Source organism: Bombina bombina, chromosome 2 (genome assembly GCF_027579735.1).
Source record: "Bombina bombina isolate aBomBom1 chromosome 2, aBomBom1.pri, whole genome shotgun sequence".
In the NCBI taxonomy this organism is placed as follows: Eukaryota; Metazoa; Chordata; class Amphibia; order Anura; family Bombinatoridae; genus Bombina; species Bombina bombina.
Window position 1 is genome coordinate 536,732,435 of NC_069500.1, and position 144,179 is coordinate 536,876,613.

The following is a 144,179-nucleotide window of genomic DNA, read 5'->3' on the forward strand; positions in this document are numbered from 1 at the left end:
GAAAACGTTTGACCTCTGTCACTGCCAACAAAGGATATATAACAAAGTATTGAGATGAACTTTTGATATTGACCAAATACTTATTTTCCACCATAATTTGCAAATAAATTCTGTCCATATCAGACAATGTGATTGTCTGGATTTGTTTCCACATTTTGTCTCTCATAGTTGAGGTATACCTATGATGAAAATTACAGGCCTCTCTCATCTTCTTAAGTGGGAGAACTTGCACAATTGGTGGCTGACTAAATACTTTTTTGGCCGACTATATATATATATATATATATATATATATATATATATATTGTGATTAAAGAAAGAGTCACCAGCGCTAAATCTTAGATCTAGTAATAATTTCTTATTATAACCATGAAATAGATCCTATTTTTATATCAAAAAATGTACTAAGAAGTATCAGTAATTGTGTAAGTTTATGACTACGGTCTGTTGACCGAAACCGGTCAAACTTTGTTTCACTTTGTTTTTACCCTTGGTGTCTAGCTGTATACCTATGGACTATTCTAATAAAGATTATTTCTTTTAATCAACCTGAGTGTCAGCCTCACAAAGATTTTGCTAAGGGATTTGGAACATTCTCCTCTTTTTACTATTTACGTTGTGGATTTCTGGGACTCCACTCTTTTGCACAAGGGTTCCTTTACTCTCTGCAGGTAACTGACAAGGGAGCTGCTGAAACCGGATGCTGGAAGGAGGGGCTTAGGGGCCGAACTGTGTGTGTGTGCAGTAAGGAGGATCTTGAAGATGCTGGGATTGCAAGCTGCAGCAGCCACAAGGAACTAAGGCTGTATGAACACGCTGAACTGAGACAGAAAGTTTATCCATCCGAGGGCACAGAGGGGATACTATATTCCTACATTGAAAGGAAATATACAGAGACGTATTACAGTCTACAGTCTTCTTCATCAAAGAGAGTCCAGAATCTCCTTATTTCACCGAAAAGAGTCCAGGATCTCAATTTGAACAAGTTTTACAGTTCCAGAGAGAAGACCCTATTTCAACTCATCTTCTTCCGGATCAACATCAGGCAAGTGACATACAGTGTTCTATCTTTAAACCTGGCCTACATCTTACCTCATAAGATTGAGGTAACAGCTGGTAAGCAGTAAACACTTACTTGACTGAACTTTTGTGAAGATTACCATCCAGATACAGCTTTCAACCTCTTATTCTTTTATATGTATTTTTATATGTACATTTACACAAGACACAGGAATTTATAATATTTTTCCTATAGTTGAGTGCCTCCATCTAATATTGAATTCATCTTTATATTTTTATATATATATATATATATATATATATATATATATATGAGTGATAAGATTAGTATTAAGGCGCACAGCTCAAAAAAGATTGACCAATGTTATGTCAATTTTAATGTCAGAGGAAGATATTGTATAAATCAAGGTCCAGTGTATGTTATTTGAATCACCACTATATTTAACATATAGTTCCTGGTTTTATACTGTCAGTGTAGATGTATTACAATATCTTATAGCCTTACTACAGAGTTAGGTGAGTAGGGGTATAGGTATGAGTGTTAGTTTTTTGTTTCCTCTGTAGTATACAAAGGTAAATATTTATATAATTTGTTCACATATAGTAGATGCAAAAAAAAAAAAACCCCACACAGAGTGAATTTAAACACAGTACATCATTACATCAGTCCCAGATGTATCATAAACTTGTGACATCCAATTATTAGAAGTAAGTGCCCACTTACTAGATTCAACCTCAATCCTATGAGGTAAGTAAATGCGTCCCTTTAAGATAAAGTTGTCTCTCAGCAATCCTGTACAACCGCTTCTTTTGCCTCCTTAATGTGGTAGAAAGTTTTTATTTCCCTTTCCTCCTTGTTTAGCTGAATCTTTCTGTCTTCTCCCAATATTGCGTGATATCGTACACTAGGCTAGCTACTACTAGATGTCTGGATCAGATGTATATCTTTTCTTCTGTCTTCTCCTCACGGTCTAGACCTGGGTAGTAAATCTCTTAGAATAGACAGACACACACAGAATCCTTGCTGGCTTTTTTGCTGGTATTTGTAGAGTGCCAGCAGGTTCCACAGCGCTATGAACATAGGTGATATATAAAAAACAATTACAGGGATCAAATGGGTAGAGGGTCCTGCCAGGAGTTGCACTGTTGTAGTCAGCTCCTATGAAGGTGGACTATAAACAGCTGGGCTCATAGGCTTACTTGCTATGGGGTTTAAGGGGATAGCAGTGGAGATAGGAAGGTTAGTTTGTTTGTATGCGTCCCTGAATAGTAGAGTCTTCAGGGAGCACTTGAAGCTTTTAAAACTAGGGGAGAGTCTTGTGGAGCGAGGCAGATAGTCCCATAAGATGGGAGCCAGTCTGGAGAAATCTTGTAAACGGGAATGTGAGGAGGTAACAAGAGAGAAGGAGAGTAGAGATCATGAGCGGAGCAAAGGGGATGGGAGGGAGAGTATCTGGAGACAAGGTCTGAGATGTAGGGGGGAGCAATGCAATTGAGGGCTTTGTGTGTCAGAGTGAGAATTTTGTGTTTAATCCTGGAGGCAAGAGGAAGCCAGTGAAGGGATTGACAGAGAGGTGCGGCAGATGAAGAACGACATGTAAGGAAGATGAGCCTGGCAGAGGCATTCATTATGGATTATAAAGTAGCTAGGCCGCAGCTAGGGAGACCAGAGAGGAGGGAGTTGCAGTAGTCAAGGGGGGAATGGATGAGAGAGTGGATTATAATCTTAATTGTGTCTTGTGTAAGGTAAAGTCTAATTTTAGCAAAGTTTTTAATGTGGAAGCGACATGCTTTAGCCAAGGACTGAATGTGAGGAGTGAAAGAAAGATCGGGCATGTAAGGTTGGGGTAATGATATCAACAGTTATAGAGACATGGGGGTTGAGATTTTGGAAGAAGGGTGGAAAATAAGGATCTCAGTTTTGGAGAGATTTAGCTTGAGGTAGTGAGAGGACATCCAAGATGAGATATGAGAGAGACAGTCAGTGACACGGGTTAGCAAGGAAGGAGATAGTTCTGGTGCAGAGAGGTAGATTTGGGTATCATCGGCATACAAATAATGAAACCCATGGGACTTAAGGAACCTAATCAGGACGTGTAGATTGAGAAGAGAAGGGGACTGAGGACAGAGTCTTGCGGTACCCCAACAGAAAGAGGTAACGGGGCAGAGGTTGCCCCAGAGAAGGCTACACTAAAGGTACATTTAGACAGATAAGAAGAGAACCAAGAGAGAGCAGTGTCGCTGATGCCAAAGGATTAGAGGGTATGGAGCAAAAGAGGGTGATCAACAGTATCAAAGGCTGCAGACAGATCAAGGAAGATAAGTAGAGAGAAGTGGCCTTTGGATTTTGCTGTAAGTAGGTCATTGGTAACCTTAACAATTGCTGTCTCTGTTGGGTAAAGGGGGCGAAATCCAGATTGCAGTTGATCAAGGAGGGAGTTTAATGTATGGAAATGGGATAGATGTGCATATACTAGCTTTACAAGAAGCTTTGAGGCAAGAGGGATTACGGAAATAGGGCTGTAGTTGGATCGAGAGAAGGTTTTTTTGAGGATAGTTGTGACTAATGCATGTTTAAGAGATGTGGGAACTATACCAGTGCTGAGGGAGAGGTTGAAGATGTGTGTGAGTATAGTGGTAAGGGTAGAAGAGAGGAAGGGGAGTAGTTGTGAGGGGATAGGGTCGAGGGGACAGGTAGTGAGGTGAGAGGATAGTACAAGGGCAGAAACGTCTTCCTCTGTAACAGGGGCAAAAGACCTAAATTTATGGCTACTTGGGTTTTGGATGATTGTGAGCTTTTGAGGGGGTGGGAGACCGGTAATATGTTGAGGGCTTATTTCATTTCTGATGGAGTCGAATTTGTTGTTGAAGTAGCTGGCAAAATCTTGAGCTGAGAGAAAAGTTGTGGTGAGAGGTGGGGGTGGGCGGAGAAGAGTATTGAATGTGAAGAACAGACGTTTTGGGTTTGAAGAAAGAGTAGTGATAAGAGTAGAGAAGTAATATCGCTTATAAAGATTAAGGGCAGAATAGTAAGAGTTCAAGATGAACTTATAGTGAAGAAAGTCAGCAGAACTCAGAGATTTCCTTCAGTGTCGCTCAGCAGTACGGGAACATCTACGTAGGTACTGTGTCAGAGGAGTATGCCAGGGCTGAGGATGAGTGTATGTTTTCCGAGCTATGGTAGGTGGGGCCAGATTATCAAGGACCGATGTAAGGATGGAGTTATAGTGGCAGATAGATTCATCAGGACAGGAAAAGGAGGGGGTGGAAGAGAGAAGAGGTTTGAGAGAGCTAGTGAGCTGTTGCTGATCTAATGAATGACTTGATACTTCTGTGAAGTTTAGTGTGAGTGGTAGAAGGAGGGAGAGTTGTAGGGAGGGAGGTGATGTTACAAGTAAGGAGGTGGTAGTCAGAAAGTGTAAAAGTTGAGTTTGTGAAGTTTGAGATAGTGCATCGGTAGCTGAAAATCAGATCAAGGGAGTGACCATCTTTGTGAGTGGGAGAGTCAGTCCATTGTGACAGGCCGAAAGTGAGTTGCTGAAGTTGTTTTGCAAAGGAGGCAGTGGGATTATCAACAGGGAGGTTGAAGTCACCAGGAATGAGGGCAGGGGTATCTCAGGAAAGGAAGTAAGGTAGCCAGAGAGCAAAGTGATCTAGAGAATACGCGAATCATGTATGTTTCGAATGAAGAAAATGTGAGAGAAGAGAAGGGCTGTTTTTATTGAAAGGTGCAATGAGAGGAAAGTAAAATATCAGCACCACCTCCTTATCTATTGTCAGACCTAGAAGTGTGGCTGAAGTGGAGACCCCCATGTGACAGTGCAGCAGAGGAAGCAGTGTCTGAAGGAGAGAACCAGGTATTTGTGAGAGCCAGAAGATTGAGAGAGTAGGAGATAAAGAGGTCATGGATAGAAGTGAGCTTGTTGCAAACAGATCAATAGTTCCAAAGTGCGCAAGTTAAGGGGGTGGTGGCTTTAGCTGCAAGAGGAATGACATAAGGGTTACCAGAGTTTTGTTTTTGAAGTCTATTGAAGGGCACACATGTGTGTGCAGGGCAAGGAAGTTGTGGGGGACCAGGATTAGGGGAGATGTTGCCAGCAGTTACTATGAGCAAGAGGGAGAGTGACATGAGATGAGATGCAGATTTGCAGTAGTGAGATGTGATGAGTTGCAAGGTGGAGAGAAAGTCCTTAGGGATGTGTGAAGTTCATGAATGCAAAAGTAAGGTGAGGTTAAGAGAGTTGGGATAAGGAGTAATTGACTAATGTAGTTTGTTAAACAGAAAAAGGTGGCAAAAAGGGATAATAAGATATTGTGCATTTTTTTACAAAATAGTTAGACAGTGTATAAAACTCAATATTAAAACTGAACTTGCCTTATCCCTTGTCCAATCCTTGTTCAATTCTTGTATAATTCGTTGTGCCTCACTTATAAATGTTCACTTAAGAGATGTGAACAGATGATCTTACAATACTGTTACCTAAGCCTGTATTGCTACCCCTGCAATATATATACTAGTGCAGTTTTGGCTTTTGCATTCGCGATATCCATTGAAACTAGAAGTTGCGCTAGAGGCATCTTGGCCACCCGAAACATTTTCTGGTGAACATGCTTTACCGTGGACCTGTAATATCAAGTTAAGTGCTAATGTTAGCACTGTCCATGGATGTCGCATATCGCGACTCGTGCTATCATCATTAGTTTGCCACTTGTAATCTGGCCTATATGTGAATTTTATAACAATACCTTAAATAATATTATTTATTTACATTTAAACAATCTGTGGTTACAGCATACGTGATTTAACGTCAGTATATTTAGATCTCATATGATACCTGATCTATAGAACATTCCATATTAAAAATATTTCGATTTTGAAATGACCCAACTTATACTGAAGCTTCAGCAGGCTTGTGTTTTTCTGACCATACATAAAGCATTTGCACAATTTCAAATAATTTACACCAGACTTTTGTTTAAAGCTAATTGTCTATAACAACCTAGCACAACACATCAGTAAAGCATATAGAACAACGCTAAATGTTTCATTTAATATCATTATGTTTTCAGGTTTTAAATTTAAAATCATGATTGATTTTAAAGGGAAATGAAACCCATTTTTTTTCTCTTGTGATTCCAATAGAACAATGTTAAACAACTTTCCAGTTTACTTTATTATCAAAATTGCTTCATTCTCTTGATATGCTTTGTTAAAGGACTGCTGGGACCTATCTGAACACATCTGGTGAGCCAATGACAAGAGGCATATATGTGCAGCCCCCATTTACAGGCTAGCTCCCAATATTGTGTAGCATTTCCAGAACCTTCTTAGATATGCTTTTCAACACCAGAATCATGAAAGTTTAATTTTGACTTTACTATCCCTTTAAGTACAATATTACTATATTTTCATTCAATACCAGTATTTGATTATTAAAGTGGCAAAAAGGTCAAAACTGACATGTGCATGAGTGCCTTTCAGTTTTAAATGGAAATATTTACTTCAATTAGCAAAAATGATTTTAGTAAAAGTTGTTACTGTTTCAGCGGCATATGCACGTATGGTACGTGTTGCTAGAGCGCCAGAATTTAAACACTATTTCTGCTTAGAGAACTGGCGGGGGGGAGAGGGGTGTATTGCATCAGTGAAGACATCATTTGAATCATACAATCCACTGCTGACTCTCTGAAAAGGTGTGGTGCTTGAATGCAAGTGCACTCACAGCATATGTGTGTATGCCACTGAAAACAGTAATAGCTTTTACCAGAAGCATTTAATCTAATAGAAGTATTTTGTAAAAAATGTTTCTATCCAAAATTGACACTGATGGATATTTCAATTTTGATCTTTCTATCCCTTTAAAATGTGTTTTTGTCTGTCCCTATATAATTTAACTTAATAACAAATGATAACTATTTGTTAACTATGATCACACCCAATGCTTGATTTAGTTGAAAAATACTAAATATATCAGTTCAGTAGATAAAGATCATTCCAATAAAAGGTGCAGACTTTAGCCATAGTGCCTGGATCTGACAGGTCTGTGCTTGTGGGCGACCAGCGTACTATGGTTACATTAACAAGTCATCTGATTTTTGGACAATACCAATATTACTTTAGGTAATAGCTAAAAAGGCAGCTATTTCACCTGACTTTGTAAAACCAAGTAAGGGTGATACATTTTATAGTATGGAACTACTACTGATCTTACTACTAGCTGTACTTTATCTATTAAAATTCTTCTTGTCCCCTTCCCCCTAGAATGATAGAGATCTAGGGGTAGATTTACCAATGTCTGTCCGACATGATACGCTGTAGTGTATCATGTTCGACAGACATCGCTGAATGCCGATAGCATACGCTGTCGACATTTATAATTACACAAGCAGTTCATTAGAACTGCTTGTGCAATGCTGCCCCCTGCAGATTTACAGCCAATCGGCCGCTAGCAGGGGGTGTCAATCAGCCTGATCGTATAGGATTGGTCGGATTGAAGACCGCAGCCTTAGAAGCAGTGGATAAGTTATGGAGCAGCGGTCTTTAGGCCTCTGCTTCATAACTGCTGTTTCCAGCGAGCATGAAGGCTTGCAAAGAAACAAGAGAAACAAGGGCCATTCTGCCCTTGTTAAATCTACCCCCTAGAGTGTATATTACAGTTATTCTAAGGCTGTCTGTATATAGGCCAATGTTACAATGAGATGCAAATGTTTAGTGCATCAACTGAAATGCCAAAATAAAAGTGACCAGGGACACAAATTTAAAGAGACAGTAAACACCTTGAATTTTTTGCAAATAAAATGTTTAGTTATGTATAATATAACAACTTTGCTATTTACTTTTACCCCCCCCCTTTTCATGTAATGTATCTTTGAATATTGTGGATTTTCTATTTCTCAGAATCGGAGATGCACCCTGCTGATGTATAACCATGCTATATATCTGTCCCTAATTGACTTTCACTTGAGGCAGGTGATGGTGGAGTTTGGTTATTGGAAAACAATTACAGCAAACAAGATGTTATTTTGTTTTAAAAATATTTAGACTTGGGTGATATGTTATTCTATAGCAACCCAACAGCAAGGTTGTCAGGGTATGGCTGCGTGGCATTGGATATCACATAATGTAATATCTCATTCAAAGAGAGAAAAAGAGGCGCCTCATGGGACAGTATTGTACCAACCAGAAATGTCACACAAAGAGACGACACGTAATGTGATATACTCACAAGGATAGCGGCATATGAGGATGCCTAGTAGAGCGGGACGGGACTTTAGGTCGCCCGACAGACAAAACACTACAGTGCGTGGAGACGTCAGGTCACGGGGTCCATTCACCCAATCAGCGGCCACAGAAAGTCGGCATCAGACGTCAAAGCTGTTCCGGGAGTAGCCAATGTCAGGCTTCACAGCTGTTCCGGGAGTAGCCAATGTCAGGCTTCACATATAGACAGGCAGGTCAGCGGACCAATCAGGATAATGAAGAGCAAGAAGTGGTAAAGATAAAAACTCGTATTTATTGAGTTATTTTAAAAACAAATGGCATACAGCAACGCGTTTCTCGACCTATGGGTCGTTTCATCAGGCTGATAATGCCTACCTCACAACTTGCTCTACTTATAGTATCTGAAAACCGGAAGCTGACCTCACTCACACACCCCTATAGGAGGCCAATCAGAGAACCGAACAGGGGTTGGTTCATGGCCGTTCACATTCGTCCAATAAATAAGGTGTGTGTGTGACGTGGGCCAAATCAATATTTAAGTATATTTAAAATAGAAAATTAATAACAATTCATCTTAAAAGTTGTATATAACTAAAACATATACATATGACAACTCGAATAGAAGTTATAAAATTTATACACATTTGATCACGATATTAGACAATTTCATTGGTCCTGGAAGCAACAACTTGGGATAAATATATCCCCCTAAATGTTTATAAAAAAGCGTCAGTGCAACAAGGAGCAAAGGAATTGCATGAGATCATAACACATGCAAACGGACATTCCTATATGATAAATGTCCTTTCTAACATGACATATGTCATAGTCTCACATATATAACAGGCCATTCTATACATCCTAGCATACATGCATACATATTATAAAAAAATGTCAGAGGGTCTCGAACGTGACAAAGGTCACCACCATAAACAAAATGAATTATAAAGATAAAATAACAATATGGTACATTATAAAATATATATAGTTAGCAGGGACGTATATCCTATATAACACAGTCCTAAGATCAAGGCTCATATATATAAAAGGAGACTTATAAGAGCCATTCCTAACGTACATACATACTACATGCAGATGTAGAACCACACCAGAGGGACTTATGAAATTCAACCAATATTTATGATAGCATACTAATACAAAAGACCTGTCAATTACAATCCTAAAGATCAAGACTCACTGTTGGAGAGGGGGACCTAAAGGAGCCAGTCACTGGAAGGCGGCCAAATCGATACATAGATTCAGGCCGTCAGGGTGCATACTCTTCAGTAAATGAATCCAATAGGTCTCCCTCTGCCTCAGTCTAAAAAAACGATTATATAAATGAGACTTGGGTATATGTTCGATGGGATTGATAGAAAAACATTTGAGGTCGCCATTATGAACATTATTACATTGTCTGGAGACACTGTGAGGTCTATAGTTGTTTTTCATATTCCGTTGGTGTTCAGCCCACCTAGTGCTAAGACGCCTACAGGTACTGCATTCCACAGATGCATGTCAACAAATAAACAACATAATTAGATGCACAGGACACATGCCCGGTTATAGTGTATGCTTTTTTAGTGATGCTAGATTTAAAAGTTTTTTGTTTATTGTCCACAAATGTTCACATCTTGCATCTATTTGACCTACATTTAAAGGAACCTGATGGTAATTGGCGTGCTGATAAATGGTTGCGTGTAGGTGGTATCTTATGTTTTACCACTTTACTAGGAGCCAGCAGTGTTTTTAGGGTGGGAGCCCTTCTGTAAACTACTCTGGGTTTATTACCTAATTGTTTTCCTAAAATAGGGTCTTTCATCAGGATCTCCCAATGTTTGTAATGATCTGTTTTATTAGATGATGGTTAGAATTGTACTGGGTTATGAATAGGGGACATTGATTGAAACCCTCATCCCTCTCTGCTTGGGTGGTAGAAGTAGAGAAATATTTCTCTCTATCATCAAGTTTGGCCCTACTGTACCCATTATTAATGATGTGTGTTGGATAATTTATCTCAATGAAACGTTCTCGTAAAATGAGACTCTGAGACTCATAGTCAGATATAGAGCTGCAGTTGTGGAGGACTCTTTTAAATTGCCCATACGGCACATTTTGTTTCCATGGATGATAATGGCAACTCTTAAAGTCCAAAAAGCTGTTGCAGTCAACCGTTTTAAAAAAGGTGGTACTAGTTACACTCCCATCAGTGAAACAAAGATTTAGATCTAAGTACACAATAGATTTATCATTGATGGCACTCGTGAATCATATGCCTCTATTGTTAGAGTTAAGATGGTCTATGAATAGATTAGCGGAGGATTGATCCCCCCTCCAAATGAAAATGAGGTCATCAATAAATCTGCCATAGAATACCAGGTTCGCCCCAAAGCCCGATTCAAATATGAAATGCTGTTCGAAGTAACCCATAAATAAGTTAGCGTAGCTCGGGGCGAACCTGGTACCCATGGCAGTACCTCTTGTTTGTAGAAAAAACTCATCCTGGAATACAAAATAATTGTGCTCCAGGATGAAAGTAATCAGGTCCAATATGAAAACTCTTTGGTTCTCAGGAAGGTACATGTCATGTTCTAGGTAGTAGGATACTGCTGCCAGCCCCAATTCATGGGGAATGTTGGAATAGAGTGCTTGGACATCGCACATTATCCATATCATATCTGGAGTGATTTGTATTTCATTCAGCTAATATCTACTATGAATTGATTTGGCTGCACTGTGAATGACACTAGAGTGGGTGGTATTGACCCCCTTTGTTCTGAAACACAGATTTCAAGAACAAAGAAATGGACATTTTGAAAACTCAGTATGTCACTTTACAGAGGATCTTTCTTCTAGGAAATAAAATTACCAGGTAACAAACCCCTGGGGGGATGGAGCCCAAAAGTCTAAAAACTGACCTTTGAAGCTCAGGAAGATAGTAATTAACACTTACTTGTCAATCAAAGGTTAGATCACAAAGCCTCTTGGAGATTCTTAATACACATCCTGGTCTGGGAGGAACATATGCCAAAATTCACTTACAGGCATGTGAAAACAGTTTGAGATTTTAAATAGCCTATATTAAAAATTCTCAAAATATTTAATTCATATCTCCTTATGGTTTAAATATAAATAGATAAGGGTCTGAGAGATTAACTGTTTGTATAATATTAAATATGAAGTGAATTGAATAATAACTGCATTGTGTTAAAAAAATCTCAGAATAATAACACTGTTTCTTTTATTTCCAGACATCTAAGGAAAAGATTGGGCTCCATATGGGGCTAATACATGCCGTTACATGAGTGCCTACCCTGAGTCCTATCATATAATTATACACTAAATATTTATAATAACTGGACAAGAGGACAATTGTAAAATATTAATTAGATCCATGCTGAAAGTATGAATATCCTTTTTAAGTGCCATAATGAAGTGGAATATACTCATGTTTAGTATGAAAATACTCAGGTTAAATAGTATTATATGGTCCAACACATATTGGACATATAATTCATTAATACTAGAAACTATCAATCTATTGAATGAACACTTTAAGTTAGATATTAAACTGTTAGCAGTATTGATGATGAGACTGCATTTCTGGTTGTCTGCTGCCCTCTGGTGGTTTATGCGGGAATTAACGCCAAATGGGTTAACAGTTAAAACCCATACATTCCCAGTAAGCCAATGAAATGTTCAGTTTCAAGGGCCAATGGAGAGACAAGCTTCCGTTTAGGACGTATCTGAATATTCACCAATGATTACAAAATAGATGCAGGCTTATCACTTGATAAAAGCTCATGCAAGAGGAAAGAAAAGGGTCTTTGCTGGAATTTTGACTGACTCACAACTGTTGCCTTGGGAACACAGTCTCTATAAAGCAAAAACTGGGCCTAACTTCCTTTTTCCATAATTGCAAATACCTTTCTTATTTATGAGGTGAACGGATTTATCTGAAAAAGCTGAAAATTCCCATACTGGCTTATGTTGTAATGTATATGATGATAATTTCAAATTTTAAAGCAAATAAATTAATTTTTGCTACAGTTTAATTTAAGCTAGTGATTTGAAGAAGTACTTTGCACTTTAAATCTATGTTCCACAGATGGGTGTAGTTTAAAAATAATCATATTGACGCTAAGTAATTTTTTTTGCTAGAAAGGATTTTACATCCCATATTTATAAGTCAGTTTTACTATTGTGAAATGCTATATAAATTGGATATTGTAGTTTAATCTCTCTGGTGTTTATTAAGTATTTGTAGCTATTGTAATATATTTTAAAATGTGTTTTATTGTGTCTATATAGGAGGTTATTTCAGATCAGATTAATTGGCAATAAATGGGCTGTTTCATTAACAATACACAATTTCTGGTGGTTTAATTGGAATTATATAGAACCATTTGCGGTATTGTAACAGAATAAGCGTGTGTAATTGATTCATAATCTAGTTTCTGCATAAATATAATTCAAGCTGTCTATTAAGCCAACTAATCAAGAACTAAGGAATAAATATTGATTTTAATAAATATAATGTTACGTATATATATATATATATATATATATATATATATATATATATATACATTTTATTGGTTGGCAACTGCTAAAACAAGTTCTCCAACTTGCTTTTTACTGATATTACTGATATTATAAATGATATTGTAAACCTAGCATATACTAACATATAATCTGGAGTCACGGCTGTAAGATTATTATCTTTATTACATTGATATAATATATCTGTAGTAAAAAAAATATTTTCTAGAAATAAATGAATTGAATTTTTTTTTTTTAATATTTAAAAATTATTTTATTTTTTTCGTTGGCCAAAATTGTATTAGCGTTTTAATTTAACCAAATACCTAAGCCAAAATAATAATATCTGTTACTAGAAATGAATCAATTGAATCTGTACCCCTCACTAAGGGCAACGTCCTTAAAATGGACGTTATAGGCCACATTAAAAATAGGTGTAACATTACGGGTGATTTAAATGATTATATTGATATGCTTGCAACTAAGGCCAAAAATATTGCTATTGATAATGGAAGATGGAATAAAATCAGGCAATAGGATTAAGCTGGCATTCTATTGGCTGATTGGATCAGCCAATAGAATGCAAGCTCAATCCTATTGGCTGAATGCATCAGCCAATAGGATTTTTTCTACCTTAATTCCGATTGGTATATAGAATTCTATCAGCCAATCGGAATTCAAGGGACGCCATCTTGGATGACGTCATTTAAAAGAACCTTCAATCTTCATTTGGACGTCGATGGAAGAGGATGCTCCGCATCGGATGTCTTGAAGATGGAGCCGCTCCGCGCCGGATGGATGAAGATAGAAGATGCCACCTGGATGAAAATTTCTGCCCGTCTGGAGGACCTCTTCTGGCTGGCTTGGATGAAGACTTCTGCCCATCTGGAGGACCACTTCGCCCAGCTTCGTTGAGGACTTCGGCCCGGCTGGGTGAAGACATCTCAAGGTAGGGTGATCTTTAAGGGGTTAGTGTTAGTTTTTTATTAAGGGGGTATTGGGTGGGTTTTAGAGTAGGGTTGGGTGTGTAGGTGGTTTTAATGTTGGGGGGTATTGTACTTTTTTTCAGGTAAAAGAGCTGATTACTTTGGGGCAATGCCCCGCAAAAGGCCCTTTTAAGGGCTATTTGTAATTTAGTATAGGGTAGAGCTTTTTATTTTTTGGGGGGGCTTTTTTATTTTATTAGTGGGATTAGATTAGGTGTAATTAGTTTAAAAAACTTGTAATTATTTTATTATTTTCTGTAATTTAGTGGGGTTTTTTCATACTTTAGATAATTGTATTTAATTGTAGTTAGTTTAGGGAATTTATTTAATTATAGTGTAGTGTTAGGTGTAATTGTAACATAGGTTAGGTTTTATTTTACAGGTAAATTTGTCTTTATTTTAACTAGGTAGCTATTAAATAGTTAATAACTATTTAATAACTATTGTACCTAGTTAAAATAAATACAAACTTTCCTGTAAAATAAAAATAAATCCTAAGCTAGCTACAATGTAACTATGAGTTATATTTTAGCTAGCTTAGGGTTTATTTTATAGGTAAGTATTTAGTTTTAAATAGGAATAATTTATTCAATTGTAGTTTTTTATTTTGATTTATTTACATTTTATTTAAGTTAGGGGGTGTTAGGGTTAGACTTAGATTTAGGGGTTAATAGCTTTAATATAGTGGCGGCGATGTTGTGGGTGGCAGATTAGGGGTTAATAAATGTAGGTAGGTGTCGGAGATGTTAGGGCAGGCAGATTAGGGGTTAATAATATTTAACTTGTCTTTGCGATGCGGGAGTGCGGCAGTTTAGGGGTTAATATATCTATTATAGTGGCGGTGATGTCCGGTTCAGCAGATTAGGGGTTAAAATTTTGTATTTAGTGTTTGTGATTTGGGGGGCTTCAGTTTAGGGGTTAATAGGTAGTTTATGGTTGTTAGTGTACTTTTTAGCACTTTAGTTAAGAGTTGTATACTACGGCGTTAGCCCATAAAACTCTTAACTACTGACTTTTAAATGTGGTATCAGTCTTGACAGGAGAGGCTGTACCGCTCACTTTTTTGAAGACTCGTAATACTGGCGTTAGGCAAATCCCATTGAAAAAAGAGAATACGCAATTGACATAAGTGGATTTGTGGTATTACCGAGTCTGGCCAAAAAAGTGAGCGGTACACCTGTACCTGCAAGACTCGTAATACCAGCGTTAGGAAAAAAGCAGCGTTGGGACCTCTCAATCTGCTTTTTAAGGCTAACGCAATATTCGTAATCTCGACGTAAGTATGCTAAATTAAACTTAAAACAGGAAGCTAGCTATATAAGTGAAGGCTTATTGGTGCAGATAGCTGAACCTAATAGGATTAAATATCTTTCTCCCCAAGATCTCTGGGTCTATGACCGGGATGACAAATCTGAAAGCTATAATGTCCCAGCTAAATGTTTATTATCTATCTCTATAGGTAATAAATCAGTGAAGCACCTGTTTTTAATCCCCATAATCAAATATACATTGGCAATGATTTCTTACATAGATATGCCATACAAATAGATTTGATTAACCTTTGCCTCTGGAGCAGGTTAAAGGGGAAACCCTGACATTTTTCTGGATGAAAATACAGCCCTGAAATTAAAACAGAAAATGCCATATGCTGTGAATATGCAGGTGTCTAACGATGTTGTAATCCCTGCTGGGGCTGATAAATTCATTTTATCCTTACAGGTAAAAGGAGGTCAGAAATTAAAAACTTCTGAAACGTTAATATGCTTCTCTTATCAAATGTAAAATCTAGGTATAACAATGACCCATGCTCCCATGGTAAATATTGGAAATATTCCAATACATGTTATTGTGCATAACATGACCCCACAGGATATCATCTTATCCAAGGGAGCTACCATAGGATATGCACTGGAATTGAGTTATTACACATTTGAATTCCAGAATAATGTAATTGGGCTAATACCTGAAGGATACTTAACTGAAGAACAGTTAATAGAACAATCATTTGCATCTATGCCAGAGGGGTTATTTACAATTCAGTCTACTGTATGTATCCCTTCAGCTCAGAGGAAGGCATTTGTAAAATTGAAGAAGCCTCCCTAGTATTTGATTAGCCAATCAAAGAGCAAGAATTCCCCAATACCCAGAATCATGGGGGCAATGTAAATTATAATCAAGGGAATCTCACCTCTAGGTTTAAGAAGCCTATGAGATAGGACAGTCTGAAATATATCCAGGATTTTATCAAATAGTCAAAGAGCAAATCTCCTTAGCTAATGGCTGCTGCAGTGATGATAAACGCGGACAGCTATGAGAACTCCTGATGGAGTACAAGGATATTTTTGCTAGGGATTCTTATGACTGTGGGACTACAGACTTGCACATAGCAAGAATCAAAACAGATCCAAATGCACCACCTGTCTTTGTTAAACAGTACAGACTTCCTTTAGCCTTCATATGATTCTCTTGCAGAAATCATAAGGAACCTGGAAGAAAGGGGTATCATCAGACAGGTGCATAGCTCTTATAACAATCCTATTCTAGATGTTTTAAAGCCAAATAGACAATGGCATCTGTGTGCTGACTTAAAACAGCTAAACAAATGAGTGTACATGTCTTACTGGCCTGTGCCATATATTGACTAGTGCCTAGCACAGATGCAGGAATCCAAAATATTCACTGCCATTGATTGTGCACAGGGATATTGGACCATAAAGGTACACAAGGAAGACCAGTATAAGCTTGCATTCTTGTTCCAAAAGGTCCAGTATGCATTTCAAAGGCTCTCATTTGGATACATAAATTCAGGACATGAATTTTCTGTATTCATGCATAAGGCTATGCCTGATGCACTGGAAAGGGGGATGTTATCCTATGTTAATGATGTTTTGATCAAAAGCACAGACTTTGAAAAACACATCACAGAACTTAAACACGTCCTCAGCCAACTTAAAAGGGCAGGTGTCAAATTATCCCTACAAAAAGCTGAATGGTGTCGCACTCGTGTAAACTTCTTGGGACATGAAGTTACTTATGAAGGATTAAATCCTCAGAAGAAAAAGGTGGAAGCTATAATAAATTCTAAGAACCCAACTAAAAAAGGAATTAAGATCATTTCTGGGTATGACAAATTTATTGATAATTATGAATTAGCTAAACCACTGCTACTTCTTCTAAAGAAGGATGTGAAATGTCACTGGAGTGAGGCTCAAAAGACAGACATCAGAGAGCTGAAGAGAAAACTCACTCAAGCACCTTGCTTAGCATACCCTGAAGGGGATAAAGCTTTCTACATAGAGACAGGTTACACAGATATAAGCATGAGTGCTGTTTTATACCAAAAGCATGATAATTTAAGCAAAGTCATTGCTTATGCGAGCAAAACTTTATTCCCAGTAGAAATAAAATGTACTGATTGCGAAAAAACCCTCTTATCGGGGGGGCAGAGCTAGCCTGTAAAGAGAGCAGACGTCCATTATCTTAGCTCCAGCTAATATTCTGCAAAAACCTGCTTAAATATAGCAATCTGCTGAATAAAAATTGACTTCTCTGTTAGGGGTGACTCTGAAAACAAGGAGAACTAGCAAAAAGAAGTCTCAAGGGGCAGAAAGTGAGTTGAAGAGGAAAATACCAGCCACGCCGTTACTCCTGAGCTGTGACCTGCGGCCTGCTCAAGTTACTGGAATGGAATTAAGCCCCCCGTAGCATGCAGCAATTTATTGGCAAGCAATCTTGATTGTGAGATCAGCAGCAGTCTCCCGCGGGTAAGCGGATCAATAGGAGCCCCATCGCACCTGAACAGCTTACCGGAGCTAACAGGAGAAATTGGACGAGACGCCAGCAGATCTGGGTAGACAGCCGTTAGGAGAGTTGCGCGGCTAGAGCCGTCGCTTCCAGTGCCAAGCCTCAGATGCGGAGCTAGGAGAGAGTTTGCTGGTTGTATGATTGTGTGAGAGGTTAGCTGCGCCGCATGGCTCACAAGATGGTGTCGGTGCACCAACTTTACACACTCCTGCGATGCAAATCCTGACACCCAGGTCGTGGCTGAAAAAATTGTGCTCATGGACACCGCTAATACAGAGGGGATACATTTACATAAGCAGTATCAGCTGCCCAAATAGAAGGGTCACCCTTGGCCCACACAGCTATACACCCTCCCGGTTTATTTAGTGAAACAGGCTGCTCATGTGAAGGGTGAAGATGTGGCAGTTGTCGGAGTGATTCCCAGCCCAATCTGACCACCTGCTGTAAGGTGTGAGAGACAACATAACAGACACAACTTCTTTTAAAACACCGGTATTAAGATGGCGGCGACGTACAGAATAAGTATCACTGACCGGAAAGAAAGTTCTATGACCCATAAACGGCTTACTTTCATCTTGAGAGCTCTAACTTTTCTGTTATCCCTCTTGTTCTTGATACTCGCAGAAAAGGAATTAACTAGCTGTTCTTCATACAGCGGATCTTGCTTTTACAATCCGTTGGATATGCCATGTACAAACTGAACCACTGATAACGTTTCCCTACTTCCTTTGAATAAATATGGAGATGACTTTCCCAGTTCGCTAACCATTGCTATGATACCCTCTCCACCATATTGTTCAGACTTGTTGAAACATTTTTAGTAACTATTTGTGTGGCATATATAGTTGTATACAGCTGCTATTTTTTCTAATGGGGTCTAAGGTACATGCCAGGACAAATGGTCGTCTCTTATTAATATGTTTCAAACCGGTATGCATAGACCTGGTATACACATATCCTTTATTTATGTATCACTTTTTACAGGGTGCTCTAGGAAATCTTGAATTAGCATTGCTTGGAGGTATTTTGGGACGCAGCCCACCCAATAACTTATATATATTGCGTTGATATCATCCCATTAGCCATTGCTAGCATATTTTAGATACTTGATGTTATTAATCTTAGATGTAAATTTCAGCTACTCATATGGATCAAAGATTAGTCCATATTTTAGATAGCAATGCCTATGGGTGGTAGTGTGGGAGGTCTACTAGTTTGATTTTCTCATAATGTCTGTTTACACTGCATTTGATTTTTATCGTTAGATCACTTATACCTGATTGATATTAGCGTTAAAGCAAAGTAAGGTATTTAGCTACACTCAGCTGCAGTTCTAGGTATGGTGTATGCTTGGTACTGAATGAGAGGTACTGTCTGTGTTAGGTATGAACCAGGTACTGCATGTGTTAGGTAATGTATGTGCTAGGTACTGTGTGTGCTAGGTACTGTGTGTGCTAGGTACTACGTGTGCTAGGTTCTGCGTGTGCTAGGTACTGCGTGTGCTAGGTACTGCGTGTGCTAGGTACTGCGTGTGCTAGGTACTGTGTGCTAGGTACTGCGTGTGCTAGGTACTGCGTGTGCTCGGTACTGTGTGCTAGGTATTGTGTGTGCTAGGTACTACGTGTGCTAGGTACTGCATGTGCTAGGTACTGTGTGCTAGGTATTGTGTGTGCTAGGTACTATGTGCGCTAGGTATTACATGTACTAGGTACTGCGTGTGCTAGGTACTACGTGTGCTAAGTACTGTGTGTGCTAGGTACTACATGAGCTAGGTACTGTGTGCTAGGTACTGCGTGTGCTAGGTACTGCGTGTGCTAGGTACTGCGTGTGCTAGGTACTGTGTGCTAGGTATTGTGTGTGCTAGGTACTGCGTGTGCTAGGTACTGTGTGCTAGGTATTGTGTGTGCTAGGTACTATGTGTGCTAGGTACTACATGTGCTAGGTACTGCGTGTGCTAGGTACTACGTGTGCTAAGTACTGTGTGTGCTAGGTACTACATAAGCTAGGTACTGTGTGGGCTAGGTACTGTGTGGGCTAGGTACTGCATGGGCTAGGTACTGTATGGACTAGGTACTGTGTGTGCCAGGTACTATATTTGCTAGGTGCTGTGTGGGCTAGTTGCTGTGTGTGCTAGATAATGTATGTGCTAGGTACTGTGTGTTCTATGTATGTGCTTGGTACTGTATGTGCTAGGTACTGTGTGTGCTAGGTACTGTGTGTGCTAGGTACTGTATGTGATAGGCACTGTATGTAATAGGTACTGTGTGTGCTAGGTACTATATGTGTTAGGTACTGTATGTGCTAGGTGCTGTAAGTGATAGGCACTGTGTGTGCTAGGTACTGTGTGTGCTTGGTTCTGTATGTGCTAGGTACTGTGTGTGCTAGGTACTGCGTGTGCTAGGTACTGCATGTACTAAATACTATATGTGCTAGGTACTGTATGTGATAGGCACTGTATGTGCTAGGTACTGTGTGTACTAGGTACTGTATGTGTTAGGTGCTGTATGTGATAGGCACTGTGTGTGCTAGGTACTGTGTGTTCTAGGTTATGTATGTGCTAGGTACTGCGTGTGCTAGGTACTGCATGTGCTAGGTACTGTGTGTGCTAGGCACTGTATGTGCTAGGCACTGTATGTGCTAGGTACTGTATGTGTTATGTGCTGTATGTGATAGGCACTGTGTGTGCTAGGTACTGTATGTGCTAGGTTATGTATGTGCTAGGTACTGTATGTGCTAGGTACTACGTGTGCTAGGTACTGCGTGTGCTAGGTACTGCGTGTGCTAGGTACTGCGTGTGCTAGGTGAGCTCGGAGTACTATGTGTGCTAGGTACTGTATGTGCTACGTACAATGGGTGCTAGGTACAATGTGTGCTAGGTACAGCGTGTACTGGATATAGCGTGCGTTAGGTACAATGTGTGCTAGGTTCAATGTGTGCTAGGTACTGCGTGTGCTAGGCAAGGGGGGTGCCGGATACGTACGGCGTGTGCTAGGTACAAAGTGAGCTAGGTACAATGTGTGCTAGGTACAGTGTGTGCTAGGTACTATGTGTGCTAGGTACAATGTGTGCTAGGTACTATGTGTGCTAGGTACCATGTGTGCTAGGTACTATGTGTGCTAGGTACAACGTGGGCTAGGTACAACGTGGGCTAGGTACAACGTGGGCTAGGTACAGCGTGGGCTAGGTACAGCGTGGGCTAGGTACAGCGTGTGCTAGGTACAACGTGTGCTAGGTACAGCGTGTACTGGATACAGTGTGCGTTAGGTACAATGTGTGCTAGGTTCAATGTGTGCTAGGTACTGCGTGTGCTAGGCAAGGGGGGCGCCGGATACGGCGTGTGCTAGGTACTATGTGGGCTAGGTACTCTGTGTGCTAGGTACTCTGTGTGCTAGGTACTCTGTGTGCTAGGTACTCTGTGTGCTAGATACAATGTGTCCTAGATACAATGTGTGCTAGGTACAATGTGTTCTAGGTACAATGTGTGCTAGGTACAGTGTGTGCTAGGTACAGTGTGTGCTAGGTACAACGTGTACTGGATACAGCGTGCGTTAGGTATAATGTGTGCTAGGTTCAATGTGTGCTAGGTACTGCGTGTGCTAGGCAAGGTGGGTGCCGGGTACGGCGTGTGCTAGGTACAATGTGAGCTAAGTACTATGTGAGCTAGGTACTATGTGTGCTAGGTACTATGTGTGCTAGGTACTATGTGTGCTAGGTACTACGTGGGCTAGGCGCAATGTGGGCTAGGCGCAATGTGGGCTAGGCGCAATGTGGGCTAGGCACAATGTGGGCTAGGCGCAATGTGTGCTAGGTGCAATGTGTGCTAGGTGCAATGTGTGCTAGGTACAGAGTGTGCTAGGTACAGCGTGTACTGGATACAGCGTGTGTAAGGTTCAATGTGTGCTAGGTTCAATGTGTGCTAGGTACTGCATGTGCCAGGCAAGGGGGGGTGCCAGGTACGGCATGTGCTAGGTACTGTGTGTGCTAGGTACTGTATGTGATAGGCACTGTATGTAATAGGTACTGTGTGTGCTAGGTACTATATGTGTTAGGTACTGTATGTGCTAGGTGCTGTAAGTGATAGGCACTGTGTGTGCTAGGTACTGTGTGTGCTTGGTTCTGTATGTGCTAGGTACTGTGTGTGCTAGGTACTGCGTGTGCTAGGTACTGCATGTACTAAATACTATATGTGCTAGGTACTGTATGTGATAGGCACTGTATGTGCTAGGTACTGTGTGTACTAGGTACTGTATGTGTTAGGTGCTGTATGTGATAGGCACTGTGTGTGCTAGGTACTGTGTGTTCTAGGTTATGTATGTGCTAGGTACTGCGTGTGCTAGGTACTGCATGTGCTAGGTACTGTGTGTGCTAGGCACTGTATGTGCTAGGCACTGTATGTGCTAGGTACTGTATGTGTTATGTGCTGTATGTGATAGGCACTGTGTGTGCTAGGTACTGTATGTGCTAGGTTATGTATGTGCTAGGTACTGTATGTGCTAGGTACTACGTGTGCTAGGTACTGCGTGTGCTAGGTACTGCGTGTGCTAGGTACTGCGTGTGCTAGGTGAGCTCGGAGTACTATGTGTGCTAGGTACTGTATGTGCTACGTACAATGGGTGCTAGGTACAATGTGTGCTAGGTACAGCGTGTACTGGATATAGCGTGCGTTAGGTACAATGTGTGCTAGGTTCAATGTGTGCTAGGTACTGCGTGTGCTAGGCAAGGGGGGTGCCGGATACGTACGGCGTGTGCTAGGTACAAAGTGAGCTAGGTACAATGTGTGCTAGGTACAGTGTGTGCTAGGTACTATGTGTGCTAGGTACAATGTGTGCTAGGTACTATGTGTGCTAGGTACCATGTGTGCTAGGTACTATGTGTGCTAGGTACAACGTGGGCTAGGTACAACGTGGGCTAGGTACAACGTGGGCTAGGTACAGCGTGGGCTAGGTACAGCGTGGGCTAGGTACAGCGTGTGCTAGGTACAACGTGTGCTAGGTACAGCGTGTACTGGATACAGTGTGCGTTAGGTACAATGTGTGCTAGGTTCAATGTGTGCTAGGTACTGCGTGTGCTAGGCAAGGGGGGCGCCGGATACGGCGTGTGCTAGGTACTATGTGGGCTAGGTACTCTGTGTGCTAGGTACTCTGTGTGCTAGGTACTCTGTGTGCTAGGTACTCTGTGTGCTAGATACAATGTGTCCTAGATACAATGTGTGCTAGGTACAATGTGTTCTAGGTACAATGTGTGCTAGGTACAGTGTGTGCTAGGTACAGTGTGTGCTAGGTACAACGTGTACTGGATACAGCGTGCGTTAGGTATAATGTGTGCTAGGTTCAATGTGTGCTAGGTACTGCGTGTGCTAGGCAAGGTGGGTGCCGGGTACGGCGTGTGCTAGGTACAATGTGAGCTAAGTACTATGTGAGCTAGGTACTATGTGTGCTAGGTACTATGTGTGCTAGGTACTATGTGTGCTAGGTACTACGTGGGCTAGGCGCAATGTGGGCTAGGCGCAATGTGGGCTAGGCGCAATGTGGGCTAGGCACAATGTGGGCTAGGCGCAATGTGTGCTAGGTGCAATGTGTGCTAGGTGCAATGTGTGCTAGGTACAGAGTGTGCTAGGTACAGCGTGTACTGGATACAGCGTGTGTAAGGTTCAATGTGTGCTAGGTTCAATGTGTGCTAGGTACTGCATGTGCCAGGCAAGGGGGGGTGCCAGGTACGGCATGTGCTAGGTACTGTGTGAGCTAGGTACAGCGGGTGCTAGGTATCATGTGTGCTAGGTACAATGTGCGCTAGGTATAATATGTGCTGGGTACAGCGTATGCTAGGCACAGTGTGTTCTAGGTACAACGAGTGCTAGATGCAGTGTGCGTTAGATACAATGAGAGCTGGGTACAATGTGTGCTAGGTTCACTGTGTGCTAGGTACTGCGTGTGCTAAGCAAGGTGGATGCTGGGTACGGCGTGTGCTAGGTACGGTGTGAGCTAGGTATAGTGGGTTCTAGGTACCATGGGTTCTAGGTACCATGTGTGCTAGGTATCATGTGTGCTAGGTACAACGTGTGCTAGGTGCAACGTGTGCTAGGTGCAACGTGTGCTAGGTGCAACGTGTGCAAGGTGTGCAAGGTGCAATGTGTGCTAGGTGCAATGTGTGCTAGGTACAACGTGTGCTAAGCATAGCGTGTGCTGGATACAGCATGTGTTAGTTACATTGAGTGCTAGGTGCAATGAGTGCTAGGTACGGTGCGTGATGGGTACAATGAGTGCCGGGTTCAGTGTGTGCTGGGTACAGTGTGAGTTAGGTACAATATGTGTTAAGTACAGTGTGTGCTAGGTATATTGTGTGCTGGGAATTGTGTGTGCTGGGTATGGTTTGTGCTAAGTACAGCGTGTGCTGGGTGCAATGCGTGTTGGATATGGCGTGTGCTAGGTGTAATTGGGACTAGGTGCAGTGGGTGCTAGGCACAATGAGGGCTAGGTACAGTGTGTACTAGATACAATGGACATCTTACTTGTCCCTGGACTTTTTTTGTTACCTACATTTCAAGACGTTGGCAGACCCCCCTTATTTCTAGAGCCCACACTAGGGTTCCACCTTGGTGAATTATTTTCACCACATATCCCTGCAGTTTACTTATGATATATCAATGTCTGAACAGCTATTGCAATCGGACCTGCGTGTCCGATCCTCTTGTTTGTGTATGTTTGAACAGGGGTCCTGTGCGTCCCCAAATGTTACCTTTCCCTGCAATTTAGCTACGATATATCAATGTTTGAACAGCTATTGCAACCGGACCTGCGTGTCCGATCCTTTTGTTTGTGTATGTTAGATCAGGGGTCCTGCGTGTCCCCAAATGTTACCTCTTATTCTAAAACCGAATAAAAATTAATTAAAAAAAAAACAAAAACCCTCTTATCTACTGTATGGGCTCTACAAAATTCCGACAGCTATATACACTGCGAGAAAATTATTGTAGAAATGGCCCACCAGACTTTGCTATATCTGCAAAGTGAGAGAATAAGTAATGACAACTTGTCCAATAGCCGCATAACAGCTTGGACTCTTTCCTTTCAAGGCTGGCCTTTAGAAATTTGCTACAAGCAGAATAAAAAGAATCCAGTCACACAGGGGCTTGCGGAGCTCCATGACTGTACTGCTAAAGATCATGGGGAAAAGTTATTAGAAGATGATTTCCTGGAGGAACAATTGCTTTCCACATATAAAATATACAATGAGGACCATTTTCAAACCTTTCCTTGGGTATATGTTGATGGTTGTTTTTACCATGCTTCTATTGATAATGAGCGCAGATTAGTTGCCGGCATTGGTATAACTTGGGCAAATGGAATCCCAAATATTTCTGTACATTTCAAAATTGGACCAATAAAATTAATTTGTAGAATGAGTCTATCTATGATTGGCTGAGAATATTTAATTGTCATTGTTGTTCCTGAGCTGTGGGTTTCCCATGTGTTCCAGGCTTGACTACTCCGCTAGCCCTAGACTCGAGCCATCTTGATTGTGCGGTACACAGATAAGGTTGCTTGATGGTCCCGGCCTGACGTAAAGAGAGAGCTCTCACAGTAAGTAAAGAGCGCGGCTGTATTTATTATTAAAGAGCGCGACTGATTTTTAAAGCTGTATTTGTGGCAAAAATAAAATTTTCAGCCAGCAGGGCCTATTTGTGGCAAAAATGCAATTTTCAGCCAGCGACTGGTGTTTTTTTTTTTTTTAAATTACAGGTAGCCCTTGCCTTACAAAAGTCTGCCCACCCCTGTTCTACATGGTTACACTATGAGGCGCCCCTTGTCTTCTTCTTGTTTCCGATAGATGAACCTTCACACTGATGGTTTCAAGCGGAGCTGCCCTAGAGACATATGAACTTTGTTTTGCCTTGTTTTAGGCTTTATATATTGGGGATATTTCACAATTTTTTTTCAATTTTTGGTATATTTATTATTTATCTATATCTCATACTATAATTACTTTTCATACTACGCAATACACATTTTTCCTAAAAAAAATTCAATTTATATGTTTTATCCCTTTGATCATATATTTAATAATATTATACACATTTTTTGTCATTTATTTAAGCACAGCTTGTGATACCCTTTCATGATATATTTTATTAATATTTTTGGGATATATGCCAAGTTTGTTTGTAACACTCCTTTGTCATTGCTTTTTTGTGTGGAAATATTTGTCCATTGAATTTTTTTTTATTTTTTTTTGTTAATCTGTGTTTCTTCATCAGAAATCATTTAACAGTGTACATACAATGCCTTCCACTAATATTGGCACCCTTAGAGAATATGAGCAAGGAAAGCCGTGAAAACTTGTCTTTATTGTTTAACATTATGATCTTTTGTTCAAAAAAATACAACAAACACAACACAGGTTTATAAAAAAATAAAAATAAATCTTTGTTAAATATATGTGTGGCACAATTATTGGCACCCCTATGAATTCATATGAGAAAAATATATTTGAAATATATTCCCATTGATAATTTACATTTTCTAGTACACCTGGGTGACTAGGAAAAGGAAATTGTTCAACCATGACTTCTTGTTTCACATGTGGTATAAATATGCCAAAGACCAAATTCCCTTAGTCATTCATCACAATGGGTAACACCAAGGAATATAGCGGTGATGTGCGGCAAAAGGTTATTGAGCTTCACAAAATGGGAAGAGGCTATAATAAAATAGCAAAAGCTACTGGAGCAGATCAACAGCCAGTACATAATATTGATAAGATTGTAATCGACCCTTAACCCTTTAAGTGCTAATGACGGCTCTGAGCCGTCACAGAGTTTACCACTCTGGTGTTAATGACCGCTCAGAGCTATCACTAGCACTCTCCCACCCGCTCCTACCCCAGCGATCGTGCTTGTAGAGTGACAGGCATCGACGGGGCATCACGTTTTGCATGGCGACATCACGCTCAATGACGTGATGACATCACTACACAACTTTATTTATACTTAACAATTTTAAGTATAGTAGCAGGGGGCATGCTGCTTAGATGCTTGTATCTCAGGCATCTAAGCAGCTACAGACCCCCAAGACCGACTGTTGGAAAGGTAATTGCCTAACTTTTCTAACAGTGTAAGTATTGGGGATCTGAAAAAAAAAAGTTAAAAACATTTTTGCAAAAAACAAACAAAAAAAACCCCTTAAAAAAGCTTAGCACCCAGGTGGGAAAGTGCTTAGCACTCAAAGGGTTAAAGGGACAGTATACTATAAAATAGTTTTTACCTTAATGTTTTTCCAATTACTTTTTTTACCAGCTGCAGTGTATAAAATGTATGAGATTTGTTTTTTAAGGCTTATTTGTGTATATGAATTAGCTGATTTTGTGTTTTGAAGCCATAACCTAATAAAATGGGTTGAGCTTGTAGGTATAATCATATCTCATTACTTTATCACATTGTGTACATATACCTGCTTCTTCATCTTATATCTGTCCGTCAACCAATCACCAATACTTGAAGAGAACAATGGAAAATTAACATTTTATTACCTTATCTCTTCTATAACCCACTGGGAGTGTAATTTCTTCTACTGGCTGTGTTAACACAGCTTGGCCTCGAGGCAAAAAACTTTTAGAATAGGTGGGGATACCACAGGCTAAATAAACTTATTCAAATGCCAATATAAGGTTAATGGAAATACTTGTAAACAATTTAATACACTCCAGCAGGTAAAGTGGATCATAGGGAACAAATTAAAGGGGAGAATTTTTTGAGTAATCTGTCCCTTTAAATGTTCTACCAGTATTGTTTATTAAATAACTTTTAAGACATATACCCCTAGATTACGAGTTTTGCGTTAGAGGCTATGCGGTGCGAATGAGCAGTTTTGTCTCACCACTCACTTACATGCAGCGCTGGTATTACGGGTTTTTACAAACCCATCGTTAAAAGGCAAGAAGTGAGCGTTGAGCAAAATTGTGCTCATTACCGCACGCCAATACCAGCGCTGCTTAAGTCAGCGGTGAGCTGGTGCAACATGCTCGTGCACGATTTCCCCATAGGAATCAACGGGGAGAGCCGGCTGAGAAACAGTCTAACACCTGCAAAAAAGCAGCGTAAAACTCAGTAATGCAGCCCCATTGATTCCTATGGGGAAATAAAAGTTATGTTTACAACTAACACCCTAACATGAACCCCGAGTCTAAACACCCCTAATGTTACACTTATTAACCCCTAATCTGCCGCCCCTGACATCACCGACACCTACATTATACTATTAACCCCTAATCTGCCGCTCTGGACACCGCCGACACCTACATTATAGTTATGAACCCCTAATCTGCAGCCCCCAACATCGCCGACACCTGCATTATTTTTATTAACCCCTAATCTGCCGCCCCCAATGTCGCAGCAACCTACCTACACTTTTTAACCCCTAATCTGCTGCCCCCAACGTCGCCGCTACTATAATAAACATATTAACCCATAAACCGCCGCACTCCCGCCTCACAAACATTAGTTAAATATTATTAACCCCTAATCTGCCAGCCCTAACATCACCGCCACCTACCTACATTTATTAATCCCTAATCTGCCGCCCCAATGTCGCCGCCACTATATTAAAGTTATTAACCCCTAAACCTACATCTAACTCTAAACCTAACACCCCCTAACTTAAATATAATTTAAATAAATCTAATTAAATATTCCTATCATTAACTAAATTATTCCTATTTAAAACTAAATACTTACCTATAAAATAAACCCTCAAATAGCTACAATATAACTAATAGTTACATTGTATCTAGCTTACGGTTTATTTTTATTTTACTGGCAAGTTTGTATTTATTTTAACTAAGTAGAATAGTTATTAAATAGCTATTAACTATTTAATAACTACCTAGCTAAAATAAATACAAAAGTACCTGTAAAATAAAACCTAACCTAAGTTACAATAACACCTAACACTACACTATAATTAAATAAATTAACTAAATTAAATACAATTAAATAAATTACATACAATTTGCTAAATTAAATTAGCTAAAGTACAAAAAACAGCCCCCCAACAGTAAAACCTGATTGGAACAGCCAATAGAATGCAAGCTCAATCCTATTGGCTGATGGACCAGCTCTGTGCCGGATTTATGAAGATAGAAGATGCCGTCTGGATGAAGACTTCTGCCCGTCTGGAGGACCACTTCCCCTGGCTTGGATGAAGACTTCTCCCGGCTTCGTTGAGGACTTCGGTCCAGCTTGTATGAAGACTTCTCCCTGTAAGTCGATCTTCAGGGTTAGTGTTAGGTTTTTTTAAGGGTGTATTGGGTGGGTTTTATTTTTAAGTTAGGGACTTTGGGCTTCAAAAGAGCTAACTGCCCTTTTAAGGGCAATGCCCATCCAAATGCCCTTTTTAGTGCAATGGGGAGCTTAGGTTTTTTTAGATAGTATTTTATTTGGGGGGTTGGTTGTGTGGGTGGTGGGTTTTACTGTTGGGGGGGTTGTTTGTATTTTTTTTACAGGTAAAAGAGCTGATTACTTTGGGGCAATGCCCCGCAAAAGGCACTTTTAAGATTAGGGGTTAATAATATAATGTAGGTGTCGGCGACATTGGGAAATGCAGATTAGGGGTTAATAGATATAACGTAAGTGTTGGCGATGTTGGGGGCAGCAGATTAGGGGTTCATAAATATAATGTAGGTGGTGGCGGTGTCCGGAGCAGCAGATTAGGGGTTAAAATATTTAGTATAGTGTTTGCGATGCGGGAGGGCCTCGGTTTAGGGGTTAATAGGTAGTTTATGGCTGTTAGTGTACTTTTTAGCACTTTAGTTATGAGTTTTATGTTACGGCCTTGTACCATAAAACTCTTAACTACTTACTTTTAAATGCGTTAGGACTCTTGACGGGGTAGGGTGTACCGCTCACTTTTTGGCCTCCCAGGACAGACTCGTAATACCAGCGCTATGTAATTCCCATAGAAAATAGACTTTACGAAGTTTACGTAAGTCGTTTTGCGGTAAGGCCAAAGAAGTGTGCGGTACATCTAAACCTGCAAGACTCGTAATACTAGCGGGCGTAAAAAAGCAGCGTTAGGACCTCTTAACACTGCTTTTTTACCCTAACGCACAACTTGTAATCTAGCTGATAGATTGTCTTTATGAAGACTCTTATGGGTGATGCTAATTTGTGACTTAAGTGTCATTGAGGGGTCTATCATAAAGCAACAGTAGGATATCATGTAAACAAAGTAGACATACACTATAGATCCATTTAGGGATATATAGTCTTATCCTGTTGAAAGGTTATTAAAGTACTAATCTACAAAATTTCTCATAGATTTTAATGGTGACTATTGTAGAAACAGTCTTGATAATCTTTTCAACAGAATTATAATATACCCTTGGTCAGTGGCCTGTTTTTATTTCTGTGTTTCCATTGTGTCTGCATAAAGATGTAAAAAATCTTTGCACTAAAGCCCTATGGCAGATTTCCACTTCATTTATAAAAAGCAGCTGCTCTGGGCTGACCTAATTTTAACTGCTTATCAATTCTGTGCTATTTGTTAGCTGATGTAATGTTGATTCTCTGATGTGCTATAGCCTTTTGCATTAAATATGGCTATAATTTATTTTGACTTGTCTGGAAGCTTTCCCAGCAAGAAAATCTAAACAGAAGTACAAATATAGGAATTAATGCAGTCCGCTGCACATTGGTGATTATATATTTGCCATAAATTCTATGAAGTCTCTGTTTTATGTTCCCTGTTTGACATTTACAGGCCAAGGATTATGCAACATTCTGTAGTTTTTATTGTTCTCATAGTTATGTTACCATGTCTAAGTCAAAAGAATGGAATCTTTATTTACGAAAGTATATGCTTGTTTGCTTAAATTGGAAATTAGCCCAACACATTATAGAAAGACCAATGATTCCCGTATGCTTGATAAAACATACTTGTTTCTGCATGTTTTGTTTTTTTTTTTATTTGCATTCATTGAATTTACATGTAGATGTTAACATTATTAAATACACATTTTTAGAACATTACCTTCTCATATGGGGCCTGATGATCCAAAAATCGCTAGTATAAAGAGAAATCCCCCCAAATCTTTGCAGGCTTTTAAAAATTATTATTATTGCTAATAAATTGCAATGTTTCTCTACTATCTCTCCTTCACACCATGAACTTCCGCATAGCTAGATAAACAGCTCCAAATAAAAAATTTGCCTTTTTAAATTTCTTTGCAGGACTTTACAGTACTGATGAGACTTATTAAATAATCTTGCAAGAGAGGAGAGCTTTAGATCCGTTCAAAACTGTAAATAATGAAGAGGTGAAAAAAAAACTATATTTACATGCAAAAAAATAAATAAATACCGCTGCTCTATAACTTGTCTGCCTGTTCTTAGACTGCGGACATCAATCCGCCCGATCCTATACGATCAGGCTGATGGGCACCCCCTGCTAGTGGCCGATTGGCAGCGAATCTGCAGGGGGTGGCATTGCACAAGCAGTTCTGGTGAACTGCTTGTGCAATGATAAATGCAGATAGCGTATGCTGTCGGCATTCATAGATGTCTGTCTGACTTGATCCACTGAGCGGATCATGTCGGACAGACCGATGATAAATCGGACCCATAGCATTTGATCAAAACAAGAATAGGTGGAGTTTTATTTCCAAAACGTAGTTATGATACATTTACCCCATTCCAAAAAAGGGATGGATTACAAGTGGAGCGCTAAATTATTATGCAATAATTAACAATCCATTACAAGTGTGCAGTAGCAATTAGCGCTCTGAAAATTAAGCAGAGATTAGATCTCTGGTTCATTTTCTAAAAGTGCCACAAATGCCCTCATAATAGAGGGCATTGTAGTTTTTTATTTAAAAAAATGTAGCATTTTTTTTTTTACTAAAAAAAAAAACTGCACTTAGGCAGTTTTTTGCCTTTAAAGTTGGTGGGAGTGCCTTTACATTGCGGTCTATGGGAACTGTTTCTTCCCATAGACCGCAATGTAAATATATATGTAAATGCTTATATATATATGTTGATACGTCTCAGGAGTGTCCTCCAGTAATGTTGGTGTATTTATCAGCAGCAGTTGCCACCAACGTGTTATTTATTGTAATTATGAATATTAATAATTATTAGCAGTATAAAATTATTGTCAGCGATATCTACAATTAATATAGCAGAATTTTGTTAATACACTCCAGTAAGATGTTAAATCTCTGTAGTGTACCCCAAAATATCACTATCGAGATATCTATAAATTTGACAACAATATTATTATTAAAAATGAATATTTAATCTCAATATAAAATATTCTCAAATTCTGATCAGTTAATCTTTATATACACATTGATTATATTTATGTAGTAGCTGAATATCACCTATGACCAGTTATATCTATCAATTTATCAATACAATATTAAAATATAAAGCAGGCTAAAGAGATATTTAGATATTTAGATTAATTACTATTCAATATCCCATGTATCCCATGTATGGACACAATATTTCTATAAATTAACCTTAACACAAAATGAATCACTTAACAAATATCCAACATGAAATTTACAAGAACAATTTGTATTTAACAAGCAACACTTAGTCCAATGCCAACATATGGACTACTAACTTAACAATGCTTAGTTAACAATATAACCAAATATTTCTACACAAATCATACCAAATATCAATAAATTTAATAGAACTTCCAGAAACATATAATTAAATTATTTGGCCCAAAATAGTCTTATAATACTTCAAATAATCAACCAGAGATTTAACCACAATAATAAATGCAATTTTTTTTTTAAATATATCACAGTAACTCAATCGGATTTATAAATGTTAATGCCTGACCCTTTTCTCAATAATAATTGACTTAGCGCTAGTATATTTAATATATGAAATACAATGGTCTATTTAATACTAGTGTTGCAACTAAGTACCTCTTTAAATACCAGCTTCAATTAAATTATAGCAATAAAGAATATTTTAGCTTCAAAACATTAAAAATATAATAACATCAAACTGCTTAATACATTACCAATAAACCAATTTCAGAGTTTAATATTCCAGATATTTCTTATGGTCATACATGAAAGTATCACTATTTTTGCAAGGGTACAGGTCACAAAGTATCTCTCTTGCCCAAAGCCAGGATTCAGAGAAAATAGTCCCCAAACGGTGTGTATCTCTATTTTACCAAAGTGAGTCTGTCTCCTCTTACATTGTGTAAAAGCCTAAATCAGCGATAGACCACTCCTTCATTCTCTAATCCGGAGCTCACCTCTCATAGGTTACTTGGAAATGTAGATCTCCTAACAGCCAAACCTTTTGGCTGTAGTACTGGTGTCGTAATGGTTGGGGACAACAACAGGAATGGGAATGAGACATTTACATTTTTCAAATATTCTGTTTCTCAATTACAGGGATTTATATATTTTTATAAAATATCTATTTAATACACTTATAATTTCCTAGCCTTAATAAACTATTTGGTCATATGATGTGGGCTATCTAATTTAATTGAGCATGTAATTTTAAGACTAAGCATGAGTATATTGATTTATTATGTATTCCTATACATTTAAATATTAGACCTGTACATAATATTAAATCTATATAATATAAATATACATAAATATATATATATATATATATATATATATGCTTCCTACTATAATATTAAATCTATATAATATAAATATATATATATATATATATATATATATATGCTTCCTACTGATAATGTCTTAAGAGATGTGTTTAAGAGTCATGTTTCCATATTCATACGTACCTGCACTTAGAATTCTGATGGAACCAATATCATTTATATTATTTTATTTGATAGGAAAATATTGTATATCTGTGGATATCACTTTAATATTGAGTGCATAAAACTATACAATACAATTCAAAGCATTAACTACACAGGCATTGTCCATTTCAGAATATAGAACCTTTTATACATCCTAAATATAATTTGTCAATCAGATGTCTGAAAAACAAAGACAAACATTGTTGAGCATATATTTTAAATAGAGCAATACAGCTGTTCATTTAATATCAATATATTGCACATCTGTGGATATCACTTCATGTTTAATATATTATATAAACCTTAGACACATCTCCCACATGCCTTAAATATACATTTATACAATACTGAGGTACAAATGAAACAACTGAACAATTTATTTAAATCTTGAGTTTTCATTTGCATTTTTAACTTCTCCTTCTGATATTAAAATTTAAACTGCCATCCAGTCTGGGAATCTGTGTATTGAGAAGGCTCAAGGAATAATTAACACTTCACTATAAATGTTTACCTTTCCTGGAAGCTTGTGCTTCAAAGAAGTGATCACTGCAGACTTCTAGGCTGCGGTCCACAGGGGACATCTCTAGGTAACATGTTTATCTTGTCAATTTAAATTAGATTTTAACCTGATATAAGCTCTTTTAAAGTTTATACCTACTAGTTGGGGAACAAATGTTCTCTTTGTAGATTTAGGATGTGTATTTAGTCACCTCAGGCATCCTGAAATGTATGCTAATAGGTTTGCGTCAATTTCTGACATCAGAACTGTAGGTACATGTGTCACTCAGCAATACCCTTACACACACACACACACACACATATATATATATATATATATATATATATATATATGTTAATATGTGTATATACACATATTAACACACAAGTATATATGTATATATACATATACATATAAGTGAAAAAAGAGAGAACAAATCGTATATACTTCTACGCAACTTGAGTGTGCTGTTTAAAAAACAAAAAAAATGCTAAAATAAAGTCTTTAGATGATCTGTTACAAACAATTAATTAAAGTTCTTGGTTAGGAAGAATAAAGCACATCCAAACTAGAAAAGAGTATAGGTGTCCTCTTACCAGAGAATACCTCAATCATATGAGGTAATGTATGGTCACGTAGGTATTGTTGCAGGTAAGCAGTCTGTGGTCTGGTTCACGTCACATCTGAGGCTAATTTCTTCAATGCAGCCTTGAGTATGGTATTCCCCGCTGAGAAACTTCCAGGATCTTGTGCTGAAGTCTTGGTGTCTCTTGTTAGTATGGTATTTTAATCAGGAGTTCCTTCCCAGCATTCTCAGTAGGAGATATTGGAAGAACGAGAGAAACACATAGCGTAATATTGTTTAAAACATATGTTTATTTACACTGTGAAAGATAGAAATTGCACTCACATGTGATACCCTCAATCAAGTATGAGGTAAGTATTGGCACATCAAAGTATGTAGATATATAGGCAAAGTGTGCTTCAGTTCACTTTCGTAAGAGGAAAACCTCACTCTTTTAGGGAAATTACAGTCAATTAGTTCAACAGTGTCCCTGTATCAGTGTTTGTTCAAAAATGATAGAATAGAAACAAAGTTGTCTGATGTGGCATTAAGCCTGGAGTATAACACCGAATGTGTGATCTTGCTAGGTGTATAAATAAGACAAGTGTGTCTCAGGTTTAAAAAGATATAAAATATTGCAGGATAGGCAAACGAACTGATTATCGTTTTTGTAGATCACAATAAAAAGGCTAACATTATATAACTACTAAAAGTTTAATTAATCAACTGAGTCCCAGTTGTAAAATAAATGTGCTGAAAGGACACCGACCTTCTGCAGCAGGTTGGATTGGTGGATACAGCACTGCTAAAAAGTGTCTAGCCTACTATAAAAAGAAATAGACTATTAGTTATAGTGTGCTAGTGTAGTAAGCTATCTTATCTGGATATGAGAGTGTGACAGAAAATGAGGATAAAGCTTCTTCACTTTATTTTATCCTCAATGTTAATGATGTTATGGGGTAAGAGGTAATTTTTTTTCAGAGAAACGCCACTAGGTCTATATCTTCGTTTAGACCCATCGGTGCCATTGTACCCATGTAGTGGATCCAATATGACTCTCTCTGTCTAAGTCTGCGGAATCTGTCCCCTCCTCTTGGAGATACTACTACATGTTCTAAAATGGTGCCTTTTGAGAGACTTGGATCCTGCTGATGGGTTAGTCTGAAATGTCTGGAGAGGCTGTGATCTTTGTATCCCTCCTCTATATTCTTCAAATGTTCTAGCAGTCAAGCTTTATAGGTCCTCTTGGTACGCCCTATGTATTGGAGTCCACATGGACATTCCAAAAGGTAGACCACAAATGTGGTTTTGCAGTTGGTTAGTCTATTGATGGTACACTTTTTTTCGGGAAAAGTTATTGATTTTATTATTTTGGTAGGTTTTTTTGGGGTATAAGCATGTTCGCACCCTTTGCAGTTGAGTCTGTTGCATTTAAAAAAACCTTTGCTTTTGTCAGTAAGCCAATTGTCTCTTGTACTTTGTTTAATCTGGCTTGGTGCCAACATTTGTTTAAAGTTTTGATTTTTCCTGAAGATTATTTTAGGAGTGGCCCCTATTGTGTTTTTCAGAAGTGTGTCCTTCTGTAGGATAGGCCAGTATTTTTTCAGTATTTTTTTGATCTCTGGTGCTGCTTCATTGTAGGTGGTAATCATAGTAATGTTTTGGGTACCCTGTGTCTTTTTTCCATTTGTACTTTTAAGAAGTGTATCTCTATTTAGATTTCTTACTTTTTTCTTGCAGTTTTAAACTAGATGTTTGGGATATTTCTTTTGAATGAATTTTGGTTTTAAGTTCTCTGCTTCTTTATTGTAGTCACTGATTTTTGAGCAGTTCCTCCTGACCCGTTGGAACTGGCCATATGGGATGTTATTGATCCATGGTCGATGATGGCTGCTATCTGCTCTCAGATATCCATTACAATCAGTTTCTTTGGTATAGAGTTTTGTTAGAATGGTTTCATTTTCTTGGAAGAGTATTAGATCCAAGAACTCAATACACACAGGAGACACTTTTGAGGTGAATTGGAGGTTTAGTGTGTTGTTGTTAATTACTTTGATAAACTCCTGGCATGTCTCTTCGTCTCCATTCCATATGACTATGATATCATCTATGTACCGTCCCCACCAGATGATATTGTTACTGAAGGGATTGTTGGTATAGATGTACATGCTCTCCCATTCCCCCATATAAAGATTGGCATAGCTGGGGGCCATGATGGTCCCCATGGCTGTCCCGCTAATTTGGAGAAAGAATTTTCCATCAAAGATAAAGTAGTTCTTTTCCAGCACAAATCTGATGCTATCAAGGATGAATGATTGATGAATTTCAGAAAGCATGGTTCTTTTCAAAACTTGGGACAGAGTCTGTATTCCTAGATCATGTGGAATACATGTATATAAGGAAGACACATCTAGTGTCATCTATTTATATGTGTTTTTCCATTGGACCTTGCTCACTTTGGTTATAAGGTCAGTAGAATCCCTGATATATGATGGTAATTGCGGTACCAGAGGTTTCAGAAAGAAGTCAACGTATTCGGACAATCTTGCTGTGAGTGAATCGATTCCGGATACAATCGGGCGCCCCGGGGGATTTTGTTGGTCCTTATGTATTTTGGGAAGGTGGTAAAAGATAGCTTTTCTCGGGTAAGGATGGGTTAAATATTCTAATTCTTTTTTGTTGAGTATTTTGTTGAAGTTTGCTGTATCAATTAGTGAATCATATGCCTTTTGGAAAGTTGTGGTAGGGTCACCTCTTAGTTTTACTTAAGTTAGAGGGTCATTTAGAAGCCCGTATGCTTCTGCAATGTAATCCACTTTATTTTGGATAACCAGGCCTCCTCCCTTATCCGCTTCCCTTAAGATTATATTATCCATGTCCATTATTAGTTTTAGTGCTTCTTTTTCTCTTCTGCACAAGTTATCCTGTTTGATTTTGAAATTTGCGCAAAGGTTTTCCAGCTCTTTCGAGACTAGATCCTTAAAAGTGGGAATAAAGTTTCCTTTTGACTGTGTCAGATAAAAAATGGAAGGCGGTTTTAAATTGGAATTGTTTCTACTTTCCAAATAGACATCCCCCAATGGATAATCACTTTCTATATTCAATTCCTCCAAGATGTTCAATGTTTCAAGATCAAGTCCTGATAGGTTTTCTACAGGTTGTATCATGTCTTTTTGTTTTTGTTTGATTTTTTTGTAGTGCCTGCAGAGAGTTAGGCCTAGATTTGGAGTTCGGCGGTAAAAGGGCTGCTAACGCTCCGCGGGCTTTTTTCTGGCCGCACCATAAATTTAACTCTGGTATCGAGAGTTTAATCAAATGCTGCGTTAGGCTCCAAAAAAGGAGCGTAGAGCATTTTTACCGCAAATGCAACTCTCGATACCAGAGTTGCTTACGGACGCGGCCGGCCTCAAAAACGTGCTCGTGCATGATTCCCCCATAGGAAACAATGGGGCTGTTTGAGCTGAAAAAAAACCTAACACCTGCAAAAAAGCAGCGTTCAGCTCCTAACGCAGCCCCATTGTTTCCTATGGGGAAACACTTCCTACGTCTGCACCTAACACTCTAACATGTACCCCGAGTCTAAACACCCCTAACCTTACACTTATTAACCCCTATTCTGCCGCCCCCGCTATCGCTGACCCCTGCATATTTTTTTAAACCCCTAATCTGCCGCTCCGTAAACCGCCGCCACCTACGTTATCCCTATGTACCCCTAATCTGCTACCCCTAACACCGCCGACCCCTATATTATATTTATTAACCCCTAACCTGCCCCCCACAACGTCGCCGACACCTGCCTACACTTATTAACCCCTTATCTGCCGAGCGGACCTGAGCGCTACTATAATAAATGTATTAACCCCTAATCCGCCTCACTAACCCTATCATAAATAGTATTAACCCCTAATCTGCCCTCCCTAACATCGCCGACACCTAACTTCAATTATTAACCCCTAATCTGCCGACCGGAGCTCACCGCTATTCTAATAAATGTATTAACCCCTAAAGCTAAGTCTAACCCTAACACTAACACCCCCCTAAGTTAAATATAATTTAAATCTAACGAAATAAATTAACTCTTATTAAATAAATTATTCCTATTTAAAGCTAAATACTTACCTGTAAAATAAATCCTTATATAGCTACAATATAAATTATAATTATATTATAGCTATTTTAGGATTAATATTTATTTTACAGGCAACTTTGTAATTATTTTAACCAGGTACAATAGCTATTAAATAGTTAAGAACTATTTAATAGTTACCTAGTTAAAATAATAACAAATTTACCTGTAAAATAAATCCTAACCTAAGATATAATTAAACCTAACACTACCCTATCAATAAATTAATTAAATAAACTACCTACAATTACCTACAATTAACCTAACACTACACTATCAATAAATTAATTAAACACAATTCCTACAAATAAATACAATTAAATAAACTATCTAAAGTACAAAAAATAAAAAAGAACTAAGTTACAGAAAATAAAAAAATATTTACAAACATAAGAAAAATATTACAACAATTTTAAACTAATTACACCTACTCTAAGCCCCCTAATAAAATAACAAAGCCCCCCAAAATAAAAAATTCCCTACCCTATTCTAAATTAAAAAAGTTACAAGCTCTTTTACCTTACCAGCCCTGAACAGGGCCCTTTGCGGGGCATGCCCCAAGAATTTCAGCTCTTTTGCCTGTAAAAAAAAACATACAATACCCCCCCCCCCCACATTACAACCCACCACCCACATACCCCTAATCTAACCCAAACCCCCTTAAAGAAACCTAACACTAAGCCCCTGAAGATCTTCCTACCTTGTCTTCACCATACCAGGTTCACCGATCCGTCCTGGCTCCAACATCTTCATCCAACCCAAGCGGGGGTTGGCGATCCATAATCCGGTCCAGAAGAGGCTCCAAAGTCTTCCTCCTATCCGGCAAGAAGAGGACATCCGGACCGGCAAACATCTTCTCCAAGCGGCATCTTCGATCTTCTTCCATCCGGAGCGAAGCGGCAGGATCCTGAAGACATCCAGCGCGGAACATCCATCCGGACCGACGACTGAACGACGAATGACTGTTCCTTTAAGGGACGTCATCCAAGATGGCGTCCCTCGAATTCCGATTGGCTGATAGGATTCTATCAGCCAATCGGAATTAAGGTAGGAATTTTCTGATTGGCTGATGGAATCAGCCAATCAGAATCTAGTTCAATCCGATTGGCCGATCCAATCAGCCAATCAGATTGAGCTCGCATTCTATTGGCTGATCGGAACAGCCAAGAGAATGCGAGCTCAATCTGATTGGCTGATTGGATCAGCCAATCGGATTGAACTTGATTCTGATTGGCTGATTCCATCAGCCAATCAGAAAATTCCTACCTTAATTCCGATTGGCTGATAGAATCCTATCAGCCAATCGGAATTCGAGGGACGCCATCTTGGATGACGTCCCTTAAAGGAACAGTCATTCGTCGTTCAGTCGTCGGTCCGGATGGATGTTCCGCGCTGGATGTCTTCAGGATCCTGCCGCTTCGCTCCGGATGGAAGAAGATCGAAGATGCCGCTTGGAGAAGATGTTTGCCGGTCCGGATGTCCTCTTCTTGCCGGATAGGAGGAAGACTTTGGAGCCTCTTCTGGACCGGATTATGGATCGCCAACCCCCGCTTGGGTTGGATGAAGATGTTGGAGCCAGGACGGATCGGTGAACCTGGTATGGTGAAGACAAGGTAGGAAGATCTTCAGGGGCTTAGTGTTAGGTTTATTTAAGGGGGGTTTGGGTTAGATTAGGGGTATGTGGGTGGTGGGTTGTAATGTTGGGGGGGGGGTATTGTATGTTTTTTTTTACAGGCAAAAGAGCTGAAATTCTTGGGGCATGCCCCGCAAAGGGCCCTGTTCAGGGCTGGTAAGGTAAAAGAGCTTGTAACTTTTTTAATTTAGAATAGGGTAGGGAATTTTTTATTTTGGGGGGCTTTGTTATTTTATTAGGGGGCTTAGAGTAGGTGTAATTAGTTTAAAATTGTTGTAATATTTTTCTTATGTTTGTAAATATTTTTTTATTTTCTGTAACTTAGTTCTTTTTTATTTTTTGTACTTTAGATAGTTTATTTAATTGTATTTATTTGTAGGAATTGTGTTTAATTAATTTATTGATAGTGTAGTGTTAGGTTAATTGTAGGTAATTGTAGGTATTTTATTTAATTATTTTATTGATAGGGTAGTGTTAGGTTTAATTATAACTTAGGTTAGGATTTATTTTACAGGTAAATTTGTTATTATTTTAACTAGGTAACTATTAAATAGTTCTTAACTATTTAATAGCTATTGTACCTGGTTAAAATAATTACAAAGTTGCCTGTAAAATAAATATTAATCCTAAAATAGCTATAATATAATTATAATTTATATTGTAGCTATAATAGGATTTATTTTACAGGTAAGTATTTAGCTTTAAATAGGAATAATTTATTTAATAAGAGTTAATTTATTTCGTTAGATTTAAATTATATTTAACTTAGGGGGGTGTTAGTGTTAGGGTTAGACTTAGCTTTAGGGGTTAATCCATTTATTAGAATAGCGGTGAGCTCCGGTCGGCAGATTAGGGGTTAATAATTGAAGTTAGGTGTCGGCGATGTTAGGGAGGGCAGATTAGGGGTTAATACTATTTATGATAGGGTTAGTGAGGCGGGTTAGGGGTTAATAACTTTATTATAGTAGCGCTCAGGTCCGCTCGGCAGATTAGGGGTTAATAAGTGTAGGCAGGTGTCGGCGACGTTGAGGGGGGCAGATTAGGGGTTAATAAATATAATATAGGGGTCGGCGATGTTAGGGGTAGCAGATTAGGGGTACATAGGGATAACGTAGGTTGCGGCGATTTGCGGTCGGAAGATTAGGGGTTAATTATTTTAAGTAGCTTGCGGCGACGTTGTGGGGGGCAAGTTAGGGGTTAAGAAATATAATATAGGGGTCGGCGGGGTTAGGGGCAGCAGATTAGGGGTACATAAGTATAACGTAGGTGGCGGTCGGCAGATTAGGGGTTAAAAATTTTAATCGAGTGGCGGCGATGTGGGGGGAGCTCGGTTTAGGGGTACATAGGTAGTTTATGGGTGTTAGTGTACTTTAGGGTACAGTAGTTAAGAGCTTTATAAACCGGCGTTAGCCAGAAAGCTCTTAACTCCTGCTATTTTCAGGCGGCTGGAATCTTGTCGTTAGAGCTCTAACGCTCACTTCAGAAACGACTCTAAATACCAGCGTTAGAAAGATCCCATTGAAAAGATAGGCTACGCAAATGGCGTAGGGGGATCTGCGGTATGGAAAAGTCGCGGCTGAAAAGTGAGCGTTAGACCCTTTAATCACTGACTCCAAATACCAGCGGGCGGCCAAAACCAGCGTTAGGAGCCTCTAACGCTGGTTTTGACGGCTACCGCCGAACTCCAAATCTAGGCCTTAGTTTGCGAATAAATTTGTTTAGGTCAATGAATAAATTGAAGGGGTTTGGTCCTCGAGTAGGAGCAAAACATAATCCTTTGGAAAGTACTTCCATTTGTGTATCAGAAAAGGAAACTGAGGAGAGATTAAAGATTTTTAATAGTTTGTCTCCTGCTTCCCCCTTTTTTGGGGTTCTTGCTGTTTCGTTTTCGTTTTCTGGTTCCCATCAACCCTCTTCCTCTTCTTCCTCTACGGGTCCTTTTCTCTTTCTGTTTTGATCCCTTGACCACTCCGGTCTTAGGTTTATTTCATGATTTGTAGGCTCCGCTGGAATTGAGTATTGTATCTCTGTAATACTTGGAAAACTTTGGGGGTAATGGTTTCCTCTCCATTCCCTCTCTAAAAATTCTGTTTTGGATTAATGTATTGTGGTGGTAGATATGTATTTTCTTTTTGTGCATAAGGTACATAGTGGCTTGGACCTTGATTGGATTTTCTCCAATCTGATTTATTTTTGTTCTGAGAATGTTGTTGGGGATAGTGATGTTGTTGCTGTGGTGATACATATTTTGTGATCTTGAGTCACGTATGTGTGTATTGTGGAAATTGTCCCTATTCTCCACAGTTTTATTCCAGGAAACTTGTTTTTGGCTCTGCCGATCTTTCCTATCGTATTTCCATTGTGGGTTATGATTATAGTTCCCTGATCTGTTGGTGTGTATTTTTTGCATGTAATCTGAGTTTGTACTGTTTGTACGTGTTTGCTGATTCGAATTTCTCCTCCTATGGGAATCGTTAGAGCTATATTGAACTTGGTTTTTTTTAGGGATCTGCCCTCAGTCTGGGAATTATTGTGTTTACCACTTTAAAGTTTGTCTGTAGCATTATGTAATGTATTGTTATGTGTTTTGGGTGTTTCTCCTACTTTTGGGGGCTCTTCCCATATTTCTTCTTCTCCTTCTGGCATTTGGGACTCTTCTCCCTCTTGCATATCTAGGTAGTCTCTCAATATTTTTTTCCTTTTTTTTGCTTCTAAAACACTTTCGAATCTAGAGATTTTTTTCTTTGTTTTTCTCGTCTAGTTCTTTGAACACTGGATCTCCCTTGTGTTTTTCTAGGTTGTTTTTCAACTCTTTAATTTCAGAGGATATTTTTTCTACCTTAAAATTCCTATATCTAGAGGCTATTTTCATTAGAATGATTGAGCATTCTTCTAAGGCTGTATCCCACTCCGTAAGATATTATACATCCTCGGAATCAAATATGGATGATTTATATAGTTTAAGGCCTCTAGGGATGATTTTATATTTAAGGTACCTCTCGAGATTCAGGTTGTCATACCAATGTGTTAATTGTTTTTTGCTTAATTTTTCCATATTTGCAAAAAATTCTTTTGGGTCTATATTCTGCTCAATTACTAATGGGCTTTCTTCCTCCAAATTAATAGATATTTTTTTGATTTTAGTGAATGGATCAAAGTAATTACCAAATTCAAAGGTATGAGAATCCATATCTTGATTGTTATTTAATTCCAACGTGCAGGTGATTAGGGTGGGTCACTCAGAAAGTGCCGGTTAGTAAAAATGTAAATAAAGGAAAAGTACCAGCGCTCTAGTTGGATCACAATATTGGGATGAACTAATGTAAATATCAAGTATAGAACTGTGATGTGTATGTCACTATGTACACTCACAAAAGGATTTGTGTGTTCCCTTCTATACAAGTCGTGTTTGGTTAGTCAGAGTTCATCTGATAAACTATTGTTGGTAGTAGTGCAGCAAGAAGTTTAAGATTTACCCCTGACATTGTAAAGATAAGTGAAAAAAGAGAGAACAAATCATATATACTTCTCCGCAACTTGAGTGTGCTGTTTAAAAAACAAAAAAAAAATACTAAAATAAAGTCTTTAGATGATCTGTTACAAACAATTAATTAAACTTCTTGGTTAGGAAGAATAAAGCACATCCAAACTAGAAAAGAGTATAGGTGTCCTCTTACCAGAGAATACCTCAATCATATGAGGTAATGTATGGTCACGTAGGTATTGTTGCAGGTAAGCAGTCTGTGGTATGGTTCAAGTCACATCTGAGGCTAATTTCTTCAATGCAGCCTTGAGTATGGTATTCCCCGCTGAGAAACTTCCAGGATCTTGTGCTGAAGTCTTGGTGTCTCTTATTAGTATGGTATTTTCATCAGGAGTTCCTTCCTAGCATTCTCAGTAGGAGATATTGTAAGAAAGAGAGAAACACATAGCGTAATATTGTTTAAAACATATGTTTATTTACAATGTGAAAGATAGGAATTGCACTCACATGTGATACCCTCAATCAAGTATGAGGTAAGTATTGGCACATCAAAGTATGTAGATATATAGGCAAAGTGTGCTTCAGTTCACTTTCGTAAGAGGAAAACCTCACTCTTTTAGGGAAAGTACAGTCAATTAGTTCAACAGTGTCCCTGTATCAGTGTTTGTTCAAAAATGATAGAATAGAAACAAAGTTGTCTGATGTGGCATTAAGCCTGGAGTATAACACTGAATGTGTGATCTTGCTAGGTGTATAAATAAGACAAGTGTGTCTCAGGCTTAAATAGATATAAAATATTGCAGGATAGGCAAACAAACTGATTATCGTTTTGTAGATCACAATAAAAAGGCTAACATTATATAACTACTAAAAGTTTCATGAATCAACTGAGTCCCAGTTGTAAAATAAATTTGCTGAAAGGACACCGACCTTCTGCAGCAGGTCGGATTGGTGGATACAGCACTGCTAAACAACTGTTTGTAGAGCGAGTCAGACTCTGCTGACCTAATGTATGTAGGAGCGGTAAAAACAAAAGGTGGCCGGTTTACAACGTAAGCGAGAAGAAACTGTACTGCCACACCAGGAAAGCCTTACACGTTTCGAAGTCTCATGTACTTCTTCGTCAGAGGCGATGTGCAGTACAGTGAAACCAGCAAACTTTTAAACGAGCTGGGTGGGCGTGTTTCTTCTTACGGGTGACGTCATACGTTACGTGTCCTGATGAGCCAATGGTGGAAACTGTGTCCCGGTCTCTATTGGCAACGGATGTTTATACTTTTTGGTAAGGCGATTGCCTTGATTCCGTAAATGAACTAGTTTGTATCTGCCTCTGAGCACATTATACACATATATATTTAAAAATTGCTGCCCATCGCTGCGCTACATACTTTCTTTGCTGCTCAAGGTTCTGATGCCGTCACAGATGGCATCAGAATGAGGATCCCATAGGAGCCTATGGAAGCACGCTCTCGATTAACTTGTAATACAAGCGCACATTAGTATTTTGTTATGACTCTCTATGGGCTTGATTTATAGACACATATGAGATTGGCATTGTAAAGGCCCCATTGTAAAGGTGAGATTATGTCTGAGTGTTACTTCACCTTTATATACCACAGTTTCAATAGTGGGTGTTCCTGCCATTAACATCTGTAGCTGTGTGAGGTGCCCCATACATGACATCTTACACATCAAATGTGAACCACAAGCAATACAGTTAAACAATAATTAGCCCAAAAAATACAAAGGCAAGCCAAAAAGAAGAATGCACTCACCATTTCACGGTGAACTAGATAAGGATAGTCCAAACATACAGGTCCTTTCAGTTGAAGGATGACGCTGCAAACGCCAACTTTTCCATTAGTTCAGAGGTGTCACAATCTGGCGAGTAAGCCAGAGAATAAAATAAAAAAAACTTTATTGTTTTCATATTAAAATCATATAGATAGATTCTGTATCCATACATTCTAAACAGTACAGTACATGTATTGTTGATTTATATATGTGGTGCCACTCATATATATTAAACCAAAAATTAATTGGTAAATTAAAGTTCATATAAGGATATGTATACTCTTCCTGGCACTCTTCCTGGCACTCTTCAATCTTCTGTGTGGTCTCTCTTGATCAAGAGAGACCACACAGAAGATTGAAGAGTGCCAGGAAGAGTATACATATCCTTATATGAACTTTAATTTACCAATTAATTTTTGGTTTAATATATATGAGTGGCACCACATATATAAATCAACACTTTTTGGGCTTATTTTATCTTATCTTATCACATTTATTTCATTTATTCTCTTTTTGTGATATTTTGGTATTTGTTATCACAGTACATGTATTAGCAAAAATGCTTCTATTAAAAACTGAAATACATCCATGTGGATTCCAATTTTGGCTACAATGTCCCTTTAACTGTTATTAAAATACCCTTCTGTTAATTTCACGTCAGTTTGATTATATCAGATGTTATTTCACTTCTGAAATATACTGTTCCTAATCTCTCCCAAAGGTTTTTCAATGGTAAATCTGCCTGGGGTGAGTGTGTCATAGCTAGTGATGCTCCGTGTGAATAATGTTGGGGGAAATGCAACGATAACCAGTATTTATATCTATAATTTGCTTATTTGTTAAACAAATAGAATAAACACACGTCTATATTTCTGAGAGCGAGACAAAGGCGGGGGATCGCTGGTCTGACTTTCAAGAAGAAAAGATAAGTATTTTAACAAAACCGCTGAAATGTAAACTTTGATGAATAAAAGTGCCCCTGTTTTTAATAGGATTTTTAAAAACCGGGCACACATTCGTCAAAGTTTACATTCACTTTAATTAGTAGAGCCTGAAAGATTTTATTTATGTTTTCTTTGTCAAGAAATATATTATCTATTCTCTCTGTAGGTAAAATTCAAAGTTTGCCAACTGTTGTACCCTCCTGTACGATATATCATGATCTTCTCATGCATATGGAAAACTCACCTATTTGCAGTTACACTTTACTGACTTACAACAGCTTGGTCAATATATTCCTGTGCTCACAGAAGAATTTATATAGAAATGAAGATATGGTGCTGTCATCCTTTTTTTTTAAATACACATTAGGCTGCAAAACACAAAAAAAGGAGTTAGTAAATTTGAATGTGTCAGGCCACATCACGTCTAGCAATGCGGGAGCTGACAGTACTGAAATATGTGCATATATTGAAAGATGTTGCTAAACCATATAACATCACAAGGGCATCTGAAATATAACTCACAATAAATAAAGAACAGTACAGTAAATATTAAAATATTACTATCAGTTAGATTACGAGTTTTGAGCGCTATAGAGAAATTAACGAACGCAACAAAAGTTACGTTATTTAATTTTTTATAGCGCTGCCATTACAAGTTTTCAAACATACGCACTTTTCGTGCGATATGGTTGCATTGAGCTCCATACCGCACACAATCAGAGTGCTGCTGAGGCATGCTCGTGCACGATTTCCCCATAGACATCAATGGGGAGAGCCGGCAAAAAAAACCCCTAACACCTGTGATCGCTGAAACAAAAGTTCCATAACGCAGCCCCATTGATGTCTATGGGGACATAAAAATACTGTTTAAACCTAACACCCTAACATAAACACTACGTCTAAACATCCCTAATCTGCTGCCCCCAACATCGCTGACACCTGCCTACAGTTTTTAACCCCTAATCTGCTGCTCCCGATATAGCCGCCACCTAAATAAAATTATTAACCCCTAATCTGCTGCTCCTGATATCGACGCCACTATACTACATTTATTAACCCCTAAACCATCAGCCCCCCACATCGCAACCCTAACGTACCCCTAACACCCCCTAACTTTAACATAATAAAAATATAGCTAAATTAAATTTACAATTAGTTACTAAATAAACCTATTAACCCCTAAACTGCCAGCCCCCACAAAGCAACCATCTAAATTAAACTATATTAACCCCTAAACCTAACCCTAAACCTAACCCGCCCTAACTTTAATATAATTAAATTCGATCTAAATTAAATTTACAATTATTAACTAAATAATTCATATTTAAAACTAAATACATACTTACCTGTGAAATAAAACCTAATATAGCTACAGTACAACTAATAGTTATATTGTAGCTAGCTTAGGTTTTAATTTTATTTCACAGGTAAGTTTGTATTTATTTTAACTAGGTAGACTAATTAGTCAATAGTTATTAACTATTTACTAACTACCTAGTTAAAATAAATACAAACTTACCTGTGAAATACAACCTAACCTGCCTTACATTAAAACCTAACATTACAAAAAATAAAAAAACCTACCATTACAAAAAAATAAAAAAAACTATTATTACAAAAAAAAAGCAAACAAAATTATCCAAAATAATTAAAGGGACACTGAACCCCAATTTTTTTCTTTCACGATACAGATAGAGCATGCAATTTTAAGCAACTTTCTAATTTACTTCTATTATCAATTTTAATTCATTCTCTTGCTATCTTTATTTGAAAAAGAAGGTATCTCAGCTAAGGAGCCAGCAAATGTTTGCTTCAGGACCATGGACAGCACTTGTTTATTGGTGCTGTCCAATCAGCAAGGACAACCCAGGTTGTTCACCAAAAGTGGGCCGGCATCTAAACTTACATTCTTGCTTTTCAAATAAACATACCAAGAGAATGAAGAAAATTTGATAATAGGAGTAAATTAGAAAGTTGCTTAAAAATGCATGCTCTATGTGAATCACAAAAGAAAATTTTTGAGTTCAGTGTCCCTTTAACTACCAAGGACCCTTAAAAGGGCCTTTTGTAGGGCATTGCCCTGAGATAAACAGCTCTTTTACTCCAAAAAGAATACAAACACCCCCTAACACTATTCCGCACTCCCCAAACTAACAGGGACCCTTAAAAGGGCCTTTTGGGGGGCCCTTAAAAAGTAAATTTATGCTTACCTGATAAATTGATTTCTTCTATGATACGACGAGGCCACGGATTCATCCTTTACTTGTGGGATATTATCCTCCTGATAACAGGAAGTGGCAAAGAGCACCACAGCAGAGCTGTCTATATAGCTCCTCCCTTGACTCCAACACCCAGTCATTCGACCAAAGGTATAGGAAGAAAAAGGAGAAACTAAAAGGTGCAGAGGTGACTGAAGTTTTAAATCAAACAATATAATCTGTCTTAAATTGACAGGGCGGGCCGTGGACTCGTCGTATCATAGAAGAAATCAATTTATCAGGTAAGCATAAATTTACTTTTCTTCTATAAGATACGACGAGTCCACAGATTCATCCTTTACTTGTGGGAAACAATACCAAAGCTACAGGACACGGATGAACGGGAGGGACAAGACAGATGAATAAACAGAAGGCACCACTGCTTGAAGAACTTTTCTCCCAAAAATAGCCTCCGAAGAAGCAAAAGTATCAAATTTGGAAAATTTGGAAAAGGTATGAAGTGAAGACCAAGTCTCAGACTTACAAATCTGTTCAACAGAAGCATCATTTTTAAAAGCCCATGTGGAAGCCACCGCTCTACTGTAGTAGAGTGAGCTGTAATCCTTTCAGGAGGCTGCTGTCCAGCAGTCTCGTATGCCAAACGGATGATGCTTTTCAGCCAAAAAGAAAGAGAGGTAACCATAGCTTTTAGGCCTCTACGTCTTCCAGAATAGACAACAAACAGAGAAGATGTTTGACGGAAATCTTTGGTCGCTTGCAAGTAAAACTTCAAAGCACGAACCACGTCCAAGTTCTTAGAGGAAGGATTACGACACAGAGAAGGAACAGCAATTTCCTGATTAATATTCTTATTAGTAACAACCTTAGGAAGGAATCCAGGTTTGGTACGCAAAACGACCTTATCAGAATGGAAAACAAGATAAGGCGAGTCGCATTGCAATGCAGATAGTTCAGATACTCTTCGAGCCGTAGAGATAGCAACTAAAAACAGAACTTTCCAAGATAAAAGCTTAATATCTATGGAATGCATAGGTTCAAACGGAACCCCTTAAAGAACTTTAAGAACTAAATTCAAACTCCATGGCGGAGCAATAGGTTTAAACACAGGCTTAATTCTAACGAAAGCCTGACAAAACGACTGAACGTCTGGAACATCTGCCAGGCGCTTGTGCAGTAAAATTGATAAAGCAGATATCTGTCCCTTTAAGGAACTAGCTGATAACCCCTTCTCCAATCCCTCTTGGAGAAAGGACAAAATCCTAGGAATCCTGATCTTACTCCATGAGTAGCCTTTGGATTCACACCAATAAAGATATTTACGCCATATCTTATGGTAAATTTTCCTAGTAACAGGCTTTTGAGCCTGAATCAAGGTATCCATGACCGACTCAGAGAATCCCCGCTTGGATAAAATCAAGCATTCAATCTCCAGGCAGTCAGCCGCAGAGAAACTAGATTTGGATGCTGGAACTGACCTTGAATGAGAAGGTCCTGTCTCAGTGGCAGTGTCCATGGTGGCAGAGATGACATTTCCACCAGGTCTGCATACCAAGTCCTGCGTGGCCACGCAGGTGCTATCAAAATCACTGAAGCCCTCTCCTGTTTGATTCTGGCAATCAGATGAGGAAGGAGAGGAAAGGGTGGAAACACATAAGCCAGGTTGAATGACCAAGGTACTGCTAGAGCATCTATCAGTACTGCTTGGGGATCCCTTGATCTGGATCCGTAACAAGGAAGTTTGGCATTCTGACGAGATGCCATCAGAACCACTTCTGGTGTGCCCCATTGATGAATCAAGTGTGCAAACACCTCCGGATGGAGCTCCCACTTCCCCAGATGAAAAGTCTGACAACTTAGAAAATACGCTTCCCAGTTCTCCACTCCTGGGATATAGATTGCTGATAGATGGCAAGAGTGAGTCTCTGCCCATCAAATTATTTTGGAAACCTCTATCATCGCTAGAGAACTCTTTGTTCCCCAGATGATTGATATATGCTACAGTCGTGATATTGTCTGACTGGAATCTTATGAATCTGGCCGAAGCCAGCTGAGGCCATGCCTGAAGCGCGTTGAATATCGCTCTCAGTTCTAGAATATTTATTGGAAGGAGAGGCTCCTCCTGAGTCCACACACCCTGTGCTTTCAGGGAATTCCAGACTGCACCCCAGCCCAATAGGCTGCCGTCCGTCGTCACTATGACTCAAGCTGGCCTGCGGAAACACATTCCCTGGGACAGATGATCCTGTGACAACCACCAAAGAAGAGAGTCTCTGGTCTCTTGATCCAGATTTATCTGAGGAGTTAAATTTGCATAATCCCCATTCCACTGTTTGAGCACGCATAGTTGCAGTGGTCTGAGATGCCAGCGAGCAAATGGAACTATGTCCATTGCCGCTACCATTAGTCCAATTACCTCCATTCACTGAGCCACTGACGGCCGAGGAATGGAATGAAGTGCTCGGCAGGTATTTAAAATCTTTGATTTTCTGACCTCCGTCAGAAAAATTTTCATGTTTGCCGAATCTATCAGAGTTCCCAGGAATGGAACTCTTGTGAGAGGGATAAGTGAACTCTTTTGTACGTTCACCTTCCACCCGTGAGATCTTAGAAAAACCAACACGATGTCTGTGTGAGATTGTGCTAGTTGGTAAGTTGACGCCTGAATTAAGATATCATCCAGATAAGGCTCCACTGCTATGCCCCGCGGCCTTAGAACCGCCAGAAGGGACCCTAGCACTTTTGTGAAAATTCTGGGAGCTGTGGCCAACCCGAAGGGAAGAGCCACAAACTGGTAATGTTTGTCCAGGAAGGCAAACCTGAGGAACTGGTGATGATCTTTGTGGATAGGAATGTGAAGATACACATCCTTCAAATCCACGGTGGTCACCCTCCTGGATTATTGGTAAAATAGTCCGAATGGTCTCCATCTTGAAGGATGGGACTCTGAGAAATTTGTTTAGGTTCTTGAGATCTAAAATCGGTCTGAAGGTTCCCTCTTTTTTGGGAACCACGAACAGATTGGAGTAAAACCCCTGCCCCTGTTCTGCTTTTGGAACTGGGTGGGCTACACCCATAGTCTATAGGTCTTCTTCACAGCGTAAGAACGCCTCTCTTTTTGTCTGGTTTACAGACAATCGTGAAAGATGAAATCTCCCCCTTGGAGGAGAATCTTTGAATTCTAGAAGATACCCCTGGGTCACAATTTCTATTGCCCAGGAATCTTGAATGTCTCTTGCCTAAGCCTGAGCGAAGAGCGAAAGTCTGCCCCCTACTAGATCCGGTCCCGGATCGGGGGCTGCTCCTTCATGCTGTCTTGGTAACAGCAGCAGGCTTCTTGGCCTGTTTACTTTTATTCCAGGTCTGGTTAGGTCTCCAGACAGACTTGGATTGAGCAAAATTCCTCTCCTGCTTTGTGGCAGGGGAGGAGGTAGGAGGACCACCTTTGAAGTTTCGAAAGGAACGAAAATTATTTTGTTTGGTCCTCATCTTATTTGTCTTATCCTGAGGAAGGGCATGGCCTTTTCCTCCAGTGATGTCGGAAATGATCTCTTTCAGTTCAGGCCCGAATAGGGTCTTACCCTTGAAAGGAATAGCTAAAAGCTTAGACTTTGATAACACATCAGCAGATCAGGACTTAAGCCATAACGCTCTACGCGCTAAAATGGCAAAACCTGCATTTTTTGCAGCTAATTTAGCCAGTTGAAAAGTGGCATCTGTAATAAAAGAATTAGCTAGCTTGAGAGCCCTAATTCTATCCAAAATATCCTCTAATAGGGCCTCAACCTTAAGAGCCTCCTCTAGAGCCTCGAATCAAAAAGCAGCTGCAGTAGTTACAGGAACAATGCACGCTATAGGTTGCAGAAGAAAACCCTGATGAATAAATATTTTCTTTAGAAGACCCTCTAATTTTTTATCTATAGGATCTTTGAAAGCACAACTGTCCTCAAAAGGTATAGTTGTACACTTAGCCAGGGTAGAAATAGCTCCCTCCACCTTAGGGACCGTCTGCCACGAATCCCGAATGGTGTCAGATATGGGAAACATTTTCTTAAAAGTAGGAGGAGGGGAGAACGGAATACCTGGTCTATCCCACTCCTTAGTAACAATGTTCGATATCCTCTTAGGGACCGGAAAAACATTAGTGTAAGAAGGAACCTCTAGAAGGAACCTCTAGATATCTATCCATTTTACACAATTTCTCTGGAGGAATCTCAATAGGGTCACAGTCATCCAGAATCGCTAAAACCTCCCTGAGCAACAAGCGGAGGTGTTCAAGCTTAAACTTAAAAGCCGTCATATCTGAGTCTGTTTGAGGGAACATCTTTCCTGAATCGGAAAGCTCTCCCTCAGACAGCAATTCCCTTACCCACAATTCAGAACATTGTGAGGGTACATCGGAGATGGCTAATAAAGCGTCAGAGGGCTCAGCATTTACTCTCATACCAGACCTACTGCGCTTCCCCTGCAAACCAGGCAGTTTAGATAATACCTCTGTGAGGGTAGTAGACATAACTGCGGCCATATCTTGCAGGGTGAAAGAATTAGACGCACTAGAGGTACTTGGCGTCGCTTGTGCGGGCATTAAAGGTTGTGACACTTGGGGAGAAGTAGATGGCAAAACCTGATTCTCTTCTGACTGAGAATCATCCTGCGACATACTTTTATCAGCTAAAATATGCTCTTTGCAATGTAAGGCCCTTTCAGTACATGAGGGACACATTTTAAGTGGGGGTTCCACAATGGCTTCTAAACATATGGAACATTGGCTTTCCTCAATGTCAGACAGGCTAGTAATGACCACAAACAGGCTTGAAAACACTTTATTTAGTGAAAAAATAACAATCTTAAAAAACGGTACTGCGCCTTTAAGAGAAAAAAAAGCATACACTTTTTCCAAAACTGCTTAAAAACAATAAAATTGTCTTAATTTTATGGTAAAAGCATCCCAATACTGCAGCTAAGTTTGCCCCACAAGGAAAGGAATACATATCCCTTACAGGAAAAACGGAAAATTACAAACACGTTTATTTCAACGTTTATTGCTGTGGCGCCTATCTGCCCTCAGGGGTCTGTAAAACCGTGATAAACCTTCGTTTTGGCCCAATACAGCTCACAAAGGCCCACCGGATCAGGAGCTTGCTACTTGCTTGATAAAAACAACTGCGCAACTGAGGCGCAAAAATAGGCCCCGCCCATCTCACTCGATGTCTTACAGCCCAAATTGACCACACCAGAGCGGTCTAAAACCTAGCCATGTGGGTTCAGAAACCCAGAAATGAAGCCATGTGTACCCTCTTAATAAAGCATAAAAACGTCTCTTTTAAAAACGTTAACTGCACTCCCAACATATAAACGTTTGCCCACAAACATTCAAACATCAGTGTCAACCATTTTTACATAGCCAGTAATACCCCTCTTTATATACTTTAGGATTACTGCTTACCCTCTCCCTCATGGGGATACTGGCAGCCAATTCTGAAATAACACAGTCTCTCCAGAAAAAAATGACTGAACGTACCTCACTGCTTATAGCATGAAAAACGTTCCTCACACTGCATGACAGGGGTGGGGGACAGTACAAAAAAATAGAAGCTTTCCCTTGGTATAAAACATTGTTTGCTCCATCAGCACAAAACCTATTTGAATATATGTTGCGAAAATGGAATAAAATTGTAGCTAAACATCAGTGAGAACTAGGACAAGACAACATTGTCCTAAGACTTAAGAGTCCGATACTCCTTACAATTCTCCTACATAACACCAGCATTAGGAAACACGTTTAGGAAAATGAACAAGAGGATTGTAATAAATGTAAGGTAATATAAGCATATATTTAATTAATTAATTAATTAATTGATTGATTAATTAATTAAATATATTAAAAACAACTAAAAAATATGTTAAGTTGGGAATGAAAGAGGTAATTGTTTAAGTAAAGGGGGAGAACATATGGAAAATGCACATTATTTTTGAATCTTGTCATTTTAGTGGTAAGGAGCTGAATCTTAAAAAAAAAAGAAATATATGGGGGGGGGCATGTCCAACCAATGACCAAGATGGCTGCTTTTTAGCCCAGACTGAATAATAATGCCGATAAATCTGTTGTTTATCTACTTCAAGACCTGCAAATTCCACTCTTTTCAAGAGAAGTGGGACATATAGAAGGTACGCAACAGAGGCCTATAATGGCCTCTACCTTTCCCTACCCCCATTATCCTGATAAGTCAGCCCATCCAGCCGGTTGTGCAGAAGATCGTCCACATTCTAAAACACTCATACCAGTACTCATGGATGAAAATTATTGCAGTGCCATTAAGGAGCTTTTATGTCTATATCTATCCCGCTTTGAGGAGGAGATGACAGAAACTATTTGTTATACATGTGAGAAGCCTACTGAGGGTGAAACAGACTTACAGCTCATTCACCATCCAAGCTCTGAACAGGACCTTCTATACCGGAGATCTACTGCACCGTAGGAAATCAGCTTAGAGGAATCCGCAAAAAAACTACATGACTCAGAGTTCCTCAACATTGCCCTAACTATACCAGGAATGCGGCAGAGTATAATGGAGCTCAGGGTAATGAGTAAATGCTGCAAGCAAAAGGAGAATGAGTCCCACGTTGTTCAGCATGCGATGGACGACTCGGAACCAATCAGCTGTAGAAAGCGTCCAATAGGGAATATCCTAAAAAATTATTTGTTAACGTATAAACAATGTATTAAGTTTTATTTTAAATGGAAATGAGCAAGGTGTGATAGACAAACTTTTCCACTTAAAGACTAGTCATCTTTAAAATAGTTAATGTCACACTCCTTGTTCATGCCATTAGGTTGACGAGAATGAAGTTTCAGGATTCAAAACAACTCTTTCTCATCCAATATTTTTTGTCTATTGCCACCTCTAGGCGGAGTAGTGGCTATGTCTATAATTGGCAAAGACATATCTGCAATATGTAAAAGTGGTAAGAATTGAAATGGTGCGCCACAGCAGAATCCTTACAGTAGTATGTCTCTGACATGCTCACCAAACCTAGTCCTAACTTCACGTGAGGCTTTACCCACGTATTGGCAATTACAAATATTGCAAGTCAAAAGATAAACAGCAAATTTAGTTTTACAATTTGCATAAAATTTTATATTATGTTGAACATTATCAAAGCTTGAGAAAAAAAGAGTCTCCTATAATTAAATTGGAGCAAGTGGTGCAATCTCTACTCCCACATTTATAGTTTCCTTTTCTAGATAACCAATCACGGGTACCCAAACTTTCATTATTCTTTACTAAACTTGGGGCAAGTACTCTAGTCAAAGTTTGTTTTTATATTTCTAATGTTGTTTTAATTGCTCTATTTAGTTCAATGAGGAAGGGGATAATGATTTGCCCTATCAATGGGTGTCCCTCCCTTTTTACTGCAGCCTATGATTAAGCGCCACTAGAGGGTGTGAAAAGCATCAGGCCGTCTCCTGTATCCTCCCTTGTACTGTGTCATGCCTGTATGAAGTGTTTTTTAAACTTTTTCATTAAAGTATATATTTTTTATCTTACTATCGTGAAAAGTAATGCCTGCATTTTTTCTTGTAATGCAGCAAATGATTTGGAGTAAAGCACTCATTACCAACAACCCGTACCTGCATATATCTGGAGAAACCGAGATTTATTCAGCTCCCATACCACTTGCCAAGCCGATGTTCACTTTGGTATAGAGAGGCCTCTGGTCATATCCCTCTCATCTGATGGAGTGGTGCCGGAACCCACCGTTAAGTGGCCGATCATAGGGGAGAAGGTATCTCACGCAGCAGCCTGTGGATTAGATGCGAAAGCCGATCTCAATGAGACACACTCTACACTGAACCGGAGTGCTCAGTGTCTTGGGAAATCAGGCATAACAGTGGAGTTGCAAATAGTCATACTCCGACAAAAAACTGTCAATTAGAGACTACCTCCCAAGGGTTAGATCATCGCACATCTCCCTCCAGATATATTATTGGGAACAGTCTTGCAGTTAGCCGATGAGACATTATTACCAGACCGGTGTAGGCTGAAGCTCCTGTAGAGTCGTTACACACCACTTGGCAGAGAAATACAAGACTTTTCTTATTTAGTTTTCTACATGATTTTCAACATGTTTTAAATTTCTATCGGCTAGATTTAGAGTTTTATCGGTAAGGACCCGCGTAGCTAACGCTGGCTTTTTTCTGGCCGCACCATAAAAAATAACTCTGGTATTGAGAGTCCACAGAATGGCTGCGTTAGGCTCCAAAAAAGGAGCGTAGAGCATATTTAACACAGCTTCAACTCTCGATACCAGAGTTGCTTACGGACGCGGCCAGCCTCAAAAACGTGCTTGTGCACGATTCCCCCATAGGAAACAATGGGGCTGTTTGAGCTGAAAAAAAACCTAACACCTGCAAAAAAGCCGCGTTCAGCTCCTAACGCAGTCCCATTGTTTGCTATGGGGAAACACTTCCTACATCTGCACCTAACACCCTAACATGTACCCCGAGTCTAAACACCCCTAACCTTACACTTATTAACCCCTAATCTGCCGCCCCCCGTTGTCGCTGACCCCTGCATATTATTTTTAACCCCTAATCTGCCGCTCCGTAAACCGCCGCTATTTACATTACCCTTATGTACCCCTAATCTGCTGCCCCTAACACCGCCGACCCCTATATTATATTTATTAACCCCTAATCTGCCCCCCACAACGTCGCCTCCACCTGCCTACACTTATTAACCCCTAATCTGCCGAGCGGACCGAACCGCTATCATAATAAAGTTATTAACCCCTAATCCGCCTCACTAACCCTATAATAAATAGTATTAACCCCTAATCTGCCCTCCCTAACATCGCCAACACCTAACTTCAATTATTAACCCCTAATCTGCCGACCGGAGCTCACCGCTATTCTAATAAATGTATTAACCCCTAAAGCTAAGTCTAACCCTAACACTAACACCCCCTAACTTAAATATAATTTAAATCTAACGAAATTAATTAACTCTTATTAAATAAATTATTCCTATTTAAAGCTAAATACGTACCTGTAAAATAAATCCTAATATAGCTACAATATAAATTATAATTATATTATAGCTATTTTAGGATTAATATTTATTTTACAGGTAACTTTGTATTTATTTTAACCAGGTACAATAGCTATTAAATAGTTAAGAACTACTTAATAGCTAAAATAGTTAAAATAATTACAAAATTATCTGTAAAATAAATCCTAACCTGTTACAATTAAACCTAACACTATACTATCATTAAATTAATTAAATAAAATACCTACAATTACCTACAATTAAACCTAACACTACACTATCAATACATTAATTAAATACAATACCTACAAATAACTACAATGAAATAAACTAACTAAAGTACAAAAAATAAAAAAGAACTAAGTTACAAAAAATAAAAAAATATTTACAAACATAAGAAAAATATTACAACAATTTTAAACTAATTACACCTACTCTAAGCCCCCTAATAAAATAACAAAGACCCCCAAAATAAAAAATGCCCTACCCTATTCTAAATTACTAAAGTTCAAAGCTCTTTTACCTTACCAGCCCTGAACAGGGCCCTTTGCGGGGCATGCCCCAAGAAGTTCAGCTCTTTTGCCTGTAAAAAAAACCATACAATACCCCCCCCAACATTACAACCCACCACCTACATACCCCTAATCTAACCCAAACCCCCCTTAAATAAACCTAACACTAAGCCCCTGAAGATCATCCTACCTTGTCTTCACCTCACCGGGTATCACCGATCGGTCCTGGCTCCAAAATCTTCATCCAACCCAAGCGGGGGGCTGGCGATCCCATCATCCGGTGGCTGAAGAGGTCCAGAAGAGGCTCCAAAGTCTTCATCCTATCCGGGAAGAAGAGTAGATCCGGACCGGCAACCATCGTCTTCCAAGCGGCATCTTCTATCTTCATCTGATGAGGACCGGCTCCATCCTGAAGACCTCCACCGCGGACCCATCTTCATCCGGCGACGTCCAACTGAAGAATGACGGTTCCTTTAAGGGACGTCATCCAAGATGGCGTCCCTCGAATTCCGATTGGCTGATAGGATTCTATCAGCCAATCGGAATTAAGGTAGGAATATTCTGATTGGCTGATGGAATCAGCCAATCAGAATCAAGATCAATCCGATTGGCTGATCCAATCAGCCAATCAGATTGAGCTCGCATTCTATTGGCTGATCAAAACAGCCAATAGAATGCGAGCTCAATCTGATTGGTAAGTATTTAGCTTTAAATAGGAATAATTTATTTAATAAGAGTTAATTAATTTCGTTAGATTTAAATTATATTTAAGTTAGGGGGGTGTTAGTGTTAGGGTTAGACTTAGCTTTAGGGGTTAATACATTTATTAGAATAGCGGTGAGCTCCGGTCGGCAGATTAGGGGTTAATAATTGAAGTTAGGTGTCGGCGATGTTAGGGAGGGCAGATTAGGGGTTAATACTATTTATTATAGGGTTAGTGAGGCGGATTAGGGGTTAATAACTTTATTATAGTAGCGGTGCGGTCCGCTCGGCAGATTAGGGGTTAATAAGTGTAGGCAGGTGGAGGCGACGTTGAGGGGGGCAGATTAGGGGTTAATAAATATAATATAGGGGTCGGCGGTGTTAGGGGCAGCAGATTAGGGGTACATAAGGATAATTTAAGTAGCGGCGCTTTGCGGTCGGCAGATTAGGGGTTAATTATTGTAGGTAGCTGGCTGCGACGTTGTGGGGGGCAGGTTAGGGGTTAATAAATATAATATAGGGGTCGGCGGTGTTAGAGGCAGCAGATTAGGGGTACATAAGGATAACGTAGGTGGCGGTCGGCAGATTAGGGGTTAAAAAAATGTAATCGAGTGGCGGCGATGTGGGGGGGCCTCGGTTTAGGGGTACATAGGTAGTTTATGGGTGTTAGTGTACTTTATAGCACAGTTGTTAAGAGCTTTATGAACCGGCGTTAGCCCAGAAAGCTCTTAACTGCTGACTTTTTTCTGCGGCTGGAGTTTTGTCGTTAGAATTCTAACGCTCACTTCAGACACGACTCTAAATACCGGAATTAGAAAAATCCCATTGAAAAGATAGGATACGCAATTGACGTAAGGGGATCTGCGGTATGGAAAAGTCGCGGCTGAAAAGTGAGCGTTAGACCCTTTTTTGAGTGACTCCAAATACCGGAGGTAGCCTAAAACCAGCGTTAGGAGCCTCTAACGCTGGTTTTCACGGCTACCGCCAAACTCCAAATCTAGGCCTTAGCAGCTTGTTTTTCATACCCTAATTTACCTCTGTTTTGATCATACATAATGTCTACTAATTATGACCCTACTCGGAAATTCACTTGCAAAATGTACACTTATACATCTTCAAATAAGGATCAGACCTCATAGCTGGCTCCCACATTATGTTTCTTTTTATCTACTGTGAAGAGACACCATACTTGACCCTCCTTTTGCTTTACTTATATTACCTCAGTGGAGATATGATAGAAGGTTTAAGATTACAATTGAATAAATGGTGCCTCAGTATTTAGGATCATGTAATAGTCTTTTCTGCATATAGTTTGCTGTTCTTACTAGTCACAAACCAATTAGAAGTAGTTGTTCGCACTAATCTATTACCTTATACCAATTTAAAGAATATGAGAGGCTTTTATTATTACCCAATAACCTTAGTTCCTTACCATTTAGCTCACAATCTTAGCGTTGTCTTCATCACTAGAGATGTAACTACAGCCTTCTTATTCAGATCATTAGATTTTCAATGAGGATACAATCTGATATCTAACTGCCTTCACCCTCCTTTGCGTTTAATAAGCAAATCCATATAACTTGTATGTTAAATATATCTTTGTTCCTGGTACAATCCTTATTAGACTCTTATAGCTTTGAGATCCATGTATATCTACTAAGGGTCAAAGAGTGACCCTATAAGTTTGACACTTGCTACATACCCCATACAGCTCCACATATTAGTGCTTTATAATACTTGAGGTCCAAAAGAGACCATTTTATCTCAAGGGAGGAGATACATTTATAAGTCCATACGCCTGAAAATTGGGGTAAATCACAAATCACCCAAATAATCAGAAAAAGTAAGGTTTATTGTACAGTCTATTACTTGGATTTTAATGTATACAATTCACTATAACTTGATGTATGATAATATATACCTGAATATGATTAATTCTGTTGATTTTGTGTATAAAATTAGAATGTGTATCTTAAATATATCGGGATTGTAACATATTAATCCACTTTTTGGAAAAGAGTCTTTGTACTGCTATATTTTTGTTACTTGTATTCTTTGCATAAAACTGAATAAAAAAAAGTAAATTTATAATTACCTGATAAATTAATTTCTTTTACGATATGATGAGTCCACGGATTTCATCCTTACTCGAAGAACTAAATTCAAACTCCAGGGAGGAGTAATGGGTCTAAATACAAGCTTAATTCTAGATAGAGCCTGACAAAAAGACTGAACATCTGGCACATTTGCCAAACGTTTGTGAAACAGAATTGACAAAGCTGAAATTTGTCCCTTTAAGGAACTCGATGATAACCTTTTATCTTATCCTTTTTGGAGAAAAGACAGAATCCTGGGAATCCTTACTTTACTCCATGAGTAACCCTTGGATTCACACCAATAAAGATATTTACGCCATATCTTATGATAGATTTTTCTAGTGACAGGCTTTCTAGCCTGTATCAAAGTATTGATAACCGAATCAGAGAATCCTCACTTTGATAAAATCAAGCGTTCAATCTCCACGCAGTCCGCTGCAGAGAAATTGGATTTGGATGTTGGAAAGGACCCTGAATGAGAAGGTCCTGTCTCAATGGAAATTTCCACGGTGGCAGAGAGGACATGTCCACTAGATCCACATACCAAGTCCTGCGTGGCCACGCAGGCGCTATCAGGATCACTGATGCTCTCTCCTGTTTGATTCGAGCAATCACGCGTGGAAGGAGAGGAAACGGCGGAAACACATAAGCTAGGCTGAACAACCAAGGCACTGCCAAGGCATCTATCAGTTCATCTTGAGGATCCCTTGAACGGGATCCGTATCTTGGAAGCTTGGCATTCTGTCGAGATGCCATCAAATCAAATTCCGGTCCACCCCATCTGAGAATCAATGAGGCAAATACCTCCGGGTGAAGTTCCCACTCCCCCGGATGAAAAATCTGTCGACTTAGAAAATCTGCTTCCCAGTTCTCTACTCCTGGGATGTAGATTGCTGACAGATGACAAGAGTGGGCTTCTGCCCAACTGATTATCTTGGATACCTCTATCATCGCTAAGGAACTCTTTTTTCCCCCCTGATGATTGATATATGCCACAGTCGTGATGTTGTCCGACTGGAATCTGAAGAATTTGTCCGAAGCCAACTGAGGCCATGCCTGAAGCACATTGAATATTGCTCTCAGTTCCAGAATATTGATTGGAAGTAGAGACTCCACTTGAGTCCAAACACCCTGAGCCTTCAGGGAGTTCCAAACTGCACCCCAGCACAGAAGGCTGGCATCTGTTGTCACTATCACCCACGAGGGTCTGCGGAAACAAGTCCCTTGGGAAAGATGATCAGGCAACAACCACCAAAGAAGAGAGTTTCTGGTCTCTTGATCCAGATTTTTCTGAGGAGATAAATCCGCATAATCCCCATTCCACTGTCCGAGCATGCACATTTGCAGTGGTCTGAGATGAAAGCGAGCAAATGGAACGATGTCCATTGCCGCTACCATTAATCCAATTACTTCCATACACTGAGCCACTGATGGCCGAAGAATGGACTGAAGTGCTCGGCAAGTATTTAGAATCTTTGATTTTCTGACCTCTGTCAGAAATATTTTCATGGCTACCGAGTCTATCAGAGTTCCCAAGAAAGGAACCCTTGTCTGTGGGACAAGTGAACTCTTCTCTATGTTCACCTTCCAGCCGTGAGTTCTCAGAAAAGACAACACTGTGTCCGTGTGAGATTTTTTCAGATGATATGTTGACGCTTGAATCAGAATATCATCCAGATAAAGCACCACCGCTATTTCTCGCAGTCTGAGAACTGCCAAAAGAGACCCTAGAACCTTTGTGAAGATTCTGGGTGCTGTGGCCAACCCGAATAGAAGAGCCATGAACTGATAATGTTTGTCCAAGAAGACAAACCTTAGAAACCGATGATGATCCCTGTGGAGGTAAGCATCCTTCAAATCCACGGTAGTCATATATTGACCCTTCTGGAGCATTGGTAAAATTGTTCGTATTGTCTCCATCTTAAATGATGGAACTCTTAGAAATTTGTTTAGACACTTGAGGTCTAAGATGGATCTGAAAGTTCCCTCTTTTTTGGGAACCACAAATAGGTTTGAGTAAAACCCCTGTCCCTGTTCCAATTTTGGAACTGGATAAATTTCTCCCATAGTAGAAAGGTCTTTTACACAGCGTAAGAACGCCTCTCTTTTTATCTGGTTTGCAGATAACTTTGAAAGATGAAATCTCCCTCTTGGGAGAAAATCCTTGAATTCCAATTGATAACCGTGGGTCACTATTTCTAGTGCCCAGGGATCCTGAACATCTCTTGCCCAAGCCTGAGCAAAGAAAGAGGAGTCTGCCCCCTACTAGATCCAATCCCGGATCGGGGACCGCCCCTTCATGCTGTTTTAGGAGCAGCAGTGGGCTTTTTGGATTGTTTACCCTTATTCCAGTTCTGATTAGGTCTCCAGACTGACTTACGGCTAGATTTAGAGTTTTGTCGGTAATGACCCGCGTAGCTAACGCCGGCTTTTTTCTGGCCGCACCATAAAAATAACTCTGGTATTGAGAGTCCACATAAAGGCTGCGTTAGGCTCCAAAAAAGGAGCGTAGAGCATATTTAACGCAGCTTCAACTCTCGATACCAGATTTGCTTACGCAAGCGGCCAGCCTCAAAAATGTGCTTGTGCACGATTCCACCATAGAAAACAATGGGGCAGTTTGAGCTGAAAAAAAACCTAACACCTGCAAAAAATCCGCGTTCAGCTCCTAACGCAGCCCCATTGTTTGCTATGGGGAAACACTTCCTACGTCTGCATTTAACACCCTAACATGTACCCCGAGTCTAAACACCCCTAGCCTTACACTTATTAACCCCTAATCTGCCGCCCCCGCTATCGCTGACCCCTGCATATTATTTTTAACCCCATAACCTGCCGCTCTGTAAACCGCCGCTACTTACATTATCCTTTTGTACCCCTAATCTGCTGCCCCTAACACCGCCGACCCCTATATTATATTTATTAACCCCTAATCTGCCCCCCACAACGTCGCCTCCACCTGCCTACACTTATTAACTGAAAAGGGGAGTAGGGTAAGTGCGCTAAAAAAGCTAAAGGTATCAAAACAAAGTTTAATTTTTCTTAATGATCATTAGTATTACATTAATATTAGAAGAATTGTTTATGTTTAGCTATGTTAGACAGTGGTGAAAAAAAATTATAAGATGTGATCTTCGAAATATATGCTAAAATTGTAAAATAAAAATAGTTAATAAAACAAATGTTGAGAGAAAGTGTTGTTCTTTAGATTTTATGTGCTAAAATTAGGAGTGGATTTAAACTTCTCTAAGTGATATCAAAAAAAGTAACTAAAAATGTTGCTAAAAAAGGGTTATATGAAAAAATGTATCGTTAACAGTGTTTAAAATGTATTATGTGTGAAAACTCCTTATATAGGGTAATACGGTACTTAGAGACTGAGTAGTAAAAAATGGAATATCAATAGCAATATTTGAGATTATATATTTATGGGTCCAGAACTGAAAAATAACAGGTTCCAAGGGACCTATCAGATAGCCCTTATATAGTAAATGCACACAGATGTAAAGAATCTTACATATTTATTATCGATTAAAAGTTTTACAATATAACAATTAGAAAGGGGACGTCTCCCCAATTGCGCAGCCTAAAGATTCTTTAAAACCATAAAAATCTAAAAACATAAATAAAACGATCTCTGTAATTGTCAGCAAATAGTCAAAAACTATATATCATATAAGCACGGTTGAATTTTATGTTGTGAACTCTCGTTATGACTACTATTATGATAGATTCGTTATCCGGAGTGAGTTTTTATATCACCTTAAAATTATATGTGGATAGTACAGAGTCTCTTTTTCTGAATCCTGGAGGAGCTTCTGGAGCCTGTGTCCGCCGGCTATCTCTCAGCCGAGTCAGCACGCCGCATGGATCTTGGCGTCTGACGTCACCGGTAAGTCCGCCGGTTGTCAAAAAAATGGAAGAAATTCTCAGCTGGAGTGTATGTTATATCCAGGTATGATTTGGGAGATAAGTTCTTTGTGAGCCAGTTGAAATTACACCCTGCACCTAGTGCCAATGCACGCAGGGATAAGTTAGACTCAGATATTGATGATTCAAAACGTAGCAGAATAACCCGGGTTACCTCAGATATTGATTAAAGTTGATTTGGGATTCAGATGTCATCATCTGTAGTAGGCACAGTCACTTAGATCGACGCGTTTCACTCACCAGGGAGCTTTATCTAGCCTTACACTTATTAACCCCTAATCTGCTGCCCCCGCTATCGCTAACCCCTGCATATTATTTTTAACCCCATAACCTGCCGCTTTGTAAACCCGCCGCTACTTACATTATCCTTATGTACACCTAATCTGCTGCCCCTAACACCGCCCGACCCCTATATTATATTTATTAACCCCCTAATCTGCCCCCCACAATGTCGCCTCCACCTGCCTACACTTATTAACCCCTAATCTGCCGACCGGACCGCACCGCTATCAGCCAATCGGAATTCGAGGGACGCCATCTTGGATGACGTCATTTAAAGGAACCGTCATTCGTCGTTCAGTCGTCGGCCAGGATGGATGTTCCGCGTCGGAGGTCTTCAGGATGCTGCCGCTCCGCTCCAGATGGATGCCGCTTGGATGAAGACTTCAATCGGATGGAAGACCTCTTCTTGCCCCGCTTGGATGAAGACTTCAGCCGGATCATGGACCTCTTCAGCCCCCCGCTTGGGCTTGGATCAGGACATCGGAGGAGCTCTTCTGGACAGATCGGTAAACCCGGTGAGGTGAAGACAAGGTAGGAAGATCTTCAGGGGCTTAGTGTTAGGTTTATTTAAGGGGGGTTTGGGTTAGATTAGGGGTATGTGGGTGGTGGGTTGTAATGTTGGGGGGGGTATTGTATGTGTTTTTTTTACAGGCAAAAGAGTTGAACTTCTTGGGGCATGCCCCGCAAAGGGCCCTGTTCAGGGCTGGTAAGGTAAAAGAGCTTTGAACTTTAGTAATTTAGAATAGGGTAGGGCATTTTTTTATTTTGGGGGGCTTTGTTATTTTATTAGGGGGCTTTAGAGTAGGTGTAATTAGTTTAAAATTGTTGTAATATTTTTCTTATGTTTGTAAATATTTTTTTATTTTTTGTAACTTAGTTCTTTTTTATTTTTTTGTACTTTAGCTAGTTTATTTAATTGTATTTATTTGTAGGAATTGTATTTAATTAATTTATTGATAGTGTAGTGTTAGGTTAATTGTAGGTAATTGTAGGTAGTTTATTTAATTAATTTATTGATAGTGTAGTGTTAGGTTTAATTGTAACTTAGGTTAGGATTTATTTTACAGGTAATTTTGTAATTATTTTAACTATTTTAGCTATTAAATAGTTCTTAACTATTTAATAGCTATTGTACCTGGTTAAAATAAATACAAAGTTACCTGTAAAATAAATATAAATCCTAAAATAGCTATAATATAATTATAATTTATATTGTAGCTATATTAGGGTTTATTTTACAGGTAAGTATTTAGCTTTAAATAGGAATAATTTATTTAATAAGAGTTAATTTATTTCGTTAGATTTAAATTATATTTAACTTAGGGGGGTGTTAGTGTTAGGGTTAGACTTAGCTTTAGGGGTTAATACATTTATTAGAATAGCGGTGAGCTCCAGTCGGCAGATTAGGGGTTAATAATTGAAGTTAGGTGTCGGCGATGTTAGGGAGGGCAGATTAGGGGTTAATACTATTTATTATAGGGTTAGTGAGGCGGATTAGGGGTTAATAACTTTATAATAATAGCGGTGCGGTCCGCTCGGCAGATTAGGGGTTAATAAGTGTAGGCAGGTGGCGGCGACGTTGTGGGGGGCAGATTAGGGGTTAATAAATATAATATAGGGGTCGGCGGTGTTAGGGGGCAGCAGATTAGGGGTACATAGCTATAATGTAGGTGGCGGCGCTTTGCGGTCGGCAGATTAGGGGTTAATAGGTGTAGGTAGCTGGCGGCGACGTTGTGGGGGCAGGTTAGGGGTTAATAAATATAATACAGGGGTCGGCGGTGTTAGGGGCAGCAGATTAGGGGTACATAAGGATAACGTAGGTGGCGGTCAGCAGATTAGGGGTTAAAAAAATTTAATCGAGTGGCGGCGATGTGGGGGGACCTCGGTTTAGGGGTACATAGGTAGTTTATGGGTGTTAGTGTACTTTAGAGTACAGTAGTTAAGAGCTTTATAAAACCGGCGTTAGCCCAGAAAGCTCTTAACTACTGACTTTTTTCCTGCGGCTGGAGTTTTGTCGTTAGATGTCTAACGCTCACTTCAGACACGACTCTAAATACCGGAGTTAGAAAAATCCCATTGAAAAGATAGGATACGCAATTGACGTAAGGGGATCTGCGGTATGGAAAAGTCGCGGCTGAAAAGTGAGCGTTAGACCCCTTTTTTGAGTGACTCCAAATACCGGAGGTAGCCTAAAACCAGCGTTAGGAGCCTCTAACGCTGGTTTTCACGGCTAACGCCAAACTCCAAATCTAGGCCTTAGATTGGGTAAAATTCCCTTTCTGCTTTGTGGAAGAAGAAGAAGCGGGAGGTCCTCCTTTAAAGTTCCGAAAGGAACGAAAATTATTCTGTTTACCCCTCATTTTAACCGACTTATCCTGAGGTAGGGCATGGCCTTTACCTCCTGTAATATCAGAAATGATTTCCTTCAATTCTGGCCTGAAAAGAGTCTTACCTTTAAAGGGAATATCTAAAAACTTATGTTTTGATGACACATCAGCAGACCAAGATTAGAGCCACAATGCTCTACATGCTAAAATAGCAAATCCTGCATTTTTTGCCGCTAATTTAGCAATTTGAAAAGCAGCATCAGTAATAAAAGAATTAGCTAGCTTGAGAGCCTTAATTCTATCTGAGATGTCTAATGGAGTCTCAACCTTTTGAGACTCTTCTAGAGCCTCAAACCAAAAAGCTGCTGCAGTAGTTACTGGAACAATGCAAGCCGTAGGTTGTAAAAGAAACCCCTGATTAACAAATAATTTCTTTAGTAGACCCTCTAATTTCTTATCCATAGGGTCTTTGAAAGCACAACTATCCTCAATGGGTATAGTAGTACTCTTAGCTAGGGTAGATATAGCTCCCTCTACCTTAGGGACCGTTTGCCATGAGTCCCGAATGGTATCTGATATGGGAAACATTTTCTTAAAATTCGGAGGGGGAGAAAACGGTATACCTGGTCTATGCCATTCCTTTCTAATAATTTCCGAAATTCTCTTAGGAACCGGAAAAAACATCAGTGTAAGTAGGTTCTTCCAAATATTTATCCATTTTACACAATTTCTCTAGAGGAATCACAATAGGGTCACAATCATCCAGAGTCGCTAAAACATCCCTAAGTAACAGGCGGAGGTGTTCAAGCTTAAATTTAAATGACATAGCATCCGAATCTGTCTGAGGTAAAACATTCCCTGAATCAGAAATTTCACCCTCATAGAGTAATTTCCTGATCCCCCAACTCAGAGCCACTGTGAGGGAACATCGGAAATAGCTAATAAAGCATCAGAGGATTCAGTATTTACATTAATACCCTAACCTACTACGTTTACTCTGTAACACTGGTAATTTAGACAATACCTCTGTAAGGGTAGTTGATATAACTGCAGCCATCTCTGCAGAGTAAAAGTATTAGACGCACTAGATGTACTTGGCGTCACTTCTAGTGTCTGTGACACTTGGGGAGAATTGGATGGCATATCCTGATTCTCTTCAGACTGAGAATCATCCATAGGCACACTCTCTTTATTTAAAATATGCTCTTTACATTGTAAGGCCCCTTTCAGTACAAGAGTTGCACAATGTTAGAGGGGCTTGCACAATAGCTTCTAAACACCATAGAACAATGAGCATCCTCAATGTCAGACATGTTGAACAGACTAGTAATACCACAAAAGTCGTTTAAACACTTATTTATCGCATAAAATAAACTTTAGAAAAAACGTGTGTACTGTGTCTTTAAGAAAAGAAAAAGTGAACAATTTTTCTAAAATGATCAAAAAAACGTTAAATTATCTCAAAATTGAACCTAAGATCATTGGTTTTTTCCAAAAATTACTGCACCCTGAAGCTAGGGCAGAAATACGGCTCTAAAGTACTAATATCAACATTTAGCCAATTTATAGACAAAAATACCTTCTGCGCCTCGCCCACAGCTCTGCTATGGCACCTACCCTGCCCCCAGGGTACTTCAAAATAACTTTCCAACATTTCAGACCAGTTTGCACAGTCCAGGAGCCACCAGAGTTACTGCTTGCTGCTGCCTAGCCTGAAGGAAGTGCGCATCTGAGCGTGCAAAAAAATAGGCTACGCCCCTTGAGTTCGATGCCGAAGTAGGCCCAAACACAACCGCATGGAAAGCGGTTTCACACCTAAGTATAAACAGCTAATGCCATACAACCCCTCAATGCACCAGTAAATGTCAGAAAATAAAAACGTTTTGTATCGTTTTTGTACTGTGTCTTTACTCTATAGTGTCACACTGCCCATAAGTCAACAATTAATAAACTTAAATAAAATCAGGGACTCCAGTAATACACTTTATATAACATAGGAATACTGCTTACCCCATTCCCATACAGGGAAATAAATGTCAGCCAGTTCTGATACACCAAGTCTCCTCAGAAAAAAAGGCTGCACTTACCTTAACGCTGCTTGTAGCATGAAACCGGTCTCCACACTGAAGATGTCTCATGGTTACCTTCAGAAGTCTTGTGGGAACCAGTGTGGATCTTAGTTACAACTGCTAAGAACATCAACCTCAGGGCAGAAATCTTCTTCCATATCCCCCCTGAGGAAAATAGTACTCACCGGGACCATTTAAAATAACAAACTTCTTGATTGAAGAAACTAAAACTAACACCCTCACTTTACCATGTCTTCCTAGTATAACACAGGCAAAGAGAATGACTGGGGGGTGGAGGGGAAGGGAGGGGCTATATATACAGCTCTGCTGTGGTGCTCTTTGCCACTTCCTGTTAGCAGGAGGTTAATATCCCACAAGTAAGGATGAAATCCGTAGACTCATCATATCTTTGTAAAAAGAAATATAAATAAAAAAATGGAAATCTAAATCTACACCTAGAGTAGAAGATCTGATTAACAAAATTGGTGCTCAGATGATCTTAGAGCTAGTAGGCATGCAATTCCAAGTAGAGAGAAGCATTAGAAAGTTAATGAAAAAATGTCAAACCTATATAGAATATCTGGATAATAAAGTTTAAGTGCACATTTTTATTTATATAAAGTATTTTTTCTCTCTCCCCCTTTTTCACTCATAGCCTAAAGCAAGGGCTAGAATGTATATGAACTTAGGCAAAATTATGTTGATGGTTCTTGTTTACTGAAAGTGAGATAATGATTTTGAGTAATAGAAAATATTATTATTATTGGTTATTTGTAGAGCGCCAACAGATTCAACAGTGCTATAAACATAGGCGGAATACAAGGTAACATATATAGGGATCAGACGGGTAGAGGGCCCTGCCAAGAGTTGCACTCTTATTCACACTCTTATTTGTATAGAAAATGTATACAAGTTGCTGACGTGATGTTTAAGTTAACTTTTCTTTGTTAATCATTTCTTCTTTTTGTCTTTCTGTACATTTACATTGTCATCATACCTGTATTTTAAAAAGTTGTAAATATAAATTCATGTGAACCACAATATCAGTTCAGCATTCCAAAAAGGTTTCCATTTGTGTGGGTGTCAGCTTTCAGAGCATCCCTAGGATTTAATATCATAACCAAACAAAAAAGGGAAAACTGCACTCTCAAGTCTGACAAATGTCCTAATTAATGTAATTGTTTTGTATGGGCTCATATAGCTCATGTATCAAGAAAATGTAACTTTTCTTCCATGTCCCTTACCTATCTGATAAATGGTAAAAATATTGTATCTTTCCTAGTAAACAAAGAATAATCATTTTCATTCCTGTATCTACGCCATATTGTTTCACATGAATTTCACAGTTTAAAGGGACTTTAAGGGACTATAAGCATCCAATCAGGATTGTTGTTCCAGGACATGAAAGAGAGCGTGCTTCTGGCATGTACAGACACAATCACTTCATTTCCATCCTCAATTTTTTAGGAAGTTTACTATGAAATCTCACAAGATTAGTGTGAAATCCCACAAGATCACAGTAAAGTGTGCATTCAGCTGAAGCATAACTGTTAACAGAGCACTTACTCTAGTGAGGTGAAAAAAATGGCAATAAAATATCTTCCTTGTTTACATATAGATTTTCATGTGATATTTTCTAGCCATCTTTTTACAAATATACTGCATCACTTTCAAGGGATTTAGCATATGGGCAACACGCCCCTTTAATAATTATTATTTAACCACTTAAGGACTGCTGACATACCCTGTACATCGGCGTTCGTTCACATACCCCTTTAGAAGTCTCGGAAATAGCACAGGTGTTGACAATGCTGGCAAGACCGTGCTATATCTGCATGCCTCCACAAGTGAGGCATGCATATATGAGTGCAGCTTTTGCCACTGTTGGTACGTTTGTCGTTGAAGAGTTAAATAAAGCATCACAATTATTGAAGCAGATAGTCCCTTTGATTGACTAGACATTAGACTCATTTTTTGTCTTAAAGGGACAGTAAACGTTCAGAATAATGTAAAATAATGCTGCACACAGTGCAGAATTATATAACATTATTCTGAACGTTTACTATCCCTTTAAGTTAAAGGGACACTGAACCCAATTTTTTTCTTTTGTGATTCATATAGAGCAAGCAATTTTAAGCAACTTTCTAATTTACTCCTATTATCAATTTTTCTTCGTTCTCTTGCTTTCTTTATTTGAAAAAGAAGACATCTAAGCTAAGGAGCCAGCCAATTTGTGGTTCAGAACCATGGACAGCACTTGTTTATTGGTGCTGTCCAATCAGCAAGGACAACCCATGTTGTTCACCAAAACTGGGCCGGCATCTAAAACTTCAATTTCTTGCTTTTCAAATATAGATACCAAGAGAATAAAGAAAATTTGACAATAGGAGTAAATTAGAAAGATGCTTAAAATTTCATGCTCTATCTGAATCATGAAAGAAAAGAAATTGGGTACAGTGTCCCTTTAATCGTCAATTGATACATTTCTGAGTATTGAATTTATATTAAATCAACCACAATGTGATGTAAGGAAAATTACAGAACTTTAACCTAAAACAAATATAATCAGCCTTACCTTAGACAGATGTTGTTTATTCCGATGCTAATGCCAAATACAGTAATATAGGTTTATGCAAATAAAAACTGAGGAAAGTCTAAATACTCCACCGAGAGATTTACTTACCACCTGTTAATAATTAAGAAACAAGACACTGAACAGCATACAGGTGCATTTTAAAGCCAAGGTTTTGGTATTTTTATGTGTACAAGCAAATGTGGCCTGATTCTCTGAAGGTTACTCATTGTTTGAAATTATGATAACGTATTTGAATGTTTTGTTGAATGGGCTTTTTATATTCTTAATAAAGTTTTCTAGTGCAGATTCTCAAATGGGTGTGTTGTCAGCAAATAAAATGATGTGAATTATATAATTATATTATATAAATAACATGATGTTTGAATGTATTTTTATTTATAACAGTTTAATTAAAACTTGATTGTCTACCTGGATGTAGAGAAGTAAAATATCTGCAGTGAAGATGTAAGCAATGTATTATGGTTATTAAATGTATTGTAACAGTTATAGTTTTTGTTTAACAGCAATGGCATATGTCTATAATAATAATACTTTACGTACACTGTTTTTTGTTGTATTCATAAATGTTTATGCACTTATTTTATGTATTATTTCCCAATAACATCCAATATTAAACAGCCCACATATTGAGCTCTATTTACTATTGGTGAGGTGCGGGTAGTGAATCATGTCCACAGGACCCTTCCTGCGACGAGGACAGCATACGCTGTCCGCATTTAACATTGCACAAGAATTGCACTATAAATAAATATACAATAAATACTTGGTTATGTTCACAGTGCATGGAAAGATGTGATACTTGCCATTTTCAACCACACCCACATCACTGGCCTTTTAATTGTTGACTGCCCAACGTTTGTGATGTTCCTTTGGAATGTCACTAACACTATTTCTTGGTCCCCTTAGGCAAAAAATGGTAGCAATAAAGTGACAGTTGGATGGATTTAAGCAATGTGCTGAATATTTAACACTTTGATATTGCCAGATGTAGTGGAGGAATCTAAGAAGCCTGTTATACAAGTTAAAGACTCAAAATGTTTGACGAACCATAATTATTCTAATGGTACAGTTTATATTTGATGTAGGCATATTACATCAAATACATTTTACTTTCTCTGATACTGAGCCTGAGAATACAGATGACAAGGGTTCTATGCCAATTTTAAACACAATCTTGCCTGAGGAATCCATAGGGTTATAAGGGGAAGAAAGCTATGAGCAATTATTTGGTAGATGCTAGCCCTCTTCCTAGAGAGAGTTTGTTCAGGTACTCTCAGGGGAATATGTGGGCTACTACAGCGAGAGAAAAATTCAAACTGAGAGTATCCAGTGAGGAAGGGACGGGGTAATGGGCAACATATGGTTTCTTAACCTAGAGGTAGAAGTAAGTACATTAGTACAATACTATGTTGAAGGGATCCAATAAGGATTTTAAGATGAGTCCGAAGAAATCACAAGGGGTAGGGGAACTATGTCAGATTATGGAAACCAAGAGCAACAGGGGCAGAAGGGGAAACAAAGATTGATAAAAAAATATACGATAAATCGCGGGATCAATTTGTCTAACTATCAAATTAAGAAATCATTGTTTTGAATAATGGTATGGGGTATTAACTTGTTTTAGACAATTTCTTGATGTCAACAAATGTGTGTGTTGCCCTGAAATTGAAAGACTATTATTTGACTGGAAATGTTGAGTCTGACATCTATGACACCTACTAGCAAGGTTATTTCTGCTGGTGATTTCATGTGTTTTAATTATGTATGTTCATTGGTCACTTTTTTAGAAAACTGGGTGATTTCGCCTCTTTCGACATCTGGGGCCAGTTCTACTAATTAAAAAAGTTACTAGCAGGCATGTCCGATGTTATGTCAATCATATTTTGTAGCATATTTTAGGCGGCTTTAAGTTTTCCCCAAACAAAACTGTATATATTCCCACAGCAAGGTTATCTTAAAAACAGTGTGTGCACTGGAATGAACTCACCCCCTTCTAGATAAGAGGTACTCTCTGGGAAAGCAGCAAAACAATGAAAAAAACAGTAGAGAAACATGTGTTACTTAACTTCTTAAAGGCATTATCTTAAAGGCATATATGTGCTAAATATGTACATATACTGAAGATATGTATGCTTACTGAATACTATATCTATACTGTGTATAATATGTTCTTTACTAAAAAATATTGTGTAAGATAAACTGCTAAGACACTTGACTATTGATTATTTGTGCATAGAATGATAAACCTTTCCCTCTGTTGCACCTCTAGAAGTACATCTGAGGTGGATATTTTACTTATTTAGAATAGGGGAAACAAACCTTAATTATTTCACAAATGAAATAGTAGAGTATTTGGCCTTTTTATTCAGTCATCAAAGGCCAGTGAGGTTGAATTTACCCAGCTTTAGAGTTAGCAGCATTAACAATCTCTACAGAAAAACTGAGAAATAGTGATAAAGCAGTCAAGTAAGGGTGACGTGAGACCGGTAAGCATATATTGAAGAGGCCTTGAGACCAATTGGGGGGACACTAAACTCACACTATCTCTTAATAGAAATTCCTACTGTATTATATCAAAGAAAATTAATTGACCTTTTGGATGATGGGCTTGATGGATGATTTATTGATAGATTATTTCATTACCTTTATGTTGAACACTGGTGGTGTTATCACTTGCCCAATAATAATATCAAGGGTCTCCTAATTGTTTCTGAAATAGGGGTCTCTTCTTCTGGAACCCTTATTTGAGTGGGTGGATGATCTATTGCAATCCCTAGTCTTGCACTTAACATTTTTGACAACTCTGTGGATGTTACTCTCTTTATATTATTCTTTTTCTCACTGATTTGGGTCTTACAGCAGAGAGATATATTTTGTATTTAAAAAATTCCACTATAGTGAAGAATTTAAGAACTATTTATATCACAGTGGAATTTTTCGTTTGACTCTATCTGCATGTTTGATAGTTTTTTCTATCTTCAGAGATTGGACTGTGATGGGGCATGTTTTGCCCTCTTCTCTACCAACCTATATATGGGTTGGGTGGGAGCAGACCTTTTGGATAGTAGCCCCAGTTGATAGAACCTTTTACAAGAGGTTCATTACTGACCATCTGTTAGTTTAGAAGTTGTTAATCCTGATCAGCTTTTAATGGAATTGCAGAAGTCCAATGCATCAGGATTAAAAGAATTTCATTAAGAGTGCAGGTTTTAAAATGTAGATTTAGTAAGAGGGGTATCAGAATGGTAAACACAGCTTTTGAAGAGGCTGACAAGATACAAAGGTCAGATTTGTTTACATTTGAAACTAAAATGTGTGGCATCTCTCTGCATCCCTACTACTGACCCTATTCTTGGTATCAAAATTAAAACAGTTGTAGAAGAGCTCAATTCAGCGGTTTTTTTTTCTTTACGCCAAAAACAGTGTACTGCAGTTAATATTCAGTAACATAGGTTTTCTAAAGCTCTATTACTTTTAATAGTGGATCATATGGAATCCAGTCTTTGATGTGTTCATAATAAAGATTCTTGTGAGAGCAGAATGCCAACTCCTTGACTCTGTCGCTGAAAGTGATACAAATATTAACAGCACAGTTAGGGAGATAAAGGTAGTAGAGAATGAGAGATATGGAATAGCAGGGGCGAAACTACAGGGGGTGCAAGAGGCACAATTGCGACTGGGCCCCCAAGGGTGGGGGCCCCAGCTTAAAAAACATTGACCTTTCCACCTGCCTGCACTGATATCATGTGAGTGTGACTTGATCGCTTCACCTAGTGTCTCTGACTACAGGGGTTAGTCTTTCTGTTTTACCCATTGGTGTTTATGTGGTATGTGTGCATGAATGTATATGAATGTGTGTGTATTATGCATGTATGGGTGTGTGTGTTTGTGGAACCAGCATATTACAGACCTTGTTACTACCACATGGGGGGCGGGGTAAACAGTGTCATATACAGTACCACTATATACAGTACGGGGGGGCTGGACCATGTCACAGACTATTGTGGTCACTATAAAAAGTACTGGGGCGGGCTAGGGTCAGGCCAGCCATCTCACCGGCAGATTACAGACTGTGTCACTAACTTACTATATACAGTTCTGGGGGGTTAAATAGTGTCACTATTATATATATATAATATATATATATACAGTAATAGGGGGTCAGACCATCTCACCAGACTGTTGGGCACAGGGGTACCCTCCTTTTTGCAGACATGTAATCTGATTCACATTTTTTTTTCTGTGTTAAATGTTAAAACAAACAAAAAAAAAGTATCAAATTCTCTTTTTTTGGGGGGGTGTGGGGGTGTGGAGGCCCTTCTTAGATTCTTGCACCTGGGCCCTGTGGTTTCTAGTTACGCCTCTGTGGAATAGCAACATTAAAGATGGAGATGTATAAACAGATAGAAAGATTGAAGAACACCACAATATTAAAATGCCTAACTTAACTGTGAATTGGAAACTATAATGTGGACTATAGTTTGCAAGGATGGTCTGAATTTCCTTTTGGTGAGTCTGCACCCTACTACCTGACCCTGTTGTAGAAATCAAAATTAAAAAAGTAATATAGCCTTATATAAATGCTGTTAGAACACAGGTAGACAGACAGATATATATAGAAAGATAGACAGACAGACATATAGACAGACAGAGTACTGAGACAAGGGTGCAGTCTGCAGAGGCTTAGATACAAGGTAATCTCAGAGGTAAAAAAAAGTGCATTACTAAAACAGTGTTAGTTATGCAACACTGGGGAATGTGTATTAAAGGGATTATCTATCTTTTTTAAACAATTACAATTTTTAAGTAGAATGCCCCTTTAAAGTCTATTGGGATTTGTGTAGATAAATGATTAGATAAGCCTTTTCTAAAAGATTATGATCGCCCCATAAATATGTAAGTGCTTTATTTAAACTTTGCAAACTTTATAAAATGTGCATAAAGAAAATAAGGAATATTGAGAAGATCAGACAGCATTTGACATTAGATTATGTACCCATAGTTCTCACATTACTTTATGGCTTGAGATACAGCTCAGTGCTAATTGTTGGCGTACTCTTCAAATGTGCAGAATGTGATAAATGGAAAGAATGAAAATTTAAGACAGCTTCTTTTTTTTTTTAATACAAGGAAAATATGAGCCCATGGGGGAACTAGTCATGGTATTATGAGAAAAGGATAAAAGATGCAAAATCTACCACCAGGATGACTCATATCACATTAGATGTATAATCAAACGCATGACATACTCATGTAGCCTTATGAAAATAATTATCTTTTAATTTGTTACACGTGTTACTGCTGTTTTTTTGTTTGTAGAGTCATTTTAAATTATAATTCTCAGATAGCTTTGTATAAATGTACCTGTGTCTCTCAATTAGACATATGTATTTGAGTGACCGAATACTATAAATACTTAAATACCTTTTTATTTATTTAGTGCATATACGTAAGTTAATGAAAAAACAATGTAAATGTTTTTAAATGTATATATGTTATACGGAAATAATCAACAGAGACCCCCCCCCATCCATTAGAATTGACCCATGCAAATATTTAAATAAAAATGTAAAAAACTGTTTTTGCCTTCCTTTTAATGGAATTACAGTCTTTTTGAAGTATATTTTTCAAATAGCCTTAGCAGACACATTATATACACAGCATACGCAGACTATCTGGTTCATTACCCTCAGCTTAAACAAACATTGTAACAACTATTAAAAACAGACCACATTTATTTATTTTTTTGGTCTTTGATAAGCAATGTTTGTTACAGCCTTCCTGATTGGTTCAGGGGGCCTGTAATAGTAGCACACATTGAAGCAGGGAGTCATTTAGCTCCCTGCAGATCTAGTGGTGGTTCTAGAGGGAGAACCTCCCAATCTATTTTCACCCCCATTAGCTGAAGAAGATGGTAAACAAGTTAAAAAAAAATATTCTCCCTGCTCCTATCCTTTTAGGCAGACCATGTCCTACAACTGCCTAACCACACCCCCTGGACCCCACTGGCTCTGCCCTAAGAACATCTAGAACTCCCCCTGCTCTGGCCTTTACAATGGAACACCCAGTAACTACAACTACACCCATCATGCTCTTAACATGGAACAACAACTACTAAACCTAGCAGTGTTTGCAACCCTCAACCCATAATATGGTTAACTGTGTCATATTTAAAGCTATTGGTTGAAGCTAGCATGTCAAAACAGTGCTATTGGCTGAGAGGAATGGTCAATGTGGCAGAGCTAATTGAGGGAGCAGACAAACTAATCTAATTACTATTTTTGACTAAAGCCTCAGAGTCAGAGTGACAGTCCCATTATAGAAATTAAAGAAGAGATAAATCACAGGTGGAACTTTTAAAAAATGTACTTTTTTTGAGTCATTTATATGTATTGAGGGCCAATAAGACCACTGAAAAAAAATTAACAATCCAACTAAAAGGTCCAAAAAGCCCAGGACCTATATGATGTAATAACACATCTGTATGGATGGTAAGAGGTGTACATCTAAGGGGAAACAAATGAAATAAAAAGTTTAATATAAATCCAGAAAAAGAAAGAAAAAAAAAGTAATTATAAATAATAATATCCACTGTTCAAAATTGGAATGAATGGGTTTTCAAGAATTTCTGGGTAGTTTCTTTAGATAGATCAAGACATCATGCAAAAACTTGCATGCAAATGTTTAATGATGGTTTGGAATAATGGCCTCAATTCCAATCTTCCAAATTTCTGTTTAATATAGAATACATATAGAATACATATTTATGAAAAGAATCACAATCTTATCAATGAAATGCAGCAAAGCTTAATAACTCCCTTGATATTAGAGCTCCAGTTCCACCTACAGCACTGTTTATATATTATATATATATATTATATAATACTAATATATATATTATAAGGGATAAAGGCTGGTAGGTCACCAAAAACGACATAGATAAATGAAAAATACAACTGCTTTACAGGCACCCAGCCCGCTCTCACCCAAGCCACATGATATTATTTGAAATGAATTGAAAGTTACATTGAAAAACTTTAGAAAATATTGGGCCATAATCATGAATATATCAATTGCAATGTTTCATTTTAATTTTGGTCTAATTTATTTTGCTTCCTTGAAAGTCTATGAAAATTAATTTGGGGGAGACTGGCCCCTGGTCCCCCTTCCTTTTTTTTAATTAATTGTACTGTAGTGGTCAAGGGGAACAACTTCCAGATTTCATCCTGTTTGTTCTTCAGCTCTTTGCACTATTTACTTCAGCCGAGGTGTGTCTCTTTTAAGTTTGACAGGGCCATTCAAAGATGGCGGCCAACCTGCCCACTATTAAAAAATTACAAAGAACAGATTCACACTGATATCTTGACAGCAACTTGTTTTGAATGGTAACTCTCAGATCAATGTACAATAGAAATTCGTGTTCTACTTCACACCCAGGGGGTTGGACAGGCAGCGACTCCCATGCAGGCTCCCCCTGGCCCACGGACCCTCAGCTAGTGGTCAGTTATCCAATTGGGTCAGTCTGCTCCTGAATGTCAAAAGCTAGATGTACCTGTTTTTTGTGTGTCTTAACTAGTTTTGTTGTTACATGATTTACTATCTGGGTGGTTTTATTTATTCTATTGTAATGGAATTGAAACCAAAACTCACCAAAGCTGTTAAAAAGGTATTTTTGCAAGGTGAATTTATGATGAATTGTGCCCCTTTATAGTAATGAAACTATCAGGCTTTAATACTGAGCTTTTAGTTTAAAATGAATACATACATTAGTTATAGTTTTCTTATTGCACCTATTGCATATAACTATGGGCCAGATTATGAGTGGAGGCGGTCCTAATTACAGACTACAGCGCCTATTAAAGGTTCAAAGTAAAAAGTTTCCGCGTGCCTCTCATTGGGATAGAAAGAAAGGCAGAACAGAACTACAATTTTGTTATTGAGTTAACATATTCCCCCAAATATTTCATGGAGCATGAAAATGAGAAAAATAACCACCCTACTCGTGTGTAAAGCCGATCGCTTTTAACCAAGTGCGCTAACCCAACATAAAATATTAATGGCTAGATTACAAGTGTGGTGCAAACGCTTCAACCCTTACTGTGATCTAAGAGCTGTGGTAAACTGGGTTCCAAAAATAAAAAGTTGCACAAAACACAACAAAAATACATTACAAAGTACACTTACACTCATAAACTACACTACTAAACCCCTAATCCGCCATCCTCCCATGTCGCAAACACTAAATACAAGTATTAAGCTCTAAACAGCCATTCCCCCACATGGCAACATACCTAAATAAGCGATTAACCCTTAACCCGCCATCCCACCACATTGCAACATACCTAAATAAACTATTAACCCCTATTCTGTCGTCCCCCCACTTTGCAACATAACTAAACTATTAACCCCCTAAACCGCCATCCCCCACAACACAAAGTTATAGACTAACATCTAAACCCCCTAATTTAACACCCCCTAACTTAACATAAATTAAATACCCCTAAATTAATTTAAAAAAAGAATCATATCTACCTTAAAATAAAAAAACCCTTACCCTGTAAAATTAAATAAAAACCTAATCTTACCCTATAAATAAAAAATCTAACATTAAAAATGAAACTTACATTTTATTTTTATCCTATTCTACTAGGAGGTTAGTGGGTTAGTGTTTTTTTAAAGCAAAATCGCTGATCGCTTTAGAGCAATGCCCTACAAAGGCCCTTTTTAAGGGCTATTGATAGTTTATTTTTAGAAAGTCTTGGCTAGATTAGTTGTTAGCGATGTGGGAGGGACGGGTGGATTATGGGTTATTAGGCCTTGGGGCTTTATGGTTGATTGTTTTTTTTTTCTCCATTGACCTACTATGGGGAGTGCAAAAATACACGAGGGCATTTCCGGCGAGTAGGATGCTAGTTTTTTTCCCCACTTTTCCCCCTAGTCTCCATTGATTTCTATGGGGAAAAACTCCATTTAGAATGTTTGCACTTTTCTGGTAACCGCTAGCGCAAACTATATTTTTTCAACTGTAATACCAGCGGACCCGAGAAGTGCAAAAAGCCTAACGCTAGCGAAAACATTTATTTTAACGCGGCATTTGCCATCTAGCCCTAAGATTTCACATTCCAATGTTCTTCACATAGAAGAATGTTATATTTATAAATAAATACATATTTTTTTTTATATTTATATATATATATTATATATACTATATATATATTTATACTATTATATATACAAATATCTATATATATATATATATGCTATAAATCCAGTAGATCAGCCACTCACCAACACCCTCAACCACTGTGTGCTCTGCCAAGAAACAAAATAGACCGGCTATGTATTGAACGGACTCGGCAAAGATTCCCAACTGACGCAACACGTAAGCAGGCACCACAGAATAGTTCCAAACACCTTTATTGTGTCAAACACATAACGTTCTCGGCCCCCCACAGAGGCCTTGGTCACATGAATAGTAATACACACACAACGTATAACAACACACCCACTATCAAAGTGCCTAATATACCACAGATGATAACACTGATACGCCTCTAAACCACGACGCGGGACTCATCGCATCAATCCCAAACTGGACAACACATGCGTTGTAGACGTCATCAGACCGAGTCCATCATCATGGTGATCGCTGAACACAAAGCCAGCAGCTGTGCAGCCAATCGCCTGTTATATGACGTTTCTTCAGCTGGTATTACTGAGTGTTATTGAGATCACCATTGTAAACGTATGGACACTAAGTCAGTCGAAGCTCACCGCCAGTATCAAGGATCACCTGTTGTAAAAAAAGCATAAGCGTTCATGCTTGTAATGAACAACTGACAGGAGAATGTTGTAAATATAACAAACAAATCTTAAAACTAAAGTTAAAAAGCCTACAATTTTTATTCATATTTACTCCCATCGGCTTATATATCAGATTCTACTCCAGTTGTGATACCTTAACAAACCTATCCTCATTCTTTAAAAACAAAAAGAGCTCTAACACAAAGTGCCCCAATGGTAGAAACAAATAAGAGGAGAATCGACCAACAGTCCTTATTTATAGAAACAGCTATAATTAATCATAGTGTTGAGACCACTAGGTAAAATAGTTCCCACCTCGATTCCAACCTCACTAATGCCTTGGCTCAATCACCACCACGTCTTGACTTTGGTATGTGGTCAATCAGAATTGTCCTCATAGTAGAGATTGAATGTCCAACTTGCTGAAAGTGGCATGCCACTGGTTGATCTGATCTGCCTTTTACAATGGCTAGTCTAATTGCAGACTTGTGGTTCGCCAGGCGCTCCCTGAAAGTAGTGGTGGTTTAACCAATATAACAATATAATACAGGGAGCATGGGCAAATAATGATATAGATGACATGGTCTGATGTACAAGTCAGCCTATGTTATATCTGAAACATCTGATTCATGTGTGGATGATGTAACCGATTTCCTGTGAGCATTCCACTATAGCTAGAACAATTGACACACCGAAAACATCCCTTCTTGCCCACTGGTAGCCATGTGTCCTTCCGATAGCTGTTTACGGGGTCCGTCTTCACTAACAGATCCCTCAAGTTCTGCAACCTTTTATAAACTAATCGTAGTGGAGGAATGTCATTGAATGGTAAACTGGCATCCATAGAAAGTATAGGCCAATGCTGCTGTAAGATCCTCTATAGTGCTTTTGAAGCTGGTGTAAAAGTTGTGATAAAGTTTAGACATTAATCAGGTGGTTTAGGTGGTTTGGAGGTGATAGATTGTTGGGTGAGGAGAGCTGCTGTCTCCACATTGTGCCTTGATGATGGTCTCAGGGTATCCCCTCTTCAGGAAACATTTGGACATAGTCTCTAGTTGCTTTTTCCTTGTTGGTCTCCCTTAGTGTTTTTGTTGCGTATGACACACAGGAGCTTGGAGGAACTAACCCCTATCTTCTGAAACTGTGGGTGAAAACTGCAAAATATAATAATTAATTTTTATCAGTGGGCTTGCTGATAATGTAGTGTATAGTCTTAAGACCATCATTGTGTCTTATTTTTTATAGATTTCTACATCTAAGAAGTGTATCCTATCCATGTCATTCTCAATTTTGAACCATACAGTACAATTAATTGAGTCACAGTATCAGACCAGAGGCATTGCGGCAATTGAGTGATGAGTCTACATATCGTAAATTAGCATTTAATCCGACTAACATGTTTAAAAACCCAGGTTGATAAATTTTCTAACTTTGGCCTTGAACTCTAAATTTTATAGATGAAGTATGCATTTCACTATCTGACAGTAGATAACCCAAATTTGCCCCAATACTGTATTTATTACCTAAGATTCATAAATGTTTGAGCAACCCCTCTGGGCATCCGATAGTTTCGGCCAGGGGTTCACTGTATTCAGCCTCTGGCTGGATACATCGATTACTTCTTGCAGCCTGTGGTTCAGTCTACTTCCTCTTATTTCAGAGATTCGGCTGACATTAATATCTCAACTGAATAATCTCAATGAAATACAACCTTCTGATATACTAGTAACAATGGATGTTGTTAATCTTTACACCATAATTCCTCATACACACGGCTTGGAGATGGTCAGACACATTCTCAGTAATAATGTTCACTATACCGGCCCCCCCTATTGAATTTTTGATCAAACTGATGGAAGCTCTGCCTGGTTAAGAATTATTTTCTTTTGAAACACTTTTTTTCCTTCTAGATGTTGGGCACCTGCGATGGGGTCTAATATGGCCCCCATAGTATGCCAATATTTATATGGCAATGTATGAACAAGATTATATCTTTCTCCCCAGGCACAGCTCCATCAAGTTCTATCGTCTTTATATAGACAACATTTTTCATGTTTAGAGTGGTAGTGTCCTTATTAGATTGGTTTCACCAAACTCAACTCAATTAATTCTACAGTACGATTCAAAATTGAGAATGACATTGGATAGGATACACTTCTTAGATTGTAGAAAATCTATAAAAAAGTGATGGTTTTAGGACTATACACTACATTATTCAGCAAGCCTACTGATAAAAAATCATTATTACATTTTTAGCAGTTTTCACCCACAGTTTCAGAAGATAGGGGTTAGTTCCTCCCAGCTCCTGCATGTCATACGCAACAACACTGAGGAGACCAACAAGAAAAAGCACCTAAAGACCATGTCCAAACGTTTCCTGAAAACAGGGATACCCTGAGACCATCATCAAGGCACAATGTGAGACAGCAGCTCTCCTCACCCCCAACAATCTATCAACCCAAACCACCTGATAAACTTCTAAACTTTATCACAACTTTTACACCAGCTTCAAAAGCCACTACAGACGATCATACAGCAGCATTGGCCTATACTTTCTACGCCAGTTTTTACCATTCAAGACATTCCCTCCACCAGTTTATAGTTTATCAAAGGTTGCAGAACTTGGAGGAATCTGTTAGGGAAGACGACCCCGTCAACAAGCTATCGGAAGGACACAGGGCTACCAGTGGGCAAGAGAGCGGATGTTTTCGGTGTGGCAATTGTTCTACCTGTGGAATGCTCACAGGAAATCAGTTTCCATCATCCACACACGAATCAGATGTTTCCAGATACGACATAGGCTGACTTGTACATCAGACCATGTCATCTATACAATTATTTGCCCATGCTCCCTGTATTATATTGGTAAAACCATCACTACTTTCAGGGAGCGCCTGGTGAACCACAAGTCTGCAATTAGACTAGCCATTGAAAAATGCGGATCACATCAACCAGTGGCACGCCAATTTCAGCAAGCTGGATGTTTGATCTCTACTATCAGGACAATTCTGATTGACCACATACCAAAGTCAAGATGTGGTGGTGATCGAGCCAAGGCATTAGTGAGGTTGGAATTGAGGTGGATACACAGGCTGGGAACTATTTCACCTAATGGTCTCAACAATATGATTGATTATAGCTGTTTCTATAAATAAGGACTGTTGGTCTCTTCTCCTCCTATTTGTTTATACAATACCCTTGGGGCACTTTTGTGTTTAGCTCTTTTTTGTTTTTAAAAGAATCAGGCTAGGTTTGTTAAGGTATCAAAAAATGGTAGTAGAATCTGATATTTAAGCCGATGGGATATAATATGAATATAAATTGTAGGCTTTTTATCTTAGTTTTAAGATTTGTTTGTTATATTTACAACATTCTCCTGTCAGTGTGGTTCATTACTAGCATAAGCTTATGTTTTAATGACAGGTGGATCCCTGATACTCAGCATGAACATACACAAACAGCAGTGCTTACTCCCCCTCAATTTTCAAATGCCGGCTTTCTTCTGCGTGTCTTCGGCGTTGCTTCAGCGAGTGCACCAGCAAAACAAATCCCCCACAGCCGTCCACCAGGAGCCAGGAAGTGCGTCTCTGTTTCAGAGAGAGAAGGAAAAGCCAAGGATGTTTGTAAAAAACATTATTTTCCAGTACTCCATATAGTCAGGCATTTTAAAACCAGATTTGTGATATTATTCGTGAGTGCCTCCCCGATACTTCATACTGACACGGTAGGGTAGAAAAAGTTGGTAGCAGAAGGTATCAAATTTGTACCAAAAAAAGGCTATGAGTATAAGAGACTATGTGGCACCCTCCTTTTTACCAGAAAGAAAACAACCAAACCTGGTTGAAACCTAGGATGGGTTTCTTTAGATGCAGAGCCACTCGATGCAAAACATGTGATTTATGAGACTGAGGGGGATACTTTTGTATCACATAGCACGAATAAAGAGTATAAAATTAAATATAGGGCTAAACTGTATTTCAACACATGTAGTCTATCTTATGACTTGTAAAGAATGTAAAATACAATATTTGGGGAAAACCAAGCAGTAGGTTAAGAGATGACCCTGATGTGTTCACCTCTGTAGCTACCCATTTCAAGTTTGAACATGTGGGGGACCTCTAGTTTGACCAGTTTCCAGGCTATTGACTATGTACCCTTCTCCAAAACGAGGAGGGGATAGAGAATACTGTCTAAGTAAAAAGGAGGTTAGATGGATATTCTATCTAAACACTAGATCCCATTAGGTTTAAAATGTGGAGGCAGATGTTAATCTTTTGTGTAACTTAATTACATGTAATTGGGGCATATAGATTTAGGTATTGAAATATCAGTTTTCTCACATGTAATATGTAGTTTCATTTTGGTCTTGGGTGTTTGTTCTGGGTGTAATATTATGGATATATAGGTATCTATTATTTAATTATTAATACAACCCCATTTTAATACGTTTCCTTTCTATGGTCCATATTACCCATAACAAGTATCTAACACTGCAAATAATTCGTAGTAACTATTAAAATTATATCCCTTCAAACATCAGCAATTCCTATATATATAAAATAGGTGTGTTGAGTATTTTTCTTGTTTTCTCTTCTCTTTTTTTCTCATTTTTTCTATTTGTGTGGTTTAATTTGTATACAAATAGATAATAATGTAATACTTCTTCCTGTGTCCTGTACATTGAGGTCTATAATTAAGGGATTTTACTTTATAACACTAATTTTTATAATTGTATAATTGTAACACAGGTGATGTATATGCAATTTAGTGTCCACTTTAAATAGACTGCAGGCAGATTTACTTACCAAGCAGTGATCAAGTGCGGAGGACCCCGCATGAAACGCGTCTGCCGTTGCTGCCTTTTTTGTGACCACTATCATGTTTCCTTAGTGGTTACATGCTTCTGTCCATTCTTTGTTTTTAGTGCACGGTGTGTAATAAATTTCTTTGAAATTTTTATCCTGACGTTTGGAGAGTCTTTCTTCAGTTAGCCAGGACCTTTCTGATTGGATTCCCCTGATACTGCTGCGAGCTTCGATGACGAAGTGTCCATATGTTACCATGGAGACCAATAACACTCAGTATACCAGCTGAAGGAACGTCATATAGAGGCTATTGGCTGTTACGCTGTAACGTGCACAGCTGCTGGCTTTGTGTTCAGCGATCACCATGACGACCAGAACTTGGTCTGATGACATCTACGACGCATGTGTTTCCCGTTTGGATTGATGCGATGTGTCACGCGGTCGTATTTGCGGCGTAATCAGTGTTATCTCCTGTGGGTTATATTAGGCACTTTGGTAGTGGGTGTGTTGTTATACGTTGGTGTGTGTATTACTATTCATGTGACCAAGGCCTCTGTGGGGGGGCCGAAACTGTTATGTGTTTGACACAATAAGGTGTTTGGAACAATCTGTGGTGCCTGCTTACGTGTTGCTCAGTTGGGATCTTTGCCGAGTCCTGTTTATAACTATACCTTTATATAAATGATATTATATATAGGTATTTACATATCTATATGTATATATATATATATATATATATATATATATATATATATATATATAGAGAGAGAGAGAGAGAGAGGAGAGAGAGAGAGAGATAGAGAAAGACAGAGAGAGAGAGAGAGAGAGAGGAGAGAGGGAGAGGAGAGAGGAAAATCTATTTAAAAATACTTAGAACATATTCCCCCTATGTGAAGAACATTGGGATGTAAAATATTTGCAGTAAATTTACTTTATTAAATATTAATATTGCAAAAAAACGATTTTACATGTTTTCAGCTACTTAACTGCAAAGAGCTCAAAATGCATTTATTATATGTCTATATGAATATAAGCATTTTTGTAATATACATGTATTAGCAAAAATGCTTTTAATAAAAGTTCTAGCTGTTTTTAAAAGTGTATTTAAGTATGCACCTTGCACCCAGCATTTTAAACACAGCACATGTGTTGTACCATCTGATAATAACTAAATTTCAGATAGATTAAGAGTTATGTTCGCTATAGGGAATTTAACGAACGCAACAAAAGTTTTGAAACAGCTGGCTTGTGCTTGCGATATGGTTGCGTTGAGCTCCATACCGCACACAAATACAAGCGCTGTTTATGACGTGCTCATGCATGCTTTCCCCCATAGACATAAATGGGAAGAGCGGGTTTAAGAAAAAAACACCTGCGATCGCGGAATCAAAAGCTCTGTAACGCAGCCCCATTGTTGTCTATGGGAAATACAAGTAATGTTTAACCTAACATAAACTCTAAGTCTAAACACCCTTAATCTGCTGCCCCCGACATCGCCGACATCTACATAATGTTATTAACCCCTAATCTCTTGCCTCACCGATCATCACCGGCCACCTAAATTAATTCTATTAACCCCTAATCTGCCGCTCCGATATCGCGCCACTATGCTAAAGTTATTAACCCCTATTCCCTCGCACCCAATATCGCCCACACTATAATTAATCTATTAACCCCTATTCCGCCCGCTCCTGACATCTAAATAAAGCTATTAACCCTTAAACCTCTGGCCTCCCACATCACTTCCACTAAATAAAGCTATTAACCCTTAAACCACCAGCCCCCCACATCGCAACAACCTAAAGTAAACTATTAACCTTAAACTTAACTCTAACCCTAAACCTAACCCTAAACCTAACACCCCCTAACTTTAACATAATTAAAATAGAGCTAAATTAAAGTTACAATTATTAACTAAATAATACCTAATTTAAAACTAAATACATACTTACCTGTGAAATAAAACCTAAGCTAGCTACAATATAACTAATAGTTATATTGTAGCTAGCTTAGGTTTATATTTTTATTTCACAGGTAAGTTTGTATTTATTTTAACTAGGTAGACTAGTTAGTAAATAGTTACCTAACTATGTACTAACTACCTAGTTATATATGTAAATTGTAAGCACCTCGGTGCACATTTTATATTGGTAATGTGGAAATTGTAAGCACCTCGGTGCACATTTTATATTGGTTTTAATTTGCTGTCCCTTGTCCCTGTCACCTGAAGCCGAGGGAGCTGCTATCGGCCAGGAAACAGGGGGACAAGGTGCACAGCGATGTTAGTGGGTACTATAAAGGTGTTGACTCTCCTTTATTATTTTTTTACTTTAAGTAATAAAAATTCAATTTTTTATAATTAACCTTAGTAGGAATGAGTGCTATATTAAACCCTTAAACTTTAGGTTCTCTTACCTGTTCATCTCAACTAACTACCTAGTTAAAATAAATACAAACGTAACCTGTGAAATAAAACCTAACCTGCCTTACACTAAAACCTACAGTTCCAAAAAATGAAAAACACTAAAATTACAAAAAATAAAAAAAAACACCATTACAAAAAATAACAAACGAAATTATCCAAAATAATAAAAAATGATTTTCTATTCTAATACCCTTTTAAAAAAATAAAAAACCCTAATCTATAATAAACTACCAAGAGCCCTTAAAAGGGCCTTTGTAGGACATTGCCCTAAAGATAATAGTCCTACAAAAGAAAAACAAACACCCCCTGACAGTATACAAACCCCCACCCCCCAAACACACAAAATAAAAATAAAGTAAAACCTAATTAACCCATTGCCCTGTAAGTGGCATTTGTATAAGCATTGCCCTTAAAAGGGCATTCAGCTCTTTTATGAAATGCCCAATCCATAATCTGAAAATAAAAACCCACCCCAAAATGAAAAAAAAAACATTACACAAAAAAACAAACGAATTATCCAAAATAATAAAAATTATTCCTATTCTAATACCCATTTAAAAAAAAAAAACACCCCACAATAAAAGAAACCTAATCTAGAATAAACTACCAATAGCCCTTAAAAGGGCCTTTTATAGGACATTGCCTAAAAGATATCAGCTCTTTTTTCTGAAAAAAAAAAAAAAAAAAAAATACAAAGAACCACTAACATTACAAGCCCCCACCCCCCAAACCCACAAAATAAAAAAAACTATCTAAAAAAACCTAATCTATGCATTGCCCTGAAAAGAGTATTCAGCTCTTTTGCTGCCCTTAAAAGGGCATTCAGCTCTTTTAAGAGTGCCCACCCTTATCTAAAAAAAAAACCCACCCCAAAAAAACCTAATACTAACCCAGGGGTCAAGTCGAGCAGGAATGCATGGGAATGGAGTTCCTGCACTATTTTTGCAGGAAGAACTACGTTCCCTCTGGACAGAGAACAGAAATGCGTCAGTAAACACTGCTGCTGCTGATGGGAGGAGCTGAGCACAATCTTGTTAGAGGGATAGTGAGATTCTCTAGTAATGGGTAGTAACACTTCCTACAAGGCACTAAATGCAGCCCTGTCAGTGGTCCTGTTGTGTTATCAACCCGCACTGTGTGTAACACATGGTGCTTACATTTCTGTGTGGCTTGCTCTGGGGTTATTTAGCTCCCCTTATGTTAAAAAGGACTATTGCACCTTAATGGGTGTCACAGAGGAGGATTCTCAGGCCCAAAGACAACCATTCAACCCTCCATTGAATTTAATTTGCTTTCATTAACCAAATTGTATAGATTATATACATATAAATACAGCGTGTGTATATATAAAATATAATAATTGTGAGGGATGGAAGTTTTGATGAATTCCCACACTTTTTTTGTAGGACTTGACCCCTGCACTAACCCCTCTTTAGGTACTCACAGTTGTTGAAGTCCAGCTTGAACGATCTAATTTGACAGGTAAATTTTAATTAAATTTAAGATAGAGAAATTGTAATTTTAATATAAAGTTAGGGTGGGGTGTTAGGTTTAGGGGTTACTAGTTTAAATTAGTTTATTGCGATGTGGCAGGCTTTCGGTTTAGGGGTTAATAGTTTAATTTAGTATATTTCATTGTGGGGGGCTTGCGGTTTAGGGGTTAATAGGTTTATTATACTGACAGCGGTGGCAGGGAGCGGCGAAATAGGGGTTAATAACTTTAGTATAGTGGGGTCGATGTGGGCGGATGGCAGATTAGGGGTTAATAATATTTAAATAGTGTTTGTGATGCAGGAGGACGGCGGTTTAGGGGTTAATAACTTTATTATAGTGGTGACGATGTCTGGGAGAGGCGGAATAGGGGTTAATACATTTTATTAGTGGCGGCGATGTTGGGAGCAGCAGATTAGCGGTTAATAACTTTATTATAGTGGTGACGATGTCTGGGAGAGGCGGAATAGGGGGTAATACATTTTATTAGTGGCGGCGATGTTGGGAGCAGCAGATTAGGGGTTAATAACTTTAATAAAGTATTTGCAATGCGGGAGGGCCTCGATTTTAGGGTTTAATAGGTAGTTTATGGGTGTTAGTGTACTTTGTAACACTTTAGTTATGAGTTTTATGTAACAGTTTTGTTGCGTAAAACTCATAACTACTGCTCTCAGATTGCGGAACGGATCTATTCCGTATAGGCTGGAATGCAAGCTTTTTGTCTCACTGCAAAACTCGTAATGGCTGCGCTATGTAAGTCCCATGAAAAAATGTAATTTTTACGTTGTGCGGGACTGACGTTGCGTTATAGGCTAAAAGGCTTGCGGTAACAGCTATACCGACAAGACGTGCAATGGCTGCGATGCTGTTTTAACACTGAAATTACCATTTTTCAGTGTTAAAACCCGAACGCAAAACTTGTAATCTAGGTGTGAGTTAATTGCTGACACGATACAAGCTCCACTGGTGCTCTGAACAGCTGCAGTAATTTAAAATGCTGGTGCACTGAGAATATCCAGCTATACTTCACATGCACTTGCAGATGAACATATTAACACTAAAACAGTGATAACTTTTACTAGAAGCATTTTTGCCAATACATGTATATTGCAAATATGTTTCTATTAAAATATGTAATTCATCTATGTGTATTTAAATTTTGACCGTAATGTCCTTTTAAGGTAGAAAATATATCTGACAAATTTAATTGCTCCTCTGTTTCAGTTTGCTAACTTGTTTTGGGAAAGAATAAGGTAATTCACATTCAGGAAATGGTACAGAAATATGTTAATAGATATTACCACTCTAGTTAATTGCTTGTTTGAAGCTTTGATGGTTTTCTGAACACTATAATGTCTTTGTTATAAGCTTAAAGGAACATGGATTTTCTCATTCTGAGAAGTGGAAGAGCATGCTGCAGACGTCACAAGTCTAATCCTGCCACATATCTGTCCTTAAAGGGATAGTAAAGTCCAATTTAATTTTTCATGATTCAGATAGGGCAATGTCATTTTAAACAACTTTCTAATTTTCTTTTATCATAAATTTGCTTTGTTTTCTTGGTATTCTTAGTTGAAAGCTAAACCTGGTTAGGCTCATATGCTAATTTCTAAGCCCTTAAATGTTGTCTCTTATCTGAATGCATTTGACAGTTTTTCACAGCTAGAGGGAGTTAGTTCACGTTAGTCAGCACTAATTGCCTGAAATGCAAGTCTGTCAAAAGATCTGAGTTAAGGAGGCAGTTAGCAGAAGCCTAGATACAAGGTAATTACAGAAGTAAAAAGTATATTTTTATAACAGTGTTGGTTATGCAAAACTTGGGAATGGTAAATAAAGGGATTAGCTATCTTTTTAAACAATACACGTGGTGGGTGAATTTGGACTATTGAAAAAACAATTGCAGCAAACAAGGTTTTAATGTATTCCAGGTGTTTTCACATTCCTCTAGCATGTTATTTGTAAGACTGCAGAAAAATCTTACAATACAATTACAAGGTGTTTTCTGTCCCTTTAATAAATTTTAACATTTTCTAACTGGTTACACAGAGTTTTTTTTAACATATTTACATGATAGGATATAAAAGTTTGTTAATGAAAACAAAGAACAATTTTACGAACCATGAAAAACAAATAATCTCACTTTAACACAAAATGCGGCAAGACATTAACATATTAAGCTGCTTATGAAGTTACACCAAATCAAGTCCCTTTAAGGGGGGCGATTTATCGAAGACTAAGCAAACTATCTATGTGCTTCCCCTGTAACTGCGCCCCAGCTTGACTCCAGAGAAGCGCACATGTGCACCTGAATTTATAAAATAAATAGACGTAACTTTACAAGTTTAGTTAAAGGCGAGCTGAGGTGTAATAATGATACATTTCGGCTGTCAGAAAAAGCATTTACTCCCTATTTATCATAGGGAGTATGCCATGTCTTGATTATTAAAGATGCGTTATTTATGTTGAAAAGATTTTTATTTGAGATTTTACATAGACAATATTCAATGATCATACATTCCAACATCTATAGGTCACTTAGCAAATAATAAGTACACTCCAATATCTTACAATGTAACATAGGAATTAAAAATTTTCTCTGAACCGTTGCTGAGTTTAATATAGCTATTCCGTGTGTTCTTCGCCTGGCCTAGTCCGCTCCTGCCCCCCCCTCCTTCTCAAGGCTTCATGGTAATGGATATAAGGCTCCCATTGTAGTAGAAAGGCCTCTCTATCATCTAGATATTCGGCTGTAGCACTTGCTTTATCAAAGTGATATATCATCTTTTGCTTTATCATTTCAAAACTAGGAGGAATTCCCTTCCAAAATTGGGCTATTCCCAATCTCACTATCGTGCAGATCCACCTAACTAGTTTGTTATTGTGTTTAGAGAGTCCTTGGATCGGAAAATGGAGCAAAGCCTGTTCCATTGTTAATCCAATTATCTTTTGGAAAATCTCACTTATTAGGGTGAAGTATGATCCCATATCTCCTTAATATATCTGCATTCCCTCCACATATGTGGGTATGTCCCAAGTTCTCCACACCCTCTATAACAAAGTTTGGTCAGTGGGTCTCCCCGCCTCCCGATCTAGTCGGGAATAAGTACCATCTGAAGGCTACCTTAATGAAGTTTTCCTTAAGTGTTGTGTTCTGTGAAAAAGATAACCCACCGGTAAGATTCTCTGTCCAAGTTTTAACGGACCAAGTTTTTCCTGTATCATATTCCCATTTTAACATGATGGGAGGTTTACTATCTGGAGTAGGACTATTGAATATAGTGTATAGGGTGGATATTCCTCCTCTAATGTGGTGGTCAGCTAAGCAAAGCCTTTCTAGTAGACATGTGCAATTCGATTCGGATCGATTCGGAAATTCGGCAAATTCAGCAAATTCAGAGATTTGGATCCATCCGAATTTCCGAATTAAAATACTGCCGAATTTACTGAATAAATCCGAATTAGTTCGGATTTATTCGGTAAATTCGTATGGCCATGGATTACACGAGTATTGTACAGTATATTAGGTTATATCACTCTGCTATGGGTTACATCTAATATACAGTACATAATACTAGTCTAATACACAGCACACATACCGAAATTCCGAATTTCCGAACCGAATCAAACCGAATCCAGCCGAATTTTTTTCGAATCCGAACGAATCCGGAACGAATCCGAAACAAATTAATTAAAAGTTTTCCGAATTCGAATCGATCCGAAACAAAATTCGAAAAACTCCAAATCGATCCGAACCAAAACAAATTTTTCGATCATGCACATATCTACTTTCTAGCGTGGTGCTTATAGGAGCCCTCTCGCTCCCCATGACCTGCTGTGCTCTGGATTTTAATTGTAAATAGTGGAACCATATGTTTCTATGTTCGTACGACATCATTCTGTCCTCTTTATATATGTCTGCTATTCTATAGAGCCCTTTATTAACCCATTTCTGTTGTGTGCTTTTGTCAATAGAGAAAGTTTGGGATACCAGGGGTGTAATCTTCGACCGCTTATTAAGTAGGGGAAATTTGGAATGTAATGTTTTCCACATGTGTACAGTATGCTGGATTGCAATTTATTCACATTTTTTATGGGTGGTAACAATATCAGGAGTCCACAGTAAGTTAGATAAAGGTGCAGTGCTCATAACTCTGGATTCAATTTGTACCCACTGTGAGATATTGTGAGGTTGAAACCATTGGAAAGTTTGGGCAATGCGGGCCGAACAATAATATGGAATTAGGTTTGGAAGACCCACACCTCCCTCCCCTCTAGCGGAACACATACGTTTTTATTGATTCTAGCTCTTTTTCCCTGCCACACAAACTTGAGAATGTCGTTTTGGAGTTTATGTAAGTCTGATAGTGGGAGTGTTATAGGTAAGGATCGGAACAAATATAACAATTTGACATCTTGGCAGATATAATTCTTCCGTATAAGGATATTTTGAGTTTCATCCATTTTGCTATTTGGGCTCTAATATATTTAAACATGGGAAGGTAGTTTATCTGATATAGGGAGTATATATTATTAGAGAGATTAATCCCTAGGTACTTAATGGACTTCTTAGGCCATTTAAACGAGAAGTTTTTAATTCCATTAATTTTTTAGCATGATGCGGTAACTTGACTCCAAAGGCCTCACATTTCTCCTCATTATTTTATAGCCCGACAGTGATCCAGATTGTTGTATTATTTTATATACTGGTGGGAGAGAAAGTAATGGTTTGGTTAGTGTCAGGATTACGTCATCGGCGAACAAGGAGATCTTATGTTCTGCTTGACCTACTTTAATTCCTGAAATGTCCTGATTACCTCTAATTTTAATGGCAAGCGGTTCTATGCTCAGAGCAAATAGGAGCGGGGACAATGGACATCCCTGTCGGGTGCCATTGTTTACGTGTATAGTTCTAGATTGATAACCTGATAGTCTAACATAGGCTGTAGGGAATGAGTATAGTGATTTGATAGTGTCATAAAACGACCCTGTAATGCCCACCTTCTCCAATACCGCAAACATATAAACATAAGTCCCAGTTGATTCTGTCGAACGCCTTCCTCTGCGTCCAAAGAAAGGAACAGAGAAGGCGTTCCTCCCACAGCGGCTATATTAATTAAATCTATAATTTTTCGAGTGTTGTCTGGGGCCTCTCTTTGTGAGATAAACCCCACTTGATCTGGATGAATTAGTTTAATGAGGAGGGGGTTAAGGCGGTTTGCTAAAATTTTAGTAAATAGTTTTGATATCCTGATTAATTAATGAAAATGGGCCTATAATTTGGCAATGTTGTTTGTTTTTCCCAGGTTTTGGGATCACTGTGATTCTAGCCATCAACATTTCCTTGGGTACTTCCTTGCTCTGCATTATAGCGTTAAATACCTGGGCTAGTTGCGGTCCCAGTAAAGGTTGTAATATTTTGTAAAAGAGGCTAGAGTAGCCGTCAGGTCCTGGTGCTTTAGACCCTTTAAGGTTTTTTTATGCTTAGTTTTATTTCCTCGTGAGTTATGGGGTTGTTTAAGGAGTCAAGTTCTTCCGTTGTTATGGTTGGCAATGCACTGTCTCCATGAAAGGACAGTAAGTCTGGGGCTGTATTTCAACTTTTTAGTATCTGTCGGTATATTGTACATTCTATGGTAATAGTCTGCAAATAAGTTTGCTATGTCTTGAGGGTCATTAGTAGTCTTATTGTCCGGGGTCTTTATCTGTGGGACTGTTGTGGTCCTTATGATTTCTTTTAGTTTATTAGCTAACATTCGGTCAGGCTTATTTCCATAGATGTAGTACTGAGTGTCAACTATCCTTATCGATCTAGTCGCTTCCTTATTTAAGAGCGTGTCTAATTCTGCATTTTTAGCTTTGAGCTGATTGGCTAAAGTACGCAAAGGATTGTGCCTAAGTTGTGTTCGTAGCTGGTTCGCCTCTGATTTTAGTTCTATTAATTTAGCCTCCCTAAGTTTATGCTGTTTGCTAGATTCAGCCATGAGTAGGCCTCGTATATAAGCCTTCAGTGCTCCCCATTCAAAGGCTGGGTTATGAGTGGAATTATTATTAATTTCAATAAATTCTGTAATTTGTTGTTTTAACATATCTAGTACAGGGCCGTCCCTAAGTAAGGATGTATTTAAAGTCCATGATTTAGTCCTTCGTGGGTTAATGCATGGTAATGTTAAAGTCACCTCCCACTATGGTTTTATACCTTTTCCATAATGTTAAATGTTTGCTCAGTTTAGAGATAAAGTTAGCTTGTAGCTCATTAGGTAATAAAACTGGAGTGTTTTGTATCGATCCCTGTATTATCAAATATCTACCCTCTCTATCTCTTACTACAGAGTCCTCATGAAAATTCAAAGATGAATGGATTAATACTGAAACCCCGCACTTCTTTTTAGGGCCTATAACGTGATATTGTGTGGGGTATGCCCTATCCCAGTATTTGGGAGTGTGTGATGATGTAAAATGTGTTTCCTGGAGCATCACTATGTGAGCGTTTAATGCCTTATATTCTGAAATTGCCTTTTTCCTCTTGACATCAGAATTTAGTCCCCTAACGTTATGTGATATTATTTTTATGGACATGATGTATCTAGGGAAAAAATTTCGCTTATACGGTACCTGTGAATATCTAGGGGCCGACCAGTACTCTCCCAAGCCTGGGGGGGGGGGCTCTGCAGACCAGGCCAAACTCAGCTTCTGCAATCAGATTATATATCATTCCTTTATAATAATTAAAGAAAAAGTTCAGCTCAATATACAACATTTGGACAAGCAATACATGGAAAGAAACAATTATATAAACTGCCTCGTGGTAATATGGAGTGACCCAAAAAACAGTGACCAAAGAAAAGACAAAACAAGAGTAGAAACAAACATCGGAAATGTTAACATATAGGTGACCTAGAGGACACATCACAAGACACATAAACCTGAGCTAGTACTTGAACAGAAATTAGGGATAGTGGGAAGGTAGGGAGGGGAATAATGGGAGGATGGGAAGGGTGAGGGTAGGGGTAGATCCTGAGATTATTTATAACATTTTTATATACCAATACCAATTGTTATAACAATAAATTTTAATGAAGATTATGAGTGATACACTCCTGGGAGCCCAGTTGAAAGGGCGCTATATATAGGAAAATTAATATCACGAACATCTGCTACCAATTATTTAGATCCGTGGGGGAATAGTTCTCTCACATTGTTACAACCCTTCGCTGGGCCTTACTATCTAGTTAGGCAGTGTTTCCCTTTACTTAAAAGCTTTAACATAGAAACATAGATATTGACGGCAGGTAAGAGCCATAGGCCCAGCAAGTCTGCCCGACCTTACCTAACAGTATAAACTTATCTAGTTCGTAGGATAGCCCTATGCTTGTCCCATGCATTTGTAAAGTCCCCCACAGTGTTTGTTGCTACTACCTCTTGAGGAAGTTTATTCCATAAATCAATCACTCTTTCTGTAAAGAAGTGCTTCCTCAAATTACTCCTGAATCTACTGCCCTTTAGCTTGAGCTCATGACCCCTTGTTCTTGAATTTTCCATTTTATGTAAAATACCCACAGCCTCAGTTTTACTAAACCCTTTAATGTACTTGAAAGTTGCTATCATATTACCTCTTTCCCTTCTCTCCTCTAAGCTATACATATTTAGGTCATTGAGCCTATCCTGGTAAGTTTTATTTTTTAGACCATGTACCATTTTGGTAGCCCTCCTTTGCACAGATTCAAGTTTGTTAATATCCTTCTGAAGATATGGCCTCCAGAACTGCACACAATACTCAAGATGAGGCCTAACTAATGATCTATAAAGTGGCATAAGAACCTTACTATTTCTGCTGCAAATACCTGTACCAATACCTCCAAGCATTCTGCTAGCCTTACTCGCTGCATTACTACATTGTTTACTAAGTTTTAAATCATCTGAAATAATAATTCCCAAGTCCTGTTCCTCGTCTGTAACAGTCAGTAAAGTGTCATTGAGTCTGTAATTAACATTTGGATTTTTCTTCCCTAAATGCATTATTTTACACTTTGCTGTGTTAAACTTTAGATACCAGTTGTTTGTCCAATCCTCCAATTGTTGTATATCACTTCTCATTTTGTCTACCCCCCTGGAACATCCACTCTGTTGCAAATTTTTGTATCATCTGCAAAGAGACATACTTTCCCCTGTAGCCCTTTGCTGATATCGCAGATAAATATGTTAAACAAAACAGGACCCAGAACTGACCCCTGAGGAACACCACTAGTAACAGCCCCCTCTGCTGAATGAACTCCATTTACTAAGACACTTTGTTTTCTGTTCTTAAGCCAGCATTCCACCCAGTTCACAATTTTTGAATCTAGACCAAGGAGATATAGTTTGTGAATAAGTTTATTGTGTGGGACGGTGTCAAATGCTTTGCTGAAATCTAGATATGCTACATCAACTGCTCCTCCCTTGTCTAATACTTTTGTTACATAATCAAAGAAGTCAATTAAATTAGTCTGACATGATCTCCCTGAAGTAAAACCATGCTGAATTTGGTCCTCTAAATTGTTTGTCTTTATGTAAGTCATAATTCTTTCTTTTAAGAGGCTTTCCATTAATTTCCCTACTACTGAAGTTAAACTAACTGGCCTGTAGTTGCCAGATTCTTCTCTACTGCCCTTTTTATGAAGAGGTATTACATTTGCTATTCTCCAATCATCTGGGACAGTTCCTGTTAATAGTGACTGATTAAACAGATCAGTTAATGGGACAGTTAGCACTGATCGAAGTTCTTTTAAAACCCTTGGATGAATATTATCAGGACCCACTGCCTTTGTAACATTTATTTTTGATAATGCTAACAAAACCTCATCCTCTGTAAAAAGATTACTGTTAAGCTTGTTTCTATTTTGCGTAGCATCCCTTAATGTAGACATTGTATCTTCACAATCTTTAGTGAAAACAGAACAGAAGTAATCATTGAGACAGTCTGCAATCTGCTTATCTCCTTCTATTATTCTACCATCAACTGATTTCAATTTTACTATTCCTACCTTATTTTTCTTCTTTCACTGATATATCTAAAGAATGTTTTGTCCCCATGTTTTACTGACTGTGCTATCTTCTCTTCTGCATGAGCTTTAACCTCATGCAGAAGAGAAGATAGCACAGTCAGTAAAACATGGGGACAAAACATTCTTGTAAACATGATAACCTGGAAACAACTAAACATCTTAAACATATTAAACATATAAATACTGAACTTCAAACTATGGGTTGTCAGTGTAAGGGTATTGCCCTATCAAAGCGGGGCAGTCCCTATTTCACATGGATTAGTCCCGGTACATCTTAAACTCATCACCAAACCTTGCTTTCAGGTTGAAAGGTCAGCAACTTCATTTGGGGAGTCCTCCCCGGTACCATTACTGTGGTTGATCTTCTGTTTCTTAGCTTTTTCCAACCGGAATCCATTCTTTTTTAAAGGTTTTCCTAGGGGTTTCAGACCTTACAGGTGTAATTGGAATGTCAACTTGAATTTGCAAGCGATCTAGCAGGGCTCTCCCTTCTTCCAGGGTGGAACAATCATAATTACCATTCTGATATGTGGTATGGTACAGAAGTTTCATCCGTATTTTTTATGTTCTTTAGTGAGTGCTTCAGTAATAGGATTCATATCTCTCCTTTTCCGCAGTGTGATTGGGGCAAGGTCGGTGAAGATTTGTATGTTATGTCCCTCAAATTCTATGCACTTTTTTTCTCTGGCAGCTTTCATTATCCTCTCTTTTACATGATAGTAATGCAATTTGAGGATGATATCCCTGTTGGAGTTTTGTTGTGGTCTCGTGAGGGCTCTGTGAACCCATCAGTAAAGTGGATGGTTCAATATCTGGGACTAGCTGTAGAAAGAGCTCGGTGATGGTTTCTTCTAGATTTTTATAAGTCTCTGGAAGATTTCGGATTTGCAAATTGGATCTACGAGATCTGTTTTCAAGATCCTCTATCTGCTCTTCAAGCATGCTTATATAGGCCGAACTGTCTTGAATTGAGTTTCTAAGTACAGGGATTTCCTCGGTCACATTGTCCAATTTTTCTTCTAACTCAGCGGTCCTCCCACCTATTTCTCTAAGGTCTTGTTTAACCTCAGAGAGAGACATTTTAAATTCTTCCTGAAATAGCGATTTTATTTGGGATAAGAGCTCTTTGTTGGGCTCATCTGAGCCGGCAGCACCAAGAATCTCAGGGACATGTGCCGATGGGCTAGTTGCAATAGGGGAATTACTTTTATCTGGCCCCTTTTGCTTTGATTGGGACCTCGATAGACATTCTTTAACGGTTTGGGATTTGTTTTTCATTTTGATTTGCCAGATAGATATTGTGTTCTATAGAAGTCCACTAGCAGTGGGAAGCTTTGGTATACATTATTTCTTGCTCTTAATTTTTCTCAGGATCTGTATAAAGTATTTAAGGTTGTTTGTTCATGCCTTCTGCTACCCACGACTTGATGGGTTCAAATTAATCAGGAGTAGTGCCTCCTGAGTCACATATTATAATCACATTAGGCTTTTGAGGGAGTGGTTTGAGGATTATTATAGAAACGGAGTCTCTCTTGTCTAATGACCCACAGGACCCAAAAACTTCTCTCCTAACGTTCCCAAGCTGCTGCTATAAAGCTTAACAACCCAGGTAGAGAGCCTAATTTGTGGGGGTCTGGTAAGGAGACTGTCTGCAGATAAACGGATTTGTGTTCACATTTAAGTAAAAAATAATGTTATTGATCCTGCGTACCCCTGCTGAGATACAGGGAGCTGTCAAAAGATGGCGTCTTTTCCCGCCTTCTGAGCTATTACTGACGATGGCCCCTTTATCTGCTACGGATGAAAACTGTGCAGAGACCCGTGAAAGCTGCCTCACAGAATGATGTGGGTCTAATTGAGTGCTCTCACCACTAGCTGTTTATTAACAACCCGGTGCCGAGGTGTCCGGCTCAATGTGCGCTTATTATAGGCCCCGGTACGTGCGCAATCTCACCTCTGATTCTCGTTGCCTGTCTGTTCGGCTCAAAGTCTGCAATACTGTCTGGTTTCAGAGGTCAGATCCCTTGTGTCATTAATGGTTGCCTCTGCAGTCACCGGAGCGGAGCCCCGACCCTCCGGTCACTGAATCTTGTCACTGAGGCCTCAGTTGCACTGCGATCACCTAAGAAAAGGGGGTTCTCTAGATTTTAGCAAAAGTCCGGTGCCGCTGATAAAGCTTACCAAGGATGCGGGCAGTATTGATGAAACTTCCCTTGATGCTAAATTACTTTATTTGAATCGTTAGGTATACTTTTAAGAACACGTCTTCCTCAGATGCGTTATTTAGGTATCTATTTTGCTCATATTTATATGTCATATTTGTGTGCAGTTAGGTACAGTACCTAATTTAATAATATGTTAATGTTATATTTTCTATTTTTGACATATTTAATGTTTCCGTGCTGTTTTTTTCCATATGTTCTTCCTTGTTGATAATTTAAGGTCACACAAATCAATATATCAATATATATATATATATATATATATATATATATATATATATATATATCATTGTCAGTCAAGGCTTATAAACGACAACGAGCAATAAAACGCTTGGTACCCCTATGTGCCTGTGGAAGCGCAAATTTCTTGTAATATCAGTCTCTTCTTGGCACTGAGCCTTGGATAAAGCAGTTAAAAGAAGGAAGAACTCCATTACAAGCTGTAAAAGAATGTATGATAATGCTGTTCGTCTATGTATGTATGGCGAAATATAGAACACACAATTTATGGAAAAATTTCAGCTCCCTATCGACGCAAAGCAATGATAAATAAGAAACTTGGCGTATTTGTAGGTCGGACTGGAAATTACGCCTATTACTAATGTTTATTGGTGCTCTCAGGAGGGCACCCGTGCGCCTAGGCGATTGCAAGAAGAAGTTTCTTTCAGATTTGCACAATTATAGACGCAGATTGCTTACATAAATATGGAGATATGGTCGTATGCGTAGTTTTGGGCGCAACTGCGGGTGGATTACTTTGATAAGTCGCCCCCTATGTGATTTACATAATGTATTGGTTCACTATGTAGCCAGCTTTAAAATACTTAAAAACTGAGCTATAGATAAAATGTTCTCAAGTTTCACTCTCTCTGGATGCTGATGAAGTACATTGCAGTCCACAAATGTTTTTAATAATACAGTAATTAGTGTGGTTTAAATGTTACTTATGTCAGACTATGATTCAATTCCACTGAGGAAAAACAAAAGCATCAGGCTGATTCTGGTCAGACAAATGAGATGCATTGTCCCCTAATTTTTCTCATGAAAAAGTAAACATCCTGCTATACACATCTAATTGTGATCAATGCCAATGGGTTTACAGTTCATGGGTCACTGCTCTTATTCAAAGTTAAACAGAACTGGTAGATAAAATAAAATAATATCTTATAGTATTCTATATTCTTTTCCATAAACTATGAAGCATTAAAAGATCTTGAAATGAGAAGAAGAGGCAAAATATAAAGTTGTTGGTACTGGAATATTACATAATACATTTATATTGCAAGATTTTTTTTGGTGCCAAGAACATGGATAACCTCATGTGTTCCTATCTATCTATCATCTATCTATCTATCTATCTATCTATCTATCTATCTATCTATCTATCTCCCTCTCTACTATAAGGTGGAAATAGATAATGCACCACTTTTCCCAGAAAACTGTTGCAATTACAAATGTTTAGGCATTCTCATGTTTATTTCTTTTGTTTGTATTGGTAAGACACAAAAAAGTGGAGGGAAAAAAAAGCCAAATCTGACACATTCCACGCAAAACTCCAAAAATAGACTGGACAAAATTATTGCCACCTTCTCAAAATTGTAAGAAATAATTGCATTCCAAGTTTGTAATGCTCCTGTAATTTGTAATTAAACTCACCTGTATCAATAAACAGGTGCTGACAATATCAAAATCACACCGGCAACCAGATAAAATGGTGACAAATTAACTCAACCTTTCTGTTGTGGGTCTCTGTGTACCACACTGAGCATTGAGAAGAGAAAGAGCAGCGAAGAATTGTCTGAGGATTTGAGAACAAAATTTGTGGAAAAGCAAGAAGAATCTCAAGGTTACAAGTCCATCTCCAGAGATCTTAATGTTTCTGTGTCCACTGTGCGCAACATTGTCAAGAAGTTTACAGCCCATGGCACTGTAGCTAATTTTTTAAGACAAAGAGCTGGAGAGTACTGAACTGGCCAGAAATTAGTCCAGATCTCAATCCCATAGAGCACCTGTGGAGAGATCTCTAAGCAGCAGTTGGGAAAAGGAACCCTTCCAATCCGAGAGACCTGGAGAAGTTGGTAAAAGAAGAGTGGTCCAAAATTCCAGTAGAGAGCTGAAAGAAACTCATTAATGGTTACAGGAAGCGATTGATTTTAGTTTTTTTTTTCCAAGAGGTGTGGTACCAAATATTAAATTGATGGTGCAAATAATTTTGACCAGTCCATTTTTGGAGTTTTGCATGGAATGTGTCAGATTTAGCTTTTTTTCTCCACTTTTTTGTGTCCTACCAATACAAACAAAAGAAATAAACATGAGAAGGCATCATTTGTAATTGCAACAATTTTCTGGGCGAAGTGGTGCATTATCTGACAGAAATGCCAATATTTTTGTCCATTACTGTGTATATATATATATATATATATATATATATATATATATATATATATACATACATACTGTATATATATGATAAAAATTTCTACTTGGCGAATCTAAATTGAACTGGAGTTAAATGCTGTCTAAACCCAATGCAAAATAACCCAGCAAATATACATATTTGTATTAAAATTACTAAATTTGTTGTTTAAAATTAAAAAAAATATGAAAAATTACTGCACAATAAAGTGTTTCCCAGTGGCTTTTTTTATAAATGGACATATTTTCAATTTTAAGGGAACTTAGGGGTTGATCAGAATCCTTTAGTATAGTTTATCAAATGATTAATGGGACAAAAATCTCCACAGAATTTTATGGTGATTTTTTTCTGAAAAAATATTAGAAAATCTTTTCTAAAGCATTTTAATCAACCTTTGAATTATATATATACATATACAGACATACCTCATTTTATTGAGATTCCCTTTATTTAGCTTTGCAGATATTGCTGTATTTACAAATTGAAGATTTGACAACGCTATGTAGAGCAAGACTATTGATGCCATTTCCCCAACATATATACACATATAAACATATAAATACACATGAATATATACATTCTTGCACTCCATATAATGTAAATTTTAAATTAACAGTTTTGCAGCATCTTTTTGGAGCAGGGAGAGGGAAGGGTACGCAAAGCATGGCAGGAATAAATTGCGAAAAATAATTAAAATAGATTGAAAACTCTTTTTTAAACACAACAAATACTTACAGTACACTCACATCAAAACCTATCAGGTGCTCCAAAGCTGCATTCACATCTTCTTAAATGGAGCCCTTAGGATTCCATTTTCAGATAATGACTGGGGTGATTCTAGATTTCTAATCTCATTAATTATAAATTGGGTCAAAATAATACCCAGTTGGTATCTACCATATAATGTATGGTCTGTTCATAAATATTTAATGTCCATTTGGTTTTATGAAGAAAGCAGCAGCCTTTAATTTTTTCCTGTTCGTCCATCCCTTAAAGGGATAGTCAAGTCCAAAATAAAATTTCATGATTCAAATAGGATATGTAATTTTAAACAACTTTCCAATTTACTTTTATCACCAACTTTGCTTTGTTCTCTTGGTATTCTTAGTTGAAAACTAAATCTAGGAAGCTCATATGCTAATTTCTTAGACCTTGAAGGCCGGCTCTTATGTGAATGCATTTTGACAGTTTTTCACCACTAGAGGGCATTACTTCATGTGTGTCATATAGATAACATTGTGCTTATGCATGTGGAGTTACCTAGGAGTAAGCACTGATTGGTTAAAATGCAAGTCTGTCAAAAGAACTTAAATAAAGGTGCGGTTTGCAGACGCATCGATACAAGGTAACCACAGAGGTAAGAAGTATATTAATATAACTGTGTTCGTTATGCAAAACTGGGGAATGGGTAATAAAGGAATTATCTATCTTTTTAAAAAACTAAAATTCTGGTGTTGACTGTCCCTTTAAATTATTTTGAGATACCTGATACAGGCATTTTTTAACAGTTCATCAATATCCAATCTTCTGGCTTTATTTAGCTGTTGCTTCCCCTAGCTTATTGAACTATGTAGGGGTATTTATGAGTTTATTGTTGACTGCCCATCTTCATTCCAGTTCAACCAGAACATTTTTCTGCTAAAATTCCTGTTTTTGAAAGCTTAAAGGAATAATTTGTTTTTGTTTTTGTCTGTATTTTTCACACATTATCTGCTTTCTATATTGTATTCAGATTTGTGTGGTTTCAGATATGGTGCTAAACAGACAGTGATTCTATTAACTTGATTATCTCCATATTTAGCATTCAATTACTGTACCGGATACAATAGTAAAATAGTGTGGGATGAGATGCTTATGCTAATGTGCACCTGTTTTCATTTTAATTAACTGCGATTTATACTTGCTAATTATTCCTTTGCTAACAATTTACCCAAGCATTTAAATGTAAATGTACACTTGATATCACTTTTCATATGCTCACATTTTTGACTTTCATCAACATTACTTTCATTTCCTAATATTAATCAGTCAAACGCAAGTCAATCTTATATTTTAAAATGACCTATAAATATGACAAACATATAAATGGGGAGATAATAAAGCCAATGTTACTCTTTATAGGCTAATAAGGCGAGTAACATTGCTGTATTATGCTAAGCTTAATGGGACATCAAAGTAAACTAGAGAAGTTTATTTTTTTAGCAAGTCACCGGTGCCAACCCACAAGGAATTCAGGGTACTGTTGCTGCAACTGATTGGCTGATCTGCACATATCCTTCAGAGCTAGTGGCACTGGGTGTGATATTCTTTTATGCAGAAGACAAAAGGTCATTATGATCAGGTAACATATAAACTGTTCTGGTTAAATTGTTACTATAAAGCCCTCTAGGGGGCCTGAAGCACCTTTAAGGGAGAAACTTACCTTGCAGAAGAGAGGAATAAAGGTTGTGGGTGTAGTGTGTGATAGCACTGTTATATGTTTTGGCAGCTGCAGTTTGTTAGGGCTACATTATGGTGGCGCTAGGTAACATGGCAGGTGTGTGGGTAGAAGAACCAGAGAAAATAAACATTAACTATGTTCTCCCCCCTAGGACTACTTGCTGTAGGATCAAAGCAATGGGTTTCTTAAAGGTCTAACAACTTTTACTCCTTCATTAGGGAGTTGGTTATGACCCAGAGGGTTAAGAAAAGAGCCCAGGCAGCTGTCATGACTGGAGTCAAACCAGGATCTTCAGTGTACTGGACTATTGCTTTGCTGATTTGCCATTATGGTTAAATGAAGCCAGTGTTTGATGTTGACTGCACAAGTTAATTCACGCCCAGTCCATGGAAGCTCATGGGTGGGCAAGGACTACTTCCAGAGCTCTACTGGTAAATAAAGACAAGGTTAAGAATAAAAATGTTTTTTCCCCTGCAATAAAACAAACAAAAAAAACTTGTAGTACAAAATGCCTGCTTTTGAATACAGCAAATAAAACATACTTTATTGTCCTTTAACTACATATGCCACGTGTAATACTTATATAAATAATAGTATACAACATTCTTTTATTGATTGCCAATTTACTCAACACCAGAGCCCACTAGAGGTATAATATAAATATTTTTGTCATCACAGCGCTTTTTACCAATAAGAATTTTATCATAAAATCAGAAGGGGATTTTTTCTAACATACAGGGTTTGTTTAGGTAAACATGACATTTTAATTACTATGGCCTAGATTTGGAGTTTGGCTGTAGCCGTGAAAACCAGCGTTAGAGGCTCCTAACGCTGGTTTTAGGCTACCGCCGGTATTTGGAGTCATTCAAAAAAGGGTCTAACCCTCACTTTTCAGCCGCAACTTTTCCATACTGCAGATCCCCTTACGTCAATTGCGTATCCTATCTTTTCAATGGGATCTTTCTAAATCCGGTATTTAGAGACGTGTCTGAAGTGAGCGTTAGAAATCTAACGACAAAACTCCAGCCGCAGAAAAAAGTCAGTAGTTAAGAGCTTTCTGGGCTAACGCCGGTTTATAAAGCTCTTAACTACTGTGCTCTAAAGTACACTAACACCCATAAACTACCTATGTACCCCTAAACCGAGGTCCCCCCTCATCGCCGCCACTCTATTAAATTTTTTTAACCCCTAATCTGCCGACCGCCACCTACGTTATCCTTATGTACCCCTAATCTGCTGCCCCTAACACCGCCGACCCCTATATTATATTTATTAACCCCTAACCTGCCCCCCACAACATCGCAGCCAGCTACCTACAATAATTAACCCCTAATCTGCCCTCCCTAACATCGCCGACACCTAACTTCAATTATTAACCCCTAATATGCCGACTGGAGCTCACCGCTATTCTAATAAATGTATTAACCCCTAAAGCTAAGTCTAACCCTAACACTAACACCCCCCTAAGTTAAATATAATTTTAATCTAACGAAATTAATTAACTCTTATTAAATAAATTATTCCTATTTAAAGCTAAATACTTACCTGTAAAATAAATCCTAATATAGCTACAATATAAATTATAATTATATTATAGCTACTTTAGGATTAATATTTATTTTACAGGTAACTTTGTATTTATTTTAACCAGGTACAATAGCTATTAAATAGTTAAGAACTATTTAATAGCTAAAATAGTTAAAATAATTACAAATTTACCTGTAAAATAAATCCTAACCTAAGTTACAATTAAACCTAACACTACACTATCAATAAATTAATTAAATAAAATACCTATAATTATCTACAATTAAACCTAACACTACACTATCAATAAATAAATTAAATACAATTCCTACAAATAAATACAATGAAATAAACTAACTAAAGTACAAAAAATAAAAAAGAACTAAGGTACAAAAAATAAAAAAATATTTACAAACATTAGAAATATATTACAACAATTTTAAACTAATTACACCTACTCTAAGCCCCCTAATAAAATAACAAAGCCCCCCAAAATAAAAAAAATGCCCTACCCTATTCTAAATTACTAAAGTTCAAAGCTCTTTTACCTTACCAGCCCTGAACAGGGCCCTTTGCGGGGCATACCCCAAGAAGTTCAGCTCTTTTGCCTGTTAAAAAAAACATACATCCAAGATGGCATCCCTCAAATTCCAATTGGCTGATAGGATTCTATCAGCCAATCGGAATTAAGGTAGGAATATTCTGATTGGCTGATGCAATCAGCCAATCAGATTGAGCTCGCATTCTATTGGCTGTTCCAATCAGCCAATAGAATGCGAGCTCAATCTGATTGGCTGATTGGATCAGCCAATCGGATTGAACTTGATTCTGATTGGCTGATTCCATCAGCCAATCAGAATATTCCTACCTTAATTCCGATTGGCTGATAGAATCCTATCAGCCAATCGGAATTCGAGGGACACCATCTTGGATGACGTCATTTAAAGGAACCGTCATTCGTCGTTCAGTCGTCGGCCAGGATGGATGTTCCGCGTCGGAGGTCTTCAGGATGCTGCCGCTCCGCTCCGGATGGATGACGATAGAAGATGTCTCTTGGATGAAGACTTCAATCGGATGGAAGACCTCTTCTGCCCCGCTTGGATGAAGACTTCTACCGGATGGAGGACCTCTTCTTGCTCCGCTTGGATGAAGAATTTGGCTCGGCTGGGTGAAGACGACTCAAGGTAGGGAGATCTTCAGGGGCTTAGTGTTAGGTTTATTTAAGGGGGGTTTGGGTTAGATTAGGAGTATGTGGGTGGTGGGTTGTAATGTTGGGGGGGGTATTGTATGTTTTTTTTTACAGGCAAAAGAGCTGAACTTCTTGGGGCATGCCCCGCAAAGGGCCCTGTTCAGGGCTGGTAAGGTAAAAGAGCTTTGAACTTTAGTAATTTAGAATAGGGTAGGGCATTTTTTTATTTTGGGGGGCTTTGTTATTTTATTAGGGGGCTTAGAGTAGGTGTAATTAGTTTAAAATTGTTGTAATATATTTCTAATGTTTGTAAATATTTTTTTATTTTTTGTAACTTAGTTCTTTTTTATTTTTTGTACTTTAGTTAGTTTATTTCATTGTATTTATTTGTAGGAATTGTATTTAATTTATTTATTGATAGTGTAGTGTTAGGTTTAATTGTAGATAATTATAGGTATTTTATTTAATTAATTTATTAATAGTGTAGTGTTAGGTTTAATTGTAACTTAGGTTAGGATTTATTTTACAGGTAAATTTGTAATTATTTTAACTATTTTAGCTATTAAATAGTTCTTAACTATTTAATAGCTATTGTACCTGGTTAAAATAAATACAAAGTTACCTGTAAAATAAATATTAATCCTAAAATAGCTATAATATAATTATAATTTATATTGTAGCTATATTAGGATTTATTTTACAGGTAAGTATTTAGCTTTAAATAGGAATAATTTATTTAATAAGAGTTAATTAATTTCGTTAGATTAAAATTATATTTAATTTAGGGGGGTGTTAGTGTTAGGGTTAGACTTAGCTTTAGGGGTTAATACATTTATTAGAATAGCGGTGAGCTCCAGTCGGCAGATTAGGGGTTAATAATTGAAGTTAGGTGTCGGCGATGTTAGGGAGGGCAGATTAGGGGTTAATACTATTTATTATAGGGTTAGTGAGGCGGATTAGGGGTTAATAACTTTATAATAATAGCGGTGCGGTCCGCTCGGCAGATTAGGGGTTAATAAGTGTAGGCAGGTGGAGGCGACGTTGTGGGGGGCAGATTAGGGGTTAATAAATATAATATAGGGGTCGGCGGTGTTAGGGGCAGCAGATTAGGGGTACATAGGGATAATGTAAGTAGCGGCGGTTTACGGAGCGGCAGATTAGGGGTTAAAAATAATATACAGGGGTCAGCGATAGCGGGGGCGGCAGAATAGGGGTTAATAAGTGTAAGGTTAGGGGTGTTTAGACTCGGGGTTCATGTTAGGGTGTTAGGTGCAGACGTAGGAAGTGTTTCCCCATAGCAAACAATGGGGCTGCGTTAGGAGCTGAACGCGGCTTTTTTGCAGGTGTTAGGTTTTTTTTCAGCTCAAACAGCCCCATTGTTTCCTATGGGGGAATCGTGCACGAGCACGTTTTTGAGGCTGGCCGCGTCCGTAAGCAACTCTGGTATCAAGAGTTGAAGTTGCGTTAAATATGCTATACGCTCCTTTTTTGGAGCCTAACGCAGCAATTCTGTGGACTCTCAATACCAGAGTTATTTTAAAGGTGCGGCCAGAAAAAAGCCAGCGTTAGCTACGCAGGTCGTTACTGACAAAACTCTAAATCTAGCCGCTAGATAGATAGATAGATAAAGACAGGGCTTTTTTCGTGGAAGTACTCACCGGTACTGAGTCATCATGCAAAATGTATCAAGCATTGTAAATAAATTTGCCCCTTTTTTCACAAAAGCACTGGATATATATATATATATATATATATATATATATATATATATAAATATAAATATCTTTCCTTGAAAAACAGTTTACGGAGATTGCACAATATGTGTTTACTTTAGTTTGTAAAAAAAAATCTTTATGAAATCCAGGGCAACAAAGGGTGTGGTCATAATATAATTTCAGGAAATAATAATGTTGAAAGAGAGCTAAGAATTTCAGATTTCTACTCTTACAGTAAACAATACCTACCGTACTTACATTGCATTTACATTCTTTTAAGAAACATTTTATTTTTTATTTTTATATTTTTTTTTTTTTTTTTAAACAATAATGAATTTAAAGGGACATATTACCCATATGCTAAATCACTTAAAAGTGATGCAGCATATCTGTAAAAAAGCTGAATAGAAAATATAACCCTAACATCTCTATGTAAAACAAGAAGATATTTCACTTCAAAATGTTTTAAAGGGACACTCAATCAAAATTAAACTTTCATTATTCAGATAGAGCATGCAATTTTAAACAACTTTCCAATTTACTTCCATTAACAAAATGTGAACATTCTTTTTATATTTCAACTTTTTGAGTCACCAGCTCCTACTGAGCATGTGGAAGAATAAGTGTGTATGCAATTGTGAATGGCTGATGGCTGTCACATGGTACATCTATGCATTTGTTATTGGCTGATGGCTGTCACATGGTTCAAGGGGAGTGGAAAAAGTCATAACTTTTAAAATTGTCAGAAAAAAAAATCTACTACTCATTTGAAGTTCAGACTAAGGGGCACATGTATCAAGCTCCGTATGGAGCTTGATGCCCCGTGTTTCTGGCGAGTCATGAGACTCGCCATAAACAGCAGTTATGAAGCAGCGGTCACAAAGACCGCTGCTCCATAACCTGTCTGCCTGCTCTGAGCAGGCGGACAGACAACGCAACAATACAACACGATCGAGTACGATCGGGTTGATTGACACCCCCCTGCTGGCGGCCTATTGGCCGCGAGTCTGCAGGGGGCGGCGTTGCACCAGAAGCTCTTGTGAGCTGCTGGTGCAATGATGAATACGGCAAGCGTATTGCTCGCCGTATTCAGCAAAGTCTGGCGGACCTGATCCGCACTGGCGGATCAGGTCCGCCAGACTTTCATAACTAGAGGCCTTTGTGCTATTGCATTGTCTTCTTATCATGCATTTGTTGATTATGCAAATCTACTGTGTTGACTGGTTCTTTAAGCTCATAGAGTAAGTTTTCTGTGAGCAGTTATCCTTCACCTAATCACCATCATCAGTGCTGAGTTTATACTTTGCTTTATTGTGACCATAATATCATTAGATTTCATAGGAAACTTCATTAAACTAAAGAGGGAGATAAAGTGACTGTGCCTGCACATGCCAGATGCTGCATGCTCCCTTACAAGTCCTCGGAAAGCATCCTGATTGGATACTGAAAGTCCCTCTACAATAGAATGTGGCTACTGAGGAAATTGTAAAATAAAATATATTTTGAACATAGAGATTTAAAGGCGCAACATAAGAAGATAATATTGCATATTTCATAATCCAACGTCCTGCACATAGCATGTGTTCTATTTATTCCTAAAGGGACGTTTAACACCTGATGGAAATTGCTAAAGCCTACTTTATCTTATTAATAAAAATAATATAATCACTGCTGTCTATTTTATCTGTTCCACTTACCCCAAACTGTTGACAAAGATTGTTTTGAAGTACAGCGTTGATCCAGTGCTTGATTCTACTATGTAAGCTGCTATATTGTAACATACCTTACAGGGGCACAGCAGTCACATGCTCATGATACAGTCACATGACACACACAGCATATTATTTGTTACATATACTTATACATATACAATCACATATGTTTGCAGCGTGTGAGCTGCAGTCTCTGAACATACATATTTATTTGTCACTCATAGTATACATGTATTAGCTTTCCCCATCTATTTATATACACACATATGCAGCACAATTGAGATAAAATGCTTTATATGCATTGTTTATGTTTTTAACGGACCCCACAGTTTTACTCTTCATTTGCAGTGAACAGCTTCAGGCACTATTGTCGTAAATCATTTGTAAGCTCCGTGAGGGAGAGAGGGAGGGGGAGGCTCTCAGACAAGCGGGATACTCCGTGCAGAAGATTTCTGCTTCTCATGACCTCTCTTGCTTATGTAAAGCACTTGTATCAGCTAACTGATCAGTTAGTAATGATCTTCTGTTTTATTTACCAGTGTGATCTGCTCCTGTCACACCTAGGGTTGCCACCTCAGCCATGTTTTCCTGGACACTTATGAGTTACACATGCTGAAGGGTGTGCAGGGAGGAACATGTATTGTATTTCTGGACAGCACTATTTATATTCACTATTCATATTCCTCGCTGCACACCCTGCAGCATGTGTAACTTATAAGTGTTCTGTATTTTAAGGGACAGGTGGCAACCCTAGTCACACCCTCTGATGATCACAGAGTTCTGCTCTAGTGACTGTGTCTTGGCAGAGGGTGTGACAGGAGCAGATCACACTGGTAAATAAAACAAAAGATGATTACTAACTGATCAGTTAGCTGGTACAAGTGCTTTACATAAGCAGGAGAGGTCATGAGAAGCAGAAATCTTCTGCACGGAGTATCCAGCGTGTCTGAGAGCCTCCCCCTCCCTCTCTCCCTCACGGAGCTTACAAATGATTTACGACAATAGTGCCTGAAGCCGTTCACTGCAAACGGCTTTTGCTTAGAGCATAAAACTTGTGGGCAGTTTGAAGAGTAAAACTGTGGGGGTGTTAAAAAGATAAACAGTGCATATAAAGCATTTTATTTGAATTGTGTTGCATAATTTGTGTGTGTATAAATACTGTAGATGGGGAAAGCTAATACATATATACTGTGAGTGACAAATAAATATGTATGTTTAGAGACTGCAGCTCACACGCTGCAAAAACAGATGTGATTTTCTAATAATATGCTGTGCGTGTCATGTGACTACATCATGAGCATGTGACTACTGTGCCCCTGAAACGTACGTTGCAATATGGCAGTTTACATAGGAAATCAAGCACTGGATCAACACTGTAGACACACTCTGTAATCCTGCATCTCCAGACCAACAATGGAAAAAACGTTTAAAAATATCCAATAATTCTTTATTTAGAAAATAATTTAAAAATCCATAACATGTAAGAACATGAAATATAGGTTACAGGCCTGTAACCAGGTAGAAGCAACAGCCAAACATGTTTCAGGCCAAATCTCAGCACTTGTTCACTGTCATATTTATTTATAAAATATTTTACCAGGAAGAATACATTGAGATTTCTCTCATTTTCAAGTATGTCCTGGGACCACAAAACATTGCATTGATACAATAGTGTACAATAAAATACAAACACAATAATAATACACAATATATGCAAACATTTAACATAGATCTGGTAGGAAATATTTAATCAACCATGACAGGCACATTCTGTTTTGAGATATGTAGAGAGGGATCTCTTAAAGGATATTAGGCTTGGGGAAGTTTTTAAAGTGTAAGGGAGGTCATTCAATAATTGTGGTGCTCTGTAGGAAAAGGAGGATCGAGCTGCTTTCTTTTTGTATTGAGGCACGCTAAATAATGTGCTGGTATTGGATCAGAGGTTATAGGAGGTGGGAATAGCAGGGCAGAGCATTCTGATTGGGTAGGGTGGGAGCTTCCCAGAAAGGCTCTTAAACACAAGGCAGGAAAGATGGAGGGTGCGTCTGGATTCCAGCGACAGCCAGTTTAGTTCTTTTAGCATGTCACAATGGTGGGTCCTGTAGTTACATTGTAGCACAAAGCGGCAGAACGAGTTATACAATGTATTACGTTTATTAAGGTGAGTTTGCGGTGCAGGGGCATATACTATGTCCCCAATAATCCATGGTAGGCATCAACATTTGCTGTACAATCTTTTCCCTTACTGTAGGGCTGAGGCAGGATTTGTTTCTGTACAGGGCACCTAGTTTTGGATAAAGTTTAGATGCAAGTTTTTCTATGTGGAGGCCAAAAGATAGATTGGGGTCTAACAACATACCTAAGTATTTAAAAGAGTGCAATTGGATTTTGTTTTGATGCGAAGATGGGAATTTTGTAATTTGTGTAATTTAGGTCCCGTTCCAAAGATCATTGTGACAGTTTTGTCAATGTTTAGGAAGAGTTTGATGTTTGAGATCCACTTTTCTACCTCTGTGAACTCGTCTTGGATCACTGCTTCAAGCTGCGACAGATCGGAATTGTTTGCATAGATTACCGTGTCATCTGCGTACATGTGTACAGTTGAGGATTTGCAGACATTAGGCAGATCATTTATAAATAATGTGAATAGTAGGGGGCCGAGAATGGAACCTTGGGGTACACCACACGTGACTGGGAGAGGGAGGGAGTCGCTGTCAGAAATCCAGACATATTATAATCGATCCGATACATATAATCGAAACCAGGTTAACGGACGATCAGCAATACCCGAGTTTTTTAGTTTGAGCAGTAGTATGTTGTGGTCTACTGTGTCAAAGCCCTTTGCAAAATCAAGGAAAATAGCTCCAGTTAGGTCTCCTTGTTCCATGCCAGTTTGGATGTCGTTGCAAACCTTTAGGAGGGCAGTTGTAGTGGAGTGATTCGGGCGAAAACCTGATTGATCAGGGGTCAGATAGTTAGATTGTTGGTAATACTCAAATAATTGCGTATGGACGCATTTTTCTAAGATTTTTGACAATACTGGGAGCAAAGATATAGGGCGATAATTAGAAACCAAGGTTAACTCCCCACTTTTATGGATAGGCACTACTCTTGCAGTTTTCCAAAGTTTGGGTATGTATCCAGACACCAAGGATTTGTTAATTAGGGTTGTGACCGGTTTAGCATATGCCAGCGCACTGAGCTTCAACAGCATTGTTGGGATTTGATCAGGTCCAGACTGGTTTTTTATTTTTAGATTATTAAGGTGTTTCTTAAGGACATTGATGGGTACAGGTCTAAAATTTAACTTCTCTATATTGGGTCTTTGCTGATTTAGTGGGGCCTGATCCACATTTGTAGTTTCAGGATGTGTGTCATTTATTAGTGTTCCTGTGTTTCACCTGAATGCTATATTTAAAGACATAATTGCTTTTTAATTACAGGCATCTGTTACATAATTAAGCCCTAACCGTTTAGGTCAGGGAAACATTTTTTACTTAAATTCAAAATTGTAACTTTAAATAATCGCCTATGTAAAAAAACTAATATTTTTGATAAAGTTATATACATTGTTGGAGTAGTTCATGAAATATAACCCAAAATTAAAGAAAACTTCAATATAGGGTTAAGACATGAAATCTTATGATTATAAAATTGTTTTTAAATGATACATAATTACCCTATATTTTCTTAAAAGAACAAATCCACATCCATGATAGAGCTTAGACCAAAGGGGTGTTTGGTCCTAAGATTGAAAATCCAAAACAATTCACTTTGGTCTAAAAGTCTCTCCCTGTCTCCTCCCCTTCTATGTCTCGGAATATGGTCTATACCCTGAACTGTCAAACGGGAATCATTTTAGATTGTTTAGGACCTGAATTTTTATTATTAGCATTTCTATGCCTAGCTCTGCAACCTCTGCTTTTAAAAGATGCTCTATAATCATTACTGCTGGTCCACTTATAGACTTTATTCAGCTCATAGTCCAACTTATCTCTATAAGATCTATGATCTATAAGGGCCTTTGAGCATGCTGTAAGCACATCATTCCATTTAGCTATGAATTCTTGGCAGGCGACTTGAAAAGAGAGGAATTTAGAAATCCTTAAGCCCCTTGGAATTCTGGAATACTGCTGGTATAGTTGGAAAGTTTTAATGTCAAGTTCCAATCTAATATCTTTTTTTATTAAATTGTCCATCTATATATATATATATATATATATATATATATATATATATATATAGTCATGGCCAAAAATATTGGCACCCCTGCCTTTCTGTCAGATAATGCACCACTGTGCCCAGAAAATTTTGCAATTACAAATGATTAGGCATTTTCATGTTTATTTCTTTTGTTTGCATTGGTATGAAACAAAAAAGTGTAGAAAAAAAATCCAAATCTGACACATTCCACGCAAAACTCCATAAAAGGACTGGCAAAATTATTGGTACCCTCAATTTAATATTTGGTAGCACAACCCTTGGAAAACATAACTGAAATCAATCACTTCTTGTAACCATCAATGAGTTTCTTACACCTCTCTACTGGAATTTTGGACCACTCTTCTTTTGCCAATGCTCCAGGTCTCTCAGATTGGAAGGGTTCCTTTTCCCAACTGCTCTTTTGAGATTTCTTCACAGGTGCTCTATGGGATTGAGATCTGGACTCATTAGTGGCCAGTTCAGTACTCTCTAATGCTTTGTCTTAAACCATTTCTGGATGCTTTTTGACGTGTGCTTTGGGTCATTGTCCCGCTGTAAGACCCATGACCTCTAACAGAGACCCAACTTTCTGACACTGGGTCCTACATTGCACCACAGAATTCTTTGGTAGTCTTCAGATTTCATAATGCCATGCACACAGTTAAGACATCCAGTGCCTGAAGAACCAAAGCAACCCCAAAACATGAGTGAACCTCCACCATGTTTGACTGTAGGGACTGTATTATTTTTTTTAAAAGCCTCATTCTTTTTCTGAAAACAGTAGAATGATGGGCTTTATCAGGTAAGTTTTGGGAAACTCCAATCTGGCTTTTTTATGTTTCTGTGTCAGCAGTGGGGTTCTCATGGGTCTCCTACCATAGGGTCCCTTTTCATTCAGATGACAACATATAGTGCAAGCTGACACATTTGTACCCTGTGCCTGAAGGTCAGCTTGAATTTGTCTGGAAGTTGATCAAGGTACTTTATCCACCATTCAAACAATCCTTCTAGCAATCTTTAAACAATTTTTCTCTTTTTCGTCCACATACAGGGAGATTAACTACAGTGCCATGTGCTGTAAACTTCTTAACAATGTTGCGCACAGTGGACACAGGAACATTAAGATCTTTGGAGATGGACTTGTAACCTTGAGATTGTCCATGCTTTTCCACAATTTTTGTTCTCAAATCCTCAGACAATTATTTGCTGCTCTTTCTCTTCTCCATGCTCAGTGTTGAGTCAGAAAGGTTGAGTTAATTTGTTAACATTTTAATTGGTTGTCGGTGTGATTTCTATATTGTCAGCACCTGTTAATTGATACAGATGAGTTTAATTACAAATTACAGAAGCATCACAAACTTGGTATGCAATTAATTCTTACAATTTTGAGAAGGTGCCAATAATTTTGTCCAGTCCATTTTTGGAGTTTTGCATGGAATTTGTCAGATTTGGCTTTTTTCCTCCATTTTTTGTGTCATACTAATACAAACAAAAAAAATAAACATGAGAATGCCTAAACATTTGTAATTTCAACATTTTTCTGGGCATAGTGGTGCATTATCTGACAGAAATGAAGGGGTGCAAATAGTTTTGGCCATGACTGTATATAAAAACATACACTTACATATTTAGAAATTTATATGTGTGTAACTCAATGTTAAAGCCCTTTGCAGTCCTTTTCTTTCCAACACCTGAGACCTTATATCCTTGAGCCCTTATAACTTTTTATGCAATATTTTTATTTAATAATTTTATTAGACAGTGTTATTATGAGTGTAACTGCTTTTAACTGTACATTTAAATGTATTTTTGATGTGTTTTGTAACACTTGTATGTTGAGCGTAAAAGTTAACCAGAGTTCTGAGGTCACAGTTATCATTCTAGCACGTGTTTGCATTTACTTTCAAGTTAGAATTTAACTTGCACGCAAACGGCAACAAAAAGCACAATATTGTTTGTGTGTAAATTATCGTAATCTAACCCTTATATAGCAATTTTGTTGAGCATATGATGCAAAAGCTTAAAAAAACGAAGAGCTTGATTACAAGTGGCGCTAACTTGTGCTCATATTACAAGTTGAAACTAAACTAAATTTGCACTCATTGGGTTAGCGTGACTGAAGGACTAAATAAAAAGTTGCACTAAACACAACATATATACAATAAAATAAAGTGTTGCAATCATATATACACTATCTAATAAAATAATCAAATAAGTACTAAAAAAGTTTTAAGGTTTAAAATGTATATGGCATATGACAAGGTATTTGAATGGAAAGGGCTATTTTGCATTTATACATACATATACTTGTGTAATTAAGTGTATTTATTTATATGTATATATGTCTATACATGTGTAAATAGTGCTTATCTAGCCCTAGAAAAGTTTTTTCACATCTGGTAATGTCTGATAAGTTAATTTGTCATAGTCTTCTGTAGCTAATCTTACTTCTCTGCTAGTTTTTAAGTAACCCATGTTATTTCTCTTAACTAACCAGGCTTATAAATACAACACACTGTCACATGGACCCTACAGTGGACAGCTGAGGGTTCTCCTAGCCTTCAAGACACAGAGCAGATTTTGTTCCAGAATCATAGGATGTCCCAGAATCTGATAATGATTGTACTATAAATATTCAATCAATCATTGTGTTTACTTTACTCAGTATATGTCCTGGTCTCTAAAGCAGGAACTACTCAATAAGAATATTGAGTATATCTGTCAATTCTTATTCAGGAAAAAAGCATCTATACAAAGGGATTAAAACATCTTTTAAAAAGGCTTTATCTGCCCACCAAACAAGGTTGTCTCTTTGCTGGTGGTTGGTTAAAGGTGGATACTCGGGGAAACATCTTTTGTCAAGTAAAATTGAAATATGACTACCATCTAGCCTAGTTCAGTTTGGTGTGGTAAGGAACTATAATGTATAAAGATAGAGGTCACTGCCGCATTTCTCTTTCTCTAAATAGCTTCAACTTCACAATTCATTTTGACAATTTGATTATGGTGGTATGAATCAATCATTATTGATTTACTTACAGAAACTCTGAAATGAAATTGCATGTATCCTGAGATGTGCAGAGTTCAGAACTGGGAAGCAGATTTCCTAAGGTGTTGAATCATCCACACAGAGGGTTTTTTCCAAGAGACACAATTTCTGTAGCTTACTCAGAAATGCTAATTTCCAGAGAAAGATCTTTCAAGGGTAAACTGCGTGATGGGAGATTTTGGCTTCTGGCTCAGTATTTAATTACTTTTACCATAGACAATATAACAATTTAGATTGCTCCTGATTTATTACCAAATGTAAAAAAAATTAAACTCTTTCCACTGTTTTGCTAATTAATAAGTTGATGAGTTTAACTCTCTCATGTTCTGTAATCTATTCAGATGTTAAATTAGTCATCTAAAAAATACTTTACAGATTGTAGCCACTTTTTATTTAAACATATATCAACCTGAAAAATGTTTCTTACCAAGTTTTGGTGTCCACAATGCTATAGATTATATGTAGTCATTTATTATAACTCAATATACAGTGGAGCATAGATATAGTTTATAGGTAGTCATTTATTATCACTCAATATACAGTGGTACAGCCTGTCTTTTGGAACCATAAAAATTCACCTAAATTGGGTAGATTATTGTGGGACCAACCACAATGTTGTGGTCTTATTCCAACTGGGGTTCATAAAATTACAGTTTCTGATATTTTCTAATTTTAATTAACACACCCTTATTCTGTGCTTGTGGCTAACTTTGTAGGGTCTAAACTCTATCTTCCACCTTATGTTCAAAAATATTAAAACTTTAATGAGATCCTTTTTATTTTAAACCCTTTATAAAAATTAATAGGTGATTTTTCAAAAGTGCAGATGTCCTAAAATCTATTCTATCAAATCTAAATTCTTTGTATTTTCCTTAAAAATTAATTTTAAAATTGTTAAATTATTTAGCTTGTTCTAAATGATTGCCAAATGCTGAATAAACCAAGATCCTCTTTTTAGCTCTGTAGCTGTCGGTACAATAATAAGCAGTTTGGGTAATAACTTTAAGGGATTCCCAACTGACCTACTAGTAATGTAGAAAAAGAAAGAAAGTTGTGTTCCAAAAATAAAGGTGAAGACTTTATTTAGTTCATATACAAGAACAACATTTCAGAGCACCTGACACTTTCTCAAGTCAAATAATATGTGTTGCACAACACATATATATATATAAACCCTATACCAATAAAGGGCCAGATTATAAGTGTAGCGCAAAATTGCCCTTACGCAAGCGCAATATTTTTGCTCCACTCAGTAATACAATTGCACCCAAATGTGAGCTGGTATTACATGTTAGGCTCAATGTGAATGTGACCTCGCATTGCACGGAAACTTTGCACTTATGAGAGGGAGCCTCATTCTCATGCTGTCAAACATGGCTGAGAACCTAGCGCAGTGAAGGAGTAAGTTGCGGAGCGATGGGCAGCAAAGTGTAAATATATATGTATTTGAATATATACATATTTATTTATGTGTTTATATGTGTATATACACATATTAACACATAAATATACACTCAACAGCCACTTTATTAGGTACACCTGTTCAATTGCTTGGTAACACAAATTGCTAATCAGCCAATCACATGGCAGCAACTCAATGCATTTAGGCATCTAGACATGGTGAAGACGACTAGCTGAAGTTCAAACTGAACATCAGAATGGGAAAGAAATGGGATTTAATTGACTTTGAGCATGACATGATTGTTGGCGCAAGACAAGCTGGTCTGAGTATTTAAAAAACTGCTGTTCTACTGGGATTTTCACGCACAACCATCTCTAGGGTTTACAGAGAATGGTCCGAAAAAGAAAAAATATCCATTGAGCGGCAGTTGTGTGGACAAAAATGCCTTGTTGATGTCAGAGGTCAGAGGTCAGAGGAGAATGGGCAAACTGGTTCTAGATGATAGAAAGGCAACTGTGACTCAAATAACCACTTGTTACAACATTATATATATATATATATATATTTCTATGCCTTGAGAAAAATCACTTTAGATATGAACTAGATTGTTATTTACAGATTTCAGTGACAGCCATGGGCTCAAACATGGCCTCTACCTATGCTAATCTGTACATGGCCTGGTATAAGCAGTATATTATAAAACCATCCATACTTCCTCACGTCATCTATTATACCCGCTATATTGACGATGTGTTCCTGATATGGCGAGATAATGAGGGTGATTTAACCACTTGGGTGACAGAACTTAACAGCCTTGACAACCCCATATGCTTCAAACTTCAGCATGATAATACAACAGTACATTTCCTCTATTTGAATATTTTAAAAGTGAATGATGATGACAAGTGCCATTTTGGCACTTCATTATGTACAAAACCCACTGACCGTAATTCATTGCTAGCAGCAACCAACTTCCATCCTTATCATCAAGGAAGGGGATTGCCACCTCTCAACTCACTCAAGTAATAGGTAATAACAGTGAGAAACCCACCATGTTGATCCAATTGGAAGAAATTGTGAATAAGCTTATTGCAAGTGGTTATGACCCACAATTGGTGCACAACCTTAAAGATGAATGATTTAATACATCAGTAAGGCCTTTGAAGCGGAATGTACCTGATTTGGGTACAGGGAGACCAACGATTAATTTCGTAACCACATATGGACCATTTCATAACAAATTGACACAATCATGCACAGGAATTGGGGATTGGTTGAATCAGACTGGTCATTACCACTTTAACAGATGAGACCACCAAGGATGGTATACCGGAGAGCTAATAATCTGAGGGATATCCTGGTGAAAACCGACCTATTAAAGTGTTACCAGAAATGATCTTGGGTGCAATTCCACCAAGAAAGGATGTTTTACGTGTGGCAGCTGTGTAACCTGTAACAGTATGTTGAGAGGTGCTTCTTTGCAGAAACCACATACAAATAAAAAGGTTTACAATTTGTCACAGGCTGACGTATACCAGTGGTTACCTACTTCAGGGATAGAATGGCCAATCATTGTTTTGCAATCAGGGAAGCACTGAAAAATGGTGATTCTGATCAACTAGTTTCGAGACATTTTGTACAACATATACACCATGTATCCAGCCTGCGCACAATACGTACCCCTGCTTCCTAGGAGAGGAAATAGAGTGAACAAGCTCCTTTGTCTTGAAAAAGATGGATCTTTTTGCTTGATACTCTAGTACCCAGAGGGTTAAACACAGTGATGGATTTTGACCCATTTTACAACAGATGAATACCCATAATTAGGACGTAATCCAGGGGTACTCTACATGATTTTTCGATCTAGTTGGTTCTCACTGGTTTCTACCATACTCTGAATATCATTGAGGAACCATCAATCAACTGGGGCTAATTTGTATATTGATTTATTTTGCTGATGTAATTGTTAATTCTGCTATTGTCTATATTTGTGCATATAGTCTTGCATGGCTTTTTAACTACAATTTCATTGTGATGAGCAGCCTCACTTATGTGTAATCTGTGAATTGTGGTTCATAGCTTTATCTGTATTTACACTGACGATACATGACCTACTAACAATGTGATTAACATGATTTTTATTGTTATAATGTTTGTTCCCTGGCGGGTATTGAATTCAATACATATATGTCAAGTTGATGATGAGGCTGACATTTATCTTTGCAGCCATAACTATGACACATACAACGCAGTGTATTGATCCTTGCAGCCATAACTATGAGACATACGATGCAGTGTATTGATCCTGTACACTTGTCATCTGCATTCTTGTACTTGCTCCTTAATATGTTTATTGGGTGTATACAGTAATGGTATCACATTCAATAGCATTATAATGTCCAAATTACGATATATTGTTTACAGGTTTCCATGGTTGCTTATTCCTGCACATGCTGCCCGCGTGATGCGTCGTGTGTGAGTGACGTCTTCACAGTGGGACGGCATGGTATGGAGGTAGCGATGGCGGGTGTTCCAATTCTTTGAAAACTCCAATGTGACGTCACTTCCAGTATTTTTACTATTTGCTTTTGCCGCCATCAGGGGGGTGCACCGCTGATCCTCTGGCATACACCCCAAGTAAACCTTGGGGAATGAAGTTTACAAGGGGGGCTTCGCCCCGATTGAATCCCTAGGCGGTGACAAAATAGATAGTGAAGATAGGCAATTACAGTGCTAGGAGTTTTAGGTCTGAGACACGGTCCGTGTCTTTTGATCTGAGACACGGCCAATCAGATGTATGGAATCACCAGAAGTGACGTCAGATTGGAGTTTTCGATGAGTTGGAGTTCTCGATAGAACACCAGTGATACAATATAATTCTCGCGCACAAGTATGTTGTTTTGTGTACCTGTTTCCTTGACAATAATTCCCTACACACACAACCCACGTGATGCGTCGCCTTTGGTGACATCATCGCAATGGGACCACGTGGGGTGGAAGATATGATTGCCTAAGGTATGATATGAGACTCTGTAGGCAACTGTTTTTACATTCATATTTATTAACTGCTGTAATGGCTCTGAAATGTTATGCCCTGTTTTTATAAATGTAAGTAAACTTTAAGTTTTATTATATTCAAGTCCAGTGAGTGCCTTTCTACATTTTTGGATATTCTATTTACTATAACAGTGCACCCTGGCAGTTGATAATATTGTGAGACTGTGCTTATACTCTGTGGGATTATATATATTTTTAAATATATCTGATAGTATTTTGGTACATTTTATATCAATACATATATATATATATATATATATATATATATATATAAATATATATATATAAAAATATAATTATGTATAGTTATAGATTTATACAGATATATGTAGGGATATCTATTTCAAAACACTTCTGTTCCAATCCGCCAAAAGGATTAAGCTTGCATTCTATTGGCTGATTGGAATAGACAATAGAATGCGAGCTCAATCCTATTGGCTGATGAGCCAATAGCATGAAAGCTCAATCGGATTTTTTCCCCTTTAATTCCTATTGGCTGATAGAATTCTATCAGCCAGTCGGAATGTAAGGGACGCCATCTTGGATGACGTACCTTAAAGGGAAACTTCATTCCAAGTTGACCATTGGAAGAAGAGAATGCTCTGCGCCGGATGTCTTGAAGATGGATCTGCTCCACTCCGGATGGATGAAGATAGAAGATGCCGTCTGGATGAAGACTTCTGCTGGCTTCGATGAGGACTTCGGCCCGCTTGGATGAAGACTTCTGCTGGCTTCGATGAGGACTTCTGCCGCTTGGATGAGGATGGATGTCCTGTCTTCGAAAACTGTAAGTGGATCATCGGGCGTTAGGTTTTTTTTAAGGGTTTATTGGGTGGGTTTTATTTTTAGGTTAGGGACTTTGGGCAGTAAAATAGCTAAATGCCCTTTTAAGGGCAATGCCCATACAAATGCCCTTTTCAGGGCAATTGGGAGCTAAAGTTTTTTAGATAGGGTTTTTATTTGGGGGGTTTGGTTGGATGGTGGGTTTTACTGTTGGGGGGTGTTTTTTTTTACAGGTAAAAGAGCTGATTTCTTTGGGCCAATGCCCCGCAAGAGTCCCTTTTAAGGGCCATTGGTAGTTTATTGTAGGCTAGGGGTTTTTTTATTTTGGGGGGGCTTTTTTATTTTGATAGGGCTATTAGATTAGGTGTACTGTAGTTTGTTTGTTTTTGTAACTTAGTGTTTTTTATTTTTGTAACTTACGGCTAGATTTAGAGTTTTGTCGGTAACGACCCGCGTAACTAACGCTGGCTTTTTTCTGGCCGCACCTTTAAAATAACTCTGGTATTGAGAGTCCACAGAATGGCTGCGTTAGGCTCCAAAAAAGGAGCATAGAGCATATTTAACGCCACTGCAACTCTCGATACCAGAGTTGCTTACGGACGCGGCCAGCCTCAAAAACGTGCTCGTGCATAATTCCCCCATAGGAAACAATGGGGCTGTTTGAGATGAAAAAAAACCTAACACCTGCAAAAAAGCCGCGTTCACCTCCTAACGCAGCCCCATTGTTGTCTATGGGGAAACACTTCCTACGTCTGCACCTAACACCCTAACATGTACCCCGAGTCTAAACACCCCTAACCTTACACTTATTAACCCCTATTCTGCCGCCCCCGCTATCGCTGACCCCTGCATATTATTATTAACCCCTAATCTGCCGCTCCGTAAACCGCCGCTACTTACATTATCGATATGTACCGCTAATCTGCTGTCCCTAACACCGCCGACCCCTATATTATATTTATTAACCCCTAATCTGCCCCCCACAACGTCGCCTCCACCTGCCTACACTTATTAACCCCTAATCTGCTGACCGGACCTCACCACTATTATAATAAAGTTATTAACCCCTAATCCGCCTCACTAACCCTATAATAAATAGTATTAACCCCTAATCTGCCCTCCCTAACATCGCCAACACCTAACTTCAAACATTAACCCCTAATCTGCTGACTGGAGCTCACCGCTATTCTAATAAATTTATTAACCCCTAAAGCTAAGTCTAACCCTAACGAAATTAATTAACTCTTATTAAATAAATTAATCCTATTTAAAGCTAAATACTTACCTGTAAAATAAATCCTAATATAGCTACAATATAAATTATAATTATATTATAGCTATTTTAGGATTTATATTTATTTTACAGGTAACTTTGTATTTATTTTAACCAGGTACAATAGCTAAAATAGTTAAAATAATTACAAAATTACCTGTAAAATAAATCCTAACCTAAGTTACAATTAAACCTAACACTACACTATCAATAAATTAATTAAATAAAATACCTACAATTAAACCTAACACTACACTATCAATACATTAATTAAATACAATATCTACAAATAAATACAATGAAATAAACTAACTAAAGTACAAAAAATAAAAAAGAACTAAGTTACAAAAAATAAAAAAATATTTACAAACATCAGAAAAATATTACAACAATTTTAAACTAATTACACCTACTCTAAGCCCCCTAATAAAATAACAAAGACCCCCAAAATAAAAAAATGCCCTACCCTATTCTAAATTACTAAAGTTCAAAGCTCTTTTACCTTACCAGCCCTGAACAGGGCCCTTTGCGGGGCATGCCCCAAAGAATTCAGCTCTTTTTCCTGTAAAAAAAAAACATACAATACCCCCCCCAACATTACAACCCACCACCCACATACCCCTAATCTAACCCAAACTACCCTTAAATAAACCTAACACTAAGCCCCTGAAGATCTTCCTACCTTATCTTCACCATACCAGGTTCACCGATCGATCCAGAAGAGCTCCTCCGATGTCCTGATCCAAGCCCAAGCGGGGGGCTGAAGATGTCCATGATCCGGATGAAGTCTTCATCCAAGCGGGAGCTGAAGAGGTCCATGATCCGGCTGAAGTCATCATCCAAGCGGGAGCTGAAGAGGTCCATGATCCGGCTGAAGTCTTCTATCAATGGCATCTTCAATCTTCTTTCTTCCGGATCCATCTTGTAGACCTCCGACGCGGAACATCCTGCTGGCCCGACGGACTACCGACGAATGAAGGCTCCTTTAAGGGAAGTCATCCAAGATGGCGTCCCTCGAATTCCGATTGGCTGATAGGATTCTATCAGCCAATCGGAATTAAGGTAGGAAAATTCTGATTGGCTGATGGAATCAGCCAATCAGAATCAAGTTCAATCCGATTGGCTGATGGGATCGGCCAATCGGATTGAACTTGATTCTAATTGGCTGATTCCATTAGTTTAAAATTGTTGTAATATTTTTCTGATGTTTGTAAATATTTTTTTATTTTTTGTAACTTAGTTCTTTTTTAATTTTTGTACTTTAGTTAGTTTATTTCATTGTATTTATTTGTAGATATTGTATTTAATTAATGTATTGATAGTGTAGTGTTAGGTTTAATTGTAGGTAATTGTAGGTATTTTATTTAATTAATTTATTGATAGTGTAGTGTTTAATTGTAACTTAGGTTAGGATTTATTTTACAGGTAATTTTGTAATTATTTTAACTATTTTAGCTATTGTACCTGGTTAAAATAAATACAAAGTTACCTGTAAAATAAATATAAATCCTAAAATAGCTATAATATAATTATAATTTATATTGTAGATATATTAGGATTTATTTTACAGGTAAGTATTTAGCTTTAAATAGGATTAATTTATTTAATAAGAGTTAATTTATTTCGTTAGATTTAAATTATATTTAATTTAGGGGGGTGTTAGTGTTAGGGTTAGACTTAGCTTTAGGGGTTAATAAATTTATTAGAATAGCGGTGAGCTCCAGTCGGCAGATTAGGGGTTAATGTTTGAAGTTAGGTGTCGGCGATGTTAGGGAGGGCATATTAGGGGTTAATACTACAGGGAGTGCAGAATTATTAGGCAAGTTGTATTTTTGAGGATTCATTTTATTATTGAACAACAACCATGTTCTCAATGAACCCAAAAAACTCATTAATATCAAAGCTGAATAGTTTTGGAAGTAGTTTTTAGTTTGTTTTTAGTTATAGCTATTTTAGGAGGATATCTGTGTGTGCAGGTGACTATTACTGTGCATAATTATTAGGCAACTTAACCAAAAACAGATATATACCCATTTCAATTATTTATTTTTACCAGTGAAACCAATATAACATCTCAACATTCACAAATATACATTTCTGACATTCAAAAACAAAACAAAAACAAATCAGTGACCAATATAGCCACCTTTCTTTGCAAGGACACTCAAAAGCCTGCCATGCATGGATTCTGTCAGTGTTTTGATCTGTTCACCATCAACATTGCGTGCAGCAGCAACCACAGCCTCACTGTTCAGAGAGGTGTACTGTTTTCCCTCCTTGTAAATCTCACATTTGATGATGGACCACAGGTTCTCAATGGGGTTCAGATCAGGTGAACAAGGAGGCCATGTCATTAGATTTTCTTCTTTTATACACTTTCTTACCAGCCACGCTGTGGAGTACTTGGACGCCTGTGATGGAGCATTGTCCTGCATGAAAATCATGTTTTTCTTGAAGGATGCAGACTTCTTCCTGTACCACTGCTTGAAGAAGGTGTCTTCCAGAAACTGGCAGTAGGACTGGGAGTTGAGCTTGACTCCATCCTCAACCCAAAAAGGCCCCACAAGCTCATCTTTGATGATACCAGCCCAAACCAGTACTCCACCTCCACCTTGCTGGTGTCTGAGTCGGACTGGAGCTCTCTGCCCTTTACCAATCCAGCCACGGCCCATCCATCTGGCTCACTCTCATTTCATCAGTCCATAAAACCTTAGAAAAATCAGTCTTGAGATATTTCTTGGCCCAGTCTTGACGTTTCAGCTTGTGTGTCTTGTTCAGTGGTGGTCGTCTTTCAGCCTTTCTTACCTTGGCCATGTCTCTGAGTATTGCACACCTTGTGCTTTTGGGCACTTCAGTGATGTTGCAGCTCTGAAATATGGCCAAACTGGTGGCAAGTGGCATCTTGGCAGCTGCACGCTTGACTTTTCTCAGTTCATGGGCAGTTATTTTGCGCCTTGGTTTTTCCACATGCTTCTTGCGACCCTGTTGACTATTTTGAATGAAACGCTTGATTGTTCGATGATCACACTTCAGAAGCGCTGCAATTTTAAGAGTGCTGCATCCCTCTGCAAGATATCTCACTATTTTTGACTTTTCTGAGCCTGTCAAGTCCTTCTTTTGACCCATTTTGCCAAAGGAAAGGAAGTTGCCTAATAATTATGCACACCTGATATAGGGTGTTGATGTCATTAGACCACACCCCTTCTCATTACAGAGATGCACATCACCTAATATGCTTAATTGGCAGTAGGCTTTCGAGCCTATACAGCTTGGAGTAAGACAACATGCATAAAGAGGATGATGTGGTCAAAATACTCATTTGCCTAATAATTCTGCACTCCCTGTATTTATTATAGGGTTATTGAGGCGGATTAGGGGTTAATAACTTTATTATAATAGCGGTGCGGTCCGCTCGGCAGATTAGGGGTTAATAAGTGTAGGCAGGTGGAGGCGACGTTGTGGGGGGCAGATTAGGGGTTAATAAATATAATATAGGGGTCGGCGGTGTTAGGGGCAGCAGATTAGGGGTAAATAAGTATAACGTAGATGGCGGTCGGCAGATTAGGGGTTAATTATTGTAGGTAGCTGGCGGCGACGTTGTGGGGGGCAGGTTAGGGGTTAATAAATATAATATAGGGGTCGGCGGTGTTAGGGGCAGCAGATTAGGGGTACATAAGTATAACATAGGTGGCGGTCGGCAGATTAGGGGTTAAAAAAATGTAATCGAGTGTCGGCGATGTGGGGGGGCCTCGGTTTAGGGGTACATAGGTAGTTTATGGGTGTTAGTGTACTTTAGAGCACAGTAGTTAAGAGCTTTATAAACCGGCGTTAGCCCAGAAAGCTCTTCACTACTGACTTTTTTCTGCGGCTGGAGTTTTGTCGTTAGAATTCTAACGCTCACTTCAGCCACGACTCTAAATACCGGAGTTAGAAAGATCCCATTGAAAAGATAGGATACGCAATTGACGTAAGGGGATCTGCGGTATGGAAAAGTCGCGGTTGAAAAGTGAGCGTTAGACCCTTTTTTGACTGACTCCAAATACCGGCGGTAGCTGGTTTTCACGGCTACCGCCAAACTCCAAATCTAGGCCTTAGTGTTTATTTTTTTGGGCAATTTAGTAATATTTAATTGTAGATTTAAATAATTTGAGTAGGGTTATGTTTTTAAATATGTAATAAAGTTAATTTAATTAGTAGTGTAATGTAATTTTTGTATAATAGTTAGGGTAGGTTGATTAATAGTTTAATATAGTGTAATGTAATTGTAGTATAATAGATAGGGATGTTTTCATTTTAATGTAAAGTTAGCGGGTTGTTAGGTTAAAAGGTTAATAGCTTAATTTAGTTTATGGCGATGTGGGGGGCTGGCGGTTTAGGGGTTAATAGGTTTAGTAAGTGGTAGTGATGTGGGAGGCCAGGGGTTTAGGGGTTAATACTTTTATTTAGTTGCCGTGGGGTCCGGGAGCGTCGGGATATGGCTTAATAACTTTAATAAAGTTGTGGTGGGGTCCAGGAGCGGCAGAATAGGGGTTAATACTTTTATTTAGTTGCAGTGGGGTCCGGGAGCGGTGGGATAGGGGTTAATAACGTTATTAAAGTTGCGGCGGGGTCCGGGACTGGCAGGATAGGGGTTAAACATTTTAGTATAGTGGCGGTGTTTAGTGACAGGGTATTAATAAAGTTGGTAAAAAGCCGAATAGCAGCGAGATCGATGACTGTTAGTTAACAACAGTCCGCTGCTCATCGCCCCGTACTTGGTGCGTGGCTTTTTGACGGCTTTTTTAATAAATATGGAGAGCGTATTCAGGTCTGCGGCTGCGATGTTACTCGATGTTAGGCGAGCGTATTGGTACCGTCGAATGCAACATAGTTGACGGCTTGATAAATAGGCCTCAAAAGGTTTAAAGTATATCCAGATGCCATATACATTGTGTTTCTTTATACTGCAATTCCTTATACCTCACAGCATCTCTGTGGGCTTCTTATAGACCTTGCTAATAAGCACGTAATGTAGCTGACTGGCCTGATGTCAGTTCCTAATGGTAGATTTATGTTGTCCAATTCTAAAATAATAATAATAATAATAATAATAATAAATAATTCTGTACTATATGCAAAGTATATTAAGGGAAAAAACAAGCACTAAGAAAGAGCAAGCCAATACCTCCCACCTCATGTGAACAATCTAAGCACCAGTGTAACTAAATCTCACTGGGCCCCAAAATCTGAATAAGGTACTGTGCACAGATTTTTGTAATGTATTGAAATAGGCACACAATGTATAGTCAAGCACACAATGTGTTACCATGCTTAAGAATAAAATATTCTAATGAAATAGAGCAATTCATTTTTACACTAGAATTTGCCTATGGTCTCAATGGAATGCAAAAACAACAACAACAAAATATTTGCTCAGTGGTCAATTTTCAATTACGCCCTTTACCCTCCAGATCTTATACTGTACACAAGACCATTTATAAAAGATAATGCACATCATTGCCTAGGTGCTCTACATTTAGCAACAATCATGATCTGAAATTAAAGGATTTCTATTGTTTTTTTCCCAATAATAATGTCAATCTATCTTGTAATAAATCCATTAAATGGTAGAGTTTTCAAATCAAAATTATAATTTTAGTCATAAAGTGAAAACTGAAAATAGATGATCAAGACTGTACATTTCCACAACTCCTTGACCAGAAACTGTAGCAGATGAAAATAAAATTAGGTGTCCCCCATATTTAGTAGTCCCTTCTCCCCTAGAACTGTAAGATATTGATATATAATTATGATATATTTTCATATTTTTTCACCCCTGTCGGTTTAGATGAATGATCAAGCACAACAAAAAATAAGTCACTGCAGACTTTAAAATGAAATGTATTCTTTGACTGTATCCATGAACAATGTGATTATGTTTGTTAACCAAAATAAGTTTTGTATTGGACAATATTGCCCCCTGTAGGGAAATCAAAATACTGTATAGATTCAGAATACAATTTCATTGACAATAAAAAATATTTCCAATATTTTTTGTTCACTGCACAGTTACTGATGTTATAATCTTATTTAAACAAATTATATGTTATTAAACAGATGTTTTATTAAGAATGTGGGAATAATAATACACATGCATCATACAAAATGTCATTAAAGGGATAAGCACCTTAAAATATATATTTTGCTAGGAAATCTTTAATTCTATTTTGAACTATAAGTAATCATAAATAATAATTGACATATCTCTTACACCTTGGTTAACCAGTGGCCTTCATTCTGATCTGTTTAAATTCCCATGTGACTCGTTGCTTATTGTGTGTGTATTTACTATATGAGTATTTTTTCATTTTAGGTTTAAAATATAAATAACACATTTTAACCTTGTTGATTTGTTAATTTATTCCGTAACATGTTTCTTCTCTATCTAACAATTAGAGAAACTTAAAGGGACCCTTAAAGGGACAGTAAACCTCAAAAATATAGTGCAGAATTATATAACATTATATTAGTGCAAACTTTATAAAACATAATATTCCCTTTGAATTTTTTCTTCCTCCACAGAAAGTGAGTATAAAAAGACTGTGCAAAATGTGATAATGGAAGTAAACTGGAAAGTGTCTTAAAACTGCATGTTCTGTCTGAAGCATAAAAATGTATTTTGACTTAAAGGGACAGTAAACCTCAAAAATAATGTTATATAATTCTGCACATAGTGCAGAATTATATAACATTATATTAGGGCAAACTTTATGAAACATAATATTCCCTTTGAATTTTTTAAAACATCGGCTGTTTTTCAGTCCCGCTCTCTGTGCTCTTCTGAGCGGGTCTGTTTTTTTCACACAGCGCATCGGGCCAGCTGTATAGTCACAGCCCGGCCCGACTGCGCCATTATACACAGTGCAGCTCGCTCCCGCTGTCAGACAGAGCAGAAGCGAGCTGCACTGTGTATAATGGCACTGTCGGGCCGGGCTGTGACTATATAGCTGGCCCGATGCGCTGTGTGAAAAAAACAGACCCGCTCAGAAGTGCACAGAGAGCGGGACTGAAAAACAGCCGATGTTTTAAAAAATTCAAAGGTAATATTATGTTTCATAAAGTTTGCCCTAATATAATGTTATATAATTCTGCACTATGTGCAGAATTATATAACATTATTTTTGAGGTTTACTGTCCCTTTAAGTCAAAATACATTTTTATGCTTCAGACAGAACATGCAGTTTTAAGACACTTTCCAGTTTACTTCCATTATCACATTTTGCACAGTCTTTTTATACTCACACTTTCTGTGGAGCAAGATCCTACTGATTGTGTGCATAAGCTCACAGGGTATACGTATATTAATCTGTGATTGGCTGATGTCTGTCACATGATACAGGGGTCTGGAAAAAGGGAGAAAAAATATATTTCAATATAAGAAATCAGATGGCAGCACACCAAGATAATAAAAAGATGCATATTTATTTACATCTACTCCAAAGAAAGATAGAACAACAACAACGTTTCGGGTGTTACCCCTTAATCATATTTGTCAGAGAAAAATCTACTGCTTATGTGAAATTCAGAGTGCTAAATAATTGTCTTTTTATTATGCCCTTGTTAATTATGCAATTCTACCGCATTAAATGGTTGAATTTTCATGTTAATAATTGAGTTACAGGAACATTCATATTTTCTATATCATTTACAATGCCAAAGCATACATGTAGAGAGGCAGACAGATAACAGAGATGGAAGTGTCTACACCATAAATGAGCAGATGAAAAAAGTTTACCACAAAGCTAAATATGAAACGTAAAGGGGTACTGGTGGGGAAACATCTTCAATAACCTATTCCTATCATTGTTCTTTATTTTTTAATCTTCTTTCTCCAACGTTTTACTTTTGTGCTTGCTCTGCATAAAACACTTGATATTTCAAAAGGTGAATTGAATACCTTGCAAATTGGGGGCTTGGACAGAGGGGGGGTCGGAAACAATGGAGGATCCCCTTGATGTCACCACTGGCAGTAATTCTCACAGAACTGCCACTGCAGACAGACGGACAGATTAATAGATTGGCGATGTTTCCTTTGAAATCAATAGCTATTAATTTCTTTCTGTTTAAAACAGTTCTGACATATTTGTTAGCAGTCAAAATTAAGTTTTCATGATTCAGATAGAGCACACAATTTCAAACAGCTTTCCTATTCCCATCCATTATATAAATATGCACAATCCTTTTTTTTATATGCTCTTTCTGAGGCCCTGGCTCCTACTGAGCACATGCTAGATTCACAGGATATATGTATATGCATTTTGTAATTGGCTGATGGCTGTCACATGATGCATTATGAAGGAAAATGTAACTGACAAAAAAAATCTACTAATTTAAAATTCAAACTAAGTGCTTTTGCATTGTATCTTTATTATGAATTTGATACTGATATTCTACTGTGTTTAGTGGTCCTTTAACAAGTCATTATACATCAGAAATAATAAATACCACTATGCAGCACCATTATAATGAGCTTGTATGCAGACATTTGTTACTTGTACAATTGGTTATATGCTAACATTTACTCTCGTATCTAAGAATTATTTTCATCATATTCTGATTGTATTACTGTACACATTTTAGTTCTGCGCTTTATTCAAAAGCCAATATTCATTTCCTACATATGCTCAATGGGTCATAGGCATAAGTGGTCTATTAAGTCTAAAATAAATAATAGTTTTATTACATTATTGGTTTCTCTGCACGACAAAAATGTTTTCAATTTCCAAAACGTCTTTTACAGGCAATTACAAGACACAATTTAATGTCAATATGGGCCCACCTTCCATACTTCTCAATCATTTTATTATCAACTTTGGGTCAGATTGTAAAGTGATTACGGCCTTTGAGAGTCAAGGGCAGAGTTGGGACTGTCTGATGATGTGATCTGTGTTGCCCACGGTCTAATGTAGGTAGCCTGTGGGTGATCTTCCCACAAACTGTAAAACAATTAGGTCTTTACAGGTCATTTTGTACTTATTTTAACTAGGTAGCTATTAAATAGTTAATAACTATTTAATAACTATTGTACCTAAGTTGCCTGTAAAATAAAAATAAATCATAAGCTAGCTACAATGTAACTATTAGTTATATTGTAGCTATCTTATGGTTTATTTTATAGGTAAGTATTTAGTTTTAAATAGGAATAATTTATTTAATTGTAGTTATTTTATTTTGATTTATTTAAATTATATTTAAATTAGGGGTGTGTTAGGGTTAGGGTTAGACTTAGGTTTAGGGGTTAATAAATTTACTATAGTGGTGGCGACATTGGCGGCGGCAGATTAGGGGTTAATAAATTTAATATAGTTGCGGCGACATTGGGGGGGCAGATTATGGGTTAATAAATATAATGTAGGTGTCAGCGATGTTGGGGGCAGCAGATTAGGCGTTTATAAGTATAATGTAGGTGGCGGCGGTGTCCGGAGCGGCAGATTAGGGGTTAATAGTATAATGCAGATGGCGACAATGTCGGGGGCGGCAGATTAGGGGTTAATAAGTGTAAGATTAGGGGTGTTTAGACTCGGGGTTCATGTTAGGGTGTTAGTTGCAGACATATTTTTTATTTTCCCATAGGAAACAATGGGACTGCGTTAGGAGCTGAACGCTGCTTTTTTGCAGGTGTTAGGTTTTTTTTCAGCCAGCTCAGCCCCATTGTTTCCTATGGGGAAATCGTGCACAAGCACGTTTAGCCAACTTACCGCTACCGTAAGCAACGCTGGTATTGAGGTGAGATGTGGAGCAAAATTTTGCTCTACGCTCACCTTTTTGCGGCTAACGCCAGGTTTAAAAAAACCTGTAATACCACTGTTGGCTTAAGGGAGTGGTGGAAAAAAAAAGGAGCGTTAGAGCCGCAAGCCTTAACGACAAAAACTCGTAATCCAGCAGTATATTTTTGGATGTTTAGTTAGAATGTTACTAATAAAGGTGAAACAGATTTATTTATAAAAACAGACCTAGAATATTTAGTAGCACAAAAGTAGTTTCAATCCATCAACTGTCTTTTCTGGGTATTCCTTAAAGTCAGCTATAAGGAGTAAGAAGACTTGTCACCCGAAGACAAAGATGAAAAAGCGCTGGATCTAAAGAAAGTCTAATGAATGTAAAATTCCATGAAAGAGAATATGAAGATAATGGGTTGTTTAAAACTAGACACAAAATCAGAGCAAAATGCTTAAAATGGCCTCCATCCTAATCCACTAGATGAGCCACATCTGAATTAGCAACATGAACAAAAAAAAACAAAACAAACTACAAGATATAGGAGTTTTACTGGATGTCAAAGGGATTTTAAGAAGAGTCCTTCACAAAGCAAAAGTAAAACATGGCAGTGAACCTTGATAATGGGCCAGATTTATAGACATTTGTTAAGCTGCCTAGGAGCTTCTTTGATAAGGCAAGATCAAGTCTGTAATTTACTGAGCCTTACTGCACTTTCAATTTCTACTATTTCATTAGTGGGTGTTTCTGTCACTGACATATATCTTTGTGTTAAATTCCCCAATATATGATATATTGCACAGCAAAGGAGAGCTGCTATAAGGGATGGGCGAATGTGCTGTAAGTATAATTCGTTTGGGAGAACGAATAGTCCCGTGGACATTCATTTTTTCATCGAATGTTGATAAGAAGGAAAATCCATTAATATTCGGTAATCAAATGTTATTTCCAGTTTTTGAATGTTACATTAGTTTTCGAATGTTCATAATTAGATTGAATATCTACATTTAAAATTTCGAATGTATCATTCGATTCATCAAATACTATTCCAAAGTTCAATAGTTTATGTGGTAGGTAATTTAATAAATTGATACATAATAGATACAAATATATACATTTGAATGTTTCTATTTCGAATAATGCATTTAAAGAGAGCATCAGAAATACTATTACATATACTGTATATCAATTTGAATTTTTCAAATTCGAATATTGCATAATTTGAATCGAATTATTGGAAACATTTAAATCGAATATTACATTTAAAGAAAGCATTTGAAATACTATTACATTAAACAAATTAGAGAATGTTAGAATGTTGTACAAACATTCAAAATTTGAAATGAATGAATGAACGAAAGGATGTGTTAAAATTAATTTCATTTTTTGAATGTTGCAAAACATTTGCCCATCCCTAGCTGCTAGCAATGTGGAAGCACAATAAATACTACCACAACACTTAAGAAACATAAAATAGACTTTGTAAATGTTTGTAATTGTAAAATGTAAAATGTTTTATTAGTGTAAAGTAGTCTTGCTTAATAGAACAGAGCTGGCTCAGAAACCTTTACAGACACAAATAAGGGTTTCACTGCGGGAAGTGAGGGGTACTTTGGAGGTGTGGTCAAGGTTTTTTGCCTATTGACCCTTTAAAGTACCTCACATGTGTTACTATTTGAAGCTAAAAAGGTTGTCTCATTTTTTCTTTTATATCTCTTAAAAACTTTTAAAGTTTTCTTCTGTACATTCGGACAGTATACTAGGTGTATTTTTTATTCTTTTGTTTAAGGTTTTGAATAAGGTTTTGTGGTGCTGGTATCCTTGGAAGTGAACTTGTTCTATTAGGCAAGAAGTTAACGGGTGGCAAAGTTATGATGAGTTTTTTTTAAAGAGATAATTGTTTAAACAAATTTATTTTATTTAATCTAAGTCAAAGGCTGCTTAATCTATCTGTATGAAAATTTTTAAAGTAACAATTAACATCCTTTCATAAAATACGTTCAATTAATAATTTCATAGAATTTTGAGAAATCATAAAATTAAAGGGTCGTTTAAACACCTTGGGCACGATCAAATATACGGCGCAGGTTTTGGCGCAAGCGTGGGAACCTGCGCCGCCCGTAATTTCACCTCCCACATCGGGGTATTACATATACTGCGCCGTTAGATGCTTATCTGGCGTAAGTAGGACAAACTTCCGAAATGTGCGCAAATACACATTTTAGTCGTCGCAAGTAACTTATGCCAGTATTTTGTCCACGGAAAGTCTCAATAAAGAGTAGTTTTATGCAAATTAGGATAATACTCATAAAAATGAACCGCGACTTCATATAAAAATGCGACACGTAATTACGCTATTAAAAATTCATATATAAACCCATGCGCAGCTGCTATTTTCTTCAGTGTGTTTGGATGGTTCGTTGAGCTACAGCACACTACAGTGGAGTGGAGAGAGGCGCAAACAGAGGAGTTAGTTAGGTCGCATTGTTGTTTGATTAAGCTTGTACACTTACACATATTTTTACATATTGCACACATTTTGCATACATACATATACAAATACACCACACTTTTTTTTCTAACACCTCACACATTTTATTTCAATTTTACAGTGTGATAGGATGAGTGTTTGGTTGTGATTGTGTGTGATTGAACTGGGAGTGAGTGTGAGTGTGTGAGTGTGTGTAGTGTGAGGATGGCAGGGAGAGGTAGGGCGGAGGGGAGGAGAGGAGTGGCAGGGAGAGGAGTATTGTAGAGGACAGGAGGAGCAGTGGGGTCCCCGTCAGGGAGTAAGTGGAGTGGGGAGAGGGAGAGCTAGAAGGGATGATGGGAAGGGAGATGCCCGAGAGCCCCAGAGACCAGGCACATCTAGGAGAGGGACAGAGGGTGCACATGGGGACAGAAGGGGGGGAGGAGGGAAAGGATAGGGAGGAAACAACACCAGGGACATCACAGGGAGCAAGCCAGGTGTCCATGGAGGATGAGAGGCTGAGATGTCCCAACTTCTCCTTTGATGGAAATGTTGCCCTAGTCCAGGCCATCATGGACAATTACAGTGCCCTTTTTGGGCAGGAGAAGTGCAAAGGAAGTGCCAAAAGGCGAAAAACAGCATGGTTGGCGGTAGAGGATGCCGTCAACAGTGTGGCCCCACAAAGGAGGACTGTTGAGGGCCTTAAAAAGCGGTGGGATGACTGCAAGAGGCGGATGAAAGAAAAGATGGGGCAGGAAGCTATGCACCAGAGGGGAACAGGCGGTGGTCCATCCCTGGACATAGAATATAACACCTGGCAGGAGATGATACGCAGGTCCCTGAGTATCACAGCAGTCCATGGACTTCCAGGGGCTCTTGACTCAGGGGCTGCAACCACAGCACATCATGCTGGTGAGTAACATCCCACACACCAGTATTATATGTATTTGAGATATAACATCCTTTAATATCACACATTCATGTACACAATGAGGAGCATGGTATTTGGCCTACTAACAAAAACATCTACAATTATATTTGACATTAATGCTACTTAACACAATGCAATTCATGATATGAGGTGGAATAGTGAAATACTAACATGTCTCAGAGTAACACAGGCCACAAGCCACATGTAGAGTTTTCAGTAAATGGACACTATAGCCATCACAATACTTTTAGCTCAAGAAAGCAGCTTCTGTGCCTACATCAGGCTAAATTAAATTGTGTGACCATAGTGTCACTTAAAGAACACATTTTTTCCATCACTGACATGTACACATAACTATTGTATGAAACACTTACACAAACAATAGCGCATTATTATCATTTACCAAAAATCCACAAAGATAAACAGAATCCACCGGGACGTCCCATCATCGCTGGTATCAATAATTTAACATATAATTTATCAAGCTACATTGACCATTTTCTGCAAAAATTCGTAGTCTCATTACCATCATATATTAGGGATAGCTCTAATTTACTACAACTTATCAATAATTTGTCAATCACAGATAAAAATGTAATATGGATTACTTGCAATGTTAGTTCGCTTTACTCTAATATTGCCCATGATTTGGGGATATTAGCTGTATCACACTATTTGGAGCAAGATCCTTATCTACCTATCACCCAACGTACATTTATTTTGGAAAGCATACATTATATATTACAACACAATTATTTAATTTACCAAGACCGGTTTTATTTACAAGTCAAGGGTACGGCCATGGGGACCAGGTTCGCCCCCAGTTTCGCAAACTTATTTATGGGTTATTTTGAAGAAAGATACATTCTAAATGTTGGATTTGGGGCGAATCTGGTCCTTTATGGCCGTTACATTGATGATCTTATTTTTATTTGGGAGGGAGACAATGTTTCAGCAGATAATTTTGTTTTCCATCTCAACTCAAATGATATGGGTATTAATTTCACGGCCAATATTCAACTACAAAGTATAGAATACCTAGATTTAATACTGAGTTTTGAAACTGATAAAACCATCACTTCAAAAACCTTTTTCAAGGATGTTGACAGCAACAGTTTTTTTAGAATATAACAGCAATCACCATAAAAGTTGGATCCATAATATACCCTTTAGTCAATTTAGGAGAATTAGGAGAAATTGTACAGATTTAGACACTTTTGGACAACAGAGCCAAATTCTTTATAGTAGATTTATAGAAAAGGGTTATCCACCCACACTATTGGACAAAGCCCTAACTTGTACTAGAAATCTCGATAGATCTGAAATTTTACAAACTAGGAAATTAGTTTCTCTACTTGATTCGACACCAAATAATAAAGACATTTTATTTATAACACCAATTTTCATGAAATTCAACAAATATTAAATAAACACTGGCATGTTATCTTGAGAGATCCCATTCTCAGAAACATAGTACAAGAAAAACCTTAAATTGTATATAGGAGAGGGCCCACTTTACGGAACAAATTGGCTCCTAGTAAAAGAGTCAAACATGTTAATCCATTGAAGAGTACACATAATCTAATCACTAGAGGGTCTTTGGACTACAAGGTGTTTATAAATGCGGTAAAATTGGATGTGGATCATGTAAATTTATTAAATCAGGTCTGAAAACCTTTAAGTCCACAATCACTGGAGAAACCTTCACTATTTCTGGTTTCCTTAATTGTGAATCAAATTTTGTCATCTATCTAATAGAGTGCATATGCGGCCTACAGTATGTAGGCTGCACTATTAGGACTATCAGAACCAGATGGGGTGAACATCATCGTAACTGCAAAAATGGCAGGAAAACGAAAATTAAACACAGTATCCCTAACCATTGTTTACATAAACATAATGGAAATCCAGACATATTCAGACACCATCCTATTGATTACATCCCAAAATCTTCTGATTACAATAGGCTAATCAAATTAAGACAACGTGAGACCTATTGGATATACAAACTTAAGACTCTATATCCATCAGGTTTGAATGCTAATCTTGATTTAGCAGCTTTTAATTGAAATACATCTGGTATACTTTTCAATTTGGCATTCTTTTTGAATTACATCTGGTATTTTTTTAATATTGATAAATATCTCAATTTCCACGGGTTTCTATAAAAGACACATTTTCCTATATAGGCCTATTTATAAGATAGGTTCTTTTGTGATACACAAATATACAGTTTTTCAGAGCCTGTCAGCTCCCACTTTTTAGATTTCATAGACTCAGTTTTTAATGAACATGCACTTTTTTGCGTTTTACTATATTAATCGATTAATATTCTGACTTACATTTGTTACTATTTAATATATGTTCCATTCACTAGATGGGACCTTTTAACATATACAAACATGCAATTGTGCTAGGGTTGGCTATCTTTAATTTGTTATTCCAACACTATTTTTCATTATGTGAATGTGTAGGCACACATTCATCCTTTTACCCATGTATACACATAGGGACTTATATCATTCTTAAGAATATATGACCATCACTACTAATCAATTAGGTAGGACATACCGACAGATATATCATTATTATAGCTTTTCAAATAAGTACTGTATCTACTTTATATGTGTATGGGCTCATACAATCGTTCTAGCCTTTAGACTCACATCCAATAACGTTCTATCTCTAAGTTATGTAGGGTTAATCTTCAACAAACTAGGTTAGCACACATTGAAAGATACATTAGTATTTGAGTTATCCCAATTTTATCAATGTATGGGCGCATACAATTTTTTGAGCCTTTGTATTCATATCCCATAACGGATTAATTTTTAGATTATGCATGGCCAATATATCACCATCAACAAACTAGGTTAGTATACATAGATAGACATAACAGTATTTTAGTTTTTCTAAATAAGTATAAATAAGTATATATATTAAACCTTACCCTAATAGTCCTTTAGATATCCCCTACAGTTGGAGTAATGAGCATATTTAAATTAGGTCTGGAGAATCGGTAAAACAGCAGGAGGTTTATATATAATATTATGGGTTTATGTTATTACTTATACTATCATATAGCTATTAGATTTTATTTCTTATATATTTTTTTTATATATGGCTTATATTCAATATACATATTTACACATGATTTGTTATTAATATACACTTGTTGTATTTTATGTTTACATACACTCTTATTTGAATATATCTTTTACTATCCAGCAGACTATTACACACAAATATTCTGGTTCCATGCTTTTTTAAGGGACCGGATGTTTTATAGTTTATTACCGATCTATTCATTTTTCAATATCATTGTTTATGCAAAGAACGAGATTTATAACATTTTTATATCTCAGATACCGATATAGATATATTATCACTTTTTGGATTGAGTTGACAGCTTTGAATTATAAATCCAAACGGCAACTTTCCAATCTCCGGTCAGGAGTCAAACACATCACTTAAGGTTACTAAGAAGCCTAAGGAGTATTATTGTTTTGTTTTTTAAATCAGCCAATGTGGTTTCTTTATTAGATAGTATTTTAAAACAGTGAGATTTTTACATTGACAAATATTTTTTATTTATATGTTTTATCTGTATGTAACTGTTCACATTTGAAAGTTTCGATCTGGCAGTTATTGCTGATTTTGCTTCTCACACCTGAACAGTTCCCAGATGGTGACCAATACCTGCATATTACCTGTGTTTCCATTGGTCATACCTAGGTCTGACAACTTCCGTTTTTTACTTTGCAAGTGTATTTATATCCAGTAATTACAATGTATTGTATTCACTTTTTTACCTGCCTGATGAAACGACCAGTTGTGGTTGAGAAACGCGTTGCATATCAATAAAGTGTTCACTTTTTATTCTTTTGTGGAAGTTGTCAGTCTGTTTGCAGCCCCAGCTCCATTTGCTGTCGAGGTTATTACAAGCCGTATCCTGTATTGGATGATCGATACCAAGGAACAGTGAACTAGCCGCTGTAAAGAGCTAGACTGCTCGAGAGCACTGGTCACAGCACAGTGCAACGGATTCCAGTAAGCCTCTATTACCACTTTTAAACAGCAACAGGTAAGTGACATACTACACTATGAGGCACCCTCTTTTTGCTTTAATCACATACCGGTATACTGCGCATATTAAAATCCCTCATATCACAAATCACAATGTGCACATGCATGTTATAGAGTTTGACATGAGAATCATTTTAGGCCCTAGCATGTATTAATGTACATTGTATGCCCACA

At 38.0% G+C, this 144,179-nt stretch overlaps 1 long non-coding RNA gene across 1 annotated transcript; it reads right to left on the reverse strand.

Annotated features, from left to right (window-relative positions):
* Positions 1 to 44,716: 44,716 nt before the first annotated feature.
* Positions 44,717 to 113,015, reverse strand: LOC128647889 (uncharacterized). The gene is made up of 3 exons (XR_008400445.1): positions 112,981 to 113,015; positions 46,670 to 46,793; positions 44,717 to 45,568 (listed from the first exon to the last, which is right to left on the reverse strand). It is a non-coding gene; the product is annotated as an uncharacterized LOC128647889 (long non-coding RNA).
* Positions 113,016 to 144,179: the final 31,164 nt, after the last annotated feature.